General features: G+C 40.6%; 7 protein-coding genes and 2 long non-coding RNA genes across 63 annotated transcripts in view; 5 read left to right on the forward strand and 4 right to left on the reverse strand.

Moving 5' to 3' along the window:
- Positions 1–14,576: 14,576 nt before the first annotated feature.
- LOC111253651 (uncharacterized) lies at positions 14,577–41,289 on the reverse strand. 21 transcript variants are annotated; one of them, XR_015317659.1, is made up of 5 exons: positions 40,463–40,784; positions 40,263–40,307; positions 39,384–39,507; positions 38,775–39,101; positions 35,759–35,932 (listed from the first exon to the last, which is right to left on the reverse strand). It is a non-coding gene; the product is annotated as an uncharacterized LOC111253651 (long non-coding RNA). The 21 variants fall into 21 exon arrangements; XR_015317662.1 differs by having other exon boundaries at positions 38,775–39,115; XR_015317672.1 differs by lacking the exons at positions 35,759–35,932; positions 38,775–39,101; positions 39,384–39,507; positions 40,263–40,307 and adding exons at positions 14,577–17,570; positions 17,794–17,965; positions 21,221–21,328 and having other exon boundaries at positions 40,463–40,787.
- Positions 40,945–54,429, forward strand: LOC111253648 (ATP synthase subunit s, mitochondrial). The gene is made up of 4 exons (XM_022813367.2): positions 40,945–40,968; positions 52,579–52,773; positions 53,593–53,730; positions 53,965–54,429. Exons 2-4 carry the CDS (start codon positions 52,583–52,585, stop codon positions 54,242–54,244), a joined length of 609 nt encoding a protein of 202 aa, XP_022669102.2. The 5' UTR covers positions 40,945–40,968; positions 52,579–52,582; the 3' UTR covers positions 54,245–54,429.
- LOC111253646 (uncharacterized) lies at positions 54,408–71,701 on the reverse strand. Of its 2 annotated transcripts, none has more exons than XM_022813366.2 (10): positions 71,569–71,701; positions 61,280–61,578; positions 59,975–60,255; positions 59,447–59,586; positions 58,665–58,859; positions 56,994–57,143; positions 56,441–56,676; positions 55,692–56,183; positions 55,046–55,414; positions 54,408–54,673 (listed from the first exon to the last, which is right to left on the reverse strand). In XM_022813366.2, the coding sequence occupies exons 2-10, from the start codon at positions 61,507–61,509 to the stop codon at positions 54,538–54,540; spliced, it is 2,229 nt and encodes a 742-aa protein (XP_022669101.1). In that variant the 5' UTR covers positions 61,510–61,578; positions 71,569–71,701; the 3' UTR covers positions 54,408–54,537. The 2 variants fall into 2 exon arrangements, with proteins under 2 accessions (XP_022669101.1, XP_022669099.1); XM_022813364.2 differs by lacking the exon at positions 71,569–71,701 and adding an exon at positions 62,702–63,043.
- On the forward strand, positions 63,163–72,452 carry Dtd (D-aminoacyl-tRNA deacylase). Of its 31 annotated transcripts, none has more exons than XM_086975676.1 (7): positions 63,163–63,415; positions 63,917–64,036; positions 65,286–65,450; positions 65,584–65,717; positions 68,543–71,492; positions 71,576–71,702; positions 72,175–72,452. In XM_086975676.1, the coding sequence occupies exons 2-5, from the start codon at positions 63,943–63,945 to the stop codon at positions 68,609–68,611; spliced, it is 462 nt and encodes a 153-aa protein (XP_086831802.1). In that variant the 5' UTR covers positions 63,163–63,415; positions 63,917–63,942; the 3' UTR covers positions 68,612–71,492; positions 71,576–71,702; positions 72,175–72,452. The 31 variants fall into 31 exon arrangements, with proteins under 31 accessions (XP_086831802.1, XP_022669104.1, XP_086831775.1 ...); XM_022813369.2 differs by having other exon boundaries at positions 63,167–63,415; positions 63,943–64,036; XM_086975649.1 differs by lacking the exon at positions 63,163–63,415 and adding an exon at positions 63,540–63,738 and having other exon boundaries at positions 63,943–64,036; positions 71,576–71,706; positions 72,135–72,452.
- A 4,350-nt stretch (positions 72,453–76,802) lies between these two features.
- Positions 76,803–99,992, forward strand: LOC111254177 (facilitated trehalose transporter Tret1-like). 3 transcript variants are annotated; one of them, XM_086975641.1, is made up of 5 exons: positions 76,803–78,669; positions 79,639–79,952; positions 86,355–86,594; positions 86,760–86,901; positions 98,988–99,992. In XM_086975641.1, the coding sequence occupies exons 1-5, from the start codon at positions 78,632–78,634 to the stop codon at positions 99,142–99,144; spliced, it is 891 nt and encodes a 296-aa protein (XP_086831767.1). In that variant the 5' UTR covers positions 76,803–78,631; the 3' UTR covers positions 99,145–99,992. The 3 variants fall into 3 exon arrangements, with proteins under 3 accessions (XP_086831767.1, XP_086831766.1, XP_022670486.1); XM_086975640.1 differs by lacking the exon at positions 98,988–99,992 and adding an exon at positions 89,714–92,443 and having other exon boundaries at positions 76,813–78,669; positions 86,433–86,594; XM_022814751.2 differs by lacking the exon at positions 98,988–99,992 and adding an exon at positions 89,714–92,443 and having other exon boundaries at positions 76,818–78,669.
- LOC147754165 (uncharacterized) lies at positions 91,671–98,992 on the reverse strand. Its single transcript, XR_015317684.1, has 3 exons — positions 96,815–98,992; positions 93,586–94,746; positions 91,671–93,353 (listed from the first exon to the last, which is right to left on the reverse strand). It is a non-coding gene; the product is annotated as an uncharacterized LOC147754165 (long non-coding RNA).
- Positions 99,993–104,863: 4,871 nt separating the features above from the next.
- Positions 104,864–135,399, forward strand: LOC111253605 (uncharacterized). The gene is made up of 6 exons (XM_022813278.2): positions 104,864–105,167; positions 131,862–132,072; positions 132,282–132,484; positions 132,816–133,151; positions 133,963–134,085; positions 134,445–135,399. The coding sequence occupies exons 2-6, from the start codon at positions 131,862–131,864 to the stop codon at positions 134,652–134,654; spliced, it is 1,083 nt and encodes a 360-aa protein (XP_022669013.1). The 5' UTR covers positions 104,864–105,167; the 3' UTR covers positions 134,655–135,399.
- A 145-nt stretch (positions 135,400–135,544) lies between these two features.
- Gnmt (Glycine N-methyltransferase) lies at positions 135,545–140,845 on the forward strand. Its single transcript, XM_022813279.2, has 6 exons — positions 135,545–137,548; positions 138,573–138,729; positions 138,979–139,163; positions 139,581–139,777; positions 139,983–140,123; positions 140,420–140,845. Exons 1-6 carry the CDS (start codon positions 137,500–137,502, stop codon positions 140,618–140,620), a joined length of 930 nt encoding a protein of 309 aa, XP_022669014.1. The 5' UTR covers positions 135,545–137,499; the 3' UTR covers positions 140,621–140,845.
- Positions 140,846–141,554: 709 nt separating this feature from the next.
- PIG-O (phosphatidylinositol glycan anchor biosynthesis class O) overlaps positions 141,555–144,179 on the reverse strand; it is a 5,394-nt gene continuing 2,769 nt past the window's right edge. For both annotated transcript variants that reach the window (XM_022813273.2, XM_022813274.2), the window contains exon 3: positions 141,555–144,179. This exon is cut by the window's right edge and continues 870 nt beyond it. In XM_022813273.2, the coding sequence (XP_022669008.1) occupies positions 142,942–144,179 (1,238 nt within the window). In that variant the 3' untranslated portion in view covers positions 141,555–142,941.

Below are 144,179 nucleotides of genomic sequence, written 5' to 3' on the forward strand. Positions count from 1 at the left end.
CAGATGTTATCATCAGTGTAGGGAGGCATACGTGTGTGTGCCGCACTCCCAAACTATTATCAGCGACACCCTCTCCCGTAATACATACAAATGCATTTTTAACTACTAGACGCAAACATGTATGTCTATATAATAGACAAGCCTATGAGTAACGTTTGGCTCGGGAGAAACAACGTACTATATAGAAATAATTGACAAGTGTCAGTTGAGAAAATAGCGGGTATGCGGCGAACATAGGATAACCTCTAGACAACGATGTCTCAATGCCAGGATATTGAAAGTTGCAGGAAATGCTAATAATTTAAGTGAGTAAGCTAAGATCTATCTGTAACTAGTGGAAACAGAAGGTTTTAGGATTCTTCTAATGAGGTTCTTAGGATACAAACGTCTTACTGCGGAAAATCGTTTGCGCATGCAATCACGCACACACACGGTGGCAGAGATACACTATTTCCATTATATACTTTTTGCTCAAAGCAGACAGGCGTCCATAATGCATGTTGAGCTTTAGAGCATAATATTCATTTAGGTACGGAGTACTCAGTGACATACATAGGGCGAGTGTCTGCTTCTTGTGTGTGTCAGTGGGTGAACGCCTCTGAACAATAGTGCCGCATCAGTTGAGTATCAACTCGTGTAGACGGCATGCGATATGCTCTAATTCGAACGACTACTTCCGTCAGGGGAAGAGGTAGAGGGGTAAGGACGGCGGGTGAAGAGTGAGGTGCCGCGACGATTCTATTGTCCCGAACACTACTCGACCAAATCGATATCAGCCGAGTCCAGCCTGACAAACCGAACGAACGGACTCACCATTTTCGACACTCTGTATTTGTTGCGGGACATATCCCCCATTTAAATGCGTTTCCCGTTACGCGGTCTCACACAATTGCAGTAGTGCATCTTGTGAGGGGGAGAAAGAGCAGAATCCTATGCTGACGGTTCCCAGATATGTACCGACGTGTATTGTGTACTTTCGAAAATTACGCAAGCATGTGTGTATATATGTATTCAGCGACATGTCGGTAAATGTACTCCTAACTTGTAAAGTTATTTGAGTTCTGGCAAAGCGGCCTGTGGTTTTCAGTCTAAAATGGCTTCGAGGTGTAGAGTTAAATAATAAACGAAGTGTCGGAAATTCGCGCTTTTCATGTGTGTTTTTTCGAAATCCGCTCTGAAGTGCACGTATATGTATGGGTGCGATCGAATCTGGATGATGAAGATGCGTTCGGTAGCCGGGTAAAAATATGTTGGACCTTCTTCTGATGAGCTAGATAAGTTTCCGACGATCCCGCTACCATTATGTAGTCACTATCAGTCAGAGGGGATTGTGGGGGTAACGTGCCATTGAGGTCAATAAAGTTTAAAAGAGAGAATGGGGGTCATGCACCCCAAATGCGGGACGACTTCTACTACATCAGCCGGTCGCGTCTTCGTTTCTAGTTGATTACCGAATGCGAATGTCCCTATAACGTTAACTATTACTCAGCTGTAGATGAATACGTATCGCTAAAGCATAACCTGATAGCTGCCTTTTTTGTACCCCCATCACGACGAGACCGAAGAGTGCTTATGAGACGCAGCTCCTTGCAGTATATTCCGGTCGGAAAAATTGTAGCGGAAGTAACGAGTCGTTCTAGAACTGTCACAGTGGCGAGAAATTGAGCGGTACTGAAGACCATCTGTCCATAAGCTGTTTTCGACGTTCTAGAAATAAGAACCCGATTTCGAATAGAGCACACTGCAGACAGTCGCGTGAATGATGATGGACACTCGATTCTCTTCCGTGAATTTAGCCCAACTATTAACTAACAACTAACAAGCCCCAGGACTTTTTCCAAAGCCAAAAATTAGTCGTCATGGTACTCAGGCATTTTAAAAAATCCTCAGAGCTCATGAACGGAAATTTCGTCGTATCCGGAGGCCAGCCCAGGCTATAGAGCTGTTTCGAGCGGCCTCCTAACAGTACAGACAGCTCATTGGAAATCTATTGGAAACTTGATTAGAGACAGTTGGCTTCTTCCAAAAGTTCGCAGCAGATAGGGTAGGCTAAACAAGCGACGTCGATTTTCTGACCGACCTAATCCCAGTCAGGATCAGGATGCGGCGCATAGAAAATTTAATTAAATTGACTACACCAAGGTATACTAAATTGATATTGTAGTTTGTGTTAAATATATCTTATGCTTAAATATATCTTATGCGTAGATGCCCACATGTATCGTCCATGTTGATGAAGGCGTATCGCCTTTGAGGAGCGTCAACTTTTGAAAAAACAAGAAGAGCTTTAAAAATCATGCTACAAAGTCATTCTTGTATAGCTGAATTTAGGGAAAAGGTTTTATGTTTTTTTAGTTAGAAAACTTTTGACTATGATAGCGACAGCGATCGAACGGAAAAAAAGCTGAGCAAAATTACACGTCGCTATTAGGAAACCAATCCTATCTGTGCACGTAATACTAGCACCTTTTCTAGCATCGACACAACTGTAATCATCATGGTCACTATTAGTGAAGGCAGCAAGCTTATTTATGCCGATCCGTTTGCGTAGCTCAATCTGTCACTCTCTGCCAGCGCTGCTCTAGCGTCTATTTACCTATCCTGCACTCGCTCCTTTAGAGTAGGTTATTGGGTCTAAAAGCAAGCAGGGCTGCAACCGAGGCCCCCTGCTGCACGTTTCTTGCTTTCGGTCAGTGGATCTTCGTTGAAACCTTTCCGTCCATGCAGATGCATTTGTAGTATAAATACATCCAGCCGACGTCGAGCAGCATCGCTTGTTAACACATAGATACAGTTAGCCGCAATCGCAAACCATAGAAATGTAGTGGGCTAACTAAATCAAGGGGTCATTTTGCCCTTGATAATGAGAACCGGAGGCTGCTGTGAGCGATTCGAAAAGCGTCTTGAGCAACTTGTACTCTTCCAGAGGTTCGTATACGCACAACAGGCACAAACCAACAAACACAGTAGCATCATTACATGCAGTTCACAAGAATTAGGCCATATGCACAGCGGCCAAATAGTGTCGTTCGGCCTTTGTTATGCCAGGTCGGCCAAGAAGTCCGCTGCGAGATGAACACCTCAACGCTGTACATACACGCACAGCCACTATCGCGAATTATCATTGTTTTCTAGGTATGTAATTTTAAGTCGGAATCAGCCAAGCAGATTGTTTTTACTTTGTATTTCGATGCAAACTCGAAAGTAATATGAAGGTTGCTTAATTCCATGAATCGCAAAGCAGTTCACTGTTATTAATCCTTCGCATTATTTGAAGTGAAACCCAGCGTTAGCCAAACAGCGGAAAGCGGCCCAGAGCTCCTAGAGAATCCTATACCGTAATATTGCAAGGGCAGCGGGCTGATCAAGTTCCTAAAACCTTTATAGACCTTGCAAGAGCCTATGACATGAGTTTCGCTTAAATAAACATGAAAGCGTGCCTAGGTGTTCGCGTTGTATCAGTTATAATAGAGGATGTGATCATTTCTTTAGCTTTTTGCTGACGTTGATCTGACATTTACAGTGCAATGATAATTGCTATCGATCTGCTATCGTACTAAAATGAAAGTCGCTCTCTTTTTTGAAAAAGGCTTTTTATACCTACAGAAATTTCTATTTTTTTTTTTTTATTACTTGTAGCCGATTTATGCCTCTCGCTAATGTTTGCCTGGCCTCCATCTGTTTGATATTTATGTAGCGATGACGCTGGGCATAGCACATCGCTTACGTAGGACCACGTAAACCGCCCTGATCAGATGACGTCTCGGCTATTTCCTAGAAAAACACACATATAGCAATGCATAGGTGGACGTGGACGTACTCATCGTCTCTGAACGACTGAGCCGCGTGCGTCATTGTTCCACCACTTAACTCAGTCTCTTTGATGTTATTGTCAGATTAAGTTCCGCTCTGTTATTTGCCCTAAAATGGACAGTTGGCTAATGATGATGACTCGGAATCTTAAATGGTTACACATAAGCGCAAGAGGTCGAAATGAACTGCTACGAGCAATGGCTGATTATGAAGTGCATACCTCATTTATTTGTCCCGGAACGATGAAAAATAGATTAACTTGGAACGGGCTTATAAGTCCTGTAATAATCATGAAGACTGTACCTGCGAATGATATTAGCGTACGACTTTGCTCCATGACATTCGTAATACTAAATACAGTAAAACGGACATAATTTCGAAAAAGTGTTAGCGATATAGGTGAAGCCAATATCATTTCGATATGGATATTCGGTATAAAATGGCGTACATGACCCAACAATTAAACAAGATACAGTTTACGGTAAAGATCATTTTATGTCTGTTTATCTCTTTATTATGTTCCCTATTAGAGATTGCGAACGTTCGGAACTTACTTCTGCTGGCTGTAGGGAGGTATCGCAAACCACTATCTACACAACTATTGTTCGATTGATCGTTCGTTTGCTATATGAAGTTTCTCGTTTTTTTTTTACTGCTAACCTGTCAGAGCATCACGATTGGTCAACAACGAAAATTAGTTTCAGTAAGAGTAACGTATGACAATAATACGTCCTGTAAGTGAAAAGGTCATAAGAAGCGCTAATAGGAAAAAAAGGCAAAGAATCCGAAGTGACCTGCGACAGAACGGCCGAGTACTTCATAACGGGGAATCGTAAGACGGACTCAATCATAAGCCACAAGAAAAATTACGAGCATCAGTTAGGTTTTAGTCGAATATGGACACCGAATATGGCTGTAAATACATTGCGAGATAGAATGAAAATAAATACTGGCTATGGTACGCTTTGACTTTGTCGCAAATTTGATAAACTCAGCGATCGTTCTTTGAAAGTGAAGCGTCTGTGATACGGAAATCTATGCATACGTTTATGGATTCATAACATAACGAGGTGAAATAAGCCCTGATTAGAAAATAGCTATTGGCACAACGTTATTATTATGTAGGTTACAAAGCAAACTATCTGTTGCTTCAAGTGATATTCAGCGCAAAACAAATGGGCCTATTTCACGATTCTGACCTAGGATTTGCATATATATCTAAAGTTAGTAGGCAGATACATCTCCACTGGCATAAGCACAACGAGCTGAGCCTGTTGCGTGTATGCTGGTGGGTTTAACGTCATTGTCGTCAGGTCCAGCAGATACGGCACTGTCGAATCGCAGACTCAAGAACGTATGGGCTGTTTAAATAGGGAAATAACTCGGCCTTGTTCATTATCAATGCTTCAGCTCATTTCATCGTTTATTCGTGTTCGAAATAATGTCAGTCAAAGAAATCCTAGGGTATCACTTTCCAAAAGAAGTATACGTGTTTTTTGGACCTCAAACTCCTTTTATTTAAGGAAAATATTTTGCTTAAAGGAATCGACAGCATGAATACATGCGATAGATTATATAGATAGATAGATAGATAGATGTAGATAGATAGATGTAGATAGATAGATGTAGATAGATAGATAGATGTAGATAGATAGATAGATAGATGTAGATAGATAGATAGATGTAGATAGATAGATAGATGTAGATAGATAGATAGATAGATGTAGATAGATAGATAGATGTAGATAGATAGATAGATAGATGTAGATAGATAGATAGATGTAGATAGATAGATAGATAGATGTAGATAGATAGATAGATAGATAGATAGATAGATAGATAGATAGATAGATAGATAGATAGATAGATAGATAGATAGATAGATAGATAGATAGATAGATAGATAGATAGATAGATAGATAGATAGATAGATAGATAGATAGATAGATAGATAGATAGATAGATAGATAGATAGATAGATAGATAGATAGATAGATAGATAGATAGATAGATAGATAGATAGATAGATAGATAGATAGATAGATAGATAGATAGATAGATAGATAGATAGATAGATAGATAGATAGATAGATAGATAGATTAGATAGATAGATAGATAGATAGATAGATAGATAGATAGATAGATAGATAGATAGATAGATAGATAGATAGATAGATAGATAGATAGATAGATAGATAGATAGATAGATAGATAGATAGATAGATAGATAGATAGAGAGAGATATATAGAGAGAGATATAGAGAGAGAGATAGAGATAGAGAGAGATATAGAAATAAAAAAAGAGATAAAAAAAGAGAGAAAAATAGATAGATAGATAGATAGATAGATAGATAGATAGATAGATAGAGAGATAGATAGATAGATAGATAGATAGATAGATAGATAGATAGATAGATAGATAGATAGATAAAAAAAAAAAAAAAGAAGATTAGATAGATAGATAGAGAGATAGATAGATAGATAGATAAAAAAAAAAAAAAAAATAGATAGATAGATAGATAGAGAGATAGATAGATAGATAGATAGATAGATAGATAGATAGATAGATAGATAGATAGATAGATAGATAGATAGATAGATAGATAGATAGATAGATAGATAGATAGATAGATAGATAGATAGATAGATAGATAGATAGATAGATAGATAGATAGATAGATAGATAGATAGATAGATAGATAGATAGATAGATAGATAGATAGATAGATAGATAGATAGATAGATAGATAGATAGATAGATAGATAGATAGATAGATAGATAGATAGATAGATAGATAGATAGATAGATAGATAGATAGATAGATAGATAGATAGATAGATAGATAGATAGATAGATAGATAGATAGATAGATAGATAGATAGATAGATAGATAGATAGATAGATAGATAGATAGATAGATAGATAGATAGATAGATAGATAGATAGATAGATAGATAGATAGATAGATAGATAGATAGATAGATAGATAGATAGATAGATAGATAGATAGATAGATAGATAGATAGATAGATAGATAGATAGATAGATAGATAGATAGATAGATAGATAGATAGATAGATAGATAGATAGATAGATAGATAGATAGATAGATAGATAGATAGATAGATAGATAGATAGATAGATAGATAGATAGATAGATAGATAGATAGATAGATAGATAGATAGATAGATAGATAGATAGATAGATAGATAGATAGATAGATAGATAGATAGATAGATAGATAGATAGATAGATAGATAGATAGATAGATAGATAGATAGATAGATAGATAGATAGATAGATAGATAGATAGATTAGATAGATAGATAGATAGATAGATAGATAGATAGATAGATAGATAGATAGATAGATAGATAGATAGATAGATAGATAGATAGATAGATAGATAGATAGATAGATAGATAGATAGATAGATAGATAGATAGATAGATAGATAGATAGATAGATAGATAGATAGATAGATAGATAGATAGATAGATAGATAGATAGATAGATAGATAGATAGATAGATAGATAGATAGATAGATAGATAGATAGATAGATAGATAGATAGATAGATAGATAGATAGATAGATAGATAGATAGATAGATAGATAGATAGATAGATAGATAGATAGATAGATAGATAGATAGATAGATAGATAGATAGATAGATAGATAGATAGATAGATAGATAGATAGATAGATAGATAGATAGATAGATAGATAGATAGATAGATAGATAGATAGATAGATAGATAGATAGATAGATAGATAGATAGATAGATAGATAGATAGATAGATAGATAGATAGATAGATAGATAGATAGATAGATAGATAGATAGATAGATAGATAGATAGATAGATAGATAGATAGATAGATAGATAGATAGATAGATAGATAGATAGATAGATAGATTAGATAGATAGATAGATAGATAGATAGATAGATAGATAGATAGATAGATAGATAGATAGATAGATAGATAGATAGATAGATAGATAGATAGATAGATAGATAGATAGATAGATAGATAGATAGATAGATAGATAGATAGATAGATAGATAGATAGATAGATAGATAGATAGATAGATAGATAGATAGATAGATAGATAGATAGATAGATAGATAGATAGATAGATAGATAGATAGATAGATAGATAGATAGATAGATAGATAGATAGATAGATAGATAGATAGATAGATAGATAGATAGATAGATAGATAGATAGATAGATAGATAGATAGATAGATAGATAGATAGATAGATAGATAGATAGATAGATAGATAATAGATAGATAGATAGATAGATAGATAGATAGATAGATAGATAGATAGATAGATAGATAGATAGATAGATAGATAGATTAGATAGATAGATAGATAGATAGATAGATAGATATAGATAGATAGATAGATAGATAGATAGATAGATAGATAGATAGATAGATAGATAGATAGATAGATAGATAGATAGATAGATAGATAGATAGATAGATAGATAGATAGATAGATAGATAGATAGATAGATAGATAGATAGATAGATAGATAGATAGATAGATAGATAGATAGATAGATAGATAGATAGATAGATAGATAGATAGATAGATAGATAGATAGATAGATAGATAGATAGATAGATAGATAGATAGATAGATAGATAGATAGATAGATAGATAGATAGATAGATAGATAGATAGATAGATAGATAGATAGATAGATAGATAGATAGATAGATAGATAGATAGATAGATAGATAGATAGATAGATAGATAGATAGATAGATAGATAGATAGATAGATAGATAGATAGATAGATAGATAGATAGATAGATTAGATAGATAGATAGATAGATAGATAGATAGATAGATAGATAGATAGATAGATAGATAGATAGATAGATTAGATAGATAGATAGATAGATAGATAGATAGATAGATAGATAGATAGATAGATAGATAGATAGATAGATAGATAGATAGATAGATAGATAGATAGATAGATAGATAGATAGATAGATAGATAGATAGATAGATAGATAGATAGATAGATAGATAGATAGATAGATAGATAGATAGATAGATAGATAGATAGATAGATAGATAGATAGATAGATAGATAGATAGATAGATAGATAGATAGATAGATAGATAGATAGATAGATAGATAGATAGATAGATAGATAGATAGATAGATAGATAGATAGATAGATAGATAGATAGATAGATAGATAGATAGATAGATAGATAGATAGATAGATAGATAGATAGATAGATAGATAGATAGATAGATAGATAGATAGATAGATAGATAGATAGATAGATAGATAGATAGATAGATAGATATAGATAGATAGATAGATAGATAGATAGATAGATAGATAGATAGATAGATAGATAGATAGATAGATAGATAGATAGATAGATAGATAGATAGATAGATAGATAGATAGATAGATAGATAGATAGATAGATAGATAGATAGATAGATAGATAGATAGATAGATAGATAGATAGATAGATAGATAGATAGATAGATAGATAGATAGATAGATAGATAGATAGATAGATAGATAGATAGATAGATAGATAGATAGATAGATAGATAGATAGATAGATAGATAGATAGATAGATAGATAGATAGATAGATAGATAGATAGATAGATAGATAGATAGATAGATAGATAGATAGATAGATAGATAGATAGATAGATAGATAGATAGATAGATAGATAGATAGATAGATAGATAGATAGATAGATAGATAGATAGATAGATAGATAGATAGATAGATAGATAGATAGATAGATAGATAGATAGATAGATAGATAGATAGATAGATAGATAGATAGATAGATAGATAGATAGATAGATAGATAGATAGATAGATAGATAGATAGATAGATAGATAGATAGATAGATAGATAGATAGATAGATAGATAGATAGATAGATAGATAGATAGATAGATAGATAGATAGATAGATAGATAGATAGATAGATAGATAGATAGATAGATAGATAGATAGATAGATAGATAGATAGATAGATAGATAGATAGATAGATAGATAGATAGATAGATAGATAGATAGATAGATAGATAGATAGATAGATAGATAGATAGATAGATAGATAGATAGATAGATAGATAGATAGATAGATAGATAGATAGATAGATAGATAGATAGATAGATAGATAGATAGATAGATAGATAGATAGATAGATAGATAGATAGATAGATAGATAGATAGATATAGATAGATAGATAGATAGATAGATAGATAGATAGATAGATAGATAGATAGATAGATAGATAGATAGATAGATAGATAGATAGATAGATAGATAGATAGATAGATAGATAGATAGATAGATAGATAGATAGATAGATAGATAGATAGATAGATAGATAGATAGATAGATAGATAGATAGATAGATAGATAGATAGATAGATAGATAGATAGATAGATAGATAGATAGATAGATAGATAGATAGATAGATAGATAGATAGATAGATAGATAGATAGATAGATAGATAGATAGATAGATAGATAGATAGATAGATAGATAGATAGATAGATAGATAGATAAAATAAAAACAAGTGAGCAAATAAACACATTTTTGTTAATGTAATTTCTAGCTGAGGGTTTAAAAATCGTTTTTTTCCTTGATGGGAATGGCTTTTTGTTTTGCATCATTAGTCGATTAGTGGACGATCCATATTTGCTAGAAACGTTTATTGCCGTCTGTTGCGTTTTGTTATTAAGGCTACAGGATAATTTCTCCTCCTGCTGGTAGGACGCCGTCTACGCAGTAGTCGAGGCCGGTCGGCTTAGTCGTAGTGGTGCCTATTCGCTAAGAGGCGGTGCTTTATTGCCTTTCCTTGTTTTTCCTCTTTCTTACGACCAATAACCTTTATAACTGCTCATTAGCCACATCATTGACCATTGCCTGCGTAGCTGCAGCACTGTGAACCCTTCAGTAAAGTCTGCCTAGGTGGACAGACTAATACTTGTCGTCCTACCTTGCGGGCAGGCCGAGCAATCGGGCACAGTACGTAAATACACTTGCTTGATAGACTGACGTTATAAATAGCTGGTGCAGCTTAACACGGAAGTCAACGAATGGTTGAACAATCTAATTACTGCTAAAAATGATCTCTCGTTCGAAATATGGAAGCGTGGCTATGCTTATAAGGCCATGGCGAAGCGTATTCAGATTGTTTCTTGCTATAGTAGCGTTGAAATACATTCCTGGGGCTGCCCCTAGAATGTCGAGCTTGCCTTTTACTAATAGTGCCATGCACAAGTTTACGCTCCTAGATGCCCGCATGTTTTAGGTGCACATATTATACACCACTTCTCAAAACAGGGCGATCCTGTGGAATGAAATTCTACGTACATAAAAGAGACATTTTGTGCGCTGATAGGAACTCAACATTGATGTTGATATTCTCTAGGCATCGTTATATTGATATGCCCGGTTTGAAACGCTCGTTTTTGCCAGGAGCGCGACAATGACGAGTCGCCATATTGTTTTTAGAATCAAGTCGATGGCCATAAAAGCCAACTAAAAATCGAGAATTCCATATATATATATATATATATATCTCAGGAAATAGATCGAAATGGCTGCAATGTTTTTCATCTATGTGTCATCAGGATAGCGTTGCAAGTTCTACGAAAATTTGCAGTACAATCCCATACAAATATCTTTTTACTTTTTTTTGGTCACATGTGTATCTGGTATAGTAAATGCCTGTTACTGATTCTATAGAACTGGCAGCTTCTTTTTCATTTACAAAGGCTTAATTTGTCCTATTAGTCTACAGGTAGTTTTGAACAAATCACCACTTTAGACAATGGATCCTTACGTGGAAGATTGTCGAAAGAGCGTATGAAATTATTTTGTCCTATTCGATTGAAACTATTGTCCCGAATAAGCATGACTCAGCGTCCATTGCTGCTCTAGGCCCTAGCAAGGCTGCACTTGCTATGATATCGATTACATGACGTGTCGCGCTGAAAGAGCAAATACTTTGTTATTACACGCTGTTCAATTAGATTTGTAATAAGCATACGTTTAAGACGAAAACAGGCCAATCGCATCATTTCTACCATGATTCCAGACATTCACCGACGAGCCGATATAGTAAATTTGTACATGATACATTAGTAGCTATAGCAGATAGGGCAGTTTCTAGTAATAGTCCAGTTTACGACATGGCTGGGCAACACGGACAATCAGACAACCTTGAAACAACATCTACACCTGTATCATCTCTAGACATCCATGAAACAAACAGAGACAGACTGCATAACACCTGTACCAAATCTATCGCTTTTCATCATCACTCGCTACTACTGCTGATCGGAACGCTAATGATGATCGCGCTGATTGTGACGCTGACGTCTGTTTCTATGTTTAACGGAACCGAAACAGATCGGTAGCTGCCGTTATCATTAAAGCAGCTAAACAGATGGCCAGATATCTGTTAGCAACTAAGATATAATAACGGCGAATACTACTAATAATAGCGAAATTGTGCTCAGAGGTAGTAGAACGTCGTCTAGCAGGAGGAGGAGGAGGAGGAGGAGGAGGGGGGGGTTCGAATCAGTTAAGTTTTAATTCATTTTTAGGTGTACGTTTATGAATATACACTGCTGAGACATACAGTACACTGGAAAACTCGTACCTAATTTGCATGCAAGGAGCGATTTGCCTGCTGAACCCCAATAGATCGATCAATAGCAACCCCCCTTGAAATCTTTAATTGCCAGATATTATTCGTTGCGGCCAATGCACAAATTCGAGTCTAAAAGTTTCTTTCGGAATATCTATACATCCTGTTAAAGTGATCAGATTCTCTCTCAATAGTTTTCTGTATCGATGCTGTCTATCTAGATATCGATGATGCGTACTTTCTCCAAATAGTCCATGCACGCGCGTTAAAATTGTGCCTATAAGCAGACCTAGCGTGAACTTTGCCGGATCCGCATGAATTATATGACAGCCGATTCTGATCATGAGGAAGCTATCCTTAGGCCAGCTAATACTAACTCAGTAACGTGGACGCTATTGAAGTTACTAGATTAAGTAGAGGATTAACGTCCTTGCTTAGAGACTCGTCCTGAGTTGATTCGAGGACGAATTCACGAATTACTTTTAATATACCTCTCTAGATGTATTGCTGCTTCTATTTAAGTCAGGTCATTGTTGTACCATTTACCGCGTTACGAGGTACACGTGTTCCATAGGAGCGTCACAACCATCAAATCTCATACAGTAAAAAGCAATCCACGTAATATATCAGTTCAGGCACATTAGTAACTAGCCATGTGTGAATAGCCGACATAAAACTTAAGGGTTTTCTTAAATTAAAGAGAATTTTAAATCTGTAAAAAAACGCGGTAAATATGGCTTAGAACGAGGCAGTCGTTTACATATTATATTTGAAATAAATACCAATAATAATGCGAATGATGTTAATATTATAATTATCCAATTAGACATTTTCTAAGTTCCTGTTATCTATTACCATTTAAGTTCTGTCTACATAATACAGATAGCAGTTTATACAAAGGCTACCAATCGCCTGCATTACGGTAGTAGTCTATGGTATATTGTGTACATCGAAGCTCGATTGATCATAATTGTACTTAGAACCGTGACGATATTGAGCGTCAAAAGAGCTGCCCTCGACAATTCTACTTTGTCAATTGGCCGCTGTCGCAGTTGGATCATATTCTGATCCTTAGACTGGGCACGTTACTGTTGCTAATTCTTACAATTGTTACCAAGGCTATGAGAATGCCAACAAGCAGAACTCGCAAGAACACGCAGTTGGTGGGCGGCAAGTTAAACGACTATCACTAAACAGGCTTAATATTGTAGTAGACAGACAACAAAAAATTGGCTAGCTTCTGAATGAACTACATACTCTATGTAGAGCCTGGTACACGACCTGGCCGACCGGTCGTAATTTTCGATTACAAGCCTAACCTTGCGTCACTCTCGGACGACTCATGGCCAGCAGCATTTCCATGTTGCTGGACCACTTAGACAAATCCTCACACAATGTGGGAACTTTGCTATGTTTTCTAAAAATAATGTCAACGCTAACAGTTCTAGTAGATCGCCATGCGTGACAAAGGTCGAGAAGTTGCACGCCCCCCTTTCTAGGGAATCGGGAACACTATATTATTATTATTATTGCCTGTAGACTAGATTGAGTCTAGGCAAAATCTACACTGTCAAGTTCCACGACAATGTATTGCGAGGGATTTGTACAAGTTACTTGTCAGTTACACGTGCCCGTAACGTCTCTTCTATGTGGCGTCGTCTGATAGCCTTTTTTTTTTTTGTTTTAGATGGTTTACACAAGGTATCTCCAGGTGGACTCGCGCACGCGAGACTTGGGTACGTTTGAACGATTCGCGTCACAATATTCGAGGCTTCAAATCGTCGATATTTTAAAAGGCCATGGGTTGAATGAGGTGTCTGGCTGGAACCGGTCTTTAAATTGGCAATTCGTATTGCTTCCGAAAGCGATCTTAGAGACTGCTCTAAAGAGATGTTTGAATTATCCCTACGGCCATGCAGCCCCACCCCGTTCGGTGACTGGAAAAAATGACACTCACACACAACCTCCCCTCCCACGCTGTTACTTCAAAAAAAACCCCTGATATTAACATAGTTTCAGAATCTGGCCGTATACCTTATCATGAAAAACTAACAGTTATAACAAAACGTTCAGGACAACAGAACACTTTTATTTTTTGATCGTCTCTTTATTGCTGAGTGTCTCCGTGACGGTACCTGTAGAACTTTTCTAGGCGTTGGTCCTTGATGATATTTTGTAGTAATTATAGCATCAGGTTTTAATATCATATATTATATATATATATATATATATATATATAATAAACATATCGGTTTTGAATTCTTCATCACGCTAAACATTTAATTAAAAACTAACACCATAAGTTATTCGATTTTTATTTAAAAAATTATGTCAGTTAATTAGTTAGGTAGCTAGTTAAAGACAAGAAATTTTAGTTAAACTTTGCCCAAAACAGATTTTTTGACAGGCCCCTCTTGTATCCATATCAAATAGACATCGGTATTATTGTTGGCCTAAGAAGTTCGAATAGTTTCAGCATTTCAGCTTCCGATCGTTAATCTAATTTCTAACAAAAAAAAAAAATGGTAATTCATAAGCAGTTAATCTACAAATACGCCTTTGTTAACAACTAAATAGGGCAACACAATACGAAACGTACTCGTTCGTAATCAATTGTAGCATTACTACTTCTCTCAAATGACAACAGGCTTGTTGCCATAAACAAGCAAAGAAATAATAAACCCATACGCTGACAGTCCGTTCCAGGCATTTTTCGTCGTGAAGACGAAACTGACGCAACTTCATGGATATGCCATCGGGGTTTTCACCACGACGCATTTCTTATAGTGTCGATATGTGCATCTGTCGTGGCCAGCGTGGCAAGACTTAGAGCGCACGAGTACACGGTGAGGAATAGGCAAAACGCCGTTCATATTGAAGCGTACATTGTTTCCTGGCTAACTCTTCTTTCCGCCAGCGTTCGCGTCTCGAACGTATCGTTCGTACTCGAATAAGCGTCACCCGCAACCGTGGCAATAGCACTACAGCAACTGCTACGTCTAGATCGGACACAACGGCGCTACTCGACTGTTACTTACCTCACTCACTCAGCCTGGCTATCCAGCCCCTTCCTCTCGCGCGCCCACTCATCTCCCTCTGTGCCGTTCGCAACACAGGGCGGCTGCAAACGATTCTCGTTGTTCCTGTTCGTGCACGTACATATTTCATTGTAATTTGTCACTGCCGGAGACCGCAAAACGATGACGACAGAAGTTGAGCCTACGGGCATTATCCGAGGCCCCTAAAAAGAGTTCATTAAAAGGACGAACCTGTTCTGCTACAAGGAAAACAGATTTGCCCCGCCATCGCGCCTTATAGCTGGCAAGCCCGCGTACACATATGGGCACAGGCATCCCTGGCCAGATTTGACCTAATGCAGTCGCCGATTAGAAGCAGAAACGCTCTAGCCTACTAGCGCATCGCCAGTAAGGTGGTAATTGTTGCTCGAAAATCACAGTATGGCGCGGTGAGCTATGGCTGGACGTAGACTTTCTATCGGTGCGTTAGGTCAGTGTGTTTATTACAGTCAACCATCAACAACCGAAAAATGTTGAAATTTTAAATTAATTTTACATTGTCGGACAGGATTAACCGCTGCAAATTCTATTGTTCATTCCGCTAGATGATTTCATGCAGGCGTTAGGTGTATAACTGTTTCATTCATTACGCTATGTTTTGTTCTATTAAACTATACGGTACTACGTGTCCTTGTTGTTGATCCTCAACGGGACATGATACCTATAAACATCTACGCATATTGTTGTGAAACGCAAACAGATTTTTACTGCTAACTGTCCAACGCTCCATTAGCTAGCGAGGCCGCCGGCGCTTACGAACGGTTTTTTCCATTGTGCTAATTGTTTATAAATCCTTACGAGGCCATAGAATCCCTACTTGTTTTTTGCTGTATAAAACATCAATGATTACGGCAATCATCTAACGCACTTCTTAGCGTGATTATGATGTCATTTACAGGTTGAATACTTGGATATCCTAGGCCGACGTAAGGTCCTTGAAGGGAGAAAAAACCGGCCACGTCTCCTAGTAGTTTCGAGCAAACGTCACAGCTTTGTGGAAGAAAGATGCGCAGTTCGACTTCGAAATATCCTGGTCGATATCCGGAACTTGATCGAATATTTCTATCATGTTATCGCGACGCTTTTGTTATTACTGCTCTAATCACTCCCCATTTAATTACGGGCCCAACGAAAATGATACGATCGATAGGAGTTCACAAAGTATCGACTTCACTAGAAATGCTCTCTATTGCAGATAGCTGCTTCAACACTCCTCTGAATAGATACTCGACCGCTGCTTCTGCCTATGCGCTACGGAACCGAGTCAATCCAATCTCAAAATTACCGAACTACGTGTAAGGATGACTAGTATACTATTCTTACTTCATCAGGCCGTTCGGTGTTCAAGCGAGTACCTATCACACCTCAATGCATTCCAATGGTTAAGACAACTGATGTGACCATGACAATGATTAGTGGTATAATTTGAAACCGATATTTATGCGACAAGTGGTATTTCTCTTAGAATCATAAAAAAGACGCGTCTGGAACAAAGTGATTTTCGGCCCCACGTCCTAGACGGCCCAACGTATCGCTATGAGCTTTTTGACAGTACGTTCTGTTACCATGATGTCATTCGGGCTAATGTAAGGGTCTCGTCGCCACCAGAAAGCGGCACATGGCAGTCCTTCACCAATCACTAAGCTGCGGCGTCTTGTTGCTATCCATGAGCTTCTCGACAAATCACCCTGTGCGAATTGCGGCTTCTTATCAACGGAGCCTAGGTAGGTCACTCACTGTTAAAGCAACTGCATCAGCCATGATTCTCTATACGAACGCTTGCCGAGGCCAATCCATATGGCAGCAGTGTACTTTTAGGCGAGGAAGTTTTGAACAGTGGTCAATTTTTGCTATCGGCGTTTTTTCATCATCACATGCAAATTCTATCCGTTTTGATAGAAAACTACCATAGTACTTTTATAAGTTGTTCTGAGTTTGTTTCGCTATTTAGATTTGTCCCCGTGCAGCTGGAACGACGATGAGAACTGAAAAGGTATTCTAAGCATTATTTCATAGCTTTTGCTGAAATCGGTTCTAGAGCGTACTTTATAGAGCGAATTAGAAGCTCTGGAACACGAAGCTGTCTCTCAGGAGAGTCATACTTTAATTTCTAAAGAATAGAAATCTTTAAGCTGGAAGTCTGAGAAAAAAGGTCACAGCGGAAGTCTTACAGGTGTCGGGTCCTAAAGAGACATTGTAGAACCTCACCTATGACGAAGTGCTTGATGTTTCGGATATGCCAAACGGGTCGGAGAGCGTGTCCTACATCGATAATTTAGCGCTAATTACAACATACCGCACTAGAAAAGGGTTAGAAAAAAGGCCTTTGCTGTCACGGTGGACTGGATGACGAACAACTCTTGCTTGCTTCAAGCAGCGTCTGAAAAAGTAGAGGCAATCTAAATGATAGAGACGAAAAAAGCTGCAAGTGTTGCGCTAAAAGTGAAAAGAAATATCATGTAGATCAATAGGTAAAGTATTTAGGGATATGCGTCTGGCAAGGACAGTGCCTGTTCAATACGCTGCAGGGAGAGCACCCTATAGTACATTTGCCCTAGCGGGATTTAGTTCTAGCATGAGGGATCTTTCGAAAGGTCTGAGGCACTTTTTAACATCGGTGATAGAATCTGTGAAGTTACATGCTGCCACGATATAAACGAATATTGCTCTAGATAAACAGGGGAGCGGGAAGACCTTACTTACCTATAACAATTAGTGTAGCCAGAGTACCTGTTTGCAAGATGCTACCTTGAACCTTCTGGCGGAGGGAAACGGAAATGGAACAATATCCGAAGAACAGGATGGACCAATAAACAGCTAGAGCAGCAACGATTTAGAAATAGAAAAGAAATGGACACAATCAAGGATTGCAGATGGACCATGAAGTAGAATGAGATCCTTCATCCCGGACTGCAAGTCAGGTATGACGATAGCAATGGCGACCTCATCTATCACACTATGAAGGTATTGACTGGCCACAGTCAGCATTAGACCTACCTGATAACGAGAGGCCAAGCATAGGATGACAAATGCGTTTTCTGCATGTCAAGTAAAACTAATGGGGTGCACCTCTCTGTATTTAAATGTGAAACCCTCAGACAAGGGCTCAAAGAAGTACAACGAGGTATATTTTGGACCGTGATTAAGCGCGTTGTTGATCATACGCTTCATTTAAGGATCTTGTGCCTGATCCTTATGCGCAAAAAATCAGTTAGAAACAAGGTGAATGAGGCTTGAAGAGGAGCGTTACGAAGCACAAGGTGCAGAGGAAGATCAAGTGAAACAAACGACCTTAATATCGTCCTTCCCTTCGAGGAAGCTGAAATAATGTTTCAGAACGCTTCCAGAGGAAGTAGCAAAGAGGATAGCGGCTTAGTGCGTGTTCTACACCACTAAAGTGCGAATTCATTTGCCTGTGGACAAGTGACTAGGACCCAAATTCGGGCCCCGTCAAGTGGACTATAAGAAGTGTACCGCTTGTGTGTGAATTCATCAGTCCGTATTGCAGATAGCAGAAAAGGTAAAAAAAAAAAGTCGTTTAAATTTGCAGCGTAAATCAGGCTACGGTTAGCGCGATCAGAAACTATGACGTGCTGCAAACTCTACTGAGTGAAAATCAGGCCCAGTAGTTTCTATACGCAGCTACGTTGTACCGAAATGCTTGCGTGCGTTTGTAAAGATTCTAAAGGACAAGGGTGGATCTCAGGTAAATACAGTGAAAATCCCATTACTAGTTGTTCGAGCTCACGAATTCGAACCCATTTACGCCCAGCCTTTGCTCTACCGGATTAGAGCTGCTCGAACTTGTGCAGCACTGCTGAAGGCCACGCTATTCACAAGAAGAAGCATAAGCTTGCAAATGGGTGTCTATGAATCGATCGACTTGCGCGCTCTTCAAGATATTCGTCTGTTGGTCACGTGGTAGGGATTTTTAAGATGAACTAAATTAAATACAAACTTGTATTTAGCTTACGGATATGCCATCTTTTCAGCGATATATTAGCGCAATAAGGAGGGTCAAAGGGTATGATCCTGTTACGATAATCCAAAACTGCGTAAAATGGACGCGATCATACGGTAATTCACTGATCAGTCAGAAGAATCAAGTAAATCTGATTATCACTATGAATTCCTTTACGTCTTAGTTTAGCAACAAATTTGTTATAACCTATACTCTATGTGTCTAGATCGGCACCAGTTTCTATGTTGCTCAACGAAAGAAATCAAGCTTTTTTTTTTTTTTTTCTATAAATTGTTAATGTTTAGCACGTTAGCTTTAACAACCATCCAGTTAGCCTTAAGCACAAGATAACGTTTTTATTTATTTTTTTCTTGCCATCAAAATCGATCTACTAAGATGTTGATGTCTTGCAGATAGACTAACCAAAGCAATTACACATATCGTAAATACCGCTAACTTGCGGGAATTTATAACATGGAGCATTGTTTTATGGCTAGGTAGAAAGAAGGTTAAATTACTACATGAGCTATTCTCCGACATCTTTATTCCAGACCAACAGCTCCTCTTTAGATGAGTATTTTGCGAGAAAAAGAAGTACTTTTGGTCACCCCAGTAGGTGCATGATTTATCTGCCCCTCTTTAAGGTTGAAAGTGAGCCTCAGACCCTGCTTCCAATAGATAACTAGATAGTTCCGTTAACTACGCCAGATGAGTACAGCGGAAACGAGTTTAATGAAATTTAGGATCGAACAGAAATAGAGGACGCCATTGTAGGCAGGTTAAAAATGGACCTGATCGATCAGATCATTTTATCAAGAATTTGAGAATAACGCCGATAGCATTAGTTCCTTCTAATAACGTCCAAAGTAAAAACAGCACCTTGCAACGAATATGGAGTAAAAAAGTGTTCAATGTGACCTATTAAAGTCCTGCTAAAGACCGATATCACAACAGGCGAATAGGACACAAAACGGCAAAGCTTTACTGATTTCTAATGATGACATAGGTAGAAGAAAGTCTGAAGCGGAAACTTCCATGGAGACCAACAGGGAACAAAAACATAAATCCCAACCTATATTATTTGCAAGCGCATTGAACAAATAAAAACAGATGTCTTCGCCAAGGGAGTTGCTGCGATCAGACGGTCTTGTCTAATCCATTCATGATTGCATCCTGTAGTCTTGTCTAATGTAAGTTACTAAGAGGCAAATGCTCAAAACGGAGTTTATAAACATGCACAATCTACGGCTTATTCTTATTTGTAAGCCTTTAGCGAAGAAAACTCAGCGGTAGCATCGCTGCTTGCTGCTTTGTGAAAGTAGGATTCCGTATCTTGATGGATTTTTCACACTCCAAAGAAATACATTGCGGAAAAAACTTACTTTGTTCCAAGGCCAAGAGAGACCCTAAAATAACTCTTGTATTTGACCAGTCGTAGATCTCGAGCAGATGAAACATGACATATTTTCGAAGAGACCGTTGGCCAGGGAACGACCGTCAATTTGATTTACAGAAAACACAACAACACACCGGACTGAAAGACCCGGGAAGAATTCTCTATTCTAGCCAGATCTGACGACATGCGTCGTCATTATTCTTAGCTAATAACGATCTTATAATAGTATTAAACTAAATAAAGTGTACATATTTATAATTACTTTTTTCTTTAGCTACCTTATGTAGAAGCACCATTCCTGAATGGAATTTTCCAATTGAGACTGCAGCCGTCGAGTAAATCGAAACTACTAAACCCAGTTTGGCTGTTCTATGCTCTTCGGTTACCTGAAAGTTCACACGTCAGAGCGTATCATTTCTTTTGGTCAGCCATTACGTTTACTCAACAACGCCGACTTAAAGCGATGCCGTTATCTACAAGTTGAAAGTTTGTTAGGAAAGAAACGAGACCATCGGAAAAGTACATAGATTCTTCACGGATTTCGGTATATCGTTCCGTAGACGCTAAGCTCGGCATCGAAGCTCAAGGAATCTATCTAGGCTTTCATTTGCTAAAAAGGGCACTATTCGTTGAAACAGCAAATGACAAGAGCCTTGAATTGAATTCGTCCTGTTTGCACGCTACGTTTCTATGTCAGCTTCCCATTCTTTGCTCCGTATTTGTCTGTTATGAATTCTGTGTATTTCTAATTCAGTGCTTTGCCGCGCATAGGCTCCACCATGGGCAGGAAACCAGGTTTCCACAACCCTACCGATACGTGTAGGTGCTCCCGACGCGGGAGCAATTGTGGTAGATATCATGTTGCTCAGTGCCCCTTGGTACTATTTTTCGGATATCTGCCAAATATCTCGAACTAAAACTCGTAAAACCGGTACGGCGCAATGTGCTTTAAATTATTATAGATATTAGGATTCTGACTTGCATTTATGAGGTAACTGTCAACAAAGATGAATAAATTAAGCCTGGTTCGACTTAAGCTGCTTCTGTTCGAAACTCCCATGTCGCTTCGCTGTACATTATCGTGGTTTTGCTATTTGGCAGCCTCTGATAAATTTTGCTCTACTTTAGATTTACAAACAAACTTGATTTCGACTCAAAGTCAGACTATTACGCAGTAGATCGAAATGATGATTGTATAATTTCAATCAGTTAAAAACCTCTCGTCAAGGAGATCGCTGCTAATCTAAAGACCGGTCGCTTTATCTATTCACCTTATTAGTGTGTTCGTTCAGTACCGCTACACAGAGAGTCCGGTCATGCCAGCTTCGTGCTGTAAAAAGTTCAACACGAGACGGAATAACTTAACTAATAATTATGTTTATTTTTTGCCTAACTTTCCCCAAAAAATATGGTTAAATTGGTAACGGACGACCAGCCAAGTTCCAATCATGTCGGCTACAAATTGTGGCGCCGAAACCAGACAAATTCGATATCAATACGACGTAGTTGTTGCGGCCGGCTGTAGTTTAATCATTCAAAGTACTTCACAGATGTCATTTTTTGGAATTGACCCTCTTCCTAATGCGCGACTGCACAGCACTCGAGAGTACCACTTTAATACTGAAGAGTGTGTGTATAAATCGACCCTAGAGAAAAACGAAGCTATGCATTTACGGCAATAGGTCGAATTTTTACCCTAATAAAAGTCGTACTTTTACCATATATATATATATATATATATATATATATATATATATATATATATATAAAACGTCATGGTATAAGGAGTAACCAGTGGCACAGCGGTTGTGTACCAGTTGTCCGGACTCGTCTCTAGCTGATCGTAATAACTGCAACGACGGCTGCAACCGTATTTCGAGGCCATCGATTGCGCAGTGGAACTCTCTCCGTACCCTTTTGATTGTTAGTAGTACTACAAATAACGGCCACAACCGCTACAGCAGAAAGCCAGCGGTCAGTCTTTTGCGCGCTGGCTATTTTTCCTCGTCTAGGTAAATAGCATGACTTGACGAAATATATCCTAGAAGGACCATCCATTTTTTGTCGAAGAAGCAACGGTACGAGCTACAGCGGGCCACCGACACTAGTGTTGGGCTGTTTTGCCACCTGTTGCCATAGATGGCGCAACTGGTCTATTAACCAAATCGTCGGAGATTACTAAATTCCTATGAGCCTGTAACACCCCTCTTGACCTTCACGACGAGCGGGAACAAGCTAAAATTTGACTAGTACTTGTTATGCCTTAGACCGATGCGAACAATATGTGCGCGCCAGCAACGCAAATAGTTCTCGCTAAAACGTCTCCGATGCTTGTATCATATGCAATAGATAAGGCTCTGGAAGAAGACGAGCCAGTTTCAACTCATTAGCTGGCCTATGGCAACGCTCGCCTTCGCAGCCAGTCAATAATACAGTCCGAGTAATATATTTGACCGTACTCTTGGCTAGGTTCGCCTACCGCTCGGACGTGTACGAATCCGTTAGTGTGATAAGCTGTGCTTAAAGCACAGCGATTTTTTTTGGCACGCTAAATTAGTCCCATAATTTCAAGGAAAACCGGGCGGAAATTTCCCAGCTAAGAGCTCAGATATATTGGACATTTGAATTTGGTGCATTTACGAGTACTGGCAATTGTGGGACTTTTTGAAATTAACAGATAACGGATCGAACTGAAACTCTGCTTAGGATTTCACGTAACTTACGGTAACAGTATTAGGACACACACAACGCAGACTGGGTCTAGCCTTCAGATCCTTTCTAAATAATTATACGAACACGGATGTGATTACCTCTGAAGTGCTGCAAATAGGCATAATTCAGCAATGTTCTTTCTTCGTAAATTCCAACTCTTTATTAGACTTGTCAATAGCCGTCCGTAAACACCGTTGGCTAGATATTCACAGGAACAAGTTCGAGACGTCGCTGGCTGGATTCCGTTGACGTGCGCCTATGTACATGGCATGAGGAACAGTAAAGCGAGATATCACATGAACTTTATCGATAGTGCGCAGAAGAACATACCTAGGTGCACCAGATAAAATTAATATGCTATCTGCATGACTGTTCGCTTCATGCTCCCGCATTTTGTCATATGCCATCAGACCGGTACTGAGCGTGGTACTGATTTTCAAAGAAGATCGTTTTTGAGGACCAATAAATTCTGTGATTGCTTATTGTAATTATTCTAGGCTCTTTTGGCAAAACTAATACTTGACATGCGGCTAGAAATAGCGATGAGCTGGCTTTCCCGAATCGCTGTTCCTCGTTCGAACATTTCGAATCCCTTTTATAGCGGAGTTCGTGAAAGTTGCCAAGGTTACGCTCTCACAGGGACTATAGGGAGAAAGCCACGTGAGACCCTACCAGAACGATGGATCAAGCTTCGAACCGTCGTTAAAGGGAGGATGACGTATTGGTCGGATTTCTGTTGAAGCAGAATGCCCTAGCTGAGTAAGTGGAAGCGTTGACTCAGTAGGTTAGGTGTAGAATCATAGTCCTGATAACCGAGTGAGCCAGTTCCCTTAAATATTGCTAGATAACAAAATAACTACTATATTAGATTTGCATAAGGTCAAGCTAATCATGAGCCTGCCTTGCAGGCAATAAGCCCATTACGGGGCAATTTATGCTAGGAGCTTTCAATCCACTGTCTAATACATTTGTGCAAAAACAATACATATATATACATACATACAGAATATTTGACATCTTTGACGTCAGTTACGTGCTCTATAACCAGCCTCATCATATTGACTTGTACTAGTCAAAGACGAACTCAGCTAGTTTCCTAATTCTGGATTATGTGTGCAGATATGCCTCATGTATATTTGATCGTCCTCAAATCTGAATTTATGGCTGGTGTTTTCAAAATCATCTTATTTTACTTATATTTTTCAGTGTAATACTTCGCTTCTACGAGTAACGCAAGGCAGACATGATGGAGTATATAGTGTAAGTTTTAAAGCGAGCAAATATGAAAGAAGCTTGTGATAATCATTATTATAATCAAAATCAGTGGAAACAATTTTGGTATTTGTGATTCTACAATAAAGCACCGTATTCTCTACTGGTGGAAGGTGTGGGAGTCCGCTAGCGGTCTGATGAGTTATCCCCTTTGTATAGTAGGTCGGCGCTGCTCGAAGCGACCTCTGCTGACATGTTTGCAACAACCTTTCTAATCGGATAAGCCCCGATCATTCCGCCTAGCTCACTGTTAGAACAGTCTCCTTGGAAGCATTCTGTCGCCACTTGAGCTCAGATAGTTATTAATAGGCCGTTGGTTAAGTTCAATAACTAACGACTACAAACATGGGTATATTTATGGGCCAGTTAAAAGTGTGTCAACAAGACCTTACCTCCAAGAGCACATATTTATTCAATTGTGAATTTTTACCAAAATGTAGTCAGGTTAGTACAGGCTAAGTACTCAGATTAACTGCCATTTCCTTGCATATGCTTAGCCACGCATACACAAATGCAAAATAGACCTACATTTGATTTGGAAGTATCAAGGACTATTATTATTAATATCAGTATTAGTACTGTTATTATAGTTTTAATTAACTGCATCGTGTAACCCAGGGCGTGTTTCAAGTCCATAGCGTGGGTGTGTACTAAAGCGATACAGAGTGAATTGTCTTTATAAACCTCTTCACAGCAGCCCCAATCCTCTGTCTTTTGTGCAAAAAAAAAAAAAAATATATATATATATATATTATTCTACTTTTACTTAGCTGCCAACCCATTCGATCCCAAACTAAATCTCTTTTGGAGCAGTATAATTTAGCACAATTTCAAGGCGCAAATATCGGTAGCATTCAGCCACCAAATGGCAGATGACCAGGTGGAACTTACAAGGACGAGAACGGCACATGCAGCGCTCTATAGTCCGAGCAAGGGCAATTAGATTTTAGTGGTAGCGCAAATTAGTCCAGCGTGACCGGCCTGAAAGAACGTTGTGGACCGATGAGAGATCGGCCACTATAGAAGAGCGCAGATGTTTAGGCCTAACCGCATTGATTATTATCAGTCCTATCCCTGTTGAGAACTCACGGTTCGGGCCCAAATCAGCATGGACCACATTCTACAATTCGAAACAATCTTACGTCCAGTTGATTACATAAGCTTGTTCCCGAATGAATATGCTAACAGCTACTTATAGCTAAAAACGATATCCAAATGATGATCGTGTTGACTGAGTGTGTTTATTATTTTATAATAACAACATCACAACTAACTAATTAATTAGATAACACAAAGATAGGCTAATTTCTCCACTTGTATAAATAAAATCTTCAAATATCTGAAAGTGAAAAAAACGTCCAGCTACTGTCTTCAGATAGGCCCACAATGTACGCCATTATTTAGGCGATAAACGTCGGCGATCCGCGCGAAAATTTCTCCTTTATAATGCTATTTCAGCGTCCAGTTCCGCTAGGCAAAAGCAGGATTTTCAATTATTACTAATGAGACAACAGCCACGCACATCACCATGGTCATCATAATCATAACTGTGACATTGTAAGATGAAGTAAGGTTGACAAACAACATCCTGTCGAACATGTCACAACGGATTAGACCGACGTAAAATAAGTTCTTCCTGCGTATCAAAATCCCGCTGATTTAGCTGCTGCATAGGAGAGAGAGAGAGAGAGAGAGAGAGAGGAATAAACATTCACTGTTTTAAATGCACGTGCATTGCGAAGCTAAAAAATTATCAAAAACCAAATAGAGAACCCATTATATCGCCGGAAACTCTGCGTCGTTTATAGAAGACCGCTTGACAACAATTACGAATAGCTGATAGCCGTTACTGTTAGCTAATAGATAGATAGATAGATCAGTAGTCGCGAATGACATGCTGTCTTTAATACAAAATGTATCATTTAATGAGCATACGTGCTTCTCCTCGCGCATCGACACGTTCACTGTAAGGCTCTTTCAGTTTAAAAAGTTTGAGCCTACTTTTGGCCACGCTGAATTTGCATAGCAAACCAGCCGCGTAGTACCTCCAGTCGTTGCCATCGGCTAGCGACTAGGGTTGTCCATGACCGTACGATTACGACTGGACAGCGGCGGCAACGCCATCTATTTATCAATAGCGACTCAGATTACTATAGCGGCTAACTGTTCGAAGGCCAGTCATAACCGTGGCACCACCCACAGCAGCGCCAACTATTCAAAAAGTGCGCGTGATCGAAGGTTACTTTCTCTCTCGCCGTTCGCGATGGCTCATTGGATACCGACAAACAAAAGAAGTTGGGTTACTTATCGCTAAAGGTCGCCTAAAGGCCTCCAACATTAGTTTTCACTGGCTGTTATTATCGTATTCTTGAGTCACACGCAGCTCACATATATACATTTAGAAATAGTTGATGCTGTTGTTGTACGACGCGTCCTAGGACGTCCTGGTCTGTCGTTATTTCCCACCGTCGACACGCCCGCCCTTTTTTCCTTCGAGTGACGTTTTTTTGTTTCTCCTCAACTCGATCGTGAGAATCAAATATAGAGCATAGAGTTTATTTACTCGATGAGTATTACGAATATTTACATTTAGTGCGACCCTAGAAAGAGGCTCTTGTGCAGGACAAATATATGAGTACCTTTCTACGTCTGTATGTATACGTTTAATAGGAATCTTATCCGGCATTGACGTAGTATGAAAATTTAAAGGATACCGCATACAACGAGCGGTGGGGCGTAACTGTAACATTGTTTTAATTAGCAAATTCAAGAGGGTAGATTGAACAGTACATAAAAATTATGCATACACGTCATTTCGTTTATCTAGTCTTTTTCTTTGTTTAGTCGCACATGTCGCACAAAATATATCAGGACTCAGGTTTCACAAACACCTAGCATCAAGCGGCAATTTTACGTCGCTCCGATCTAGGCGTTATTTATATTCCGTCGACTGTGACTCCAGAAGTTTTATGTATCGAAACTCTCGTTTATGGGAACCCATGTCAATTTTTCGGTTTATTAATCAGGCTGCCTTAATAATTTCCGCTAGTATTGCTAAAAGAATACCAGCTAGCTCTCGAAGAAAACCTGTGGAGTATTTCACGTAGACTTTATCCAAAGACGCCGTTGTCCCACCAGTGACGCCGCTGCTGCTGCCGTGCTGCTACATGTAGGGAGATCATCCATTATTGCTAGTCGTTTCAACATAGCTACGCTTTCATGACGTATCAATATCGTATCAAACAACTGGTGTATATTATATTATATATATATATATATATATATATATATATTACAATTAAAACCATGACTGACATTATTAGTGTTAAGTTTAAAGAAAACCAAATAAATTTCGTGAACGAAACAAGTCCGTAACAAACAACACCAAAGACGTTCGTTTGTCGTAATATCGAAATGTCACACAGAAGTTTACATATATAAATTTCTTAAGTTGTAATATGTCGTTCCTTCGTGACTGTTCTCTTGCGCGACAATTGCATTCGGTGTCGAAGTCTCGTTGAGCTACAGAAGGCATAGATGTTTTTGACCTCGTCGTTAGAACCTCAAGAACTAGTCGGTATCTCGCTGCCATTATTTGATTCGTCAGACAGACAGTGGCTTGTATCATCACCTTCGTCGCGAATCCGCACTAACAAATAATGATTCGTGTCTACCGCATAATCCAAATACAATGGTTCCACATCCAGTTAACCAAAGCCGATCTCAGTAAGCGACTGATCTTTAGAGCCGCCATAAAAGACGCGGCCTTGCATCAAATGTATATGTACAGCTGTGGTTTAGGGTATCTAATCCTGAAACTTTCCTCGAAGATCATCAGTTAACACCATATTAAGTTAATACATTTACGTCACTCGATTTCTAAATAGCGACAATAACGGTATCGTTCATTCACCAGTCGGTAATTGCAGGACAACATTAGCATTCAATATAGAATTTCGAACAATTTTAATTTCTTTAAGTTTCTTACGTTAGCATCTCTTTTCGGTTATCATTTAGTTAATCTTTAGAACACTTTTACTCAGTTTACCTAATCACGCTTTGCTTGATTCCTGGTAAAGGTCCACACCAGGACAAACAAATTCGAATTAACGCTATGTTAATAACGCAGGCCCGCGCACCAGAAGCGATAACGTTACCGAAAATTGTGGCTAGACAGAAAAATCACATAGCGATATACTCGTAGTATTAGCATCCAGAACTAGTATAGCAAAAGCAGTTCTGCTAGAGACCTTTACGAATGTAATACTTCTTCTGTCACACCACGTGGTTACTCCTAGCATCATCACTCGCCGCGTGTTCCATTGCGACTGGTAATGGCGCTTAACAGCTTTGGCACTGTCTTTGTCATAGCCATTGCCGATCTGCTGTCAAGTAGCCAGAGTCGGAAGCCTGGAGTTCATCAGCCCCCAGCTCCGCGGCCGTTGACCCCGGCCCCGCGAACGATTTACCAACGGCGACGTGTGCCGGTACGCGTACGTAAGCGACGTGCTTGCTAAACCTAGGCTCATCCGCATTAAGACCTGATCCTGCGAGCCAGTCGGTCTGCTTGATTGACTCACTCCTGTCCTGCTTTCCGGAGGTAACTCCTAAGCATCCACTAGAAGAGCGTCAACGACCGCCATCGCGGCTGCAATTCTGTCAAACGCAGATTAACAATTATGATTTTGTTGTCTGAGCCAACCATGGCAGTAGCTGCTTTATAGCAATAGCCCGTACTCCATGTTCATCATAGTTTGGTGTCTTCAAGTAGCTAACTCGCTGTGTTCACTTATGACTAGTCAACGGATTCCATAGTGGACCCGTATTTTTTTGAATTTCGTCTGTCCTACCGCTGTCCTACTGACACCGCTGAACAACTGATATAATGAGGTATATTGGTAAGTTCTACAATAGCCTGTTACGAACTCGAGTAACTACTCGACGTCGCAGCTGCAAACATACACGGAACTTGATTAACGTGTGAGGGAGTGAGGGCATTTTTTCGAAGTCGACGAGAAAAACTTACCATTGGACTTGTGACAAGTATAACTGCAATAGCAAATATTCTTACTTTGACGCTAGTTTATTTTGTGCTTAGTAAAATAGATATTGGCATGCGTATAACAGAAATATGCTCCATGTCTGCTTAAGCCATGATCAAACGTATTCCCGTGTGCTATTTAAAACTCGTGGAATAGGTCCTGCGAACTATCGTTGGTGACTTTTCTATGGTTGGTGTTTAGAATCTCCCAAGAAAGAGATGACGTTCCCTTAGCCTGTGATGGGACCGTCCTTCAAAGAACAACGACCACACATACACGGCCAGAAGCAGCACGGGGTCGTTGCCCTCTCTCGTGCTTTCTGTTGCTGCTGCGGGCAAACCTCGCAACAGTGGCATCTTTTCTTTCGGAGCCTCCTTAACAGCCGCTCACAGCTAGAAACGGAAGAGGGAAAAGCTGAAAGAGACAGAAATAAGATGCATGCGAGTCTGACGATGGCCCGCCAGCGACGCACCGTCGGACTTAACGGTATTGGCAGTAACACGAAATAGGAACTGAGAAGAAATGTCGAAGCTGTGATTTAATGAAATCGGACGGTGTCCATTTTTTTCTGCGACATCCCTAACTGACGTGCAGATATATACAAATTTATGCATACAATGGATTATAGTTACGACGCTATCACCAATAAACTTATTAATAATAACCACCAAGAAGTAGCCTGATCAAGTTAGGTGAAATTTATTCGCGTTCGCCAATGAAACTTGGTACGGGCTCGAATCTCAGCATAGGGATTGCTTCGTCTTGTGCTGTGAATCAGCCGTCTACGGGAAGACCGATTTAAGTAGTTGACATGAGGGTCGGAACGGTTAGCTAAATCAGATTGGGTTATAGCGACGGTATCGTCTTTTTCTTTTTATACAGAGTCGTGCCAAGTCATGCCAAGTTCTAACTACAGACTTGTGTGTATTGATTGCATAGCATAAGTAACGTCAATATTTATATCGTTTCGCATATATAACATTAATTTAATCGAATCGGATACGTTGCTAAAAGGTATTTGGAAAGGCCTTTCGCTTTTCTTCTTTCTATTGCACATTTTGCTGACCAGAACGCCAAAGTGGGACTTTAGGCTGAATACAAATTCTGTTGGGCTTTCTTATGAGCTCTAAACAGCAATTCTGACGTTCAATGCGACAATGGCATTGGAGGGCGCTAGCCGTGATTGGCCTGGGGCGACTGCCCCCGTCTCCTACAGCAAACTTTTAATCGACAGGGTTGGATTCTTAAGATGCTACGTGATAAAGGCGACTGCCGTCGTAGTGAGGGGGTCAGTGACCTGTTGTCTGGCGTAGCCGCGCGATTCTGGCAACGACTACGAGGGCCAAAAGCTCTATTGAATCTGCGATGCCTCTATTTGTCGCCTTTGCCGCCTCATGGACAAGGCCCAAGCCAGACAGGACAGGGAAAAAGCAGCAGGAAACGATGATGGCATTTACCTTATGGCTGAATCATCGATAGACAATATACTCCAATCAAGTGGATACAAACAGTCTGTTCACGGTTCCCCGATTTGAAACGCTACGCGTACTCCTAAGTAGAGATCACAGTAATCACCGCTGAAGGAAAAGTGCTGGAGCAACGGCAGGGTCAATCTGAAATCGGTGTTAAATAATATTAGTCTATGACCAATAGTGTGATATAAAGCAAAGTTTCGAGGTCAACGATCCAATCCGGAGATCGTGGAGCGCTCTCGTTTAGTAAGTTCAATCAAGGAAAAAGGCGCGACGGACCATTGAAAAAAGTAACCAAAACTGGCTAACTTCAAACATTCTAAATCAAGTTACGAAAATAAACGAGGAAGTTATTTCAGTTCGGAGCGACATAAATTCACAGTATACAACAGAAATCTAAATGTAACACTGCATATTTTCCTACAGGTCCTAGGACTGTAGACGTTAGGCTACAGCTGGACGACATTTCTGCCGTCTTACTATATAGACAGGCTGGTCCATCAATATCCATTGGGTTCAACTTGATTCATCTTCAACTTAGATTAACCGACGCCCTTCCTAACGAAGATTCTTTTAAGAGAAACTTCCACACCATTCTAATAGTGATAACCACTATTATGGTGTACTGATATTTCAATTCACTAAGCTGGTTACTACTATTTATCGTTCATCTTCGCGTACGACTAGCATGTAACTATGCAACACGGATATTTCGATTGGATTGACAAGGAAAAACTGAATACGATGCACTGGTTAAAACACGACAGACGTGTGCCATTATTTCCATTGCATATTAACATATTGCCTTCTATCTTAGCCGATATCCATTCAATTTGTTTGTGACGGGAAGGTGAGACGGTAATGTACGCGGGAACAAACGTCTAAATAGGCGTGCACACATACAGCCACGCACACCGCTAAGCGGATGATCGTTATTAAGGCGGCAACCAAACGAAGCGTTGTGCTTCGACTGTTTGAAACGAATGTCCATCAGCCCCGCCGTCGCAAGGTGCTCGCCGCCTTCGCTTATGGAAGCCTGTCTGGCCGTTGACGTCTTGTTTCCATCAATAAAGGGAGCAAAAGGAGTCAACGACGAGGCAAGACAGACGACACGACACGGCATCTGTGCGGCCTCGCCTAGGTCGGAGGCGTCCTTTCAGTCAAGAAGGTAACGTCAAGAATTTCATATTTTGGCATTGCTACATTTGATGCTGGAAGAAACATCGATAGAAACAATTTCTATAGTTTCATGTAGTTTTTAATCGTGTGAATCGTGCTTTTCATTGCGTTAGTATCGACTGAGCGCGATACAGGTAACACATGTCATTATCACATGAGACTGGATGGGATCCGATTACTCGACTGATCTCTGCAGCTGGCGGTAGGAGTAAGGAAAAGGGTTCGCGACTATCTCGGTGACTGAAACTACTTTCTTCTGTTGGTCTTAGCATCCTCCGCTTTCGGGACAACATTTGGCGACCCTCTACAGCAGCCACTGTCAACGGAAAGCGTCACCAAACGCCACGTATCGTTTCGAACAAATAGTCGTGAAGACTTCCTGCCGATTGCTATGCAGTATCATATGTACATTCAGCTTCGACCTTCCCCTGGAAGTAGTAGTATCTTCGCTAGATAAACGTGTGCCCGTCCATTGGGTCATTTACTTGGCCAATGTCTGTCTACCGGTGATGCGGCATTCGTTCGTGATTGTTAAGCAGCTATCCCTTGTCATCGTCTGTCTGTGAGCCTTTCGAAATGGTGCAAAATGTTAACATTGCATTGAATTGTCAAGTTGCATGAGAATAATTTCGACAAAAAATAGCTGATGGCATTTGTTTAAGTTTCTGGGACTATTAGTTTTCTACCTACCAGCCAGCAACTATACCATGATGAATAAGTCCTCTCAAGGTCGAAGCTCGCCTCTCTATATACGAATATAGTGAAGTGTATGTTACACAGTATGGCCATAGCTCGAGATCTGACGGTAATTTTTTTTTCTTCTTTTATTATAATAGATTCTTTCGCTGTCATTGTCGTCGCTATTGTCAAAATTTTTCACAATTATAATAATTCAACATTTAGATGTTTTAACTGAAGGAGCTCAAATTCTAGGTTGAAAGGGCAAAGACATAGAATGCGGGCGCCTGCGACTGATACTGGTGCCTCTCGCGATCCTTACACTTACGATTTCGCTTTGTGGCCTGTAATAGCTCGAAGGCAAACTGTTCCCTGCCTCGGTCGAACGCGTCACGGCAGCAGAAGCCGCGACCATGCGCCAGGCAAGGTGCGCTCGTATATTTGGATGCGGTAACTGCGTGTGTGTACTGCTAGCATAAGTTTTAACTCAACGCTATCGAGGAGTAGAGGGAGCAACGGATGGTCACACAGCGGAGAAACCCGACGGCTGAATTGCAGCAGCAGCAGCCCAGGGCTACAACAGATGAGTGGAAGGAGGCCCCAAAGCCCCTTCGTAGAGGCCATTCACCTTTTCACGACCGTCGTCGACTGAGCACGTCGTTCGTTTAAGAGTAATGCTGCCACTGTTAATACTACAGCTGGCGGTGATGCTGGTGGGTATGCCTGAGGGTCGTCACATTGGACGACTACAAGAACAAGCCAGCACAAAATCCAACACAGTACAAAATAACCGAATCATCGCCATATTCCGGCCGCTCGAGCAGCGGCGAGAAATTGTAGCGAGCGGAGCGGGACTATAGCCACCTGTGACTAGAGCAGCCCGGCAAGTAGCTAGCACAGCTCCAACGACGATCGATACTGATAGAACAAAAAAACCTCTACAAACAATTTACATAAACAAAGCATATCGTAATCAATAATTATCAATAATCATATGAACCCCTACCGAGTAAGCTCTTTCAAATGAACGTCAAAACTACCACATATATATATATATACACACACTATATATATATATGAAAAAATCTCTAAAGATATTCTGTCCGTTACTTAGGGTATGTGCTTCAAACCAATTTCGGATTCCTCGCTTCGTGCTATATACTTTTAATAGTATCCTTTTTCAAACATCATCCCAACGTTTTGGCAGGTGACGAACGGAACCTGCCAAAACGTTGGAACCTGTTTGGAAACGTACGAGAGTTCAGCACCGTAAAGATAGACCCTAAAATATGTATGATATGATCGAGAATTTTGAAGGTCACCCCGAATTTAAAGCTTGAGACTAAGAGTACTATATTTATGCAACGAATATTTGTTGTTGTTGTTGTTGTTTTCATACGAAGTAGGCTTTTATTGTTTAGATCCTTTTAAAGCGTTTCCCTAACACCTGCTACTTTCTTTACAATTGGTTTATATTTACTTGTTCTTACATTTGATGCCCTTATACATTGTTAAGATCATTGTTGCCTGATGTTATTCACAAAGTTCTACAGAGCATGACATAACTGATGATATTAAAACAATCAATACAGCCTTTTATAGTTATAGCAATCTGATGAACGAAGTCAGGTACCAAAGACGCTACGGGAGGCATAAAGGTTCAATTTCACTTTCTGCCCGCTACTACTACCATGCGCGCGCGTGGCGATGACGCGCACCAGCGCCACACGACTGGAACGACGCGATAGGCGAAAGCTGTTCGCGCTCAAACTGACTACGGCTGCAGCGCCACCTATCCAACCGTGCAGGTACCGTCACTGTTATTATGCCACCCCATGCCCTCGCTCCGTTAGCACTTCTTCACGACAAAACAACAACAGTAATAGATGATATATACAGCCTGTACGGAGCTGCTTGCTGAACGAGATCAGTCTCGCTAAGGACTACGTAAAGTTAATTCGTGACATTTAGAACACTATGAATCGAAGCAACATATTCAAACAAACCTACTGGTGGAAAGTGGACAATAGGAAAAGAAGCTCTTGAGGTTAGAACTTGTGCTTAGTCATTACACGGTTGCAAGTCGACAAGATGTACGTCCACCCGAGAAGCTGGCACGCGGCTCTTCCATAAAGTGAATATCTTATATGATGTTTCCCCTTACCTCTCTGAAGATTACAATATAATCTTATCCAATTGCATTAGCTTCGCTCGCTGGAAAACCTAGGGTTTACAGACAGGCCTGATTATCTCGTACTTTGGGCAGGTGGAGATTATGCTAGCGGTTTTTTTTGGCTGCAAGAAAAACGCTTGGCTAACATAAGAATTGGACCTGATCAGCCAGTTTGAATACGCTATGATAATAGCTGCCCCTTTCTCCTAAATAATTAAATCAATGCTATATTATCATATTTACTTAAAATATGGCTTAGTTTTAGCACAAATCAGTCCACTATGCAGATCTGTGTGTTGCATGCAGAAGTAAAATTTATTATTACATAACTATCTCGTGACCCAAAGGCGTTGCGATAGAATATTTAACGGATGTATTTGCCGACTCCAGCGCCTCTTATAACTCAGCCTCGATTCTTGATACGGGTGTTGTTGTTGTTGTTGTTGTTGATATCGTTAACATCTGTAACCGGCGGTATGAGGAAATGACTTTAAATTAGAAATAATTAGTTCTCATTGAGAAAAGCACTGTTAGTTCATTCTCGCTTAAAATCGTTGGTAATATATCTGCAAAGCTCCAACTACGTGTCTACAATTTATATTTATTTTAAACATTGCCCGCGTTAATAGTTTTACCCATAATAACTACCCGTTGGGGTAAAGCGCAGAGTAGTCTAAAAATGCAACCCTAGAAGTTTTTTTTATCGGTTGTAAGATAATATTGCGTGAAAACCTGTATTAGGCGCATCACGTTATTACGTGATTCGGCAGTTAAAGCAAACGTGCAGCCATATGATCCGTGACCTATTGGCCATCGTCAGTTCCTTGTTAAGGCCAATAACGAGAGGACTGTAAGATATGCTGTAACAATCAGCCTGCTAAGCTCTATGCATCCCTATGCCGAGGGCCTGTGGCGGACACAGGCGCTACCAGCCAGAGGAACGCTGGTGATGAACGGTCACTGACCTTCTCGGCTGCTGCTACGCTTCTCGTGTGATGAAGGCTTTGTCGGTGCCTGTGTGAAGGATTGAGCTCACTCGACAACGGCTGCCACGAGGCACTATGAGCTATAACCTAACTCGACTGCCATGTTGAATGTCAGGCAATATTGGCTACAACACTTCAACAGCTATAACAGCTCGAATAACAAAAACCAACTAATAGGAAAGAGCTACAATAACAATAACCAAGAGAACGTACAAATGTCTACTTTGATTTGGCATGAGAGACAAGGTAATGCAGCAGAACCCCGTTACGGCTATTGCCAGCTTGCCATAAAGCGACCATACCCAATGCTTGGCAGCCATTAGATGTTGACTTGGTTCTATCTCGATACTCGGTGGGCAGACAGGGAAGCTTAAATACACAATATCAATAAGAGGGCAAAGAACGATACTGAACGCTATGAAACAAAAGCACAGATTACGTTTTAAATAATGCTCAGATTCAAGGACACACCGATAGCTGTTATTGTTGAAAAACCCGGCGTCATAATTCTGCTGCTTACTAGAATATGCTGACCTTAAAACAGAATTAGGCCCAAGGACAGAATAAAGGAGAGAAAGTCGCTAGCGAAAAAAAAACAATATATTCGCTTTCCGCTCCCCCTTCTCCCTATGAAAGCGGGCATCCGTATAAGCGCCTAACAACTTGGTTTTGGTCGATTTACATTGATGTGGTCATCTGCAAAACGCTGCAACAGCTTTGTGGCAATAATCAGGTAGGTCACAAGCTGGCCGCGAAAGTAATATGCAATTACAAATCATTGTCAGGCTCAATAAACGGCGCATATTCAAAGGTGCTTAGAATAATAAGTGCACTACATTTCATAAGTTGAGAATGGGGCAATAGGCAACCTATGCGAGATGGAGATCCTGGCTGGGGTTACAATGGCGACGATGACTAGTGACCTTGAAAGTTCTTTGTCGCAGACGGTGCTATTGGCGCAGTCGTCGTAAAGGTTCGTTGCTTAACTTGGTGTTAAGCGACGACATGGCGCAGCGGAGAGGGCAGTTGTTCGCGCAAGGAAAGGGATGGCGGCAGCTAACAACAATAACAACTACGGCAACAAGGACAGCGACGACAACATCGGGTGGCGGAGGAGGTGGAGGAGAAGGAGGAAACGGACGAGACGGAGAGAAGAAGCAGCAGCGCCAATGGAAAGAGGGTAGATTAATAATAGAAGGAGAGACCACGTGGTTCTTGAAAAATGGTCGTGCCTAACCTGCCATTAGGGTTTCGGCTATGTGCCCGCTGCTAAGCCTCCAGATCTGGCTGCAGATTACAAAAATTTTGTTTACTGATATTGATGTGCATATAGTTAACGAAAACAACAGTGTATCAGCCAGTCAGACGAACGCTGGCAGATCCGCTGTTAACAATTCTAACGACATCACAAGTCTAGCACTCAGTTATGATCTATTTAAAAGTCGTTACATGATGGGTACGCTAGTAGGTTGACGTTCAATGTTGCGCAGTGTAACAGCAATTCAATATGACGCTGGCGAATATTCCTCTAATAAAGAAAATAATTTAGTCGCTGATTCAAAGATACACTTCGCACAATATTTTTTTTTGTATCACTACATCTGTCAACTAATTTTTAACGGTAACCTTCGTATATTGCCAAATAAAGCTTTAAATTAGTTGGATACTTTTGCACTACCAGCGTCCTATTAACCGACGGCCTGCGCCATTACCTATCCGCCTGTTACTTTTATATTTTGATAGAGAAATATGCTGTGCCGTAGATTAAGTCAATAAAATTGCTGAAAACTACCTATGCAGAATGCCAATGAAACGTTAACAAAAATAAGTAAAAAATGTCAACATTTTCTATTAACTGAATGTTCCTAACTTAAACCTAACGAGATTAGAGCTATTTATCTTTTCCAGTCGATATATCTTTACATTTTTCGTTATACTTAGGGTCAGTAGCTATTCAGTTGATCGTGCCTATTCATAAATACGGTTGTACTCGATAAGCAATAAGTTGCAGCAGTGCTTTAGCCCGACTGATTATCCATTAGGGAAATAAATGAAAAAATTCCGTTTTCACCCTATAGGTTTTGAAACTATGAAATGAGTTAATTTGCATTTTTACTACTCGACTCTAGTTATTAAGAAGGCCCTATGTAAACCGGAAGGTTTCGGTTTGTTGACAAAATCTCAAGGTTCACTATGTGCTTCCTCTGGCAGGCTTAGTACTACATACTTTAGTACTATATAGTGCATTATTTGTACTTTATCAAAGGGGTTATCAATCGTACTTTAGTTGTATTTTTATGCTAGACTTTTCGTGATACCTGTGAATTTGGTATTATTCCTGTGTTCGCGTCTCGCGCGAATGCGCCTCTCACTGCTGTTTCCGTTAATGCATGTGGGCCTGTCAACTTGATTGTTTCACATACTCTTTTCAACATATTGACCTTCGTTGTACCTATGGCTTGCTAGGCTCGCACAAAAGAAGACCTGTGGTGTCGTCCACCAACTGCGGTTGCGTCGTTGAGATCTCGTTTCTAGTGACTTGACTTGACTTGACTTGACTTCGTAGTTGGCTAGTAATATTGGCCGTTCTGCTGTCACAATATACTAGACAATTCGGTAAGGTCGTTGGCCGCCTGCTCCCCTGCCTACAATATCAGATCTTTGCTGTTATTAGCTGAGGCTCTGGTCGATTTGTCGTAAGCTGTTCACCTTGCCGACATAAGACCCTATGCCCACCGGCGCCTAGTGCGACCTTGCTCCGGCCTCGTTTTCCTTCTCTTGTTTTTTTTTCATTTTTCGACTCGAAAAGTTCGCCGACGGGACCCACCAGTCCAGTGTGGATGAACATAACCAATATATATATATGTTTGTATGAGTTGTGTATGTAATATCACACGCACAGCCAGACTCAGACGAAAACAACTTACTCGTAGAAAAAGCTGAGATTGTAGATTTCATGATGCTTATACGCCCGATAAATAAAGAAACATATCTGGGCCTGTGATGGTGATTTGACGGTGACTTCTATTGTTGGTCACAACTCAGGCGAAACTGGTGAACCCATCGACAACAGCAGGCAAACGGACAAAACGAAAAAGTATTGCGGTGACAAAAGATTGTGGACGTGTATATATATATATATATATATATATATATCTGGACGCATTTAAAAGTCGCGTGTTCGTTGAGTTCACGGCTCTAGAAAAATTTATGGCTCTTTAGGAGGCGAAACACACAGGGCCCCAGCGTAAGAAGTTCAGGTCCACGGCCAAATAAATAATGACGATGAAAGCACTCAGTTTTTTGTCTCAGTATCATGGTTAAACGTGTGTTACTGTTTCGACAGTTATTTTGCCATAACTTTATGAGTTCATTTTGATAAGTGCATATAAAATTCAATTTGGTGCGTTTTTTGAGCGGCCTAGTTATAGAAGTGGCTTGGTAAGTGTCGTAGAAAATCCAGTTATTAATTTTGAAAACTATCTGTAGCTTTTTCATACGCAAGCAGTATAGCGCGTCCCCCCCGCCCCGCTGACATTCGAGCTTTATATTATATTTAATCAAGCTTTGTATATGTCTAAATATTAACAAATGCATTAAGAATTAAATATGTGTATTGGCGATGCATGACGTTTGTAGCAGGCAAACGATCACGTTACTCAGATAAAGTTTACAGGTTCATAGAATATAACTATAGTGAGACTGTGTCCTGTGGATAAAGACTATGACCGTCTCGGCTAGTCCCTTAATAAGTAAGCATAGACGTATCCAAGCTAAGTTTACAGGTAGTCCATTGTAATAGCTACCTGTTTCTCGCCCAGTTTGCTCAGTCATAGCGGTCGACGGCTCATCTGTAAAATCACAATGCTGCTGTTCGTATGGTCGAGCTCTGGGTGTGATGGCTACTCGTGAATAGAGCCTCCTAATCTTTGTCGAATTCGGCGAGTTATAGGGAATTGTTTTCGACAGGCGCAGCTGCGCCACAACGGCTCACAGCGCCACCTACCTGCTGTTTACTCAACGCGGCGTCAATCGAACGACTACGAATGCTGGATAGGTCACGTCCCTATGATGGCTTGGTAATCTTGTCGACACGCTGTGGTCCAGGTTCGAACCCATAGGGCATAGACAGAGAAGCCTTCGTTCGTGCTGGGAGCCAGCCGTCCGTCTTATGGAATGCTTAACGGCTATATCGGACGAAACATAAAGGTAACATTAAGATCACAGGTAATATGTTTATCACTCGACCAATGCAATTGCTTCGAACTACGCGCATTCTTACATGAGACAGCACGCGACACATAACAAGTGATCTTTCGACCAAACAAGAACACCACGTACATGTAATAGACATACATATCAGTGCATAATACGTCAGCTTATACCGCTGACACAACTCGTCTACTACCATGTGCCTATCAACGGTTGTTCGTCTTTATCATCGAAAAACACCAACTTCTAAACTAAGCTAGAAAAGTATGCAGAGCACTGAATGAGACCTGCTTCGTAAAGGCACGTTTGCCATATCATTTTAAGTTTTAAGTAACAAATGAATACATATAATACAGCTAATTTAGAACACGGTTAGTGAAGTTACCGCATGATATCTGGTCCTTGTTAGCATAAGGGTATTTCTGTAACAGTGAAGTGGAAATGTTCAGAAGCTAGCTACGTATTTTAGTCTATCGTATGAGCAAATCCATTGTTAAGTTAGATTATCGTTTCGTTATTTCTAAATTCAAATATTTCATATACGTGTTCAGTTCGATTGGTAGATAATTTAAGCAAATACCAAGGTCGAATTGTTTAATTTACTTTTATTTTCGACACGACTACGGTGCGTATTGTTCCCGTCATCTGTTAGCACGCCTGATATAGAAAGACGGCAGCTGTACTCAGCTTGGCTGACAGTTTCCCTGATGCTTACATCGCTTGGTGCCGTGTGCTTGGCTAGATGACTCACGGTGACGAAATTCGGCCTCTCGTGGTTTCTTGGCTTCGAGGAAATCCCCAGGCATTCAACATTCTATTGTGCAATAATATATGAGTAAGGGTCTCTAGCTTTGTTATTTTTTTAACGGTTACTACTATCAGACGAAACCTATCTAAACCATGGTCGTATTGCACGATAAGCTCTCGACGTCCGATTACTTAGTCTAAAGAAGCATCGTGTTTATTGAAATGGCAGTTGTCATTCTGCACGATCAACACAGAAGGGCTTTTTGAGGCAGCATCGTCTTGGCATCGCGAGATGTAACTTACATCATCTTCCAGGATTTGTACATACTACCTAGCTTAATTTTGCTGATATTTTTTATATTTGACATATTTGATTTTTTTAAAGTTTCAACTCGAAATCGGCTCGCGTTTGATACGTGCAACTTGGAGACTCGTCGATTTTCATACGTGTGAGTGTCAGTTTCTTACAATAATGGACCCAGGCTTATTCCAGGCTAGGCTGCGAGTTTTCCGTAAACAAACTTGCGTCTATTTGTAAAAAGAAGTGCAAGGCTGCCGATTTGTGTTACAGGCATTGAATGAGCCTGAACAATGATACCGTGAACATTTCAACTGTCTTATTAACAGCGAACTTAAAGTAATGAAACACAGCTCGGGAAGGTGGCTCGGTAGTATATCGCTTTTGGACAACCAGATAATTGACAGCGAGTTCCAGAGAACATATTATAGAAAAATAGGATAGTGTCCTTTGCGATGCTTGCCTTGCGATGAACCTTCCAATAGCCTTTGGAGATATTACGAAAACACTATATAGCTTCCTTGAGTCAGCGATTCCTGATAGCCATCATGAACATCTTCAAAAAAGAACAAAGTAGTTCTCAGAATGGCCAGCTTTAATTAATAGTAGTTAAAACCCTAATAATCAGTGATGCTAATAACAAAACGAAAGGAATAATGACATTGGGTTTTGAAAATAGGACATAGAATTATGAGTAGAACGCTTTGATACTGTGCGGAGTTTGGGTGGCTGTTGCTTGGGCCATCAATCGATTTTAGAAAGTAGTAGCATACACATCATGTGTGTACACAAATTTACTCGTCATAGTGCACACAGTTTACCTATCCGTGGCTACTGTGTACAGGATATACGCATTACGTACAGACACGCGCAATTGTCATCATATTTTTGTTGCTGATTCAGGATCGTTGCTATAAGGTCAGGTTTTTATGGTCATCCAGTAAGGAATTCTCTTGTTAAGCTTATCCACCCCCCGCCAAAAGTGGTCATCTACCTCGCCGTTTTCAAGATATCCCCAGTCCATGAATACATAATCCTAACACACGTTTATGTTTAGGGTGTATGGAGACGTTATGTTCTAAGTTGGATGAGTGGCTGATTGGCTTGGCTAACGAAATGGTCACGTATAGACGGACAAAAAAGTAATGATATTCTCCTTGGCCGATCCTCGGCTTAAAGTGTAAAGCGACAGTTGTTTGTAACAAAGATCTCCATAAAATCGCTTTATATAAATGTTTAAATAGCGAATAACTATAGAGAATAAGCTGCCTCTTCAATGAGGTTCATGCATTGCTGATACGTGTCTACCAGATTGATTTGTCTACGAACTCCGTAAAATTGCAGTACCGCTGTAAGAAGAAAAAAATAAGTATGAAAATAATATTTTCGTTGTTGAATCGTTTGCAGTGGAATGTTACATGTGAAATGCTATATATGTTTAACACTAACCACAATGACCCAGCTGCCCAACGCTACCCTTTGATATTTTCATTTAACTCAGAAGTGCGTTATTTTATTAGCTTCTTGTTACCATGTTTAACAAAGTGCGAAGGCTTTTAAGGGAGGAAGGTATTGACGAACGCGAAGGGGAATCTCAGCACAAGGTTCTCGTTCCGTCTAAACGTCGTTTACTGAGATTTCTAAATAGATGGCTCAATCGTTCAATTGGTAGTAGGCTTGTATTGTCGTTTAGAGAGCCAGATTCAGCTTTACTCCAACATTAACGAGCGCTTCACTGAATAATCTGGTTATGATTAGATTTAGCATTCATTCAAGGGCTACATCTGATATCGGTGTGATCTTATCGCTGCTGTTGTTTGTGATGGGCACTGTAATTCCTAACAACGATATTTCATTTTTGGGTTAAAACATTTTATCTAGTAGAAGGGAAGCGAAGAAAGCCCCACATCGCGTTGTATAAATGAATAAATAACAGTAATACGGCGAAACAAACTGAATATAACCGGACGACAATGGAAGAGTAGCAGCTAGAGCTAGAGTAGGAAGCATAGGACATCGCAGAAGCACTAAATACAATAACACATTTTTTAACACCACCAAGATCAATTATCAAATTAAGTTCACGTTGGAAATGGGAGCATTTAGGGAATTGAACTAATATGTAATAATCACCACACTGATCGTCCGGCTCGGCTGCTCGTGCTGTTAACTCATACTAAAGGTAACAAGAACAAACACTACTATGGTCAAGTCGTATATATTACCTAGCGACTCATGTCCACTTCGCGGCTGACGGTTATTAGCCAAGAACAGACACGTCACAAGCCTTGACATTTGTTCGCTTCTATCGAATGGCAATGTAAATCAAGCAACGGCATAGTGGGTTAAAGATTAAAGTACCATAATGAGGAGTTGGGATGACTGGGCATATTCCTGGATCAATCATAGAGAGAAAAAGGGCGAAACTAACAAATATACGCAATACTATTTTACTAATGGGGGAAGCTTGAACGTCGTTTGTATCTCTGAAAATGATGACTGTCAGCGCAGACGCGCGATGCAAGCAGCTTACTGTTCAACCAACGTTCGCTTCAACCTTGACTAGATATGCTGTTACTTTGTCTATGTATTTTGGGGTTTACATCAGAGGTATCTACTTCCACAGATATACCCTAACTCGTTAACGAATATATAATACAGAATTGCATACAGCACATAGATACTGACATGGATCACTTCTAATGTTTTTTTTTTAGAAAATTTAATAAAAACTCGCAAACAAACTATATCTAAGAAGAGAGATTCTCAACGGGGACAGATTCTTGACGACCTCGTAACATTTTCATGTATTTCTGGCCATAAAAATGGCAAAAACTGAAGATACAACGAAATAAGCAGAATGAATCGAGGTTCTTTTGTGACTTTCTCTAGCGTCAGTTCTTACTGTGCATGCTCCGTTATATCCTCATTGATTATTCTTACTCCACTACAAAACACTAACTTGATTACATATAGTTCAGTGCATAAATGAAGGTGTTTCTTAAAGAAAAAACCGTAATCTGGGTCTGCGGGTTTTTAATTTAATGAATTATACGCTTAACATTGCGGAGTTCATAGCGAAACATAGTAAGTCTAAGAGGTAATTAAAAAAAAATGTAAGTTGTTCTGTGTGCAAATGCAGCGGTCTCGTCTTACATTCGTTGACCATTGTTCCATTATCTACAACTTAACAGATATTGATGTCTGGGTGAGATAAATCTACGCGTGAGTGTTCTATCCTAACTTAAGTGCTTTACGCGTGTCTTCCGATCGAATTATCTGAACTATGGTATCCAAAGTTGCCCCTTGGACGGCGATGAAGGCAGCTCCGCCGCAAACTAATATGAATTCTTTCATTTCATCGTAGTTTAACTTGTGCTAAGGTCGTAAAGGCGATGAGAGCTATTTGAGGAATGGCGAGGATCTGGGTACGCGGGCAGACGCTGATTTCGGACTCCGTTTTAGAAAGAAAGTCAGATTCTTAAGTTGTTGAATATTTGTTGAAGCTAGCGCATAGGGCACAAGTGAGAAATGATTGAGTTACGATGAACGTAAGAAGCGTGCCAAGGACTGTATAAATCTCTAACGAACGCTAAAGTACGGTTCTCTTTTTCTACGAAGTCACTTGGTGGCCTCACGTTATCGCATTGCTGCTTGCAGTGAGATTGCGCGACATCTGCGAATGATGTGTCTTGCGTCACTTGACGAAAGACAAAAATTTCCCGACGAGTCGGTACCGGGATAAAAATCAGAATATACAAACGAGTGAAACGGAGGAGGGCCTGCGAAGATGCTAACGTCAATAATCAGAGAACAGCACAACGCCTGCGAAGTACGCACATATACCGATAAGATAGGACAGATAGCAGATCTGCAAAGTTTCGAACTGGAGTGTCTCTGGTGGCACAGCCAGCAAGAAATGAGTCGCGCGATACTTACTACGCATATCTGGATCGTCTATAAACTGCGTGAATGTACCCGTCCGTGTGAATGTACATGTTTAGCGGAAATCATATTTGAACTGCTGCTGAACACACAGTCTGGGAGTGAATGTTGGCCTAGTAGAGGGGATCATGCAAATTGATGTACAGGGTTACAGCCCCAGAGACTCACTATACCGCTTAAACAAAAAAGCTCACACGATTAGGCAGATGATAACAAATGTATCGAATGTTCCGTTTGGGATCGCGTTAATATTGCGTCAGACATAATCATCACCTCGTTCAACAATCATGCCTATGCATGCTTACCCGTCACAGCTGTAAAGTCTGCTTTTCATTCATTAGGGATCGTCATTACTTACGAAATCAAAAAGCGTTTCCTCTGAAAAGAAACAACGTACCTAAATGCACGCATTTTCGTTTACCTATTGCTTTAACGATAGCAATCGACAACAGGATTGCAGAGGATTATATTAAAATGGAGTAATTAAAACAAAGGTGAAAAAGATACAAGAGGACATGAAATAAAAATGGCGAATAGACCTACTCGAGTAAAGAAGGGCATGTTTTTATTCAAAATTGAAGCTGTTAAGAGGCACTTGTATTATATCTGTATGTGGTACGGTCTTACTTTAGCTATAGATTTGAACGAATAATGAACAACAATGTTTGATGATAGGAGGATTTTTGCAGAGATAATATAGGAGCGACGCCTGCGAGCGGCTTAATCAGAAGCCAAAATCAAAAATAGTATGTTATATTACTTAATCGGTTAAAATCAAATTTTACCTTGTATTGATTAAGCAGTTAACGAATGATGTGTGTGTATCTCTTCAAACATATCTAGAAATGGCTCCACATACTAACGACGTATATAGCACGACGTAGGCATAGGTATTTAGTCTGCAACGGAGCATACAGAGCGTTGTGAGACTAACCAAAGCTATATTATGCTGAAATGCCCCGGCTTAACAACCACTTTCTACTGCCACTTTTATGAGGCTCACCAATGAATTATATAGGGATGAATGTTTGATTGAAGGTACGTTTGGATTCTGGAAAGAGGCCACAATGAACATATAACGTTATAATAGTATTTCTAATACAATATGTTTGCATTGTTACTGCGTCGACTTTTTACTTAATTTTTGCAAAAAAAGAACCATATAATTTATTTATCTTGTATTACTTCGTATAGTATAATATTTTAATTATGTGCTCGGCTTTTTGTTCTGCTTTATCGACTGCTTTAAGTGAATGCGAAGAAGAAGCATTCGAAGGTGGCAACTAATGACAAGCCCATTAAAGTGCAATGAAAAAACGTTAAAAAAAAAACTCCTGCAATGAAGCATTTGTAAAGACGTTGTTATGCAACGCTTGTATATGTAAAATTAGAATAATTTGTTATGTTTAGTGCACACCGAGGCCAGCATCGTCTGCCGCCGTGTTTGCAGGTACAAAGGGGAAGCAGTTTAGGCGAAATCGGCTGTGGTTGTTTTGCAAAGAGAGACCTCAACTTTTAATGCCTCAGTTTTCGACTCAATGGCAGACAACAGAACTGGCGCGCAACAGACATAGAACGGCTAGCAATTCTGGCAACTTTCTTCTCCTATGGGAGGACAATAGAAGACCCTTCCAGATGATGATTGCTCTCTTTGTTACGTCTGAGGGAGTAACTGGCGAGTCTCAGTATTAACATTATGGATGGAATCAGCTGCTGCGAAAGTTACCTATCATTAGACGGCTACAACAGTAATTACAACGAGGGCGGCGCCTGATTTTGATTCGTATAGACAATTATTTAATTTTTATTTCATAAATAGGCGAAGCATACTCAGTATTACGCTTAAAAATCATTCATCTCACGTATTATCGATGGAAAAAATAACGAAAGCTTATCCATTTATTTATACTAGCATGTAAGCTCACTAAGACTTAGAGCTTCCAAAAGTTTTTACGATCGCTTGTCTATTAGTCGTCAGCAATCGTTTTGTCTAGACAGCGTTGCAGCTGCCATTGAGCTTGTTTATTGTAAGACCTAATGAGTCATCTTACGGACAACTCAGCCAAGTAGTTGTCAGATCCACAGAAGCGCGTTTTACGTGGGTGACACGCCGCTAGATCTCAGCTTGTCCACAACTATAATGATCTACCATCATAGATATATATCTATATAAAAGTGTTGGAGTGAGTCAGGTAACGGCGAAAGGAGAAACGCATGCGCGCGTAATAGCATCTAATTATCTTATCTCTAAACATTTACAATTTTTACACCTGTGGCCGTCCCTAAAAATGTTAAATTAAACTGTCAAAACAGCTACTGCCGCATTGACGGCTTAATTTAATCCTTCTGTTATCAAAGCTAAAGTTCTATAATAGTCGGATTATTGTCTGATGTATCATTACTTAGTGTTTGGTCTGAGGTCGTCTACTTCCAGAACCCTAAAGGGTAAGGAAAAGCTTTTTGACTTTATGCCGCCTCCGTCGAGAGGTGCTACACCTAACTATCCTAGTAACTAAAAGGCTAAAATTTCATTAGTAGACGTGCTATTATATTCCCAAAGAATACTATATACATCACACAGTGGAAGTCCGTTGTGGCAAGCTATGCTAGTCAACTGGAGAAAAATAATCAAACCGGCTCCTTTGCAGTATTATATCGTTTGTAACAAACTATATTCTGCACTTTCATTTTAATCGTGAAATTGTAATGACGTCAAACTACGCCGTTTGGGTGGAGCCTCTTGAACCCAATTCTAAAGTAGCTGTGGATAATCATTAAAATGTTTGGATGTGTATAACAGGATTTGACAGCCGAGTATGTATTTGTCGCTGAGTGTTTATAGAGAATGAAGGGGAAGTCTCTTTTTGCGTAGAAACGATAACATCTGCGCAGGTGCTATAGGGAGGTGGAAAGGAGGAAGAGGGCAATGTAATCTAAGGTTAGACACCAAACTGCAAATAAGTTTACTACCTGGAGAGCAAGGTTATACAGAACTGGTTAAGCCACCCAAGACGTATTTATGAAAACACATAGAATCGTATTGTAACCACGTTAATAGATTCTTTCTGCTATATTCCGTACCAAGCTGCTTTTGGAACGCCGTAATAGCTTATTTACGACCATAAATTAGCAAGTAACTTAGTTTTGGCGTTTAAAGCTTCTCAGATTCAACGTAATTTACAATCGTAATGAAGAGGATTAAAAAATCTATTCAATTTACCCCTCCTTACCTAAAATTACACCGCAATTATTGCCCATTAATTGTTCCCCATACGAAGCAGCTACGAATCGAAAAACGCAATTATTTTCAAATTTAAAAATATAAACAAAGAAGAAGACCACCGAAATGAATGCTATAATCAACTTAAAAGATAAGTATTTCCTCATCACAAGCACAATATGCGCGGGCCTTTTTGGAAAATGCCGAATATTGTTTATTGCGTAGAGCTCCCTTGATAGATGTATACAAGCAAGCCTTCAATCATTCAAGACATTCATTTATGGTGAGTCTAACTATAAAGGCACTCACCTCACATTTGTAATTTTTAAAACCCATACGCACATCTATTTAAGAAAAAGGGAGAGAAAAATACAGTTCGATGAGTAAGCAGTACACAAACATAACTTTTTGTCTAAAAATGAACAGGTTGTTTGAATTTTCAGGCATTGCATGATCGGTTGTGGCCAAAGAGAGCAAAGCTTTTGCTACACACAAGTGAAATTTCATAACAATCTAACGCAGTTTGGAGCTTTCGAGTACAACTGAATAAGTTTATGAATTAAGCGTTTTGCAATTTCCTCGCAAATTGAGTAACCAGCGTAGACTACGTTTTGCGTACAAAATTAAATCAATCGCACCAAGACCTTGTGTATATTTCAGAATGCCTATGGAAGCCAGACACCAAATAAAGCTCAACTAAAAAAATGGTTCAAGCGTTCTAATGTCCAGGACAGAAGTCCATGGAGGAGAGTCCTCATTCTGAAAGGTTTTGACAGCAATGTCGAACGAGAACGTCGAACAAGCATCAAAACCGGCTTCACTTATGTCAGTCCATTTTAACTGACCTTTTAGGTATTAGAAGATTTACGACAACGTTTGTACCGAAATAACAGTTTATGCCATTCGGCTTTACGGTAACCAAACGCTGCAAACAAATGTTATGAAGACTGCGAATCTGTTTGGTGTAAGAGACCAGACCCATGATACAACAAGTTCTGGGTCTTCCATCATCACAATGCACCGATCCACACTTTACTACCCGTACAGCGGTTTCTGAAAAGTAACTCGATGTGTGTGTGTAATCCCAGCACGCGTATTCGGACCTTACGATTTGAGATTTTTTCTATTCCTAAAATTTAAGACAAGTTTAAAAAGGAAACATGTTGATAGAAGCAACGTAAGGAAATTGCCTTAGCTAAGGGCTGACATAACGACTGAATTTGGAAGCAGTCTGAATTGGCTGAAAAAATATGGCATATTTTAAACTGTATGGTATTTTGGCCCCTAAATCGTATTATTACTGACCTATTTAACATATTACGAAATGAATAAAGAAAAGTCGATATGTGATATGATATAGATGTTTCTATTTACAAAATTGAAGGATTTGATTGGAGGATTGAAGGAGTTGCAATTTCGATCCTTTCAAATTACATTATTTACATCGATCATCATAGTTGTTCTATAAAAGCCTTCCAAGAGCTGCGATCTCCTAGAAGAGATGCCCAAGCTCGTAGAAATGTAGTGGTAACTGCTACTTTAGTTACGCTCGCGAAACCTGCGACGCTAACGCTCTGAGCCGTAAGCACGGCGCTCAGAAGTTAATTAAAATATCAATCTGTTCTAGTTCAACCTACGGCGAAATGAATGGAATCCCAGTGAGTGCGGTTACTACTATACCTAATGTCACTACGAATCCCTTAATACTGACAACTTACTTGTAATTACCAGTTGTGATCTACTTTCGATACGAATTTGTATTTCTGAGAATTTTAAGCACGAGACGGACTACCGCAAAGGCCCAGTCCACACAAATACATTTGATCATTTCTTGCGCAAGGTGAAGACCAAATAAATAATCACCTGTGCGTCGGAGTACACAGAGTATTTCTAATAAAGTGAACACATAGATACCTACATTAACTTGTTAGAAAGTTGCTACCGTTTTCCACTTTTTTTTTTTTTTGTTAAAAAATATATTTTCTGCTAACATCTGCGCTTTAAACCGCCGGAGCCCTCTCTCTTACTTTCTTGTTTCTTTGTCGTCCTTGAACGAACGGACAAACGCTAGCCCGCGCCGATGAGCCTTGTGGAGTGCTAACGCCGAAAAATACCGACCATCGACAATCTGTGTCAAGAAAATGTAATTGGGGTGAAAAAAAATCGTACATTACAAGATTAGATGTATATATAGTCAAAGTAAGCAGAGTTGAGTGTTCGACCGGGTTCCGTGTTGTTACTGCAGCTGCTGCACCTGCCGTTGTTATTGTCGACGAGGCGGCTTGTTATGGCGTTCGAATGGATGGTTGGTGCCTTACTTAAAATCAGTTTAGTTAGCGGCTGATCTCTTCGAACGCCGCAAAAATTAGCGTGTTGGCTGACGTTGTGCTATGGCCACTCCACGAAAATGAATCTGTTCGCATAAGCACGGCCGTTAAGCGCATTAATAAGTGCACATTATATTCGTTTGGTCAATCTGCAATATCTCAAACGTTTCAGAAGAAGTCGGCCACTCACTGCTGGCATTTGGGAATTATGGATCAAACAGGCCATTGCGTCGAAATTGACCTTGACGTTAGCTCACGTGGGTATAAATAAGCATATATTCAAACGCTGTTGAGACAAATTCGTTGACAATGCTATAAGGTAGATTGATGATATAGTGGTTACATTAGTGCACGACCGACTTACTGTACAATTCAGGTCGTCATTAGGGGACTCGAGGTAGTGCGGCTGATCTAGAGAGGATTAATAGCTAAGTATATTATTACATTAATAATATAAGGATATTATGACACTTTAATAATTTACCTCAACCTGTGCACTGAAGTACCGCACATCATTGACGGAATAAGCTATAAATAGAAAGTGTTTCACCGTTTAGAAGCTTACACATAATAACCATCAACTATATTACCGTGTAAAAATCGTTAAACATAGCTATTCCTACGCATACCAACGTTAACAACAAGCGTTTTTTTATCACTCTGCCAGGAGCTGTTAGTGCTTGCTACGGCAAAGATAACCCTGAAGGTCAAACCTCAAAGGTAATCTTTCCAGGTGGCAAACAGAAGATGTTTGACGTCATTTGTGATTTGCAGTAGTGGCCAAAAATGGCCACGACTAACGGAAGACGTCTGTATGAAATTTCATATAGAGGACCGAAGTTTAATTTTTTAAGTTTAAAAAGAGCTTTTTGGGCCAGCGGGCACATGTCGTTAAAACTCTTACTGGGGTAAAAAACTTAAATTGCCAATTATGGGCCGATCCGATAAATATACCACTTCAACGACAACAAACTATATATATATATATATATATATACATATATCTTATACTTTGTTTGCTTGTGTTTATAGTACATTCATCTCTTAGCTCAGCCCTTGTGTAGTCGGTAGTTCCATTTAAATCGATATGGGAAGTCAAATACTAATAAATAAACATGTTTTTTAGATGTTTTTATTCGTTCTCTTTATTTACACTGCAAGAAAATAAAGCTGCATTAGCAGCTTAACCGGATAAACGAAAAATTAATTTATTAGTTCTTCTAGTTGAGTATTGGATGCGAACTTTAGATTGGGTTTACGTCGCTAAAATTAACTATTAATTCAAACAATGAAATATTTTATATTGGGCGCCACTATCGAATACTTAATATTTGGAAGGAAAAATCCATTCATTGCAAAATGGCGATTTCCAGGTTAATGCAAAGAGCAGGCCGTTTTTTGAATAATCTGTCACCCTTGAGCCAAAAACCAAAGAATAACTTAATCGGAAAGCCAGCAGAGAACGCGCGATACTTGTGGAGTTTCTTAAACCGTATTTTTAACAAAGTCGACGAGAATCGAATCAAAGAGTGCGGACCAGACCGAGCCGCATCGGAGTGGCTAATCAGGTATTGTATCAATTTAGCTGCTCAGTAACAGTTTAATCATATACCAAGCTTTATTTGTGGGTATAGTTACGCTACTCAGACTAATCAAACGTATACGGATACATGGTGCATATTATCCTGAAAAAAAAAATTAGTTTCGTAAAAACGAGCTGTAGTGATTCAGGAGGTCGTTATTATATGCAGAATTTGCTGGCTCAATGTATACAAAGAAGGTACTAATGACAAGAATTAGGAAATGATCTTCGGTAATGAGTTCGGTTTAGATGATGAATCACTTTTGGGATATTAGGAATAAATTAACCACCATCAAAATAATAACCTCGATTTTTTGTGCTTCAATGAGGTTCTCTAAGAAAAGTAGCTGCTGTAACTATTGAGCAGAGTGATTGGTACTTTCTTACTTTAACAATTGCTCATGCGTCATCGGAAATCAATGTTTGAGCCATCCGCTTGTTGCTGGAACATGATTGAAAAATGTGTTTTCTTCAAAGGTTGTTCAAAGTTCTGTAAATGTTTATCTCGGCCTGCTACGTCATCACGCGTGATTATTGAAGGCAATTTAATTAATTACTCTGATTGCTTAAGTTCTTGACTCATTCTAACCTTTTTCTCAATTAGCTATTGTAATGATCGGACGGAAGATTAGATAGTGTCACATATGCGCATGTAGGTTTTTAAGAATAAAAATTAACGCATTTTCTCGATTGTTCCTTGTTCATATATGAATTTCAAACCTGCGTAAATAAATGAACATCTGAAATAGGTCGATCAAGTAAAACTCGCAAAAACAACGCCCTCCTAATAGGCTTTTTACCTTAGATGTGGGGCTTCCGTTCGGTGGAAAGGATACGACAAATTTCACAATGATTATAACACACTTCCGTCAGGACAAACCGTTATTGAGGCCATTGACGCAACTGACTCGTGTATTATGAGCCTCGGATTTCCCTATCTCAGGTGAGAGCCTCTAGATACTATGAAGGTTCTGCTGTACAAAAAAATGTAAATGAAATCAGCGAGATTCGTTTTGTTTAAATGAAATCTTGTCAGTGAAAATTGAGTAATTTACCCTTTAGTGTATTCGAAGTTTTTTCACCATTTTTTTTTTTTAATTTAGCCACCATTTTGAATTTAGCAGGTGCAAGTGTCGCATACTGATTACTTATAATGAAGAGCATAATTGTTTTACAGGGGACTGAAAAGTCTGCAGGAGATTAATTTGAGCAAATGCTACTACTTGGAAGATAATTGCCTTCATCTCTTAGGGCTATACCAAGGAGATCAAATTCGTCGTCTGAGACTCGTGTCTTGTGGTAACGTTTCCGATGCAGGGATCGCTAACCTGACAGCTATGAAAGCTTTAGAAGAATTATTCATGTTTGATCTTCCCGCAGTGAAAAATCGCGAGGCATGTATTAAGCTGCTGCATGAAGCGCTGCCGAAGTGCAAGATTGAATTTCCTGAAGTCTAAGATCCATCGAAGGAATGTAGCGATAACGACAAAGGGTCAAAATAATTTGGTTAATATAAGGAAAACGTAGCCATTCTTTGTGGCTATTGTAATTACATTACAGCTATTTTTATCTGCCAATGCCTAGTCATATAAAATAAGACAATCTACAATAAAGAGGTGATTTTTGATAATAACTATACAAACGTTATTCAATTTATTTTTACGTACTTAGTTACTTCGTCTGTTAATTGATAATGAGATATTTTGCTCGTTTTCCGTAAGTCTGTGACCTACCACCCCCATTTAACTAGTTATCTATAGGAGGCTCTGCGGTCATCCCGCCTTCTGGGTGAACGATCCCGTTCCCATACTTTTCCGAAATTCCTTTCCCGTGATCGGTCTCGCCGTGAATCCCGATAGCGGTTATCGATTCGACGTTCATTACTCCTATAGATGAAATATACAGACAAAATAATTAGTTGTGATAGTAGCTACGTCATAGAGCCTGCTGTATAAGGAAGCGGGAGCTATGCTCGTATATCACTATTGCCTCTGTTGTCACCAGGTCGGCTGCGTTCTTCACGGATCTGTTCATAATGTCCTTGATAACACCAACAAATTAACTGTTTGGCTGCTCGTGTCGCTAGGTGTCCTACGTCACAATTATCTAATAAGGTTGAAACTACATTAAAACATGTGTTTTCATGCATTATTTTACAGTAGTCCTTTCTCCTTTTAGATATAAAATCATAGTAGTAAATATAACCGCAAGTACGCGACAATTATTAGTGTACTGATGTTAATTCTGAGCAAACATGCCTTTCTCTGCTCCACCGCGACGAGGATGACCCGGTGCCGATTTCTCTGTGGTGATATCCACCTCCGTTACCTCGCCGCCTTTCCCTTGCCGGTGACCCTCGTAATCGTTCCCTACTACGAGATCGTTTCTGCCTACTTCTGCTTCGTGATCTTCGTTGTCGTGTTCGGCTACCCGACCGCGATAGGCGCCTTCGTACTCGGTCTCGGCTGCGACTTCTTTGCTCTCTGCCTCCATTATCCCTATTGTTATGACCGTGAGCAAAGCCACCCCACTCCCGTTCACCCCTGTCGCGACTCAGACTCCTGCGTCTGGGCGAAAAGCCTTCGTCAGATCCGTCTGACCCAAAGCGTCGCTCTGTCCGGCCATATCTATGCCATGCGCATAGATGTTACATAGATTAGGTTACATATTTGTTGCTAAAAGGCGCATCCGATACAATTCAATGAATCATGAAATCCGTAGCTTCAACTTAATTGAATGCACTGAAAACCTATTTTTTCTCTAATATAAAGCTGTTTGAACTACCCTTTACTTGGTTTTAATGTCCTCACTACTGGCTTTCGAATCGACGGGCTAAAATTATTCTGTAGAATTTAAACTTTCCTCTTTGGCAGGCTAGGAAAAGCACTGTCATATAATACTTACTTGGCAACATGCTCTTTAAGTTGTTCTTGTCGCTGCATCCATTCTTCTCTTGCCTTTTCCTCCTTTTCCATTCTGGCAAGTTGATCCGTTTGGTGTGTTTTTTTCAGCATTGCCTGCATTTTCCTACGTAACCTTTCTTGAGGGGTCAGCTTTCCTGGTGGTTTAACACCAGCAATCACACCGGATCCGACGTATTTCTTTTCGCCCTCTTCTTTATCTTTGCGTTCATCACGACTTATGGAGTCGGACCCGCCTGGTAAAGCATCTGGCATGGCTTGCCCTAGTATCTGCCCCTGGACTGCTACAGGCATATGCTGCATCAGCTGTGTGTCCACAGTCATGTCCTGATTTTTGTTATCTGATGTCTGCGAGTTCCCTTCGTCGGGTGAACTATCTTCTTCAGCTGACCCATCTGACTTCAGGTCGTGCCGGTAGTATGACTTGCGCGGAGGTGTTGGAAGTTTCACCGGTGGTTTAGGAGATGCGGAGCGGCTATCAGAAAAACATTTAGGTCGTCAAATAGAAATATCAGATCAAACCATTTAGCAATGTAATCTATCTGTATTAATATATAAATACATGTAAATGCGAAGAAGTGCCAATTATTTCAGTATTAGTCTCCGAATTGCCGAAGAACTAAACAGCGGTGAGCAGGTCAGCTAAACGAAAGACAAAAATTCCTGATGTGACTACGACCAGAAAATGAATGACTAGTGTAAGCAAAGAAAGTGGAAGCCATCATTATTTACCGACGGCTCCTTGATCTGCTTCGTGATCGTCTTCGACTACTGCTACTGCTGGAAGTTGATGACGAGCGACCACGCCCCTGTTGTTGATGGTTATGATAATCATGATGATGGTGTTGTTGTTGTTGTTGCGATCCATTCTTGCGAGCTCTTCGACGTCTTCGCTCCCTCGATGACACGGAATCGTCGCTTGATGATGAAGAGCTTCTCGACCTCCGTATCGACAGTCGTTGCCCGCCCTACAAAAAGGGACAGTGCAATATAAAATGTGTCATTTTTCAAAATACATATCGTGCCTTTAGCATACTGCCTCTCCACGACAAGGCGCCACGAATCACTTAAATATACCACAAATATATGATAAAATAAAAGCATGCTTCTGTCCCACAGCTACGATGTGTCGTTGCTCTAAAATGCTATTTCTGTGCGCAGTGCACAACAGAAATTTGTTCTCTGGCCCCTTTCACGGAACACCTTTAGTCTTTATTGATTGTAGGCGGCCTACACGGTTTACCAAGCACAAATTTCTACAAATGACCCAAGCAAAAGGTATTACCTGATAATTTCGAGCAGTTAGACTTGAGATGGTCTGTCGCTTGCCGGACGTAATTGTTCGGTTACGACGGCAGGAAGGTGATGCGGATCTGGAACGCCGCGCAACAGCCTCGTCGCCCGATTCCCCGCCGAACGAGGTGATGAAACAGACCTGTACGAGTGGACGAACGTCCCAACGATGCAACAACAGAATTTTGGCGTCAAGTTACGCCGCAACATGCACGCATACGCAAATACCCGAGAAAATCGATCCACCAAAGCAAATACATATATACAAATTGATTTGTATACATCCGAAAGTTCATACACAAAAGCACGCGTCCACAAACACGAGATAGCGAAAGAAACAAAGACAAGAAAAAAACAGTGATTTCAGTTAAGGTCAACTAATTAGTGTACGCCTCACTATGGTCACTATTAGCAATTATTTAATAGTCATTGTATGATGCTAAATCGTATCTACCGACTTTAAATTCGGTGACTAAGCTGTTAAAATGGTTAAATTGATAGTAAGTTCGAGTAATGGCACTGTGGGCCATCTCATTTTGAGGACTGAGATACAATAAAAATGTAAACGCTAATACTTCATCTCTTTTTAACTGAAGAGGCGAATAAAACGTTATTTTTTTCACTAACGGAAAGCCATTTCTCTGCCCCTGCTCTTTTCGTTTTCCTCCGTCCTGAGTTTCGTCGCACAAACATGCTTTAGTGCCTACCAAAAAACAATGTCACTAAATAGCAGGTGTTAATTGAATTTTTCCTTCCGTAGTCCTTATAAAAATTCTAATTTTTATAATTTTTGATTCGAAAATAATAATTATTTTCTCTTTCTATACCTTTACAAGTACTCTATTTCTTGAAAATAGTACTTCACCATATTATCGACACAAAAAATCTATAAGGACTATGATATAAAAGCGTTTAGTTTGATGTTTGTTGAAATACACGTCGGATATAGCTGGTTGAACTCGAATAGAGCCCGGCATCCAGCTATATTGTCTATAGTATTTTTTCAATGAACACATCGCTTTTCTTATTGGTGTCGTCATACTCCCTGTAAACATTATCAATCTGAGAATTAGGTAGTCTAGTCATCTAGAGTATAGACGCAACATGCAGAGCAATTAACCGCAATCCGCAACATAGAGTAAGACCCACCGGATTCACAAGTGCGAGTGGCTGAAAATATAAGAATGGCTCCCATCTTCGTGTCACTAAACAACAATAAAGCTCATGGCGCTATTCCGAATCGACTTTACTCTTGTAAAGGCACTACCCATGTGGCAGAGCCTATATAAGAATGAGGTCAATAGATTAACACGTCCATACAATGCTTTAGGTCCATTTCGTGACACTTGCTCTTTATATTGGACCTGTGTCCAATTTTTTTCCATAGAATCTCTCAATGTTGGGTAAGGTAGCCAATTGATGATCTAGATCTGTGACAATCGATAAGTTTGTATCATTGCATGGGATCGAATATTTTCATGTCACCACAGAGATGTAAATAGGGGAAGTCTTGCCCTCGTCATGATGCTCCAGCACTATCAAAGGCTTCCGCCGATGAGGATAAAACGCATTATAATTACAGATCAACACGATGATTATTACGAACGGCCTTTTTGCCCATCTGGCCAAATGTAATGCTAATGGAAACGTGCCAAACACCTACCTTGCCCCGTCCGTCGGGTGAAGGTGACCTGGAACTGGACTTTTCCGAGCGGAGCAGATCACTAGCTCTCGACGCTAGCTCCTGCTGGGGTTCAGCAGCCGCATAAGCCGGCAACGAGGTAAAGGAATGCCCCAACAGACCCATGGTCTGTCCCGCATCGCCAGTCCGCAGGGTGTTCAGGTCTCGGGCGCGGGCCTGCAACAACATAATGGACCCACAACATAACAAAATAACAATTCTCGGCACACACATGAAAACTCTTTTTTTTTAGATAGTGTTGGCAATGCCTCTTGCAACATATCAGTGTTATGTATTGGAGACTTATGTTCAGTCTTTTTTTGAGGTGAGAGCACCGCTTCCATATACACAGACTCAAAATGTACTTTGCTAGCCACGTCTAGATAAGCTCTTGGGAGAAACGAGCTGGTTTTGTTCTTGCTGCTATTACTACACTCTGCAACGCCCAAATACTGTGGGAGCAATGGAGCTGAGCAGACAAGCTAGGGGGGCTTCGCTTATTTTTCTAGTGGCGACGACTTGCCACGAACTAACGAACAGCACCCCATTATTGTGACCCATTACTATTGTGGCGTATAACTTTACCACCACCTTCTCTGGACAGCTGTTTTCATTAACGTCCGTCAGCTATTTCAGCATCAGCTGCTGATGACACAGATGGGCCAGTTGAGACCCTGATGCTCGCCATGTGCCGCTGAATGTCGGCACCTGGCAGCTACGACATTCCTTGAGCACACCTCTTGTTGCCAATTTTTCGTCCCCACCTGCTCTCGTGCCCTGCGCCTATCTCTTCGGTTCCTGCGTCCAGCAGCTCGTTCCTCTTCAACCGCTTTTGCTTCTCGAAGCGCTTCGAGTTCGGCCTTGTCACGAACCAGCTGGTCGATAAATTCTGTTCCTGTCATTCCTGCGGAGGATTTGAGGTCATTTTACCAGAGAATACAATCAGGTTAGTTAATACAATTGATCATTTGACCGATCGAGCTTCGGTTAAGCACCTACTCTAATATTTTCTGGGATTGCCGCCAACTATGTCTTTATATCGAGATACGCTACTTATTGCCGTGTAGCGTAGATGGGCGATCAGCTTAGCTTGTTATAGACTAATTAACATATTCTAGTCAGCTGCAATCTTCTACCTCCGTAGAAAGAAGGGGAGGTAGCAGTAGAGTTAAATACAGGTTATGAGCTGTATAACTATAAAGTGAGCAATTTTCTCTCTAATGTTTAGAAGAATGTTTGTTATATGAGCTATCCAGTAATGCCCTTTCTGTGAAGACTATGACAAGACCCACCATAGGTGGTAGAAAGAAGGTTCATCTCCCGAGCTTGCTCCGACGGGATATGATCGACATCGAACACGATATCCAGATCGAACTCCTCCTCCGAGTCGACCTGCCCCTCCCCATCGGCCTCTTCTAGGCTTTCTTTTTCATCGGTCAACAATACCCCTCTAAATCCCCCTTGATCTGTGGAACCTTCACCATCATAGTTATAACCGATGGCAGCCTTTTTCTCAGCTAGCTTTTTCTTTTCAGCCTCCTGTTCAGCTTTTTTTATAGATGAACCCCCGAATCTGCAAGAACGACACAGCAGAATGCAAAAGCACATGCATAGAAATAATTAACTATGGAGCAACGGGTAGATTGCCTTACAACCAAGCTACGTCCATGAAGACTGTCCAACTACCTAACTTTAAATTCTTTTTTTTTGTCTCTTCCAGAGTTGCCTGAAACAAGGAACAAGTTACAAGACGCCACAGAGGGATAAATAAGAATGCAGAACTATGGACAAAGCACCAAACAACGTTAGAGAAAAAAAAACCAGAAAAATGCTTCTGCGTTTTTCACTGACTAACAGCTTATTTGGGTTACTCGCGCGAGTTACATCGGAAAAAATCCTCTCCATGTAAGTATACAGGATATACTCCCTTTTGCCAAAACACTCGAAATTTGATTCTCTGTATAAGACGGCAACTGGCCGTTAACTGTTAAGGCCTAATATCGTTTTACAAGGTGGCATTTTAAGAGACACTTAAAACAATAACTTTTCTGTCCCCATATCTTTAACAGTATTTCCTTTGATATCTCCAATTAAGCTAAGCACACGGATCTACCGAGCACCGATAATTAGTTAATAGTGTCGCATACATGCAGATCTATTTATACTTCTATTTCCAATCAGTGAGCCTGCGTATGTATGTAAATATTAAGAAGCTAACTATGAGTGTTCAACGTGCTGAAAACACCGTTGGATGTTCTTTTAAAATATTAATATTTGAAATCATTGTACTGGAAAGTGGCGAATTTTCTGTAGACGACAAAGAGCTTCACAGAGTTGAATGTAATGTCCTAATGATGCACACTCTGCACATAGCTCTGTTTAAGCCGTTTCCACATATCGAATAGATTCTCACAGGGTCCACACACAATCCGTCTCTGTGAATCCGTTTTCGTCGCGGCGGGAAAGTATCGCGGCCGTCAGTCAGAAGGGAGTACCAACATCAACAGCTGTGGCTGGTGGTATTGTAGTATAGAGCGCGGGTATTATGGGGCCAAAGGGGCCGCGAGGTCGTTCTACCTTCGCCATCGAGATCGTACCTTTCTTCGAGGTAAATCTGATGCAGAAACTTATGCTCTTTCACTTGGGCAAAGTCATTCTGCACAAGGATGCGATAACGTTCGTAGTTGATTTGCGACTCTTCGGCGGTCGGCGTTGTCGTGTTACCGTCCGTTTTCGTCTCCTTGATCTGTTCTGGAATAACATCAAGATGGGCGCGAACGTCGAAACGGTCGATGATTGTGTCCGCTTGATTCTGCCATTGAACCATCGTTGATGGCGCCTCCGCTTGAGCGGCGAGCGATGGATCAAGATGGATTTTCAGGGAGCGCCCATGAACCTAAAAATGATTCAACGTAAACATAAATGAACAAAAACATAACTATTAATCAGGTAGTGACAAAGGGTCCACAGTTTCAGTACCTTATGAACCTATCGAAAAAAAAGCTTCAGTATGTTAAGCTGTCAATGCACAAGATTATGTTCTGTTCATTTGCATATAATGCATTTGTACATAAAATATTAGAAAACTGTGCTTCATGAAATCTTTCACCCCTTTTCGCTACTCAGTTCACTTCAAACCTGAGCACATTTATTCTTAAAAAAAAAAAAAGTATATCTTACGGTACCCAGTACTTTTCAAAACCGCAGAGAACTCAGCTCGTATCAAGAAATTACGTATTTAGATTTATGGTTACGGTGTTCCCTTCTATTTAAAGTCGCCAAAGGGTACACATACGTTTCATACAGTTTTAGCGCTTCTGTCCAAGGATAAGTCTACTAGTTTTGAATAAGACGCACTATTGCATTTAGAACAATAAGCTGGAAATGGCTATTACAACCGCTAAACGACCTTTTAGATTTTGCTGACAGAAACGTAGTGAGTAAAGGCTCACACGTGCATGTACACAGAAGCATGAGATGCGAGTAGTAATTTAAGAAAAAAAAGGCGATAGATAAACGGTAGTTATATCTTAAGATAAAGAAGTTAGGTTAATATACATTCTTATTCAGCGTGTCTGTGTTAATTAAATTTCTGTAGCTATTCAAAATGTCGTCTGTTTCAGCGCTTTGTCAGGCAAATGTAATCGTATATCGGTTGAATGGTTTTTAGCGTATATTGCTGGTGTAGAAGTAAACAAAATAGAATATGTTCGCGATTCGCAGTTTTCTTTACGTTTTTCGAAAGACGACACCGTGACCACGCCGTATGCGTGCATATGTACCTCAAAAACTAACGTAGTTAAAAAAAAAGAACACTAATAACTGTAAATATGAAAACTGTTTCCTATCAAGAATGTTCGACTTCAGACGCTCAGTTGACTTCATTTATTTCCAGTATGTTTGGCCAATAAGATAGGTGCAAATATATGGTACGTTTCCTCAAAAAAATGTCACATGCTTGACGTCGGACCGCATCCATTTGCGCGAATAAGCATTAGAAGTATTAACATCACTCCTACCTGCATAAACTGAGCGGGATCCGTCTTAATTCGGTCGTAATATTCTCTGCGACGTTCAGCCCTCTTCTTATAATCTACCATCATCCCTCTCAATCGGCGTTCTTGTTTTCGGGCCTCAGTCCACACTCGGCAACCGCCGGAGCCACTCATTGTCTTGAGCTGTGAATTTCACAACTAAACGAGTTGGCCACGCATTTTACCAGGCGTAGATTTTACACAGCATGCCAATTAACTAGATCCGTTTCTTTGATCTTGTCTAATCGTCTAAACTGCCTGTAGTATACATTCACAGTCAATACTTCGTTTAGAGGCTTCACTGCACATCACCGTCAGCAGGAATTTGCCACAACAAGTCAATGTTTTGATGTTGAATTCAAAACACGGTCAGATACAGCGAGAGCAAGATTCATCGGTTTGCCGTCTGCTAGCTTATTTGTTTATAAAATTTGAAAAAAAAACGTGTTATTCACCTAAACAAGGATTTACCGATATGAATTGCCCATATAGATCTGATAGCTAAGACAACCTAAGTGAAATAAGCATCATGTTCAAATTTACAACGGGAAGCCGGATTCGAGAAATCGTCAGTGCACCTTAACATAAACGCAACACTCCATGTGCGTGTTTCTTGGCTTTCAACTAGGAGCTGTTTGTTAAAATTTGAAGGCCCGAACGCCTTCGCGCCGATTGAATCGTACGATAAATTTCGCGAAGGTTCGTTCTTTTTTAGTTTTGTATAGTGGTTTTACACTTTTAGATATCGTAAAGTTACTCTTCATACCTCCTACTGCGTGTTATTCGATAGAATTAGGCTTATTCCTAACAATTATTTTTCAATAGTCATTGGTTTATCATAACTGAAGGTTATTAATCAACCTAGCAGCTATCAGTAATAAATAAACTATGTTATTGTTATGACAACGGTAGTATTGAGAAACTCGGGGATAATTGGAAATTAAATGGAGTTCTGTCTACAGTAGTCAAAATTGCATGTACTAAGTAAAATGGCGAGAGCATACAACTATAAAAAAAAGAAAGTGAGTTAATATATTTAGGTGAATGCATTTCATTTCTGTAACTAATTAGTTAATAAATACCAACATTTTTCCTCTAAAACTAGGAAATTTTATCATTATGGTATTCGCTAGAGTTTAATGCATTGAAACGAGCACCGGAAATTAATTTTCAAGGTTTTAAACCAATAACACTCAACAGAACATTTGTTTCTATCTCTCATTAAGATGAAGGCGATTATTCAACGTGTGCGAAGGGCAAAAGTAACTGTGAATGACGAAATCGTCTCCTCTGTAGGGAGAGGCCTCTGTGTTCTTTTAGGTAAGGTGTGTTCCACTCAGTTTTTGCCTAGATTTTTTACGTAGTCGTTGTTCGATTTATATTCTTACATTATCTTTTACCATTACTAACAAACAATGTAGTCGTTAGTATATATAACGCATCACTGAACGGTAATAGGTTCTCGGAGGTTTCCGATCGATTCAGATTGAGCAGGCATATTCTGCAAATGCAAAAGAGGAGGAAATCTACGCTGACGACAACCCATTTCGGTACATTGGAAGCTGACCAGAGGAAAGGCTTTGCACTATTGCCAATGAACTCGGAACGTTTTCGAGACTAAGCAAGTATCCACACGAGTAACGCAACTTCTCTCTTCTCTATTTTGTTTTAGATTTTGCAAATAGAATCACCTACTTCGAAGTAATGTTTGTTTCGTGTTAAAAAAATACCTAAATGTCATGTAAGTTTTTAGGTTCTTCGAGTTCCTGGATTTAAATTGAACGATTACTATCAATAAATACTCTTCGTTTAAATGTAGAATGCAGTGACGTATCCTTCTGTAATTACCGCTCGTTTCCTTCGAGCTGCATGCACGTCAACAAACTATCTTTTAGAAGGAAGATGCTGCAAAATAGATCGTAATAATAATATGAGTACTAATAATAAGACCAATAGTGTTAAAACAGCTCCAAAAAGTTTTCTTCCTTGTCTAACTCATTTTTACGACACTATAATAAGTTGTAACTTATGCCCTAGTATGTGGGTGGTTACTGATATATATGGGCATTTAGGTAGTTAAAACGTGCTAATAAAAGACAATGGGTTGATTTTTTATCTTCTACTTACCTGCGTAGATACGGAAAAAAATAGGCCCAGGGCAACGTCGCTTAGCATGTTAACCTCTTGGCAAGTTATTATTTTTTACTACAAAATCTTCTTCTAAAAGGTAATATTTGTACATGCACTATGGTTAATCGAATATCAATATTTTAATAGTTGATAATAATAATACCAGAACGCTCTTGTTTGTTAACATTTATTATTTTAAAATGCTTATATTCAATTTCAGGTATTTATAATTGGAGCTGTTTTTTGACAAGAAGCAGGGCCCTATTAGCACTGACCATCTTTTCAATGGAAGTATTTTTTTAGTGGAAGTATTTACGGATAAATAGACGGTAACCTGTTACGTATTCTTCATATTAAAGTGTGCGTGTATGGACAATTTGTGTGTCTTTATTAAAACGTAATACTATTTGTTCTCTTGTTTATTCTTACTGCTGCACAGGTATTCATCGGGATGACACATCTTCAGATTTGGAATACGTAGTTAGAAAGATTCTCAGCATACGTTTATTCGATGCAGACGGTCAAAAATGGCGAAAAAGTGTCCAAGATGAAAATCTTGAGATTCTCTGTGTTAGCCAATTTACCTTACATTCGACATTGAAAGGTAAGAAAGGTGTATCTAGATACATCCTTATATACGTTACATTCTATCTAGGTTCTTAGTCACAATGCTGTAGGCTATTCAAGCGCATGATTTATCTATTTATGTAACTGCTTCCTTATTCTGTTATACTTAGGCAATAAACCTAATTTTCATCTAAGTATGGGCGCCGACGAAGCTAAAGAAATGTACAACGAATTTTTACGAGCCATGAAAAAAGGCTACTGCGAGGACCGAATAAAGGACGGCCGTTTTGGAGAATATATGCAGGTATTGACACCATGATGCCTTCTAAACATAACCTACTTGATACAAAATAAAAGAAAGTGTGCGAGTGTGTATATTCGTTTGTTTCAACATATTTATTTGTTCTTTAATCGCCAGCCTCCAGTGGTTCTTAATTATTTATTATTTCAAACTTGGTGGAAGCGGTGGAATTCAAGGAGATATCGATGACCTAATCGGCCGGCCTATGGAGAGCCTGCTGCAGGCTGAAAATGCCGGACCCTTGATTTTCGATAGGGGCGGACCTGCAACCGACGAAGGTGGCGCAGCCATGGACCGACAGTGTCCACAAGAACAGGCGGTGCAATGGGTGAAGCCGTATCTACATAGTCCCGCTTTAACATGGTATAACGTCAAGGCCATAACGGGAACCAACAACTGAAGCGTTTTCAAAGAGAAATTGCACAACGGCTTCGTCTAGGAAAAATGGGCCTGCCGGAAGGATTTTTCAAGTGGATGAGGGCGGGAGAAGAGATGTTTGAGACGTTAATTTAGTAGGTTCTTATGGGCAAGCTGGAATGCGACTATTCGGTCTTCATGTCTAATATTAAAAAGATAGCGAGGTCGGACTTTTTACTTCATAATGGCAGCTAATATGACCCCGTATGACGATTTGGTCTAAACAGCCCGGCGTTATATATCAGAGAGCTGTGACGAAGGGCGGCCAATATTCAGAGGGTTGCGTTTGCTTAGCCTGGTCTAATACATCGTCGTACCGACGCGGTTTGTTAGTGGCTGCTTCCAAGTTGACTGCTTATGTGCAAGTCCGATACATTAGGGCCGCCGTTTCTTCAGTTAAATTGATGTCGAATCGAAAGGTGTGGGACTAGTGTAGATTGCCATCGGCCTAAAAATGAGTGTCGTCTTGGCCAAGTTTCTGAAACGCACCGACATATGATTCTTCGACCGGACTGCCAAACGGGCTGTCAGATTTGTCGATGCTCAACAGCAAGCGCTAGCTTCCGTTGGGGAAGCTCAAGATCGTGAGAGATCAGATCGAGGAAGTTGGCCCACAATATAATCTTCAGGCTGTTTATAAGAAACAATTTTATTTTTGCTAAAAATAAGGCATATGCTGTGTCACAATGTGTGCCGATTCGTTTTTACTTCTTTTTGATCATGGATATTTCCAGAATGGATCGTCGCCACTCTTGGGTGGCTGCGTATAGCATGATGACTACTGACCTAAAAGTGGCCTATGAAGTCTTAGTCACCAACCCCGAAAGATGGCCATAATTTAGTAAAAGAATGTACTAAATTAGGCCGAGCTCAAAAGTGTATACCGCTTACCTGGTTAGAAGTTTCCAATATGAACCCCGTACATCATATAGGGTTTCATATTGTAGTTATATTCTATCTAAGCACAGACTAACGTAAGTAGCGCCAATTGATACAGTAAGGCGGAAAGGTGGAACACCCGATAGCCTATGCGAATAGGCGTCTTTTGGTCCAACGGGCAAAGTAGCATTCGTTGGCGCCGGAGTCTTTAGCTGTTGTCTGAGGGATAAAGAAATTCCATAAATAGCAGCACGGACGGCGGCTCGTCGTGGTTACTTACAGCTTCATGCAAAAGTATTTGCAAAGTAAGAGCGAGCTCTGTCCCAAAGAGGCACGGTAAATTCTTGAATTGTGTGTCAATGTGCAGCTCTGAGATGAAGGGTAAATCGTAACGCGGACATGCTGTCGCGGCGACAATTCAGAACAGAACGATAAGTGATAGCGCTGGCCTCGGATCGCTTGCAGCATGTCAACTGACAAGCCCGCCCTTAGCATCCATGATGAGCTGGGTTACCTTGCTGTCGAAGATCTGGCCGATTTCTGCTACATGTAGACCTATTTTTTAGTCACGAAGTATGGACCTTTGCACCCGTTTCATTCACCTTTTTCCGGAAAGGGACAGCTCAAGCCGCAGTAAAAGCCTTTTTCACCTTTTAGGAGCAATACGGAAAGACCATGGATGCGGTATCACGGGCCAGCTATTTTCGAGACCTGTGTGTGTGTGGCGGTATTTGACATGTTCTAGCATCTGTTGTGTAAGGATAGCCGTAACTCGTCTGCAAGCGAAAGTCCGTTTGATTGTGGAGCAGACGATCCGCACGGTCCGGAAGTACCTTCTTACCCCATGATTTTCTCGGCGGTCGCCTTCACAGTGAATACTAGAGTTAACAAGGCCCTAGGTGTAACGCCACGCGACTTGTTGTAGGGATTTAAGGCCATACCGCCAGGAAAGTCGCCAAAGTTGTGGGCAGATCAAGAGGCTAGTGGTGCAATATCTAGGCTGCGGACAGAAGCCTATGCCAGGTTTCACCAGCGGGAAGCGGGTTTTCGAACTTACAGCCCTTCTCGGGCTTTCCTGGTCAGTGGCTTCACACGTTACGAAAGCTACTGGCCAGAATGGAATATCGATAAGCCATACGTGTCCCGTACGAATAATGATTCGCGCGAGATACTTATGGCTTACGCGGGCCGTGACAGTGGTGTGTCATTGACAACCTAACGGTATATCTTGAATTAAGCTATCCCGACCGGTAGCGTGAACGAATAAAGCGGACATACAAATTATACACGTCGGTTTTATTAATTGCAAATAATGAGTATAATTCCAGCTCCGGCCGACTCTGAGTATATAATGCTTTCACGTTGGCTAATCGATCCCCAGATTCCAGCAGACAAGCCTTGACACTGTTGGTATATATATATATATATAGCAGCCATATGCCAAAATCTGATTTCAACCAAATCAAGTGAATCAAATATAAACATATATAGTGCAATGTGCTTAATACTAAACATCGTTTTCCCCATTTCAGGTTCATATTGAGAATGATGGACCGGTCACCATTGTGCTGAATTCAAGAGACGACAGTACTAACGAATGAACTGTAGTAAAATGTACCTCTATTTGAAAATTTTTAGTAAGACGTGGATGATTTATGACTATACATACGTACTGTAAGAATGTTTTGTCTAAAACAGGAAAGATAGAAGATAGTGAATAAAAATACAGAAAAATATAATAAAACATTGTGTTCGTTAGTAAAGCTTTTAGAAAGGTCGCTGTCGTCAAGCTTCAATTATGATCTGTACATTTGCAATGCGATCATAGACGAATATACTTATCCCTGTTAACAATAACGAAAACATGTCTTTTGTACAAAAAAGAACGCGCACCTTATGAATTGCAATTTAAGTGCAACTTCTATAACAATATTGCTACAAGCCATAATTCTACTAACTTACCGAAATGGTATTAACAAAGTACTGTAGTGGAATACTATCTGTAGAACATTCAATCAACTATGGTATATACTAAAGTCGACAAGCTTGTGTTTGATCGATTGATTTAATGTAAATAGTGCTTTCTTCTCAGCGAATGATAATTATTTTCATCAAATGTGATAATCAAATAATTACTATATATTATATTATTGTACATAGTGTCAAACAAACAAATCGAATATTTCTAGTTCAGTACACCGATACACTCGCAATTGTAAACATTTCAAATAAACAAAACAAATAAACAGCGAAGCAATTTTATTAAGCAAATTAATCGCATCTAAAGATATTTATATGCACAAATATCAACATAACCAAAAGAAGTTGCAAATGGCGATAGACTACCTTATATGAGAAAAAAATTATTTGACTGTTTATAAAATACATTATAGGTGAAATACCACAAACACAGCTCCATCTGATTACTAATATGCCTAAACAATTTGATTTTGATCTATGAGAAAAACGAGTGATGTAGATTCTCGCGTTACAACCAGAGTTTTATTGGGGAAGTCTCAGATCAGAAGTGTGCATGTGGCGACAAATTAACACGGTAAATTCGAAAAGAAGAAAAAAAAAACAGCAATTATTTTGACACGGAGTTCTACGTTATTAAGTATACACACAGGCACAGTGAAGCTCAAAAGCGCCTCACTGGTGATTGTGTTTTGCACGGAACTGACGCAAAATGCATGTGGACTTAGGGTGAGGATTTTATAATCTGTGTGTCAGATGCGGAATGATTTTAGGATGTAAGGCAGTAGAATCGAAATAATGTGAAAATGATTCGAGTCATCGATTGGCAAATGAAATGTTACATTAAGGCACTCCTTCTGTTCTTAAGAAAGAATTATTGATTATATCAGTGTGCTGATTTTAGCCTTCCAGTTAACAGTTGTTTTCTAATATCCATATATAGTTGGATACACAATACCTGTTTCAAATAGCGTCAATGCCATTTGATAGAAATGTTACTTGCATGATAAAGAGAAATTTACACAAAACGTTACGGCTCATTTCTTACATATTGAAGCCAAGAAACTTGGCACACAAACGCGCTACTGAGTCGTTTGGTCTTTCTCAACCGTATTCTTCGCTCAGGTTTTTCTCTTCGTTAATTTTGTATAATGCTTAAAGTAATAAAAGGTTTGTCGGACGGCCAATGCGCGTTCGATTAAGGCTAACCTGTTTAAGTTGCGGTCAAATTCATATTGAATTCGATTCTTCGACATCTTCATTGGGTACCTACGATCCGACACAGATGCCTTGCATTTGACTTCTACACACATACACAACCGGCTTACATAAGTACATACACACACATGCGCTCACTCACTTGCCTACTCTAACATACCATTAACAAATCAACCCTTCGCATCAACAGGTATTCTCCTACCGAAAACATTCGGACAATTGAATAAACTGTCTTGACTGGCCAGATTAAGCTCTTGACTCCGAGTCGCCCTTTGATTGTAATCGGAGTAACCTAGATCTCTTAAGTATCGTAGTTTTGTCTGATCTTTCAAGACTATTTACGCTCACTCAAGAGTGTCAACGGGAAGCCACGTATATTGATGTTCTTTTTGCACGCCGGAAGTACGTCAAACAACGTTCATGGACGATACACCCTGCTTACAGTCTTTGTGCGAAGTCATCCGTCTATGTCTGTTAGTTCAAACATATTTCAGGGACAGCTTTGCACTAATACTGAATAGCCAAATATTTTTGTACATTGAAAACATGCACTAAACGGGCTAACATCACCGGGATGGTTATATGTTGTCTCAGAGAACGTTGTATAATACTGGACAAGATCAGCGCTACGATTAGATACTATACTTTCGTCTTACCATGTCTATGTGAGACTTAATTAGATCTCAAGACCACACGAGCTTAACAGGGCGCTTCCTGTATACATTGATATTATAAAAAAAACGGTAGCCGTTGATGGACGCCAATCTATTTTTTTAACAGAACTTAAATACCATTAGAGGAATGTTTTATGGCTCGCGTATAGTTATGAGGAGTCTCAGTATCGCTGTTTAGCAAATTGATTCAAGGACCCCCTACCTTGGTAGAGGATTCAAAAAAGCATCTGGAGGAATCGAGCAGAAAAGAAAACATCACTATAGTGTTATTCTCTTAAAGGTAGTCAATGTCAGTTGACATTGCCGAAAACAGGATGGTAACGTAATGGTCGCAGATTGTGGACAAGTGCTCTCCAATTTTGTATTTTGGCGCGTTAAGAGAGAGGGTAGTTGTTTTTAGAAGTACATTTAAACAATTGCTATTTTTGCTTATGTAATAAACAATGTGTGGCTATTACGTGATATTAGCGTAGCTTTTTTATATCACCCGAGTTGCACAGCCAACAGCTGTGTAAAACTCGCAATGTAACTGTGCAAACTATCTTTAACTTGTTTAGGTGAGGAATTACTCAAGGAGCAACAGTCTTTTGGCGCTTGTAGTGAGTAAGAATATGTAAGTTCCTATTTATTTTGTTTTAAGATAGTAAGTCTCCATGATAGACTAGTGGGTGACGTATTTGCCGACTAACCTTTCAGGGACACGTTGTGGTGTGAGTTCCTAGGCATTCCAGGCATGGACAGACTTCGTTGCGTGATGGGAGCCAACCAAGCGTCTGGGAGAATGTCTAATGGCAATACTGGACGTAAGAGTCGAAACGTAAGGGTTAGTAAGTATAGGTTTCACTGGTCCTTCCCTATTTAATTGGATATTTATACTGTTCCTATTGGTTCGCTATTCTTTTTGTGTTTTTCTTTATTTAATTTTTTTGTTAGCTTCAGAAATTTTCCATCGATATTTACAAAATGCATTTTTTCCAAGATAGGGTTGATTAGAAAATCTGACTACTCTTCAACTATTAAACAGGACTAATTTAGCAGGCAGTAGATTTTCCGCCAAATCGCCATTTATAATGGCCTCCCGTTATTTCAATTAATTTAGTACATTCTAAATAGATCTAGATTTGTTTATTCAGTCAGGCCTGTTTCATTAACTGACTTGTACCCTGTCAAGGCTAATGCCACTCTTACAAAATATGGTCTACAAAAAGGGCCGAAAGGTATTCTCTTCATGTGTATCCCTCTAACAAATTCTCAGTTCTTCCGTATTTGTGTTCTTTGATGCTGAATGATGACAGGGAAGAGTGCAACTAAGCTTAAAGAACTGGAAAATATAAGCTTACATGTTAAGCTTTAAACACTGAACTGACAACGCGTACTACTATACATGTTATTATGGCTTACGATGTCTACACTGCGATTGCTACGCATGTAAATAGGTACTCTGTATGCATATTCGACAAAACAAAAGCAATAGTTGAGTATTAACTTTGTTAACCACTGTTTCGGAAAGCCATTATTGCGCCATCATTGTAGAATAAGATAGAATAATAATAAAAACATCCTTATAAAATAATCGGTGTCCGCATATATACTTAACTTATAAATAGCTATTTCTTTACTGATTTGCGTGCTGTTTCTCGTAGCCTACACTTCTTTCTGTACCCTCCCTCTCCATGGCAGCTGTAAACGATACTCAGTAAATGAGATAAAAGTGCGTCTTTGCTTTGTTCCGTGTCTAGCCCACAATGGCGGTTGTCGAAGTTTTACCTTTTTCGATGAATTGACTCTATTTAGAAACACTTTTATCAAATTAGGATTTGTTTAAACTGCATCCAGCACAATACACGAAAGGAAAAGTATTGTTGCGGTAGAGAAAAATAGAGAGAAGGAACGAAACGGGCTTATATCATGTACGTATGTTCAACGGGGTGCGGGAGAGGGGGCGCTAGTTATGGTTGGCAGGTTACTAGCGACGACACCGTCATGATCATCGCCACCGACGCTTCAGCGTGACGTGATCGTTGTAGAGATTTGACAGTAGCAAATATATGTCCCGTTTAGACGGTCACCGCACCGGCTTGTAGCGGACGCTTAGTGATTATCATCACCACCTAACAACTGTTCTATTTATAGGGAGGAAGCAACAGAAGCAGCAGTAACAACGGCTATAATAGCCGACTACTCGCGTCCATTGTCTGTTAATAGAGGGCTGATAATAACGTATTGTATTGTGGGTGTGTGACGACGAGCATTCCATTGAAGTGACGGATCTAAACAGGCCAAACTCGAAGATCGTATTAGAAAGTATACCATAGAAAGTAAACATTGGCATCAACATTTCCGCAGATAAAAGCACAACACGTGGGAACCTTTCTCAAATATCTTTTAGGTAATCAAATTGGACAAGCCTTGTGCATCATTTGTGAGCAATTGATTTTTTCAAACTAAAATTATGAAAAAGGCACTGCTATTTTCAGGATTTGCGGAGCAAAAAGACAGACTTTTCGAATAATTTTGTTACTTTCAGGCGTCCTAATTTTGCCCTTTGGTGAAATGTCTTTCCTCAACCTTTCACGGCGCGCACTTTGAGCTTGTATGACGAGTTGCATATAATGATAATTATCATAACAATAAATGCTACGAGGAGCTTCTCAAGCATGCCAATAGAAGTTATCAGCGATAAAATCCGAAAAAGCATTTATTTGGGTACCAACAAGATAATGCTATACGAGACCTTTTTAATTGCACGAAAATTCATATCCTTTCTAGTTACGATAGCATAAAAGAGATGGCCAGAAAAAAGGTGATATTACTTATTTTGCGTTGCTCCTATAGTTTCACCTGGTTTCTGAGTCATTAGCGATCCTTTGATATTTCTAGATCGACAGGGACTAAAACTAATTCTCTTAACGTTAAACAAACATTAAGTAGGTAGACTTAAGCTAAAATGCACCTGTTTATCAGAATCAACTTGAAGTGCTTCAGCTGTGACTTCTAGAATTGTTGGTCACGATGTTCTGCAGTACAGGCTCATTTCCACTTGTAGATCGTTGTACTCCTCGAGCTGGCTTTCCTAGTCGCTCTTCGTCTTCGCCTCCACGAATCGGAACGAAGTGCTTTTCATAGTAAGAGAAATAAAGGCTCCATTAGTTTACATGATACTATAAAAGGACAATGACAACAACCGTATAACTAATACCTCCGACACCAACAGCGATAGTACAGCGATAGCATACAGCAAGGTAGATAGATAATTAGATAGTTGGAAATGCGCGATTCCCAAATTTCATTGGTCAGTGTCGATTGCTTCGTGACACTCAATAACACGAGCTCATTCGAAGGTTTCTAGTATGAACCGGCCCTATATGTGAGCATTTGAAGGAAAGCGCCGTAGTCAATATAACTATACACATACACTTCGAAAGACATTAACGAGCTGCAGAAGTTATGAAGTGGATCCGGCTGTCTTCCGAAGACGCAGTGAAACAAACTCCGCATACCAAGCGCGAGCGAGATGCTGGTGACGATGAGATCCTCTTCCCGCTTGTATTAGAAACGCACCTATGGCGCTACTATAACTAGGTACGGCTACCTAAGCTCGAATGCATCAAAAGGCATTTATGAACTAGTATCTAACGAGTTCTCTTGCCGTTGACTAAAATGTACGTTAAACTCAAACGCTGTAGAAAATTTTTATTTAGATGCGTATGAAAAAGCTGACTGCAGTTACTATACAAAATCATGCAAAGAACCCAATCGGGCAAATTGGTAAAGAAAAACTCTTTTCCTCGAACGTACTTGTAGAAAAACTTTTATTAACTTTCTGTTAAATATGCCAAATTTCAGTACGGCCGTCACTGTTATTATGAGTGGCATATGGCCTAAAATTTCATATGGAGTGTCGATTGAACATTCGACGCTTCGTCTGCTGAACGAGTTAAATGACAAATATGGAATTAGTTGTTAGTAGCGGCTAGGATGAATGTGCCCATGCCGTCCCTTCAAAGAAATAACACTGCTCCTTATTAAATCATAATGTTAATAGTCAGATTAGAATCCTTTCATATTAAGGAAACCCTTAACTAGTACTGATACAGTCAATACAAATAAGATTCTTTTTAGTTGTGTGGGATATATATGCGTATATAGAGGCTGCTATCTCATAATACTTTACTTCAACACTTCAGTGGATATTTACAAGGTACGCCTATGTATTGTTACTGTTTTGGCAGCGGCTCGGTCGCCTAATGCGCACCTCTACCTCAACGATTACTTTCCTCTATGGCCCTTCAAACACTGAAATCTAAGTATTGTTAGTTTTTTTTTTCAAAGGTGACGTAATGGCGACGTCGCTCCGGCTGTTCTGGTCAAGTAAGCCAAAACGCAAATTCTAGAAAGACCCGGAAAGCTGACTATGGCCTCCATAGTGTATAGGGATCCTTCTGTCTGTGATTCTGTGGTGACAAATAGCAAAATGGATATAACACTGTTCAACAAAGACCTTGCAGCTGGTCGTCAGGTGATCAGTTGCTTGGTATCGAAGAGAATATGAAGTTCCTGTTTATGAAATTTTTGCGGCTGTTAGTATTATCGGAACGAATATACGCACTCACGACAATTTGACTTTTACCTCGTGCAGGAAATTTTCGAAAGGACAGCGAATAAATGTGAAAATCTTGATGAGAAACCAATGCGAGACTTTCGTTTGGGACTAGCTTATGCTTATCGTTTGGGAGAGTTATGCTGATCTCAGAGCATCAAGCAGAGGACCAAATCAGCTCACCCAGTGAAGCTCACGACCGGAACCCTAGTGGGATGCTGTAACGGTTTTAGTTAACTTGTTACACTCAATGATAGTTGTTAGGTTAAGGTGAAGCTTTCGCTTACTATTATCTGATCTAAACATAATCAACTGCATCATTCAGGATATTTATAGACTATTGAAAGTATCGCCTGCATATGCATCGACGCAGGAAGGTCAAGTATTTTAAATCCGCAGATTACCCATCAATAAAAAAACAGTATTATCTTTACCTGTCTTGGCCAATTCAACTTTTGAGCTTTCGTTAATTTTTTTTTTTTTCATTTTCTGAAGTCTAGATATACTCACATTGTTCGTAATTTAGGCAAGGGCTGTTCTACGACAGCAACGTTTGTGCATTTTGCCCGGTTTAGATAGCTCAACGCACCCGCCAGGGTGATAAAATACACAGTCGAGAGGTGCTGAAGCAACTTGTTGCCTAATAACTAACCCATAAATATACAATAAAGATCATCTATGTATTTTGAGATAAGTTTATGGCTTTGATGCTTCCGTAAAATCATATACATATTGTCTAACAGTCTAGGTTGACCCAACCGCTGTACGCCTAACCCGTGCCGCATAATTGTATACCTTAATACAAGCGGAGTTGATGACCTTGTGACTCTAGCCGGTATTAAGCAGGCCACATATGTGCCACTTCTTTCACACGTCAATCATTTTCGATGGCAATTGGTCATTACTGTGGAGAGGATGACACTGTCCATCAAAGCTGATAGCCTAGACATATATATCTTCTGGTCAAGTGTTTTTCAGCGTTTAGCGGACGTGACTATAGGAAACTACCGACGTCATCTTTGTGATCATTGATATAGAATTGTTATGATTATTACACATTAGCTTATCTGTATGTTTTTCCAGAAAAAAAAAATGATTTATTCACTGAAACCTACGCGGCATCCGTTTTTTGAGCAGACAAAGACGGGCTTTGAGAGCGAAAAAAAGCAGCTGGGTTAAACATCGATGGCCCCCAGTGCACGTGACAAAGCAATCTCAGCTTGTCGGCCCCTTGTCGGCTGAGTTGTTATGCTGGGAACTTCCTCACGTCCCGTGATGGTTACGTCGACGTAGACGTAACAGTGCAGAGCTTTGTACCTTGCACGTTCATTCACTTAACACTAACAGCTAGTAGAATACACACGAAAAGACGACAGCACATGAGCAGGTGGAATCTATGGTGACGAATGAATACCGTAAGGAAGCCCATAAATACGAGCACTGTTTTAAAGATGAAGTTCTCGTTGAAACGAGGAAACCGCTCATATACGAGATAGATAACCGAAGTAAAAACGCTAGCCAAACAAGACCCTTAGACGATTACTGTGTTTTGCTGCATTATCCACGTCTGGTATCTGTGTTATTATTATTACTAGATGAACATGCATTTAAGAAGATTAAATGCAACGGCGATGGAGAGAAGATCGCGTAGCGGGCGGAGCAGCTTATTTCAGTGGTGGTCAATTCCTCGCCGGTATGCTTCGCTATTGAGGTAATTCGTGATGTCTTGTCCGCGTGCCACTCACAGCACTGCTGCAAAATGTATGACAAATGCGGCTTTATACTCACAAGGAAATCGATCATAACAGAAGTGCTATTACGGAGGCTTCTCGTCATCAGAGTGAAAAGCTTTTCATCTTTGCGCTACGAGCTGAGAGTACAAAGAAAACGTTTGCTCATTGTTTGGCGTTCAAGAAATCGATTTGAAGCGTATCGGTTGATGTTAGTGCTGAAATATGAGTTGCACAATTGCTCTAGAGGAGGATATTGCGTCTCCACACACACGCACTTGAAAAGACCATCGGCACACTGCACTACGCCATCACGCGCGTTGTCCTTCTCTGCTACGCCTGAAATTTTCCTCGTGGAATCCTTGTAAAAATCCTCCATTAATTCTTTAATACACTTTACTTCGCATTTCCAGTAAAGGTGATATCTATTTTCTAACAGTGTTATGGATCATACATAGGAGTCATTAGCTATATTCGTTATCAAGGATCTGACAACAACCTCTATAAAAACTAGTGATGAATGCTACACCCCCCCCCCCGCCCAGGTTGACACGTAAGAATCGAAACGTCCTTAGCTTTTGACACGATGGCCTTACCGTCACGAAAAAGCACGACTGTGGCCAATTATAGTTGCTGTAATTGGTTCAGCGGTACTCATCGCCTGACGGGATGCGCAGGTGACAGTTCTCCGCTTCCATCCGGTAGCAATCCTTCATCGCCCCTACCAGTTTCTTACCGGCCCGTTTCCCCCTTTAATGAGCCATAGAGGCTAGCCAGAACCAGATGCCAGATGATGGTACTATTTGGCGCCCACAAGTCTCTCTACACTGGTCACTCGTAGCGCTATGCTTTCATCTGCGACAACGGCAACCGCAACAGCGCCAGCAGTAGTGCTAATGAGTAATAGTACCGGTAGTAGTACTTCATATTCCTCCTTTCCGCCTGCCGGAGTCAGCAGAGCTGGGCGTCATCTACAAAGAGCGCGCGCATCGAGAAGGTCTCACTAGCAGATGTTCTTGTTGCGACACTCACTCCGCGCAGAGCCTACCGGCGTGCTGAACTCCGGCGTCTGTGCTCAACGTACCGCAGTCGTTCTAAGCGCCTCTTTGAGACCAGCGAGTTTCGGGTTTTTCATATACATACAGCGGATATAAACAATATAACCAAGCTCGTTAACGGTGTCGCTCACGTTCATGTATGTGCTCTGTCAGAAAAAATCCAATGCTCTTCGCAAGTATTTAATGAGTGCATGAAGACGAACATTAGGCAGTGTGTTCGTACATGATTTGTGTGACAATCCTGATATTTTCTGATCTGACCTCTTGTATCAGCTGTACGGTCGGCAATTCGTGAAGAAAAGAAGCGAAGCCTGAAGGCACGCTCTTCTACGACACGCATTTCTACGCTGGCGCAAAAGGCACAATGACAGCCGGAGACAACAGTAATGCGCTGCTTGGCAGGTGGGTTGTTCGATCTAAATTTTCAAAAAATCCCCAGTAGTAACGTCGTTGATTACTTACGAATCCAAGAGCTGAGGCGTGCAGTTAGTTTTAAAGTAACAACGATACTGGCGCATTCCCTCGAACGTAAAGCAGCGATTCTGGTCCACTCTTCATATACGCACGCTCACATATAGATGCTGTTTACCGATTTGAGATCTGGTTAGTGGAGCTGGTTAATGACGGTAGCAGAAAAACATTGAGGGGACAAATGGGAGCGCATCGCTTCCAAGAATCGTAATGGAAAATTTTAACTTCAGTCGAAATTCAAGAGGATGTGGTCTTTTTGTCATATTGAAGTTTTACTAATTGCGCTTTGATTCATACGCAAGATGGCTTACTTTCCCTTGACATTTCATAGACAAAAAGCAGAGATTCTGCAGACAAGATTCTATATTGTCTACTGACCGTTTATTGTTTGTAGAAAAGGCAGTATCGTTCGTTTAAGTTCGTGGACAATATTAATTAAGGAGATTACTAACTTAACTCGGCTTGGACACGTGCAAGTTAGTTAAAACTTTAAGACAGTATATACTAATTATAAATTAATTGTGTAAAGAGATGCAAAGGATTACCGGCAACGTGGCTATTTCAAAATCACGCTCGTCCTTGAAGTCAGCACAACAATGATCGTTGATTGTCTTTGCCAGCCATTTAAAATGCCTATCTGTTGTTCGTTATATTCTTAATACAGAAACACTGTTACATCATCGCAATTGCCGCGATCACATGTGCACATAAACGCCATACCGGGACCATGCTATCTTAGCGCCAAATTAATGAATACACTTCCCGCCTTTCGTTTTGAATAACCTGTATTTTTTTGGGATGCAATGTACGTAAGGTTACAGAAATTCAAGCTAAAATGGAAGTAGATATATCTAACAATAGGTGTCTACCTTTTTGTATTGACAACCGTTGTTCGCGTAGCTACTACACAATGAACGCACAAATGTCGAAAGTGTCGATTGAAGATGACGAAGACTGCCTGCGCAGTCCCGCCTTCGAAGATGAGGGATCCTGTACACAGCTTCGATTGATGTATCCGGCCGCGGGAGCAGTCTTCATGGCTGCCCTAGCTATCGGCGCAGCAATCGGGTATCCCGCAATGGCCATCAGCTCGATAATCGCCGACGCGGCTTTTGGTTCTGCAGTTGGCGCTGCAATGGAAAAAGACTCCACAAACATTGCTTGGTTCAACAGCATTGTGGCACTCGCCGCCTTATTGGGCGCCTTCATTGCAGGTGCGTGATTTACAGACCTCTTATTCCAATCAAGTCAATACGATTCATCAGTGAGAAATCATCTCTTTCCGTTAGAAACGCTACATTGTTACTTTACACGTAACGATTTCTTCATGATTTTTATCAAAAGCCCCACACAAGCCTTAACTGCGAGGTGTACGCTTCTTCACGTCTCCACCATACGAAGGTCGAGATCGTTCCTAAGAACTTTAATGCAAATTGACAGTAATACCTTGTTCCGATTGAGTTATTAAGCGTGTACCAGTTGATGACAGCTACGTTTTTCAGTAATAGCGTAGCTGCCAGATAGCAATAGAAAATCATACTTCAGTGGCGTCTGATGCAGGGTCTCTTAGCCATATGCGATCTAAAGCCGCCTGAAAAGGCCCGCTGAATATCAATGATCAGTTTGTTTTGTCATCCTCAGTAGGTAACTAAATTGTAGCAAGCTCCATGAATCGTTTGTTCACTGCACCACGACGCACTATTCGTTGCATTGAGTTAATGACAAATAACTATTTCGGTGTTTAGCACAAGCATCTGGCAAACTGTTTTTGGTCGCATTTATCAAATGACAAAAGTGTATCTTTATTGATTTACGACAAGTTTATAATCTACGAAGTATTACCTAAAGCGCGTGGTCGTACGCGGATCGTCCGCTGAGCTATAAGTAAAAAAAGCTAAACATAATCGGAAGTGTTTTTGGAGCGTCTCGTGCGGCCACCATTCAGGCGAGTATCAATTAACTAAAACTCCTAATGGCTAGCCAATTCTATGAATGTACTAGGCTAAGCGTCACGACGCTGGTGCACTACCTGAGAAGTTCGGCGCACTCCTTATAATGCGACGGCGGTTACGAGTATTGCTAAAAGCGGCAGCAACAAACGTTGCCACAATTAGACCACCATCATTATGGAAGATTTTGTCCGGCCGTCCTACAAGCACCAGCGGCCGCAAAGAGCACGTTCAGATAGCAGACGGATAATATGGAGCTGGACAAGCAAACGAAACACAAACAGAGCAATCTTTCATATGGCAAATAGTGCGAGCAGAGGAGCTTGCGAACAGCCGGCAAGACGACTGTCTCTAACGATAACAACGACAACAACAGCGACATTAGCTACGGTGACGCCGAGCTTGCTGATGCTGGTGATGATAGTTAAACATTTATTGCTACCGACGTCTCTGTCGACTTTAGCGCTAATGGAATGATTCCACTAGTCCCCTTTTTCAGCCTCGTAACAGCTAGTCTTACTGCTGCTGCTACTGCTGCTGCTACCGGCGATGATAATGATGATAGAGTCATGATACGGCTCAACATGGCGCCAATATCATCATCATCGTGATCATCATCATCATCACCATCATCATCGCGATCGTCGTGATCATCATCATCATCATCACAATCACCATCAGCAGCAGCAACAACAACAACAACAACAACATCATCACTGCGATGATGGCCATCGTCGGCGTTGTCATAGGGATATCCTCAATTCGATATCTGCGTATCTCTTTTTTTCTCGATGTATATGCGGCTGGCCGCCGTTCTCGTGATCCCCTGCTTCATATCTGCGATCCTCCCTTCGTTCATATCTTTCTTTCCTCGTTTCATCATCACCCATACCTGGTTAGGATGATGATCTTTACATGAATGATGTTGTTTGATGACAGTACTGATTATTTGAATTATTTCTAGTTTGTTCGCGCAGCAGTGACGAAGTTCGACTGCTGTGGACTGGTAGCCGGTTGGTAGGGGAACCCATCATGAGCTAAAACTGAAAATACGTATATTGCAACTACACACTTTGTGCGTCCGACCACGCGAGATCCTGCGCTGAATCATTCTCGTAGGCCGGACGTTACATACCGCTGCGGTTGCCCGCCTAAGCGGTACGTGTACGGCGCAACCCGCTTATTGACGCTCCATCCAGGCTCGAATTTGGGCACCAGTTTCCGGGACGTATTGGATTTCTGGCCTGGAAGGAGTGAAGTGGCGGGAAGAAGCGCCCCGTTTTCGTTGGCCAAAGCAATTTTTTTTATCGACTTAATGATGGCGCGACATTTTCGTAATATAAAAAGAAACGGAGAGTAATAGAAGAAAAGCTCACCAGGGATGATCACACGCGCGTGATTTTCAAGCCGTGCAAGCCAACGGGCAGCTGATAACTGAAATCTGCCCACTCATAAGGCAATGGCAAATGCGTAGACTGGATAAAATCTAAATAAACAAATATTGTCACCGGGCAGTGAATGAAGCACCGGATGAATATGAGATCACAAAAATACTAAATGAGATCTTCGAAAGGCCTGCACCAAGGCCAGCGGGTCCCCACCGGCCAAACGCGGCTGTGGGCAGCCAGTTTACTAGAAGTCTAACGGTAGTACAAAGAGAATTAATCTTGCTCCGCAAAATCTACACAAGGACGAGTGGTTAACAGCGGAGACATCAGATTATGGACAAAGAAGCACTGGTCCGAACCCGCAATCAGGTGGTAGAACTCAAGGTCTTTTACCAAATACTCCATGTGCTGACAAAGCTGCTAAATGGAAAGAGTTAGTAGTAGAAAAGGATAGCTTAAAGCCAGCCTACAAAATCGTTACAAACAAACAAAGGGAATAAGCCACCCGTCTACCGGTCAGATTGAAAGTGTGGTCGATCATCTCTTTGCAAGACAGTTTCCTAAACGGACGGGTCATGTAGATATGGATTGGTGAGCAGTGCACCCTTAAGATCAGTGCAGAGCTAATCGGAGCAGTAAGGCAACGACTGGCGACAGATAAGGTACCGCGATAAAGACCCTGTTGAGGCAACGGGTCTTTTGGTCAAGGATGGCCGGACTTATTCCAAATACCGGCAAATAAACTCCTTAGAAAAAGGCGATCCCCTAGGATGCAAAAAGAAACGAAACCGGTGTTAATCCTCAAACCGAAAGACAAAACATCGATGCACTGACATATTTGCTTGCTGAATATGATGGTGAAGGTAGTAAACAGGATAATCATTGCCAGGTTAGAGAAAGAACAGGGCCTTATGAAATTCTTAGAACGAGTTTCGCAGAGGCAGATCTACCCTTGACCAATCCAAAGGATACTTACTCAGTACGGAAAAGGACCTGAACAGGAGAAACTCCGTGTAATTGTATCTTTTATTACAAAAATGCCTTTGGCTGCTAGTCATGGTATCATTATAAAGGAACCTTTAACTTATCCTATTTAGATGGCAAAGAGTTGGACGTGGGCCACGAACGAGGGCAGATCTCAGTAGGAGTCCCCGAAGGATTAGTCCCCGGTCCAACGTTGTAGAATTTAGCGCACAATGACGTACCGGCAATACCTGGTTTACCAGACGGTGTCTAATATGTAGTTTACGCGGACGACCTGGGTTGCCGATCACGACGGGGACTAAATCGAGGCTGGAGGACAAGAGGGATGTCGCCTTTGGACGTGACTAGTACCTGGCTGGAGGAGTATCACTTCAGGATGGTGGCGGAAAAAGTGAGGCCGTCTTCTGGACGGTCAGGGAAAAGGGCACGGATTGGACTACAGGACGCGGGGTCCCGGTCTCATACCTAACAGAGACAAGTGGTTTAACAGATTATTCGGCAAGTTATTATATGGAATTACCTAGGTGTTTACTGGCCATAGCAACATCACACGTTTATGGTGAAAGTCGGCAAAATCCAGATTACCACCTGCGTCATAAGCGGTTTGTGTCTGCTGGATAATTCAGAGCAAATGATCTTTGAATATGGAGTTCTTTAAGACATAAGGCGCGAAATAGAGTGCTGTCACATATAGACAATTAAAGAAATTAATAGCGGCATGATCACGTCACAGAACTCACGGGCCGCTGCGTTTAGCTTTAGAGGTATAACGAGAGAGAACGAAGAACCAGAAAATATTTGAAGAAGATTCGACAATGAACTGTGTCAGAGTAAGAGCAACTGATCATAACCCCTCCACTTGAAAAAAAGATATCAATTGCTTTTCGTTGGCTGTCGCAAGGTTGAAGCGACCTGGCCCATTCTGAGGTACAGCACCCTGTTTATTGTTCGCAATACAGAATTGGCATCGTCTGGCGTCGAAATTTGTATATGTGTGCAATTAACCTGATAGTGATTTGGTTTGTGGCATTGGTAGCACACATTTCGGTACGACAACTCGCGGACATATGTTGGACAAGCGTAGCCTATCTGATAATCGACCGCACTTGGTGTCGGTCCCAGGGGGTATAACGCCGGCTGCCTGAATTAAGGCATTACATTAAGCAGGGTTAATCGGAACAACGATATTCGTTAACGGAACCGATATAGCTATCCTCCTTATACTGCACACAAGGACTTGATAGTAGTAAACGAAATCTAGCTTGTCCCAGAGGGCTCGCTTAACATTATGAATGTTTCGAACATCTGCACTTTAGTCTTCATCAGCTCGAAACCCTTCCGCTAAGCCGACTTTATCTAAGGAAATACGCTCGTTCAATGTCTAATTTAAAAATTTCCTGATTGGCTTGCCATTTAGGAGGAAGACCGCTGCCAAAAAAACAAAGTCTAGGTCTATCATAAGCCGCAAATAGTCCAGAAGGCGGGTGGATTAGGTCGTCCATATTCTCTTAAATTCCATCGCTGCCACCAAATTTTCAACAGTGGCAAATTTTTTGTCAGCTAGACACTGGCGATTAAATGGCCAGCTGGAGAGGATTATATTTACTGGAGAGGAAATACATTTATTATAACTATAATATGTATTTTGTTTAGCTTCCTTGTTCAATACTCTTGTTATCGTTAACATGGTGATTTTAATATTGGCGATCATATCCTTGAGATGGCAACAACCTTTTACTATTGAAGAAGTTCTTCGAAAGAACAAACATTTCTCAATCATTTACAGGCGATTTCGATTAAGCTGACCGGTTCATTGTTACTAATATGAACACCAAACAGGGTCTGCCTTGCGATCGTTATCTTTTTGTAATTGCCCTAGATGTATTATATATACCTCCAGTAGCCCTTCACGCTTAACTAGTCGTGATGTTTTACACTATTAGTTACATAACATAATTCCTTTTACACTCTTATATATAAATACACATGGTACATTGAGAGTACAGATGGAAACCACTTTTTCAAGACGACATCTTCACTGCGCGAAGAAAAAATAAGAAAAGAAAGTGCCTTCCATCGTTTCTAAAATGAATGACCAGAGTCAGTACTTCTTAAGCTGAGACGTCGACACTCCGAAAGCGGACAGTAACAGTACGTAAGATAGTTTTATTTGCAGCATGGCACAGTTGACCCATTGTGTGCCAGGAACAATTTTAGCCAAGATCAGCTTATGCAACCCCATGTATTGGACATTTCCAGCAGACAATGTTAAAGCAACCATACCATTAATTATACTAATTCAATAAATTTCCAATTAGATTTAAATATGCTATGTTTTGTGTATACATTGCTACGAATACCATTTGAACTAAGGTAAACACTATGATTAACGAATTTATCTGTACTTTGGTTGTACAGATACTTGTACTTAAACAGAAAATTCTATAAGTAGACAATATAGCCGAAAGTGCTAATTTTCAATGAAACTGGTGTTTTTTTTTTATACGCTATTGGCGCTCGTCGGCGCATTGTTTGTGTCTGTTCACTGGTCTTGGTACGTCTGTTGGTTTAGCTGACCGTGCTAGGGTCTTTCATACTTCTTCTTAGATGAGAGGCCGTTTGCGCAAGCTTTGTGTGGCCAGAACAGAGTGGCACTGGCCGGTCACGGCAGACGGTACGGGAAGACGATCTTGAATTGGCAAACAACCGTTGTTTGCCAGATCTCAATGAGCGGAAAAGTACAGGAACCTGATTTTACCTCTCAGGCCAAGGTAGCGTTGGAAATTGAAAGCAAAGACATCTCGTAAGAACGCATCAATTCATTAGCATCACAAACGACCCGGTTTGCTACAACATACGCACTTCACATTTTTATAGCATTGCAATGCTATGACGTACGAGCTATAAGATGAATGTTTACTTGATAAAACTCTGTTAATAAATTGATTGCAAACATGTCCGTAAATTATTGACTGGAAAACTTACGGAGAACCAAGCTGAAAACCAAGAAAGTCAGCGAAAACGGCCAGCTTTAGTCGACCGTGGTTTTAATAGGGTCGCAATGTTTCAATCTCAGGACGAAGAGTCGACAGACACTGCGTATTAATACCCAGCTACGTACACGCACCAACAAATTCAACTATTTAGCATGCATTAGACTCGTGTCTTGCCTATTTACGCCAGCCTGGGCGTCATTCAGTGTAGACGTACTAAATTTAGACTTCTGTTTAACGTATTTAGGTGGTATTCAAATCTAAGATACCGGACGTTAGATATTGTTACTGCATAATTTTAGGACCTTTGGCGAACTCGACGGGTCGAAAGCCTACGATCATTATTGCTTGCGTCCCTTTTACCATCGGTTGGATATTAGTTGCTGTAGCAGAAGACCTTTCGGTGTTATTCGGAGGACGTATTCTTACTGGAATATCAACTGGAATGATTTGTGTCGCTGGACCTATCTACATCGTGGAAGTGTCTTCTCACTCAGCTCGGGGCCTTCTTGGAGGTCTCTTCGGAGGAATCATGTCAACTGGTAAGTACTACATTGCAATGGTATTCACATCGGTGTAGAACATTACAATACATAGGAAGGGAAAAGCGACGTGTTTCAATTTCTCAGAAAGTACAAGTAAGGTAAACAGAATTCCGCGCTTCATTTAAATTGCACTCTTCTAGACTAGAGTTTCGTATTTTGCAGGTATCCTGCTCTGTGGAATTTTCGGAGGCCTAGTTCTAGAGTGGCGTGGCTTGGCGTTTCTAAATGCAACTCTTCCGGCTCTGACAACCATTGCCTTTCTCTTCCTACCAGAGTCACCTAAACTGCTGGTCTCGAAAGGAAGGTGAGCATCCATTATTATGTTGTTTTTAAAAAGCTATAAGTTTCAGTGGTGGCTAAGACCCCAACGAAGCTAGTATCGCAAATCAGTTCCATGTTCGTGTTTGAGTTCAGAGATCCGCGCAAAAAATGTTTACGGAAATCTTCCTCACAGAAAGGAAGAGCCATCTCAAAGAGAAATTTGTGTATAAAAAAAGATACAAATTTTTTTTTTTGCACGTTTTTGAAGCGAGGGTAAGGAATAACCCACTAAACGTGCGAGCGCGAGTAATAAAAAGGGTGTAGACGTCTTCGAGGAAGACGACGGGCGTTATCTGAAACATTTGGGTATTAAAAGCTTGATGAAGAAGGTAGGAATGGGCCACTAAAGTCGGAGGAACACTTTTAGTGAAGGATCCTCAGGTGTCAGGGGTTGAAAGCTGTGAAGCACTCTTGGCCTAATTTTGGTTGAGAGAAATTTGCAGTTTATGATAGATTGAGAGATCAGTCAGAGTATGGAATGGATTTTGGCCGTATGCTCTGATAAAATATAGAACTAAAAGCTAAGCATGTTTACAAAAATGTTTACTTCATTAATCACTTATGATGTTGCTACAGTGTATACGCATCAGGGTCGGGTCTGTTTTTCTTTGGTAGATCAACAGCTGGTTATCCGGGCGCATGTAAAACAAAAGAATAATAAAAAAAGAAAAAGCTTTTAGTAATTGCTGCATCCACATAATATAATAGTTTTACAAGAAAGGTACGGACTTTTTGTACGGTACGGTACGCTTATGAGCGGTCAGACTAAAAGGCTCAAGGAGGCCTAGCGATAAGGTTATAATATATGATAATAAGCGCGTGGACGATGTCTAGGCACCTATATTGAAAGACAACTTTTTTGCTCTAGAGAGCCAAACTCGATCAAACTCCACCGAAAAGTCAACAGTACGGGTAGAGAAGCTCACGCGATGTTTCAGCGTTTTGTTTAACGTGTCGTCAACAACCGTGCAGGCATCTCCAATTGGAGATTACCTAAGAGAAAAGAGACTCGATCTAGGTTGCTGATTGGCACTTCAGCAGATTTTTGTTACTGGATCGTAAACGGCTGAGAGAAATCGACATTTACTGGCGTAATCCACTATCGAAGTGCTCGCAACGAACCCACCTGTCTCTCATGTAATGTATTTCGAATCAAGGAACTCTATACGTTGGCGCCTTGCTTAGAAGTCACTTGACTGTGGCTATGCACGACTCACGGCCAAGGGTTCAGATAACAGACCCGAAGCAAACAGCTTTGGCAAGTTTACTAAGCACAAACAAATTTTGAAAGCGTTTATGTGCATTTTTTCTCATTCCAAATCGACCTGACGTCAATGAGTACAAGCTTACCCTTTAAAATACGTGTTTAAAATACGCAACCGGTGGGGTCAAATCTCATCGTAATAGCCTACGTTCGACGATATATACGGACATGCTTACCAGGCCTAGGTGAGTGCCCTCCTGCCCGCCGTAATCTGCCAAGACAGGATGTGCCTTCTTTATTGGCTCTTATTTTCTGCGAAGATGCTGTAAACAGATTTATCGGACTGAATGAAGAAAAAAGCATTGATACGAAGGAAAGTGCTCTCTAGTTCGAAGCGGAACAACATTTTTACGGATGGCTACAACAGTCTAGATTTTCTCTGTGCCCTATGGGATCAGACTGCTCATTTTCAGCAGACGTATGCTTTCAGAAACATTATACCATTGCGTGAGCTGAGCAAACAAGCGAGATGAGGACTACAATAGCCGTCGACATCACGGTCGGTAGGGTGATAGCAGCGTTTCTGCAGCCCAAGCTTAACAAGTGACAGGTTTAGGTCAGATAAGGCCTGAGTACATTAAAGATGTGACAGTGCTAGTCCCATACAGGACTACCATTTACAACGCTTGTCTTCGTAACGGAAGGACACCGAACGACTGGTAGGAGGCACTTCGTCCCGTTACCCGGAGAAGACAAAGGCAATCACGAAGAACAAACTTGTGCAGGGCAATTGCTAACAACAAGGTAACTTCAGCTTTATTTCTCACGTGTTTCTGGAAAGCTTCCTCGAAAAAAATGGAAAAATCAATACTAAATGCGTACTAGATTCTGCTTGCCAAGGTAAATCCGTTATAAACTATGAGGCACCAAATAGTTCATCTACGCTGTATGGATCGGTTCCAAAACGGCATTCTACAAATTTCATCAAAGGTCACTGAGACAAGAACGTCCTGCAGATTCATTGCTCAAAAGAGTACTACGCCTACATAAATTTCGTCGTAACCATTACGTGCATTTGCTAGCGGACACGCCGGTATTCATAAAGGATCTTTAATGGCAGTTGAGCGTAAGGGAAACGGTTACAGTTTTTGTCATTGGCGCCATAGTGGACGAAACATTGAATAAACTGCACAAAAAAAACTCGACATGTTGAAATGATTATGTTGTTTGTATACATATATATATATAAATATATGTTTGTATACATATATATATAAAGTTGAAAATATATAACTTGTTAATGAATCATATATAGTAGTTGCAAGATTCTGGGCAGATAACTAACTGGCTTTCTATATGATTGGAAAAAATGTGAACCTATGTATAACTGCATTTATATAATTATGTTTATTAGTATGAATAGAGTTGAAGCTTTTTTTTGATAACTAATTGTGTTTTTTTTTTTCGTTAAAAATAATAGCAGACTTTGCTCCCACGAATTAAGCAATGCTATCGGCCATCGGCAACATACATTTTAATGGTGGCTTTTTTTGCAGGATATATAATATGATTATCATTTGTAATTTTTCAGATTTGATGAAGCGGTTCAGGCTATGAAAAGACTGCATGGTAATCGTATCGATGCCCGACTTGAGGTCTTCGTCATGAAAGATCAATGTGAACATCATGAGGAATTTTCAATGCGGGATATCTTTTCGAAAGCGACGCTGAAAGCTGCTGGAATCGCAATTTCTCTAATGTTGTTCCAGGGATTTTCTGGCATAAACGCTGTCATCATGTACGCCGTTCCCATTTTCCGCACGGCCGCACCATCAGTAAACCCGATTTACTGCACGATCATGCTGCAGGCCTTACAGGCCTTATTTAATGCCATTGCTTCACCCATCACAAACCGCTTTGGTCGGAAAGTTCCAAGCGTCATTTCGACGTTGGGCGTATGCGTCTCGCTCAGCGGGTTCGCCTTTTACCAGCATTCGAACACGGACAGTCATGTCTGGGTACCAGTGCTTTGTTGCATGACTGCTGTCATTTCATTCGCAATTGGGTTGGGCCCCTTGCCGTGGCTCATCGTGGCCGAAATTTCACCCACAAGAACCGCGGGCCTGATTTCAGCTTTAGCCACATCAACAGCTTGGGCATCCTTCTTCATCCTTATTCGAACCTTTGATAGTCTTGTGACTGCGCTGAGTTCGCCTGTGGTTTTTTGGATATACTCGGGCTGGTGTTTTGTCGGCGTTCTATTCAGTATTTTCCTTCTGCCCGAAACGGCCAACAAATCCCACTACGAAATCCAAATGATGCTAGAGGGGCGAACTTTTCCCAAGGAACTTGAGAATGAAGGAGCCCGTGACAGCCCTAAAGTTCTCGTACACAATGAACAGGATAGCTGTTAAGCAGGCCAACTCCTGAGATCCTTAACCAGGTGTTTTCCCTTTAAAACTGGCTGTAAACACTAAATACTATCAACATTAGATCTGTTATTTTGGATGTATATCTCATAGATAGATACATTTGCTGTTCTAAAGCAGCCTGGGAGAATTAACGTTCAAACCCAATGAAAATACATAGAGAAAATATTCGCAGAGGCAAAAATTTTTACCCGAGTATCTTCTCATAATACTTGCTATATGTCATTATCTCATTAATGGATAATTAATATGTCGACAATAGACAATGAAACACCTCCACTTCCTCAGTAAACGCGTACCTTTAGTAAGTTCTTTCTTCGAGAAATTCGTTTGAAACTACTTGTACGCCAAATACCTGCAATATTCATCTGACAGAGTGTTTCAGTGTGTTGACTGTCTCAGAAGTCGTACATTTTTACAATGCATACATCATTCGCGAATGAAGAACATCAGGATGAAGTCGAACAGATGTTGACGTAAAGCTCGGCTAGATCTGACTCATAGAATAGCATTATTTATCAATCAGTTTAGCATTAATTTTCAAATGTTAAATCCAGCAAACAGACGTACTACGCTGCTAAAATGTTTTTTTTTTTTTCTAGTGGCTTTTATCGGTTTTCAGTAACGCTATCATAGAAAATCGTTTGGCTAGGAGAAGTTCCCATTTGAGTGGATATTGCTCCAGTCTGTAAATAGTTGCATACTCATGACCTCTAGCACGATCTGAAGTTGTACCAAAAACCTTCATAGAAAAAAGTGGTCTCGAGCGGCACTTTTAAACGTAATCGAGTCCCTGATTTATGGCTTACCTCAGGATTCATACAGAAAAAAAGCCGCAGAGATACAGGTCGAAATTGAACAAGCGACATCCAAAGGGGCATATCAGGCTTTTCGTCTGAAAGTTTTTCCGTATTACTTCTTTAAACAGTCGTAATTCCATATTTGTATTGATCATATAATCGATAAACTATACAAGTGTTGCTTCTATACGCTATATTTTAATAATCTACTATTGTGAAACAGTGACCAAAGTGGTTTAATGCCTCTCGTTGACCTCTTGTTTCATTAGATAAGTAAGGTGCTTCTTATCTAATTATGGATATAATAAGGTTGGGTTTTAAAAAAAAAAAAAAACATTCATTCCGTTCGTTGAAAATGCAAAGTAATATTTTTTTACTGTTCAAGTGTTGACCCTAATTTAGAGTATTTGCCTTGTGCAATCATAATTTGAATGTGTGAGCCGAAAAAATAAGTTCCATAGTCCTGATTTTATCGTTTATAACAAGTAGTTGGCCGCATTATCTAGTAAGTGCCTAATAAAATGGCTGTGACAATTTGTAGTACGTGAATCAGATACGTTGCAATGATTTTTACAGTTTTCAGCGTGCCGATTTCCTGTATAGTTACGCATGCTTCATTTCCCAAGCTTAAAAGCTAAATCTGTACGCTTCTATTAGACAATGTTGATTGAATTTATAATCGTACCCGAAGACATCCGCTCTTTTAATACAAACAAACGATTTTCTTCTTGAAGAAAAATTCTTTTAGAGAGTATCTACTATTTGCAGAAAATAAAAATTTCGTTGTATTATCGGCTCAGTTATTTAAAATGGTTCGACTGTAGCCGTCTAGGAGGCTGCGTATCAGATTCATGTTGATGTTTCATTATTTTTTTACATGATTTTTTCGCGTCGCTGATGAGAGACGACTGAAGTGAGAGTTTTCTAGATGACTATTTTTTATCCGTAGTGGTACCTAAAGCCTTTACTTCGTCGTATATATATGTACATAAATTTTAGTTAAACACCACGAAAAAGTGCAAAAAACGTTGTATATAAATGAATATACATATAAAATAAAACGCTACGAATCAGTGCTAAGAAAATCGACAATACCAGGCGTCTTCCATTCCTAAGCTTCTGTGGCTTCATGACTTGAAAACTAACCATGCATCATAGAGTTTCAGTACTCAGACGCCTTAGATACATTACCTTTATTTCTTCACTTCTCACCTCCATCTTTTCTTTTTACCTGTAGAATAGACCCTGCTCCCTTGAAACAGCAAATGGAACTACCGTCAAGTGCTGTTAGAGCGTAATCGAGTAGCGCTCATACCGAATCAATCCTTATCTTGAACCTGCTTTCCGATAATAAAAACGACCACTGAGTTAATACCAGAACATTGAATTTTCTTTACCGCCCTTTTCGTTGCCGCAGCGTTATCTGGTTATCAACTCTATGACGATAATACATTCCCGCTTTGCTTGTTATTAGCATTTTGGCAATAATTTCATTTTATTTGAACAAGCATGTTATAAACACTCTATGGCAACGTTCTGTGTGAGCGAAAAAAAAAACACATTATAGCCAAAATTCATAGCGTTTAGCCGGTCAGGAGGCGTATACATATATATATATATATATATATATATATCTATGTATAGAGCACACAAAGTATACTTCCCATACACAATGTTTTCTAATCGTGCAGTATCACAAATACAACAGATCCTTATGATGTTACTGAGCAGACGACAGCATTTATTTGACTTAATAACGTTGATCAGTCAACGGAACTGTTTATTTGTCTTTTATTTTTGTCGCTCTTTCAGTTACTGAGGTATGACCGCAAGCCGTATCGAATATTATATAGCCAGGTTGACAAGCAGGAACTGCGTGCCCTTCGGGTACTATAGAGAATCACTCGGTCAACACTAGACGCCGATGTCCTTAAGGGTTTTGGTCGTAATCGTTCTGATAAATTTCTACAGGAGAACGGTTTGCGTGATATCATCCATTTTGCTGAAATAGGAATCATCATTGCATCATTTATTGCAAAATGTGTAAAGAGTATGCTCGTATCGTCCAGAAGTTTACGCGAAGCATCAGGCCTCCACTGCAGTGAAACGCCAGTCGTAACCGAGAGAAAATCACTTAGATGTACAACAAACTTTTATCTTAGTTAACTTGATGTCTAGAAACCTGACCAGTTCCGGAAACCCTTGTCTAATTGTGTAAGTGAAAATAAGCAAACCTCTACACGTCGAGTGGAGCAGTCCCGAAGCTGCCAGCTGAGTTATTTCCAAACATGGCGCATTGTAGCACGCTCTTTGCACATCTTCGACACAAAGGTGTTCCTAATGCCAGCTCGAAACCCGTTCCTTGCAAACGATGAACCCTAATGTAACAGAAGTGCACAATCGCAAAACTTTCGTTTCAACCATTGTATAATGTTTGCTATAATCTACTCTTATATTGCATCAATACGCTTTCTTAACAATAGCCGAGGGTGAGCTCCCTGGCGGAGAGCTTTCGCATTATGTCGAATCACAATGACATCAACCACCTGTACAAGTTCTTCTTGACCAAGACCCTCGGCCAATTTGTCAGCAGATTTTCTATGTAAATAGAAACAATGATCTGTTCTACTTTAAAGAAGCTTTCGATTTTACCTTTCGCGCACGAACAGTGACCTTTACCGCCGAACGGGAACGGCTAAGAGTTACGTTACTTAAAGGGTTACATTACACGTGGTATCGCCAATAAAAATGGTGTTTCATTTCATACGACCTACGTGAAACGGGATACATTGACTCAAGCGACGCAAAAATGCCCTGGCATCCAAAATGGCACGGTCTTTACGAAACCCTTTTTCGATGTAAGGCATATATAGCTCATGCGTCGATAACCTGACCGCTAATATCGCTGACCGCCTCATTTAGCTTTGTTAGAAAACTTATCAAATGAAGAAGGCTACAAATACTTGTTTTCCTAGAAAACTAGAAATGAAACTATCTTGTCGCTATGATGTTGCATTGCTTCGAGTATACGTACACGTTTATTTTTTCGAAGTAAAAAAATAAAAAATCCAAATGTCTGACATCATCCTACTTGACGAAAAAAAAAAAGGCGATGTGACAACATCGTCTTGAATGTTCAACGTAAGAACAAAATAGAAATATCTTGTATACAAATAAGTGTGATCAAGCATTCTAATCAGCCTAAATGCCTTCGACATGTTTCCCCTGATCGAAACCAAGAAAGCCTACGTGTTTTTGTTAATCGGAGCCTGATATAACTAAAGTTACCTTAACTTCGCGAGGTAGTTGAAAGCGCTTCGAAGTTTTTCAGTTTATTGAATGACACCTTTTGCTGTTTGATGAGGTGCGTATACCTCAGGAGCACATAAACACAGCTAAAAAAAAAACAATTCGCCATCGTATCAACATCACGAAGAGAGAAAGTAACTTAAACAACGACAGCCAGTTATCGCCTTCTATCTAGCTGTAGAGTGGCTATGTGTAGACGTTTCACCTATCACTAAATCATTTTTAAAACGACCGCGCGATAGCGAAAAGTTAGCCAAGTCATTTAATGGAGAAAGTTTAGAGCGTTTGAATTGAAGCAGTAATTTACTAGATATTAGCTTACATCAATGTATTTAGTCTTGCCTCGTATCATATACTCGTGAAATAAAGTTGATACGGATTTATTAGAGCCATTCAATTAAGTTACCATTTAATCAGCTAGTTACTGTGATCGCCCCAAAAACGTTTTGACTTCACTAGAACTCTGAGCATAATCCGTCAAAGACTTTTTTCAGTTCCGGATCCAAATTGCGTCAAACTTTCCGACTGATTTTTTTCACGGATAATGCTAAATGTAAGAGACTAATGGGACATGGCTAGGAGCACAACCGGAATAAAAGACCAATGAAAAAATCATTTTGATTTTACGTGGTCACTTTAGCTATGCAGCATAAACTAAGCATCTAAGATCCTTCCTTGTCAAGCGAAATGTGACATGGGTGTCTTGTGAAAAGAATACATCTTCTCATGCTCAGTGGTCAACTTCCTATTTCTATTTAGCAGAGAAAATTCATCATGACCGGTGAGGAGCTCTGGTAGAGCAAAAGCACAGTATGTGGATGGTGCAAACGTTTCAACAACGGAGATTCGAGTGTTGAAGGCCAGCGAGTGGATAAACAAGTGTCAGAACCCGAAAGATAAGAAGACATTGCCGCAGTCGAGAAGGCCTTCCGCAAAAGCGAAGCTTGGAATCCAAGCGCTTTGTCGGCCAAAACCGGCATTCCGCATATGATGTATTGCAGAATTATAAGCCAATACTGAAAATGCGGGAGCTAAATTAAAAAATAGCCCCCCTGAAAATGAATTAGTCTGTTGCAAGCGCGTGCGTACTTTGCACCCGCCTAGAACGAACGATTCCGATGGACGAGGCATACATTAATCTCTACCGCAAGCCGGAGAGAGAATGACGTTGCCCTGGGGAAGAATCGAGTTCAATGGCAGTGTCGAGTAGACTCGGACGTAAGATTATGGTAGACTTGCAGTGGATGCCAGTGTATCGACTACTATGAAATACACGCCAAAAGTAACACAATAAATTCAGCCCTCTATCTCGAGTTCCTCAAAAGACTAATGTACAATTGGCAATCGAAAGCACACAATCACCGTACTTCAATATCACTTGCCGGATTAAGTACAGGAATACCCAATAGTGACTTTAACTCGCCGACCTTTCCGATCTGGGTCCGTGTGATCACGGAGCTTTTTATGCCCTAAAAAGGGCAGCTGGTGGGCAAGCGATTATACTTGTCGATTATCGATTTACTTTGAGAGGCCGTAGATAGGGAAATAGCATATGAGAATGTGAGTAGTAGTTATGTGGCTATCTAAAACCCGCCAGAGCGCATGGAAAAATATAGGAGGGTACCTTTATCACATATCAATTACCATTCTAGCCCAGCTAGGTCGAATTTTTCGATGTTAATTTACCTGATGTAGCTCCTTGTCGTGCAAAAGATCCGACAACTGCATAAGCATATAATTCATTTAAGGCTAATCATGAAAAACCTCTATAGACAAATGCATATTAGTAGAAGCAGCCCGTCAAATCTGTTCGTACCAGTCAATAGTGTTCTTTCATCACGCTTAACAGGGATTTCGAAAGCGTCACTAGCAAGTACCTGGCTTCCAGACGAAGCCCCCATATACTGCAAAATATATTCTGTTACAAGCATTAATAACCATTTGTGTTTTTTAGAATGTAATTTGTCGTCATTGGACCCTCTAAAATCTTATGTGGGCAAGCTTACAAAAGTAGTACCTACTAAAAGAGAGCAGCGGCTTACATGCGAAAGGAAAAGCAACCGGTATAATGAAAATGTACATTCAAGATAGTTTCGTAAAATTGAGAAGGTTTGTTAATTTTTTCGACCTTCGATTTGAAGACAAACGCATTACCTTGCTGAAGCAGGGATCCTAGGTTAGATCTGTTCCTGGTTGCATCATCCTGTTTTCGCGTCCTCAAACTATGATCACTACTTAACATTGGTTGTTTATTTGATCCTTTACGAATCGATTCCAGCAAAACTATGAACGTGCCCGAAAACTTTGTGTAGATGTTGCTGATTTTACCCGCTAGCCAGCACACACACTGACCCACTCACGGTTGTACCTCATATCGCTCGAGATAACACTCGAATACAATGCAGAACGAAATCTTTACACTCGATGCCGTTATGGTACGCCCGTATTTGTCGATTTAGCTTATCAGAACTCTCGTAAGCGCTCAAACAAATATGAAACCCATTTGTAAAATAAATAAACTACCTCCCTTAAAAAAATGTGTAGAGTATCTTCAACTTACCAAACGGTTACAGATCTTTTAGGTTCGTGGCACAATACTTGAAGGCCAAGCCAAGCTTTAACTTTGAGCCCTTCTAAAGTTTGGTTCTTGTGCCGTACCTTTTCGTATCCTATTGTATGGTAGTCCTTTACCCATTACAGCCCGTCGGCGTTGCATTATACGCGTACATATTCTTCGCTGACCGCTTCAAGCCATACAATCAATATGCATCATAATCAATACATCCTCTTTCATACTGCAAAAAAAAAAAAAAACTAAAAAAATGCTTAATTTTTGTGCTTTCCTTACGCATATTCTATGGTTGTGCGCGTTTGGCGAAACAACATTTGTTTATACTAAACCACTCGTTCCCTTTGCTATGGGTCATTTTGAGCTTTTTAACCTAACGTCTTCTCGCATGGTGTACATACAATGATTTGATCATCGCATCGACGGTTGTTTCGTTCCGCAAGTAGAAATTGTACGGACGCGAAACCTACTTACTGGCACACAGTTGTCGGTGGCTGCCAACGTGGCCGTCATACATCGACGACACAGCTTCTTTAATGGTGGTCTGATAGCAAATAATCAACGGAAAACCGACCGCAAGTGCTAAAACGCCCCATAGCGCCCTTTGACGTGGAAAGGCTAGTGAAAAAGGCCTGTTGCCCTTATTGGAAATTTTCATTGTTGATAAGCTCTAATTTTCTATTTCGACAATGGCCGTGATTACTTTGATTTTACTACAGAACTATTAAGACTATGCTGGTTCTGAAGTATGGCTGCAGAAGTTCATCAAGTAGAATGAACTGACAGCTCAGTCTGTGCTAGATATGAAAATGCTTTACCACTTATTTATAATAGAGGTCTCTTGCCTTCCACGACAACGACAGAACTCCAAAAGCTGAGGAGGAGATGTTACCCTTGCTGAAGGTATCCGACAATCCGCGATTCGGTAGACTAAACTGAAAAAAGTTGTGGTAGTGCTAGTGACTCAATAGCTAAGGTGCTCATACATCAGTTCTGGTAGGAAGCACGGCACCGTACCTAGAATTGTTAGCGCCGATCTACGATCTCGAACTGATTTTTACTTGTTCCATCGACAATGATGATACCCTGTATTCGTAATTCGCAGCTTCACGCTTGTGCTGGCTGGCTGGCTTCGACGACCATTTTGTAGAACAGATTGTTCAATTCTTCGGGTACAGACACAAATTGAAGGCTCGATGAAGTCGAAAGGTTTGTATTGACCTAATTGCGTTGAAGAAATTGACGAAGCACCATTTGAGAGCAGGGCGCAGTCCGACGTTACTTCCATCAAATCCGTTACGGATTTGCTCTATTTCTATAGGTTCATCCCTAACGTAACCGCTTTCGTTAGAGGCGTCTTAAGACAGTATTTAACACTATAGTATTGGATCCGTTCACAGGATCGGTAACTGTATGCATCATCTATATATACTGCCATTTTTTTTATTTATCCATCTTATATAATAACTTCGATTTGTGCCGCTGACTTATGGATCAACAGTATATGGATGGATCGTAGCCAGTATCAATGTGTATTAAATTTCTGAGCGAATTGTGTTGGACATATATAGACATATATCTATACACGAAATCGCAAGGCTAAAGAGGGAACCGAGAAACCAATGGGAGCGAAGAGAAGTTCACCGCATAAACAAACATGAAAATATCTATGTTCTGGTCCATACATTTTATGAAGAGTTTTCTTGTTGAAACGAGGTAATACGTATCGTGCTTTAAAAATTACTTTTTGTTTTGCAGGCAAAATCAGAACATTTCGAGAACGCGTCTTCCAATCTTGTCGGCTATGAAGAACGCAGAAGCCCAGCAATACCATAAATACTTGCAGCAACATGTCGTTCCCTATCTCCAGCAGCGAGGGGTAAAGCTTGTTATCATATTGATGAAGGTGTTGTAGATCAGATAATTCCTACCAACATCTATTGACGGGGACGGCGGATAATGAGAGAAACTCGTGCCGACCGATGCAGTCGCCACGTTAGTCTCGTGGTGTTTTTAGATGTAACTTATATGTTAGAAGTCCACAAGTAATAGTTACTTGATTTTCTCGTCTGGCTGTTGTATTTATTCGTTTATTATTATTATTATTATTGCCACTGTTACTATTGATTGTTCTTGCGCTGCTAACTGTAACCGTCGGCATCGGGAGCCTTAAGGTTTCTTCTATACAGATATGCGATGGTTCCCTTTTAGCAGGCGCCGTTGAAGCGCATTGTTCTAGTGGACTTCGTTGGTGGCAGAGTTAAATTTTTTCCATCCATTTTTTCTGCTCGCATTATCAGGCCCTCGTGCGGATAAAGTATGTGATCCGTCGGGCGATCCGATATGAGTTACTACTGGAAGTGGAAAATGGCCACTGACGCTCCGTGTCGCTATCTCCAATTATTGTTGTTGCTGGACGATTAACGGGGCAGTATTTCGATAGCGTTGTGAGACTTTTCTGAACGTTTGCAGTGCTCAATTAGACAACTGATTGAAGATCGTTGTGAAAACTACTGATTATTATTATTATCGAGTGTTCTTTTTTTTATTATTGCGTCCCACGATTGTCTATCAAACTACTAGGATAATTGCCGACAGAGTGCGTGTGTTAGTTATGTGGGTCGAAACGATTGATTTATCATGAATTTTAGTAGAGGCTGTTCTAAATAATTATTTCTTGCAGCAGCTGTTCATACGAACTCAGTGTGACCAAATGGTTGTATTACAAATTATTACTTCATAATAATAAAAATACTATTGCAATATTCGCCTTTTTCCTTCAGTCGTGTCCTACGCTCGTATCTAAACGTCAAACCCTCAGATCGCATTCGACCTTAGATAACCCTTCGTTGTTTCCCAATCGCCCTTGTTCGAGCATTACTATATTTTTTCATTACCCTCACCGTTCTAATTTGTCCCGCCTCCAAGTCTCCTCTGAACACTTACCTCTAACGCACAATTCACTTCCGGATATAAAATTAGCTTTAATAATGTGCCTACCTCCAGGCTCGAGACTTGACTATCTCTTTATTCCTAGCCTATTCTATCCAAGTTACTCAAAGCATGGCGACCTTGTTTTATCGCATTAACAATGGCGACGACGGGTTCGTGTCTGCAGGTTTTTCTGTTTGCTGAACGAACTTGACCGCTTCATTTTGAGAATTAACATTTTGAGAATTTATTATGGCCGAATTACGTCAGTTGCGGCTGCAAGCAACGGTCGTGTAACCCGTTACGCATTTCTTCTCATTACCCGAATACTCTCTGCCGCTAGCATCGCCCAGAACTGATATCAGTTTAGTACAAATTTTATACCGTACTTTTAGACGTTTATGTCGATGCTAACTGCTGAAAAAGGTTTGAATTTTTCTCAGTAAACAGAGGCTACGTAGTGCAGCGTCGTAGTGGCCTACTGCAATGGCGTAGCGCTGCTTTGGCCTTCTTTGCCAATTAATACTGTCCAGCTTTACTGCTTACTAAGTGTATGATGCAACATATCAGTGTCGCGTAAGAAAATCGTTCCTCGTTACTTAAACGTTACCATCACGTAGAAACGGCCTAAACGCCCTTGAGGACTCCTATATTTGTTCAGTATGTCATATTCTTAGAATACACACGTACGGTGCACTACGTCGAGAGGTCATCTTATTGGACGTTTAACATGCGATAGCAGCTTGTTATCATTTCAAGCCCAATTTGGATTTGTCTGCTGCTATTCGATGTTCTCGTCGCTCCTTCGTGGTTTTTTTATGTCCGATCATGGGGGTTGTTTATCAAGAGCCAAGACGAAGTCACACAAATAAACATTGATATGTATAGAGAGCTTCAGAGCAAGCCGGCTTGAAGAAAGTTCTCATCGACTTCTTAATCTGATAACCAGTCCGGTCGCCACCGGCACAACCAAACGACCGCGAAATACACCACCAGCAGAATCAGAATGTCAACGTATGCTTCAGCCTCATCGAGGCCACTATCGGAAGTATCGCTTATACAGCCGAGCATAGTGCAAAAACCATAAAGTGCCTTCTTCATTACGTTCACTTCGCTACAACGCTAGTTTGATTCTTACAATATACACCTATCAATAAACGACTTGTATTCCGTATATATCTATGTATGTGTATAACGCTACAATGCATCGTAGATAGATAGTTAATCGTGTTAGAAGCGGTGTCGCAGATGTACGTTCACCTGCTTTGACGCTGTCTTCAGCTGCTGTTACTGATTTAGTTGTTATTGTTGTTGACTGACGATCGACAACTGTTGCAACTGCCCCTTCTTATCGAAGAAGACGGGGGCAAAATAAAAGTAGAAGGCGGAATTCAGAAACGGGTTGAACTCTGTCGCCGTCGCCGTCGCCGTCGTTGTTCACAGCTTAATATTGCTTACCGTTGTAGAGCATCGCAGCGTTGTCCAGAAAAAGGACTATCGATGAACGTGTTCATTTACATTCACCTATACTTCGCCATTTTGCTTCCTTCCCATCCGAATACGCCGGTCGACGCTGAACTGATGATACTGGACGCTGCTGCTACTGCTGCTGTTGTGCGTACGCAGTGAGACCTGTCGGGCCGAATACGCAACGTTCAAGTTTCAGTCTATGCTTTGCCATGGGCGCCTGTTTGCCCGCCGATTGAGGACGATGGAACGTTGTTCGATAGAGCCAAAATCGAAGTTCGGCGAAGTCTAGTCGCCTTGCCTCTCTCTGTCCGGTTTCTGGCTCTCGCCTTCAGGCGTCGACGACGTTGTCAGAGTCATCTGAGCGGGATCGTGTCCACCCTACAAGAGTCTGTCTACCTTTCTCAGTCCCGGCTTTTACTTGCATTGCTCACTTGTTACTCGTATCGGCAGTAGTACTGCTTGTTCTAGTACTATCGGTGTTCGTCGCTGTCGTTGTCATCGGCGTGCTGGCAACTGCACTACCATCGCATTTAGCTATTCTTTCGCCGCGGCCCCTTTTGCTGTATTCCTGAAGGGGCCGACCGGCCATTCCTACCCGCGTGCATCTTCTGTCTATCTGCGTGTATGGGTTTCTGTTTGTGTCAGTGTGTGTTCGTATGTATGTGTAAGCTTGTGAGTGTGTTTCTGTCTGTGCGTCCCTGTCAAACGATATTGAAGTGAACCACGAAACTGGTTTCGGAGGGAGCAACGAGGAGAGGCTCTAAAGACAACAACAACAACAACAACAACGATAACCCCGGCAATGGTGGCGTGGTTGGTGAAGCCTTGTCTTTTTCTTGTCTTTTTCAGTGTCTCGGTCTTCAGACGGGTGGAGGATGAGGCTCTCCGGTTCTCTGGCTGTCCGCTCTCGCTCACGGTGAAGTCGTCTGGACGCTGCCCTGGCCGATAGACATTTGACTTCGATGAGAGACGCTTTGAACGAAGCGAATGGATAGACCGATGGCGTCGTCGTATCGTGGCACCATCCCGGGCGGCTTTTGGCTGCTTGGGGCGAACGGACGAAGCAGGCGCTCCTCACGACAGGTCTATGGTCTCCACGCTCGTAAAGGGTGCGGCGAAACAGCTTGTCGTATACGAATCACTGTATCACTTGTATCGTATCACTCGCCATTAGCATCGTGAATCGCACAAATCGTCGCTTTCCAGCGCGTTTGCCCAACAGACCAAGCAACTGTTGCTACGGCTGTTCGGAATGGGAACAGACAGTTCATATACGTGGTTTCAAAACAGGCTGGCCTAAGCCATTGCAATAATAGCTAATGTTCGAGTTAGCCCGTGCCATTGCGAACATTAGATTCTATATGTTATTTATTTCGTCATACAAGTATGGTAGCATCTTCTACGTATAAAAAAAAACAAGATAGAGCGTTGGAAAGAAGGCGTATCATACACCTCCGTGATAAAAACCTTGCACCTGTTTGCGTTATCAGTATGCATCGTAAGACGCCTCGGTGTTGGATTCGAATTGGATGAAAGCCTAATTGTCTGGGTGGGGTAAACCTTTTTCGGTTAACTCCGATGCATGTTCGATAGAGCTCCTCTAACCTTGTAAGGGTATCAGGTTAAATGCTTCCTTAGCCTGCTGTAAGACAAAACACAGACAAATTAACAACAAACGTTTTGAAATGCCATACTTGCTTAGAACAGAAGAAAAGCTGGCTTGTACAATTTGATACTCTGACCGTCCTTGAGGCTTACATAAGCGACTTATTTTACTAATATTTACTCGTAGTATGCACTTCTACTCGAACTATCGAGCTTCAAAAATAGCATTTCAACGCTAGGGTCTTGAATTCAAGCCTTACCTAACACCTAATGCTTTTTGAGGGTGTTTCTGATGATTTCTCAGTGAACTGGCGTTCAGTAGCGTGGAAATCGTCACCCAACATCTCTGCAATTCTAATTTTGAAAGCTTAGCATAAGAATGCTTGGGCAAAGAAGTTTTATAACACGGGTAAGAAAAAGCTCTACGAACGTTCTTAAATTTAACAATAGGCATACCTGAGTGTAGTCCCGATCAGCGTACGTAGCGTGCATAGAAGAAGCCAAAGATGAAATTGTTTTTAAGGTGTTTCTTGCATAGTTAGCGGAGTTGTGATTTTAGTCAGCGGTGCTCATCTATTTCAGGCGGCGTCCGACTGTTACAGCTAACTAGACCGATTATAAAAATCACTTTTATGACGGAACATCAGGAATTTCAAGACAGGCATCGTGATGGTGAGGTTAGAACGCTACGAGACACATCCACACGCTCGTGTGGCAGAAGCAGCGATCTAATGCCTTTGACTCCTGCATGAACCTTTCAGAGAAGTCTGCTGAGGTTGAATGAGGCAGAGAAATCTCTTGGGAGGAGATCGCTCACGATTGGCACCCTATTCTAATCAGGCCCGGCTCCTCCGATATTGTTCTCTCAACTCGTGACTGGTGATCTCGTGAAGGTGGATATAATGTACCAAGCTTCGTTTTTAAGGCGATGGCTGAGAAGAGACTGCTCGGATAGTTTGCAACAGAAAACTGGCAGTGTAAAGCAATGTACGTCGTCAGCCGCTAAACGAACAGAATCTTTATTTGTGGTTAGGAAAAGTACGTTGATAATATCGTTGCCCGCCGGTTTCTCTAGATCAGGGGAACAAAAGACGTTTGATTTACTCATTAAATCCACTAGCCACATTGGTCACTGACATCTACAGTTATCGACTGAAATCATAGAAGCCCGACAAGAGCTAGAAAAAAAAAAGTTCGTGTGGCGTTCTGTGTAGCTAAATATAAATTCAAGCATGTGCTCTTAGTGGAACAATGTTCAGAGGTGAAAAATAGTCGAAGTGGTGCAGACGGCTCATTTAATCGCCATCCAGTACATCCACTTTTCCCTCGTAAGGCAAATTGCCCGTGTTAAGTTCATGCCGTCCCCTTTATTCTCTGTAAATTCAAATTGCATCGTTTGCTCCACTACCTTTAAAGCGCCGAACTTCGTGTCGCATACCTCAGCGGGGAAGGTGCTGCAGCAGGCCGATGAGGTGGCCAGCCAACTAGCACCAAAGCTAGCCGAAGACCACATACAGAAGAAGCAGCAGCGGCGACGGCGGCGGTAAATAGTTGAGAGAGGGTAAGAGGCAAGGGTCGAGTCGGGACGGTCTTCGAAGTGGCGCCAGCGAAGTCGTTCCGAAAGCGGATAGCCGGGCGTCACAATCCGCAGGACCTGTCGGTCGTTGGACGCAACTTGTGTTCACGCTTCACCATTCGCTATTCGGTCGTCGGTGGGGCGCCAGAAAACTTCGTGCCGGCGTTCGGCGCTATCCATGGTGCGACCTCGACCTTCGTGTGCGCGTCGTCTTACAGTTTACCTTCAACATCTCACTCAGGATAGTTCCTGAAGAACTGTCGGAGTATAAAAGGCGAAATAGGCATCGTTCTCAAAGAAGTCCTCAACGTCTCAAACTCAGCGTTCTCCATCTCGTCGACAAAAGTGCGAAACAGGTGATGAAGCTCATAAAACTACTAATTACTCTACTAAAAGTTCTTGCATAATGCGACCGATTTTTTTTGCTAATACTTTTAACATCGTTTGTGCCTTGACACTTATCTAAATGTGATCACTCAATGTAAGCTTGCTTGCATATCTTATAAATGCTGTTCAATTCTAATTATCTCATACCAAGCTTCGAAGAAGTTAAATTTTCAATATTAGAATCCAATGCATAGATACCAATTTTGCTTTGACTTACCAAAGCAATCCATGGTTAAGTTAGTGATTAGACATAAGATTAGTGCAATGGGCTTTCTTTGTGAGTCGTCTTGGGCTGGTGTAAGCTTGGTGCTGCCGCCATCGATTCCGTCGTTTTAGACGCTCTTCGGCGCGCCGTCAGCTCGCCGGTCTTACGCCATATTCAAGTTGCCAACAGGCCTTTCAAGGTCTGCGTGTTACCGCCCAAACAGCGCTGACTTGCATTGAATGTGGGCAACTTAACGCCTTGTGGGTCAAGACGACTTTGTCTAAATCACTTGGTAACTAGACAGTGCCGTACTGCGTATGCCCATTTTCGCCACGCCGTCGAATTATCACAACTTATTCCTTTAACAGACGCACTGCCCTAGTTGGTATATGATATTTCACACTGCATTGAGCTCCTCATTATAGCAGAAGCAAGCTGGTCCGGAGACGCTTTGTTTCCTGTTCTCTTGCGTTAATTTCCATGGATTTCCATGAAGTCCCTGCAAGCGAGCGGCCTCTTCTTGTTCGTGGTAGAGCTGCTGTCACCGCGTGTTAGCGATAAGGAAAGTCTAAAACGGCGGTGCTGATTCTGTGGCGGCAGCAGCAGCAGCAGCTGCCTCTAAAGGAATGCGTCTCAGCGGCGATGTCAGTGAGGCGTCATGATGATTTTGCGTCGTCCAGCGTCCGTTTAGGAATCACACCGAAGTGACCTGCCTTTACGTGCGGACAAACAAGAAAAACTGGTTCCTACAAACCGATGCCGATAATTTTAGTCGAGGCTACAGTTCTGCCAGAATTTTTTTTATCGTCCTAGAAGAACGTCAAAACTTCTATACATGAGGCGCATGGTCTTCGCTGGGCGTTTCGCTCCGCAGGAAAACTTAGCCGAGCAGGCAAAAGGAAAGGGCGAAATAAGAGCGCGAACAAAATACTATAGAAACAAAATTTGAAAGAGAAACGCTAAACATTTTGGGGCGTTTTAGGGATTCGTCTTTCTCTGTGCCATCTTTCATATTTTATGAATGCTTATGGCTGCCGCTACCGCCGCCGCTAAACGAGCCAGGCTCAGGGAGTCGTTGGCTCAGGAACGGTCTGTCGGACCTCGTAGTGGTGAGGCTATTTTTATTTAAGGTTCACGCCTCCCCCAGCGTTATCGTCGTGGCCAAGCTAACCTCTGGCCTGATTTGAGGACCTCCGATCCGAGCATTGATAATGTCTATTTCACCGCGTTCGCTAATAACCCGTCCTTGTGTTCGCCTTAGTGTGGGGCGGGGCGGGGCGGGGCGGGGGGGGGGGGGGTGCAGGCCAAGACAATCCCTGCGGTGCTGTCTGAGGCCCAGCGAACTCAATTGCTTCTTCTTCAGTGATGATGGCGACGCTGGTGGCGGCAGGTGCCGCAGCAGGGGTTGAAACGGCCGAATGGCTAATCTTGGGAGGTGCCTCGAACGTCTTCGTTTTTTACTTTCATACCATGAATATATATCGAGGCTGCCGCTATCGCTCCCGTCCAGATAGTGTCCTTCGGGGCACGTCGTTGAAAAACCGCTACGCAATCCTTGTTGTTGTTATCACAATCATTATCATCCCTCGGCCAGGAGTTGTGCATCTCGCCTTAGCCTTTTTTCTCTCGTCTATCCAAGGCTCCGCTTGGCCTCATTCTCAGTTGGACAAGCTAGATACACCGAAGCACTTGCCGTCATGTGGTAGTTAGTGCTCCGGTTCATGAGATAGATGCTACAAAGTGAGTAAAATTGCGAGCTGCTGCTTCGCCTTCACACGTCTACTTGACTCCTCAAGTCCTTGAATGAAGCCACTCACTCGTTGAGACTCACTGGCTTACTGCTATAGACAGCTAGATAGTTAGCTGTGGCACAGAAGCGGTTATCCGGTGCCTCTAGGGGCCTCTCGAAAGACAGACATACAGAGGGATCATGCACAGTTTCTTTGTACGGTCGGCTTTTTGCGTGGAACAAGTCCATATTGCCAACGATGGAAGTGATGGCAACACGACGCCAACGGCGACAGCAACAACGATAACAACAACGCCAAGTTTGTAGGTTAAAGCGCGCGCAACGTTTCTAGATCACAATTGACGCCGACGATGGCTGACGGGCGGAGTGGAGTGTGGCCACGTTTACGTTTTCTAGGAATCTTTTGGCCTCGTCGTCGCAGAATAGGATGCGCTATGTGCCGAGTTGGCACCTTTGTTGCGTAGCCCGACCTACGTCGATCGCATCGCCTAGCCTATCATAGTTTAGGTTTCGCGCGTCCAGTCAGGGATCGTCGCTGCTTTCCATGGCCAGCATCACTCAGAGTTTTCATATTCGCGCTGGGGCAGCGTAGGGCAGTACTCCCGACTATTTTTACTTGGCAGCGCATGTCGTCTTGGGAAACTGCTGCAGCATCGCGTAAATCCTACAGTTTACTGTTAAATACACAGAAAATACGGGAAAATTGTCAGAAGATTAGGAGGTACGCTCTTTTTCTGCCAAAACTTTCCAGCGGATGCCCGACAGAACAGGTGAAGCGAGTTGACTTCGCAGCTTCTTGAGTAACGTTTGAAAGAAAGTGAGAAATAGACGCGGACCAAGAGTTATCGTTTATATGTCACATAAGTCTTTCTCGGCAAGAACTGCTTATTTTTTTGTTTTAGTTACCCTTCTGTTAATGTTACTCAAAACACCGTTCTAGGTCGTTACGCGCTATACGTACTACGCTTGCGATTAAATCACGGCGCTCAAAGGCTATTATTTAAAATATGCTTTTCTCGAAAAGAGCTCGAACCTCCTCCTCTATGCATACCATTGTATATAGGCATATTTCGAGGAGTGTGATTCAGAGAACTGCCATTTCTCTCTTACGTGTTTGCCCCCTTCTGCATCCCGTCCCATCTACACGCCGTCCTTCCTATACAAAGGCTGTATGGTCTTACTGTGATGCGTTCGCTCTCGAAACGGCTACCCAGCGTCTTCAAAGGTCGCCTTGATCTCCTCTGTATCTTGATGAGTAAGATTAACCCGCGCAAGCATTGAGGTTACAGTTCACCTGAACACTTCGGCGCTTCTTCGGCGTTTCGGCACTTCAGTACGACGCTTTCTATTCTCTTACACTTCGAAAGTTGAAAACCCGACGAAACAGTTCGGCTACCACAGCGGCAATTCGGTCGCTGTTGCTACTTTTTCATGTTCCTTCTTTCTGGTATACTGCTTGTGATAATGGTGGCGACTGTGTCCGTGTACATATATATATAGCTGGTTGCCTGTCTGCCTGTCTATCTAACCATCGCTGATGCATTTTCTTGGCATCCGCCGTCCTGATGGCGGGTTACCGGCCGAAGTCGGCGGCCGGCGCGGCCGCAGCAGCGGCAACCCGACGGCCTTCGGCTTCTCCGAAGCGCCGCGGGATCTCTTCTCCGTCGGTCGTCTACTTCAGTCGTCGGTCTGTCCGTTCATTCACTCGTTCGTTCGTTCGTCGGCCTGTCCCCCCGCTGATCGTTGCTCAGCCCTCACACGGTGTCTGTTTGATTGTGTGAATATATGTGTGCGCATAGGGCGGTTGTGTGCATTTCTGCTCGTTGGCTTCGTCGGTTAAACTTGTCGCCATCATCATCCGCAACAGCAGCCGCATCTCGACGGTGCTGCCGCCCCTGTTGCTTCGTTGCTATCACTGCTGCTGCTGCTGCTGCTGTCGCTGTCGACTTCGCTCTGCGGTGTGCGTCTCGTTTCACCCCGGCGTCAGCTCTTCAAATCTCGGCATGTCTTCGGCAACATCGTCAACGAACGAACGAACGATGGCTGTTCGCGCGGTGACTTGTGCGACGAGCACGACATCGACTGCAACGGCCTCGCCACTCTATCGCTTCGTGGGCTGCCGTCGTACGTAGTACGCTGTACTGCCACTACGATTAGTTAGTGTTGTTCGGTAGCTGGTGTTGCCTGCCTTCTGTTCCTGTTGTTGTATGTCGATTTATCCACTGATCCGTCCCCAGTTTATCTGGCAGCTACTCCTCTTGTATAGGTTCGTTCGGCGACACGTAGTGCATTAATGTCGTGTTACTACAATACGCCCCGCTCCTAGTATATTTGTTGCTAACAATGCCCCCCTAGATGTTCAGTGACGCGCATGACGACACGTTTTACCCTGTTTGTCCCGTAGCGGAGGCCTCGACTCTAGCAATGAAACTTGTTCAACATTTACGCTGTGTATCCATTCAATAGTAGATGTTTGTTTGCGTTGTTAGCCAGAATTGAAATCTAATAGCAGCGCAACAATATTGTTTGTTGGGGGCGACGACAAACGCGGATGATGGCCGCCGGACGTCGGCCACTCTCCAGTAGTCCCTCTGTCATCCGCCGCTCATGTTCGTTGTCCCGTATTGAATTGCACGTTTCATACAGCAGCAGCAGCAGTAGCAGTAGTAACAGTCAGTTGCTGAGCCGAGTGCATGCACGTGTGACTTTTATGGCTGGTTGGGGACGAAGGATAGACTGACACGTCGGGGGATGATCTCTGTCGTGGATATAATCGGACGCCTCTGATGATCGTATTTCGATCGCTAATGACGTTGCGACTGAACGTTTTAAATCATGCGACAACAATTCAGCCAAATCCGCTCCACGGACCAGTTTATCCGGATTGTCCACGCATCAGGTGGCAACACCTGTACAAGCAAGGACGCTCTTCAGACTACTTGGCGATTACAGAATTACTGCTAATGCTGCGACTCGTCGAGATGACGTTTGCAGTGACCGAATACGCGGTTTATGCTAGGTATTAGTCGACTATGGCTTGAAAGCAAACAAAAGACGCTCCACTGTGAACAAGAATGAATCATATTCGGCTAGTACAAACTGTGTACGTATAGAATAAGGAAAGATTATTGACGTGTGTGCGCGAGGACAAGATTAACAAGAGGAAAAACAATGTCTGACTTGTTCGTTTTGCTACTTAGAGACTATTCTTCTTATTCTACCTTGGTCCATATTGATTGAAATTATACAATGTGTTCTTTTGACTTGGAATGTTTATAAATCTATTTCTTATGTTACTTGTCTCTGCTTTTCTCTCTTTCTTCTACTTTCTCTGATTTTGATCTAATTTCTATCCTTTAGAAGCGCTAATTGTTTGTTCCTGTTTCTCTTAATGCTTACGACTATATCCGCATGGCCGCACGTTTCTGCTAGCAGCTTCTACTAACTGCAAAATTATTGCATGAAAATCGACATGCGTCAGTAATCGATCACCGAGTTAGTTGATTCAGAATAGAAAACTAACAGAACAACAAGAACGTTTGAAGAGTTGTTGACCGCTGGAATACAGAGACGTCGCTATGACGATACCTCAATGAACGTGCCGCTCGTCAACGACGAAGAGATCCAGTTAGCGTTGCTTCTTTTCTTTGGTTATCTAGCTGTATGAGTGATGAGTTCGCCCAAAGTGTCATAAAGCTAGGTTACCAAAGTTAAAAACAATTCGCATTCTCGTCGACTGCGCCATACCGTAACAGAATTATTTCGAATTTTACGAAATATTGCCTTTAACTGATGTCGGCCAATGCTAATCAAACTGAGAGCGTCCCTCAGCCTTATGAAATGCTTGTGACAAAATAGCAAGTAAGTATCAGTTACCGTTCCTTTCTATTTTCGCAAAATTCAATTCGACTATTAGATGTCAGGTAGCGGTAGCAGCACATGGATAGGGTCGATATTTTTCTCAAAGAGGTAAACAACGCATATCGCGGTTAACACTGCCATCGCTATTCTGCGAATGTAATAGAAATATGATGAGTCCGCAGACGAAATTCTAAGCTATGCCTGCTTGGTGTCACCTTTAAGGTGCCTCTAACGGCCACATAACCTAGATGTCTAGGTAAGCACAGAAGCTCAGCGAAGGAACATATTCTGCTGTTACGTCTATAGACGGACGACTAGAACGGAAGAATAACTATCTCATGGCGTTCTGCTAACGAAGCGCTGATCGTACGCTGTACCTTTCTAGCTTCAATTTGAAATAGCCAATGAGGAACAAACCATACCCGTTCACTTCATACGATGAGCGACAAAGTCGATTCGTCTAAGAAGGGTACGGATCTCGTGACAGTGCGTGCTAGATCTTCGTGATGGAACCTTGCAGTTAGCTGTTCCAATGGTTTAATTACGTCTGTAACCACATAGGGGAAGTGATGCTACGTATAAATGCCGGTGCTTCACGTTAGTGAATTACCTCTGTTGTCTCAGCGTCTATTCTAGCCTTAAATATGAGCTTAAGCTATTGATCGAACAAAACACTCGATGATCAGAAATACAGCTATCCGGATCTAAATATGGCTTTTAGGGCAACATAAAATAATTGTCGCTAAAACATTATCATTCATCGTAAGTGTACGAGGTGTGAACATCCATTGCATTTAACCTTGCATCAGTCCTCACAGAATCGAACGCAATCTGAGCTACGAAGAGATTTTTGTGTATATTAAAAAAGCTAACAGCCGAAATTATCAAATCAAAAACGTTCCTTATCGAATTGTTCTATTTAGCTGTTATTTCTATAGAGATTGAAAGAGAGCAGAATTAGTCTACCGTATTGAGCACGCCGGTGCCAAGTGGAAGCCTGACCGTTAAACCTCAATCAATAGGCACCCTAAGCTTGGTTGACTTAACGAAATAATATGATCACCTTCATGACCGTATCCAATGGGAGTCGGAGGTTTAGGACGCGAACTTGCGTGAACATTTTCACAACAATTGACAACTGATTTCTTTAATGCTGCTAACCATATGGACTGACAAGTAAATGTGTATTAAAAAATCCCATGATATCATCTGTGGGCTGACTAACATGATTAGCGACCGAAGGGCAAAAGAATGTAACAAGTTCAAGATAGATCCGGTTCTTAAATAGCTGAAGATTTGTCACTTGTTTGACTGCCATTTGTAGGTTTATATTTTCCAGCGAAAGATCTGATAGACTTGCACAGGCAGCATGGTTACTCAAGAGGAATTGCCAAGAATTTGCTAGTTAAGCGTATGGAAGCATCTTAGAATATGTAGTTAGCTTAAAAATTGCTAAAGTTGAACAATCTTGATTTAATTGTATATTTAAATATATATATTTAGTATATACGCTGATTCATTGCTCTACCTATCTATATTAGTCAATAGAAGTACTCAGCAAAGTCTCGTGAGGGCCCTTACATTGATTCAACACAGAATGAAAATTAGATAACCTGCCATGGAAAAAAAATCACGACAAGTATAGAGCATAAGAAACGTGCTTATTGCGATCTATATTCCATAGACTCCAAACTGGACAGAATGTGCTTCCAGTTAAGGGTTTGACGCCCCCTAATAGCAATTTACCATCTGTGCGTCATTGGAGTCATATATAAGTCTACTATAAAAGCTCTCAAACCAAACTTCTTAAGGAATTGTTACTATTATCGTTAACAGTATTGCACGCAAGCACACACATACATATTGCCCCAGTGCATATTTACAGTTGAATTTTGTAGATTCATACACAGTACAGGAGAAACAGATCAGTACGGCGTTTGTACGGTAGTTTCAAATATGTAGTATAGATTTACGATTTTATCACCCGCCTGTATCCATACGCTAAACGTCATCGGTAGTTTAGGATACTGGGATTTGCCTTTTTGCACAGCTTTTTTCTTCGGCAAAGTTTTTCAATAAGCCGAAAAAACAATGACTAATCCATCATCGGACGCCAGCTACTCTGTCTTTGAACGTTGATTTAGCTGTTTCGATTTAAGTGCGTTCTGAATACCGAAAGACGAATAGTTCTTGGCTTAAGAAGTCTTGTCCCCCTCTTCTAGAGCTGAAAGATACGTGTAGACTGTGTATGTGGGCTGTGTACAGGGAAGAGATTGTGTTTGCTACGAAAAGCTGTGGGTATAACAAAATTCGACCCATAAAATACCTTTGCCTCCTTTGTTATTAGTAGTTGTCGGTCGGCTATCAAACAAAGCGTCGCTATTTCGTACGCTTTGTGGCGGCTGGCTACTGGTGACTAACTGCTGCTTTTGCAGAATTCTCTGGACTGTTGCCATCGTCATTGCGAAGGGCACTAAAAGGATGACACGCTGAATGCGTAGTCGCTTGCCAGAAATTACGATTTCCTGTATATTTGCGTCGCTCAGATTCAAATTCAAAGCCATAAAGATTGATTAAACTACAATGGAAGTCTATACTCATCGCTTTTTAGCCATCGTTTCCTTATGATGTCATCCTGTGTTTTATCGAATAGCATCATATTAATGGTGATGGCAAACCCATTCAAGAGATGTCCTTATTGTGATTCTACTATTAGGGTCCTAAAATTAACACTCAGAGCGCTCTCATTATTGGTAATATTCGGTACTACTGGCAACAGGGATCTACAATGCTCTATAGCTAGTTCTGCCCGTAGGTGAAAGCGAATCCACATATTTATCTTAATTTTTTTAGCTACCATCGAAAAAAAAATTACTCTTTTTAGTCGAATAATGTGCCGCGCGGGCTAGAGCAGATAACTGAACGAGTTCGTTTAGCTTCTTCTTGATCAGACAAACTTACCTTCTCTTCGAAGCAAATCTTGGAACTCGTTCAATATTGGTGCCAAGCTTCAAGGTATCGCTAGAACTATTGATGTCCATATCTACAAAAGCACACCTGAAGTGACGCCCATCAAATGGATAGGCAGTCAACAGAAGATCAACGTCGATGTACGTACGCATCGACCGTTTTGTGTAATTCAGCTAACTTGGTCCATCTTTTTCGCGGAACAGTTTACGCGCGGAGAATGGAAATTTGTATATTGTTGTAAATACTTGTGTGTATCACAGAAAGAGGCATATTTAGAAGTACAACGCTTCGAGAATATCAATTTTCTATAGAGCATAAAGATCGTGTTTTTTACGGGATGTAGGTGCGCGCCTTCTCCACAGAGTCGGCATCATGTTCTGATGTTGAAAATGAAGTGAATACATGTAAAAAGAAAATAATTAACAAGTAAAATCGAATACAATAAGACCTAATTTGCACAATTTCTGAGAAAGATTTCAACCGTTGGAATCGTAATAACAAGCTTTTTAAATAATAGCAAATGCTTATTTTCCAAAATTGCCAACGGTGGTTTACCTATGTGACGCGCATAACGTATTTCCTAATCATAATGGCATCTGTCAGCTTTCAAATTACCTTTCTTTCTGTCTTTGTCTCGCAGTTGCGCCGTGTGAAATTATTACACGTTAAGGAAATAGCTGGCATAGATGCTGGCCACCGATGGTGGCCTCAGGACAACATGGAGCTACAAAAGGCCGATCCGCAATATGTCTATCTTACTCTCCTTATGTAATAGACGCTAAAAGTAAAGTGTAACGTCTCGAAACGTTCGATTTCTTCCTTACGATCCATACCAAATTGTATGGAGTAAGGTATAATTTTTTCAGGACAATTTTAGTACGGTTAGCGTTTCTAGGCTAAGTGTGAAGATGGGACGCTTGCGACCATTGATTATCGCAACTACCGTTTCTATATACGCTGTTTAATGGGATTGCGCGCAATTTTTGAAAACAAATCATCATTCATCTCAATGTCTACAAGATAAACTTGATATTTTTTTACACTCTCCAGATTCTCTTTAATATACACTGAAACCCTTTTTCTGTAATGAGCGCCAGGTAGGGAGTATGAACCCAACAGCCCCATCAGTAATGGCAGCGCACTGCTATATCGTGATGCGGCAGTTTTTGACACTGATTTAGCAAAGCAAGCAAAGTTGATTGATCGCGGGGTTCATAGACCTCAGCCTCTCGTTGGATCGCTTTACATTCAAATACTTCTGACGTCTCGAATGCCGTATTACAGGCGGCCACCATAGTTATTCAGCAATGATTTTCACTTACTTCAGAGAAATTTCACTCATTTGATGGAAGCATAGTATGCTCTTCTACGGGCTGGTCCAGATAAGATAATTTCGATGCTAAAAATTCAGGCCATTTGGAAAAACATTTTTCTTTTAGTCTAAATCAACTTTATCTGCAGCATAACATTTAATATAACGCGATTTAATTGTCGTAATAACACTGCATATAATAATTGTTCTAGTTGTTGGTTTTCCTATTGAAAGTCAGTAAACAGCAACTGGCATAGATGTAGACATCGAAACGTAAACAACCGTTTGTGACTAGTGTGGTCATTCACAAAATTACAATATATTAGGAAATCCCCGCTTTACTTGAAAGCAATAAAAACTAAAAAGATCCTTTATTTATTTTATTTTGAGATGAGCACGTTATTAAACGACGGCCCTGTCATGACCTACGGCCTGTTTGTGTATCGCCTATGTCTCCATTACAATTCCAATTTGCGGCTCCTACAGTCGAAATTATAATGGACAGCAAAAAAAAAAAAGTAGACTTAGCATAATACCGAAAACTATTGAATAGTCAGAAGTCGATAAGATCATTCCAATTTTCACTAAAGATCAAAATGGTCCATAAATAAAAGAGACTAGCACGTTTAATACACGATCTTTCCTACTACAAGCTGCTAGTTAGCCTAAAAACATGGTTATGTCAAGGGACGTATTCCGTATAGGTTTAGGGTTGATCCAGATACCCACGGTTGACTCTTTTCAAGACGAAAAATGTTTAAAATCAGTTTATAGGTTCAGCTTGGCTAAAGCTTCGAGAACCTTGCGGGAGCCTACGCATTCTAAAGCCTTGAATCTCATTTCGGCCAATGACGCGGTGTAGCTTGGTCAGCAAAAACTGCGATGATACTAGCGACCAACAATAGGAAATAGGGCCTGCCCGGATAGACGTCTTATAAGCAGCCAGCAAAACACCACAGATCTAAATGCGTTACAGCATTTGAGTATGGTGACCACGCTTTGTTTATCATCGTTGATACGTTTCAAATGCATTCACCAGCTGAGCTTTTAAATATCCGAAGGATTTCAAAGGATAAACCCGTTCTCGGCAAAGGCATCGCAAAAAGTTTTGCATGATCCAGTTGGAGTGGAAAAAAAAACGTGAACTTCTTTTCCATTTGCTTTACGTACACCCAACAATCTATCTAACATTAGCGCCGGCTTTCATGTTTATGGTGCGGTGAACGCCTGCAATATAGACCCGTATACATAAATATTAGTCAAAATAGGATAGACCGCCAATGCCGCTAGTGGCATAAGTGCTCGCAACCGGCATGCCACCTTGGGCTGCGGGTTAAGCTGTTGTGACTATGTCGAGGTTAGCTCAGTGTTATCACTCCGCTAATAATCAGCAATGCTTTGTTCAGAGTAGGCTGTGCTGACGCTGGTACTTCGTGTACAGCCCCGTAAAGCGAACGATAAAAACACAGCAAGCGGGCTCAGGTATTCGCACTAACCCGGCAAAAACACATAGACTCACACACACACAGACACACACAAACACAAACAGTCCGACTTTGATCTATCGTTCACCCTTATACATCGATAACCGTTGGACCTGCACTATGCATTTTTATTACACACTACTATGAAAATATTTTTACAGTGATATATAACGGGTAATATATATACGATGATTTTGTTTTCGCCGGCCGAGCGCGTTCTCGATCGAGCGCAACAAGTGCCTAGGTAAATCGATGCCCGCGGCCATCTTCTTCGATTTCTTTTCGGCTTTAGTGGACCAGACCGTGGGAGGGATAACGGGAGAAAAATGGTTAATTCGTCTTGGTGCCTCGTACATTGTCGTCGATTCTATGGGCCAGGAAGCGTCTGCCTGCTCTACGCTACGGTAGCGTGGCTTTTCTTTTGCATGCTCCGTTCTGTAGTTGTTTTGACTTCGCGTGTGCGACGCGGTACAAACGCTAGCAGCGGTCGCAGCATGAGCCACGGGCGGCAAAGCGTCTGCAGGCGACGGCGGCATCGACAGCGCCACGTCGTTGCCTCGGCAGCATCGAAGCAAAGAGCGAAATCCTGAATCTCGATAATTTCTGCTTCATTAAATCCAACGATGTCGGTTCGTGCTATCTCTGCCCCCTCCCCTCCGTCTCATTCTTTCCGCGCTTTTTCTCCTGTTGGGCCGCTCTACGGGAGCGCCATCAGGCATCGCTCGGAGCCTCTCCTTGTCCGATTCAGTCGTCTTCGATCCTGAGACCAGACACAGTGAAGGCTGAAGGTAGACTGTTTCTTCTACCGTCGATTCTGCCTTTCTGTTACTTATTTTTCGGCTCTCTCTGTCATGTTGCCAATGTCTTACGCTGTCTAAAGGGACTAGTGAAGATTAAGCGATGTCCTGTCCATTGGCGCAGCGGCACCGGAGACGCCGAAGACCAAAAAAGAAGAAACAGCCCGGAGAAAGCGGGGGGCCGCGGCCGATAACGAGGCGGGCGCCATCTGAGCTTGCCGACCACTGCAGAAACCCCGATACCACAGCGCGTTTACTTTGGGTTCAGATCTTCGCTTCAGTTCTTCGTTCTTCTGCTGCTGAAGAATTCTTCAGCTCTTCACCACGACGGTGAAAAACACTCTCGCTCGCTACCGCTTACTTTTGCTTCAATCCTCCACTGTTTTCGTGCGCGCAGCGAAGTATGAGAAGAAACGCTGGATACTCGGGACAACACGAGGCAGTACACAAGACACAAGAAATGGATGACCTGCCTTGCCCGTCTCGTGTGCAACGGCCGAGCATGATTACTTCGTACTTCGGACCGAAAAGTCTCAGATCGAACTTCGCTCAGTCAGTGAAACAAGGACAGGGGCAAGAGAGTTTCCACCTATGGCTTTTAATTTCGTTTTTCTTTAACTAAGGATATAATCTAAGGCGGTCAGTAAAGATACGTCATGGGTGCACAGAGGTATCTTGATGGCGAGAGACCAGACAGTGAAGCACACAGCGAAGGTGAGGCCAAACGAGCTAGGTAGAAAAAACGAAAAATATACACGGGCGAGCGATAGTTTCAGCAGGCACGACTGGTCGAAATTACCAGCGTTTAGGGGAAGCGCGCGTTCGATCGGTAGGGATACGACGATGGTGGAGGGGAGGTTGGGTACTAAAGATTGTTATACACGTCTAGGTAAGTACACAAGCAGTGTTACATCTGTGCACGGACTTGGTACATGATCGTAAATGGCTTCTGCTTTTATGGAGTATACGGGAAGAGGTACCTAGTTTAATGGAGGTGCTTTTAAATAAACCTGCTATTAATTTTGCAGTTAGACACGACATCTGCTAAACGAAACCTGACACTAAATAAAAACAATTTAGTAACTTGGTTTGTGTTTCGATAAATGTTAATTGTTTGACAATATGCTATGAGTGACAATTTTCAAATTGTGTAGAACGAAAATCTGCATCGATCACTCAGCAGAGTAATTACCAAGAGAAGAATTACATCCTTTGACCACTATTGAAATCGGGTTGAGTTCGGTTTAGAGAAGATGCATAAAACAGGTTCGCCGTATCTGCTCAAACTATTTCCTACAAATGCTAGGTTACAAATACATTGGTGTTGGAAACCAGTATCCGACGAACGCATAACAGTTGTCTTATCTTTTTTCTAGTTGAATTTTTCTTTAGTGTGGTTGAAAAATGCCCGATCAAGTATCATTAATCACGCGAGATTGCATATATAATTAAACCCATGCTTAGCGACCCAATCAATGGAAGCGAGTTGTACTGCGCTCTACCCGGATGATTTTGATCACTTCACAGTTTCAACGTGACACGCATAGATATTTCCTGTCCAATCTCACTATTAAAATGGCGACTGCTACATGGGTCGAAGCGTCACATGAATGACGTTCGTCAAAAGGGACCCTGTTTAACACGGAAGACAGGAATCAAACGTTTCGCCTAATTCAGATTCAACGAAAAAGAGATCAATTTACCTTCTCATCAGTTACCCGGAGCTATCGGAACCAAAACGAAGCTTAAAAGCAATCCACCATAAATCAGCAAGGCAAAGCTCACAGCGCGTTTTCCCTGTTCTAAATAACTGTTGCCTATATTAAGCGTAGTACGGTGGATAGCGGCATATGAACTCGCTACCCTGTTCCGATCGCTGCGAAATCAGCATAGGAAAACAGATACGGCTGCCACGACGTGAACACAATCGTGTCGTCGTTGTATTGGTGCAGTGATGACGTGTCCGTCTGCTCAAGTTGGGGGTAAGGAGTCTCGTCCGGGTTCTAAACCTATGCCCCATTTCGTGCTGGAAGCCAGCTGTCTGAAACGCTGCTTAATGGCACTATCGAACATAGATCTCGAAGCACAACCACATGGGAATAATTTAGATCTCTTTGATCAGGCAGAGAGTACGTTAAACAATACCACGCGGATCAAGCTATCAGAGTGCAGACAGTGGTACGTTAGTTAACATTTGAATTATGATAATAAAAACGCTTCAACAAAGCTAGGCAATAGCGACGAACCTCTATTCCATGATGGCTTGGTCAGTAGCGTATTTGCCTGCGTAATGATACGTTGTAGTCTGGGTTCGAGTTCGGACGGAGGCACTTTTAGCCAGCCGTTTTACGGAACGCCTAATAATAGCCAGACCAAGCATAAAATTCGAAATATAGAAACAACAATAATGTTGAGCATGCAAACGAAATGTACCAACAACAACAACATCCGCTATTGTCAGGAAGCTCTACCGAGCAATTGTGGTTATCATTAAATAGTAAGCATAATGCGTTTTTTTGAAAATCGCAATGGCTAATAAGAGCTTTTAGATGCTGAATTTTCTTCTAATCATTTATATCTGGTCCGGTAAGTGAAAACGGTGTTTTCAAAGAAACGACTCTGTTGAGCTGACTGGAGTGTATGGTAGGTACCTTAGTACTATGTTGTTTTATGGCCTTCTATTACAAAGTTCATTTTGCCCCCTCGATTGAAACTAGCTGCAAAGTTCGACTATAATATTTCTAAAAGTGGAAGTGTGAATGAAATACAATAGGCTTCACGTTGTACTTCGATCGGATCTAGTCAATGCTGAGAAAATTTCGCTCCGTTTTTTTTGGCCTTTTATTGTTGGCTGGCCAAAGGTTGGCTTTGCCTTTATTTCGCTGCATGACTATATGTCTGTCTTTATGGAGATACTCTATCGTTTTCTGCCTGACTCTTGTTGTTGATGCTGACATTGCTGTTCAAGCCGCCTATTTCTCACTTCTCACACGAGGGTTTCATTCTGCGGCAGCAGTCTTTTTTTTACCCATCTTCCCTCCCTTCTCCCCCTCCCCGAAGCCGTCTCAAGATCGTTTGTTGATGGTGGGTAATCTGTCCCGTGGACGAACCTCACGCACCTGCCTCACGGCACGCCATTCGACTGCGCTACGACCGCTTAAGCCAGTGCTGCAGCAGTCGCCCGGTTAATTTTCTGGGAAAGCGATCTGTTCCCAGTAGTAAATCCTCCAGCATCGACTAATTTAAACACGGGCCACAGTGCGCTTGATATCAACGACGAGAAACTACTGCAATTATAGGCGTAGGTTAGTAATATCATCAGCACCCACCATTCGAGAACCCCTGTCAACAGCCATAGCCACCTGAAAAGTCAATGCGCAGATCATTAATAACCTGATTCACAGATTACCTACTACATTTTCATGTTGTGCTTGCACTAGGGGGTTCACCTATGCATTTGTTTTGGCTTATATTCAAGCAGCTCAATTTGCTGGACTATGAGCGGCCTAGCTTGAAAAGTTTTGTTAGCTACTCGTGGATTTCCAAAAAATGGTCTAAATTGCAAAAACTAACAAATAAAAAACGAGCCCTTATCATTTTTACTTGCAAAGCTTAAATATATGCAAATGTCCTAATCAAGTAGATGCTAGCAAACTGTCATGAGTCCTGCTACAACCAAAGCCGGAATTAAGATACCTAACCGAAGGTAAACGCTCCGCACAAACTTAGCTGTTCTAAATACTCAGCTATCATATCCCTAATTCAATCAATTGCGAAAATAGTGATAGGAATCCGGCTCTTACGTATTATAAAGGAATCTATTAGTCACTTGTTTCCCTTCCAAATTACGGCCGCATGTTGAACTAACTGGTTGAAATGACAGATAATGATAATCAATATGTTCATTTTGGACAAACGCTGCCTTTACTGGACATTTCCAGTGAGCGAGCCGTTTAGTTACAACTACGATGTACTAAAACAGTAGCCGCACTTTAATTTTACCACGCAATGAAAACTAGTTCTCAGAGCTGCGAAATTGATTTCATTGCAATGTCTATAGCTGTTCAATGGCTGTTGCAGTTTCCAGAAAACGGTGGATGTCAATTTGCAACCTGTTACTGATGTGAGCTTTGTGGCCGGCCAGATCTCTATGTTCTAATCGAGCAGCGCGATGGCCAACCGTAACATATAGCTGTGATACGATTTATTCGGTTCTTTTAAGCGTATTCCTGTCCTGCTTCTTGTTTTAGCTGAGACCGATGGAGGGGAAACAACAGCCAAGTCGAATTTTAGGGTGAACGAACCGTAAGTTAGATCTGTGCCTCGGTGTCAAAACGCTGTTTTGTTATCTAGCTATGTGACATCATTCAACATGTTGTCACACTCGCCATCAATCTGACACGAGTGAAGGCGTGCTTGTCCCGTGACACATCTGGGTGTTGCTTAAGTAATATCGATGAAAAGGATAGATTGAAAAGAAGAAGAAAGCAGGCCTTCTTACAGAACCGATAGATAAAAGGTCTCTACAACAAACTCATTCCAATTCGAGATTCACTCCTCGTGCGATGGCGGTCAAGAAGACCACAGGGACTACAGTATGTTGACCCCCAATACACGATGCCAATTCCGAATCATTGATGACTATCCTCATAAATTTGCTCGACTTCGGAGCACATTGTATGCAGCGAGTGAAGAGCCATAACAAGCGTTTCTTGCAGATCGTCAATCGAGACAAAAAAAAATATAGGCTTCTCAAGAATACATACAGTATACTTCATTATAAACTACAGATAGAACTTTTTATTTCCTTATTAAAACGTATGCCGATAAGAGAGACCGGTGTAGGGCCTTCTACGGCTAAGCCTTTGACTGCCTAAAGCGGGCATGCTGCTTCTAACCCCGCCAATGACGTGTACCACGCAACAAATGTAATTTGATAGAGAAATGACAAAGAGGGATATTGATGAAGCCTCCTGGCAAAACTAATCACCTCATTATGAAACTTATTTCTGAACGCTAAGTTACCTGAGCCACACTGTTATCGAAATGATAACAGTGTGGACTTGACTATTCGCAAGATTAGCACGGAGCAAACAAAGTTTCGGGGTCGATTTTTTCTATTAAACTTCTATCATTTTCTATACGGCAGTTTTGTTTCAGTGGCTTGAGATCCATCTTCATGATGTGGCTATATTTCGTGCTTAATGAACAGAAAGAAACATGCGTCTTTGTTTGTAAGTTTGTTACCTGAATCCGTAATACCATGAGCCTTTGTGACCAGCAGTCCGATCAAACGGAGAGTTAGTCTACATACACGGGACACGGCAGACGAAAGTCGAAATCTTAACACTTTAGGCCTGTATGTAAGATATTGCCCGCGAAAGCGCGATTCATGCACGGCATCCATCTGCATGAAGGCTCGTTGAGTACTTGGTAAAAGCTGATTTCTTAGTTTCCTTCAGTTTTGAACTACTAATATGCAATACCGTGCGAATGGTATAAACAATTGAAAATATTGTACTAAGTTTTGCTGATCAAGGTGATTGCGTTTTCGATGATACTCCTCTACAGGCAGGCAGACGCGCAGACACGTTAAGTAACTGTGACAGCGAGCAAAAATACGACGAGTCTTTCAAGATAATTTTTAATCAATATTTACACAAGGAAGACAAAAGTGCAACGAGGAAACAGCCGCGTTCTTGGCCCTTCATTTTTTTTAGCATAGCAGGACATGCATTGCACCTGATCGGCTACCGTGGTGAGGTGATCGATGTGTGTTGACCTACGCCGACCGTAGACTGCTTTTCTGCTGATATATGCGTCCATGAGTCGATGCCGCAATGTCGCATTCAACGACGATCGTTTGGCGGGATGCCATGAAAAACAGCACAAGACAATAAGGTTACATTAGTGACGCAAAAGATCTGTTTCATATCAGAACCAAATGCCTCTATCTACGTCCTCGCACTATAACCAGACTGTCGATTTTTCGGTACCTGCTGCTACTCCTGATCATACAGTCTGCTCTCGTATTGCACTTATTGACATACTTAATCAGTACTTCACCACTAAGACATAGGTACTCGCTTTGTCTCTGAAACGATCGACATATGCTGTTGAATTGAGATTGTGTCCGTGGTAGTACGTGTTATCTTAAATTAAGTAAATGGTAGAACACAGGACATGCCATTCAGCAGATTTTGCCATTTTTTTTGCATTAATATTAGCTTTATTTTGCTACTCGGTCTTGTGCTTGTCACGGACCCAGATTGAAATAAGACGTCTGTAAACGACTCTTTAACTAAAGCTAGATGTTTGTGTTTGCTGATAGATCACCACTCACCAAATATTGATTGAAGCCAAGCAAAAAAAACAGCTATCGGAACCAACTTCTGCTATTGACGTAGTAGAGTAAAACCAGCAACTGCTTGCGTAAGTAATTAACCAATAGCTGACAAAAGGATCTATTGTCGTTATTTCGTTCTATCAAAAGACATTTAGCTACAAAGGGACATGTGTACCCATCACTCATGTTTGAAATCCTATGCTAAAATAAGTATCCAATTCTACGTGAAAATTATAAGTTGCTCCATTATAAAAATAAATATTCGGCTTTCGGTTTCTTTATTATTTACATGCTTTTTTTTACATGTTTATATCGCTCTCTTCAAACGGCACTTCGATGTGGTATTGGTACTAGATATAACACTCGAACGAACGGGGCGGTTGTTCAGCATTTTGTGCATCGGAAAACCCCTAAAGAATCAGACACTTCTATGCAGATCGCACTTCGTACCCAACATTGTGCAAAGCTACAAGCTAGCGCCTGATTGGTAGAAATTGCGTAGCACAGAAACAGAATAAAAATGGGTAACTATTTAGAGTTCTAAGAGAATAGTTCTTAATATATATAATGCTTTTGTACTACTCGAACCTGTTTTCTCTACGAACTGGTTAGTGTGCGTTGAATCAACTACTAATTGGAACAGAATCTCCAAGCCGTCGTCACCATTACTTCGTTGATCTGTACACGCAGCCCTATTTCGATGGCTTTTACATTACGTTTTGACCTCAATGAATGGCTGTGTAACATCGTTTGCTTTAGCACAGCAGAGTCGGCCGGCTCCAACACGCGGAATCTTCTGAGAGATACGTTAGCGTTTAAATGTGTATCTTACCACCCCAGGTCACCAGTCGAGAATCAGCTGTCGCTGAGCGAATTGCCACAATGTATTCCCGGTCGAGCAGTGTTAGATGCCATCGTGCACACCTTACAAGAATAACTGTGGAATGGAGCAATTTTTTTTCTAAGGAACATATGTTTACTGCTATCTAAACATCAGGCTAGATCCTAAAGGGGAATCTCCTTCCTACCAAAACGGGTGGCAAGAGCCCGCGAGGGGCTTATGATTCTGGACGGTGCATCACAGCAAGAGAGTCTACGCGCGGAAAGTTTCAATTCGTACGAGCAGTGGATACTCAATTATTGAGAGTCCCCAAAATTTGGCAAGCTTTTCGTTGATTTGACAATACAATTTGCTATTGACGTGTTTTCAATAACTGAGCTGTATTCTTCTTCGTATAACTTATTTTCGGCCAATCCTTCGAAGACAGCTTTTGGTAATACCTGTTAGTTGAGAGAAGAGACCAACTGGGAGTAGAAATTGCTGTCACTCGCTACTCATTCCGCGGGGCGATCGGGGGATTAAAACGTGCCTACGTCCCCCAAATTTAAAGCTAGAGCACATTCCTACGTCCTTCGAGTTCACAGGCACACATGTCGCGTCACTCTTGCACCATCGCGAGAGCATCATTAAAATAGGACAGGATGGCCCATGGATAGCGTACTTCACAAAGCATTGCCTTACGGCATACGGGAATATAATGGTTATTATATGGTTCTGTATGATATATATTGCAGCCGTTTCTAACATCAATATATCAATTAGGCTCATTTGGTTCGTAGGAGCATTTGTGTTGACTAAAAAGTCTACTAAATAATGGAACGTTTCAGATGTGTGCCTATGAACAGTACACTTGCGCACAAATACTTTACGTGCCGCCGATCTCCAGTGAAAAGGGGATATTTATAAACATGTTCGAAAAGCATTGAGAAGCTGCGAATGGAATTAAAAATCAAAACATTAAACACCGCATGCGTCGCTTAAATACGCTACGCATATTTGTATTATTGCGGGACACAGGACGTCTTAGCTATATTCGACTAAGGCAAAGCTAGCCATTGCAAAATGACTTGCACGGCTTACTCTTAATTTAATAACGACAACGATAACTTGACGCTCGGACCGAACATCCGATAAAACCAAAGCGGTTTCTCTTTATCGTAGAGAGCTTAAAAGGAAGGCTTCGCATGAATACGTGTACAAGGCTAGACTGTGACCTGGACTGCACACCTACCTGTCTGAAACTGGCCCCTTACTTCTGGATGGCTGAGCGACATTAACAGACGACTCCTGTAGAGTAACAGGCTATACATAGGGACTGTGTGGCTCATTGAGACGAACGACCTTTTTAATGCCGGTATCATCACGATACGTCAACCCCCAAGCGATTGTTCAAATAGACGATACAAACCCGATAATCACTATAATAATAATACATATTGTTCTATTCATTTTTATGATTAATCTATTTTAATGTCCCATTGATTGGGTGATAAACAACTTTAAGAAAGCAAAATCTAGCTAACTATTGATGGCGTACAATTTTATGGTGAAAGCCCTTGGAAACTGCCAATTTATCTCATGCGGAATTCTTAAGTTATATTTTTGTTAATATAGAAATTTCGCAAAAGTGCAGAATTTTTGGATATTTTTTTTTTTTCTATCTTCCAATCTGCAGCTGCGCGATTAGATGACAAATTGAAGATGCCTTCCTGCTTAACAGTTGCAAGGTCTAAATTTTCTCATCCATGCTACTGTTGCAGATATTTGTATATCAGTAAAATATAGATATTCGTGCTTACAACTACGTTAAGATAGCTGGATGGATAACTGAGAAACCCGATGTCGTCGAAGTCGACCCAATTCGCTGTTGTGCCACCCAAACAGACGCCCAGTGGCAGGTGAAACTGCTACACAAGCAGCCATCATCTAACAACTTTTTCCTCTTTGTTATCCTTGAAGACAATCGTGGGCAAAGTTAACGTCTAGCTGCCTGCCGCATCACCGACGTGACACAACGAGGGCAACCAATTAGGTACCCTGCGTTATGACATGCACTTTGCGGATGGGTTCTCTCTTTGCGGATGGAATTGTTGAAACGTTTGCCCATAGAACGGATCTCGCTATAGACTTGAACAGAAATAAGGTCATAATTATTTCATTAAAAGCTCCGCCTAATAAGTAGTATACTGCATAATTCATGATTAATAGAATAGGAAATCTCATAGAATATGATGAGCCTTACTACGTATACATTCGTTATAAATGTTTGTCGGAAGTAGCCGCTCGTTGGAGGTTATCAACAGAAGCCGTAAGATTGTTGCTAAAAGGTACCTTTCTTTCGCAGCTACTGTTACTAATAAAACTTTTTATCTATTTTTTGGAATAAAATTATTTATTTTTATGTTAAGATATATGTGTAAATAGATTCCTGGGTTAAAACTCCGAAATAGGAGACTGACGGTCGATTCGTTGACTATTGACCTTACAATTCAGCTAATTAGAAAGGCAAACCTTCGTATAGTTCTGTTACCGTTTTGTTGTTGCTGGACTAGTATCGTTTATGTTGATCGTAAGAACTCCCAATTCATGCAGATCTCATTTCAGTTCAATAATGAAAGGTCTCAATAAATAAGTTTGACTCCTTAGCTCGCATTAAGTTAATTGATATAATAACGAAAGACAACATAAAAAAGGACACAGACTCTCTGCTACCGTCACATGCTCTACTTAAATTTAACTCCGTCATGGCGCATGCTGGCTGGCTCAAGCCGCAATCGTTATGTTAACAGCCAATCTCTGGCTGATTACGTCTACAACAATGGCCAATCGTACAAGTCCGGTGAGTCTCAAAAAACACATCGTACCGGTAATCACAAATCTGGGTTTATATGACTGTTATCTCAAACCCTGATGTACTTCGCATAAATAAAAGGTTATCCTCATAGCTCTTAAATACAATGCTTTTCAAATAAAATCATATGTTATGGCAGGGAACGTGTATTCCCTAATGCTATAAATAGTCAAACACACAGTTAAATTTCTGTTTTGATGAGCAACTCGATTTTCCTCCATTTGTTTACCCTGCGTTGTCAACGCGCATCAAACCCGGGCCAAAAGTCGGCTGGGTCAAAAGGAAATCTTGCCAAAGCAATCAACATGTCTGAAGGTTGGTTATTTAAATTTAAATAGATGGAATAGAAGGCGCGCTAAAAGTAACCACGAAAACAATATATTATCGTAACTGATAATACATGGTTTTCGTGGCTGATAATAGATAAAAAAAATAACGAGTTGAGTCCGAAGCGGGCCAAAAGTTACTGAAGAAAATATTGCAACCATTGCTCACTTACCATTTCCTGCGCTTAGAATGAAGTTGTCAAACTGCCAACGTAGGAGAGACTCCCCTTATATATAGTTCTTTTGTGTATTAATAGAAACGAGTTACAATAAAACAACAGTGCTGAGCCAATTGTGGATATCGCTGTTAGAAGCAGTAACCTGAAAGTTCCGAGTAGGAAACATCGCAGATTGTTCTAGCATTGCAGCGGAGAGTACAGTCCCCATTTTTATCTTTATTTTACTGTATTGCATTGAAGCTAGAGGACACGTGGCTCATTTATTGAAGCCTACCAACATCAGATAAGAGGAAAATATATAATAGATCGAGCGCAGCTGTCTTGGATTTCATTGCCTTTCTTTGGCCAGCTTGTAGGACCGGGCCTTTCTCTAGAGCAAAATTAAAAACGAATGTTTTTCCACGAAAAACTATCACAGCGAAATGAAATTTTTGAGGATCTTCTTCTAATATAACGTAGTACCGCTTCTTTTAATGATTAGCGTCTTTTTTTTATTCGATCACACGTGTTGTATAATATCGTTGAAATGGATCGTTCATTTTACTGGAAAATATACAGAAATAGAGCCCTGTGCATTATCATTGGCGCTAACCGACCAACTTCGCAACGGAAAAATGATTGATTGTAGAAATTTTTTTACCATTTTCGCGCTCGTTTCGCTTTCGTTCGCACTCACAGCAACACCATCTATGAAAATTCTCTAAATCGAAGAAAGTCTGCTGTTATCGGCCACGCGCAACGTGACACCAGACTGCGCCAGGGGCGGCGATCGTCCATGCGGACAGTAACAGACAAGGGGCGGCCGGTTTCAATGATTTTGTCCTAGAGGTCGCTGATTCTTGACGTTCTTTGACGGCATTGTCCTCTCACTTGTTTGGAAACAGGACACCAGCGCGACCAAGGATCGGTCGATGACCGCCATTGCGGCCAACCTGTGGAAGCTTTCCTGCAGACCCGGCCCCTTGTGTAGGCCACCAAAAATGTGGAGGCATCAATCTACCGCTGTCTCTAATGCTATCACTGTTTTCTACCTTATATATACATAGTTACGAGGTGAATATGCTTTATGATAAGATTTATCTTTGTCCGCTATTAATGCATGTGGCAAATGCTTGTTTTTCCAAAGTAGTGGAAGGCGCTTATCCAGTACGAGGTTACCACAAGGTCAAGGACGCACATTGATCTATTGCCCATAAGAACACTCTTGAACAGTGTGGTTTAGATCATATACTAACAACGTTTGATCCGCTCACTAAGCAACTTGAAAACTATTAAATGCAACATGTGTTCTTCGACTTATTTTGTAAGGGCCAACACCTGTGAGCTCCAATACCCTGCCAACGGTCCATTGTGCATGATTTTATGGGAACCAATTTAAACGGAGTCGGTTAAAAATGAAAACCAATAATGGTAACCGTTACGCAACCATTATCGCTAGATTCACAGCTGAACATATTTTTTGCATTCGACGTGAACATTCGTCAAGCTTTCGGTGCTTGGCTATGACAAAATACATATAAAGCAATCATACTTCTTGCGGAAGTTCTCTGTCATTTGGATGTTTGAATCAAAATGCTCTTAGAATACTTTAACTTTTGATTGACAGTTGAATTGTACAAAGGTGTAGAATACCATATCGTCCAATATAAGGAGCTCAATTTTTCCAAACAGTTTTTCGGAGAAGAAGCCATATCAGCCATTTGAATAGGTAATAAAAGTCTCAAAACTAGATAGTTTACCTGTTAAAAAAACGTACGTTAATTTCCTGTGGTCAACGGCCAAAAAACAAGGGTACCCCAGAACGCAGCATATCTTCGTAACTCGTTCTGCTTCTCTGCCCTGGCTGTATAACGATAAGATTGGCTGACAAGCAGCTCCGTTGACGTAAAATTGACCTACTAAAATTCACTAATGACTGTGCGTAGTCGCATTTACTAAAATATTTAATAAATATACGTATAATTAGTAGTGTAGTGTTCGACGAGGTGGCTTATACGGGTAAACTTTTACCTGATCAATATCATTGGTTGCTAGCTCATGCGCCGGCTTTAGATTGCGCCGACTCGTTGTTTTGCCTCCGGTTCCAAATAATACGTTACTTTTCCTAACTGTATACATTTTCTTGAAAAAAAAAATAGCAGAACTAGAAAGGAGAAGATGCACATATTTAGCTTTGCAATACTAAATAGTCAGGCAAATATTCCGATCTTATTTAAACAGTTTGATCAAGGTATTAATTCACCAAAATGATAAACGAAGCGAAATTTAGAAAACAGACTCAATAATAATAATAATGTAAAAAAATAAAGTAACCATGTTGCTTTGACATCGCCTGCCACAATAAGAATAATTTAGTACATTAATTTGATTATCCGGAAGTGTACATTTCACTCATTGATATTTTTTATTTTATGTAGCTTCAACTGGAGAAGTGGTTGCAACGATAGAATTCGAATAAGGCGTAATGATAATTCATTAATGTGTTATGTTGGCTTGTGTCCTAAAGAAGGCATGCTTTGAATTCAATTACTTCTCTAGTGATAATTCTAATGCAAACAATCTCGATAAGCGTAATACGTCGATGACGTACAATTGATACTAGGCAAAACGTAAGTCAGTGCGTGTTCGCATGGCTCGAAGTGAGTATGACAACATTGTTGCCCCCCGTTCACATTTAAAGCAGCTTATTAATCGTAATGCAATACGCATACGTACTCTCTGGATCATCAAGCTTCAACTATCATGTTTGTAAAACTATAGCCATCGGCTACAACTCGAACGCTTCCTTCGGCAAAAACCAACGCAACATGTGTGGGAAGGCAGCCAGAGAGTCAAAGATCAGCGTCATCATCAAACCAAAACAAAGCCCACATGAGAAAGTTGTCTTCGAACCGAAACGTTCGTGTCTTTTATCTGCCAGACGGTGTCGCAGGATCTTCAATCGGTTTGCGACGCTAATGTTAAGTGAAGGTGCCGGATTGTTTTTGCAGCCAGTTACCCTTCGGCTATTTATCTAACACCGAGGTAAAATATAACATCCTTAGGTTCGACATAATTTATTCATATCTACTCGACTGAAATATAGAATGTCGCTCTTATATACACATATAGTGTATTAGAGTTTAAATAATATGCTTTAATGAAATTTTCCAGCAGTGAAAATGAAAATGAGAACGTTACTTCTAAAGGCTAGATACTCGCCTCAAAATAACATTTATTAATTTTTTGCTTCATTTTTGTTCTGGCACCGATTGCAAGTTCCTAATTTTTGTCCGCCATAACAGTATGCTTAACTGTATTCCATACTGGAACATCTCAAAATTGACATCACGCTTTACGTTTAGACGATCTGCCAGCTATAAGCCCATGCGTCGTTTAAAGCCAGCTGCTAAAAAACAACTTCATAATATCTCAAAATAAAGGTTTATCGTAGATTTAACGATACAGATTTTAGAGCCATAATATTAAACAAGTTTTTAGGTATGAAGGTGCAAGCATTTCCGGTGTACCAATATCCACATATCAACGTGGGAAGAAATACGATGTTCAATACTTAGAATGAACTGAAACCATTGTATTCAGCTACTGAGTAAAAGGGTTGTTATATAACATTTTGTTCTAGAACGTCTTAAATTGATTAGCCATATCTTGAAAACCAATCTATTTCTTCATAGTACATCCATATCGACGCAAGAACCTATTCTATAATAGGTGGTGATATAACCTTTATTTGTTTTACAGATGGTGGTATTTAGCTGTGATGCCTGTGGCGATTCCCTTCGTAAGAAGGACGTGCAAAAACATTATCAGTTCAATTGCAGACGTTGCGAGAGTCTAACTTGTGTCGATTGCAAGAAACAATTTTGGGGAGATGACTACGTTGCTCACACGCAGTGTATTACCGATGAAGATTTCAAATATGGAAAAGTCAACCAGCATAAGGACGATAAAGGTATAGCGGCAATTTCACTTTGGTTCAGCGGAAATCATTATGCATACGACAAAAAAATTGTTTGTGCTACTGTAGATATTCTTTAGGTAAACGAGAATCGTATCGGAAAATGTTTTTGCCGACGGATAGTAGCCGCGGGCAAAAATGACTACTTGTTATATATGAACTGATCCCAAACCTAAAAGCATTATCGTGTAATCCTTTCACAGGTCAAATCAAGCAGAATCAATGGCGATCGAACATAGATGCTCTTTTATCTGATCGATCGACAGACAAGCGGTGGACGCCGATTCTGTTAGAAATGCAAAAATATGAAAATGTACCGCGCAAAAAGAAACCTTTTATGAACTGGTGCAAGTGTACCATGAAACGATTTCCGTTAAAAGTTGTTGAGCATGTCTTCGATAAGTTGGTATGTGTATATTAATGTAGAAGTTTCTAGCTTTTTAATCAAATAGTTGAAAACTTTTTTATGTAATGGATGCTATTCCACGTAATTATGTGGAGTAGTGTCCATTACAACTGCTCTCGCGTCGGGACACATTGAAAAACCATTTGTATAACTGTAACGGTCAATATACATAGGAGTTCTATGAACCTTGGCTTGTCACTGTTTTTGTATTGAAATATACAATATATTTAGCTTAACCAATCGATTTCGTATTTCGTTCAGGCATCTTTGGCCTCCCGACATAGCTCTTTTTAAAAATTAATATCAACGCATGATTTGTCTTCATTTGAAGCTTGAAATAAATGCAGCGATGCAGCAGGCTCAGCAAGGGACAGGTTCAACACGCAACAAAACAGAAGAAGTGCAGATCAGAAACAGCAACCCAGCTCGACTCACTGAGGAAGATATCGACGAGATGGAGGTAGACACCAATGAATCGAAGAAAGGAAGTAAAAGAGATAAAAAGAAAAGCAAGCAGCTCAACGGCAATACTGAAAATAACAATAACGCCAATATCAACAATAGTCATAACAAAAAGGAACGGAAGCAAGTTGAGTGTAGCGAACACGAAGACGAAATGGATTGTGACAGTAGGATGGAGCATGAACCACAGAAGAAAAACAGCAAGGTAGGCCATAAGAAATACTGTGTATGTGCTTCTTTAGTATATCTACTCTTATATACGCTTGGAACAATCTTGCTCGTTAGTTGATCTTGCTCAAGCTTTGAACTGATATGAAATCTATGTATAGCGATGTTATTCCACAAACAGAACAAGTTTGCTTAATAACAATCCCGACAAATTGTTAGAAAAATAATAACGTGTGATTTAAAAAAGAAAAAATGTTCGTAATAGAGTAAATATGCTAAATGCTAAGTCATATACATTAGTGTTCCTTAAACTGTCGAAAATTAAGTGGTATGTTAAGACTAAGTAGTCTTATGTCAACGGAATTATAAAAGTTAGTAACTGTAGTAATTTTATAAGCGAATAAATATATATTATTTCTTATATACAAACTTATATTTAAAAAATCGTTGGAAGTTTGTCTTAACTTGCTCTTTGTTAAATCCCATAATTTCTAGATTTTTATGCAAAAACTTATAATAAGGTTATTTTCTTATATGTGAAGCTATGCGTACATTTATATAAGCTCCTAATGCAAAAAGATTTTGTACAAAATGTATATGCAAGTTGTTTCTTAGGTGCGCTATGAGACTATAGTTATAAATCTGCTAACTTATGGAGTAACATCTGAGTAGAATTTTAACCGATGTATTCAAGTAGTGGCACTAATTTTTGAAAAATTAACTTTTTATATTCACACAAAATATTCAGTATTATCTCCCTAACATTAGGTAAAATTAAGCTCACGCCAACTTAAAGACTCCTCTAAGTTAAGATGAACTTTATTTATTTTCATATTTACTTATTACAGTGTCAACAGCCGGAGGATGATGATTCTGAGCCAAAGATAGTGAAGTTTAAACTAAAGAAGTGCATAGTTTATATCCTTCTCGCTAAACAAGAACCCGTCAAGATGACTCGGATTCTCAGGAAGGTGAGACGCTGGCAGTCAGACTATGAGACCGACAAGATATACAAGCCGTGGTATATGAAGCATAATGAGAATAGGTAGCATGAATCCTCGACAACGACTGGCATTATGCAAGGGATTTTTTAAAATTTCTTTCGCTATTTTTTTTCTTTAATGCAGTTCTTTTTTCTTGTACTCTTTGTTTTTAACGCTCAATATATCGATAAATTGTTATTGCCTGGCAATAGTTCCGACAATACCGAAGGAACAAGAAATTAATAGGTGGTAAAACTTAAAGCTATTGGATATCATTGGGATCATCAATGTTCATGGTCTACATAAGTGTCATCATTGACTTTACAACCTGCCCTTTTATTTAACAGGTTTTAAACGAATACGACCAATTCCTGGAAGAAAGAAAAGCGTCTGGGAGCAAGGGAAGAACTTGGTCACAACACGAAATCTCCATAAAGGTCAAAAAGATCGTAACAACCAGTAAATTATTTAAGGAAACGAATGGAGCTATCCAGTTATCCCCTATCGGTAAAGCAAAATATGCCAGTCAAGACAGTGCTGCAGTGGGATCCGATTAGGTATGTGTGAATGATTAGGATTAACGAATTAATTAAAAAATATGAAAAGCTACATATAATGTTCGAAACTCTTCACAACGTGCAAGTGAGAAGTATTTCAAACACATAAATAGATGCTAGTATTAGTGTAAGTTTATAATTACTCCTTGCGGTCTCATATTTTGCATGCGAAACTTTGACGGCAACACAACATTAAAGTGTTATGCACCTTTTTAAGCATACGCTTGTGTCTCCAAATTAGAACAGAAGCTTCATCACTTCTTTCTTGATAGAGTAATTCATTTAAAAATTCTGGGTATTTCTCTTTTGGGTATCGAATGGGGAAACTCTGTTGTGGCCGTTGGCAAAGTTTTTAATACATCAGAACATACAGCACATGCAGAAGATAGTGTCCATTGGTCGAACGAAAGAAGATTAGATAGCATACATAGGTATGTTGTTTAAGGTATTATTATTTGTGCGCATGAGAACAATTTTTATGCAATAAAATAATTCATGATAATGTGGTACTATAAGTAATTTATGAGTAACAGCGACATGGGGTTAAATGCGTAAAGAAAACGAAAAGTCTGCATAATATTATAATAAAAAATGTTGTTGTTAATATTTACATATAAAAATACTCTTTTCTTTCTTCGATTGTGTGCGTTACAGTTCACTATACAAATGGCAGTGGCGCGTCCGAACGGTGTACCTTTGACCTAATAGCAAGCTAAATAAAAAAAAAGGCGAAGGTTTATCATTATAGTCTATATTTTGATAAAGTGACACTTTAACTAAAAGTATCATATACTGCAGCTTATTCGGGTATTCAATAATAATTCACTACAAATGTGGAAAACTTTCTAGACATATAGCAATCTCCACTTGCTTTTTAAAAAGCACTGAACGGCTAGCAGCAGTTCTTTTATTTCAACAGTTTTTTTCCGCGAGCTTCAAGTGTACGGTATCCTAGTTGAATTCGTGAATTTAGAGATCCTCATGTGGAAATTTATGCGATTCGAGTTCTTTTTTGATGAGCAACAAGGTAGCATCGCTCTCGAGGACAGTACAATTATGAAATATAACAGAGCGGACGTTGTTGCTTCGAGATCCAAAATTAACTGCGTGGCTCGAAGTTACGTCTATTCGTACCGAATTCCAGTTATTACGCTAATTGTTAAAAGTGTCAAAGATCACACTCGTATCTGATTCTAGACTTAAAGTGTAATCTCCTCTTGAGTGTTACTGTAAATGTTAACAGTTTTAGGTGCCGTTTTCCACACATAGAATACGGTTAGCGTTTATGCGTCTCAGTGACCACCCAAGAAATGCTTATTTCATGATATCGTGTAGGGCACTAGGTTTATTTTATCAATGCATTTTATTAAACACAGTTATTGTGTAGCATATATGGTAGATTAACACCATTTGCCACAACTGAACAGCATGTACGGTCTCAATGCAAGTTCAAAATATAACTTAGCACAAGCTCAAAAGTGTGTATAGGTTTGTTAGATAATTCGGACCTTTTGGGAGGTCAATAGTTGTGTGTTCGATTTTGGCCGCTAGCAGATTCGTTTACAGAAGTTAAATAGCAACCTCCAAACCTTGCTACTACGACGCTTTGTGGCCTGGACTTTGACTAACCAATTAATGAAAATGATTTCACCTGTAGAAACAATACGCGTAGGTAAAAAGTACATAAAGTTCAGTTAAAATCTTGCGAGCTTAGCATACTCAGATAATTCTATCTATTTCTGGGAAATATAAAAGCAGTCTATATTGAATGCAGTGGCCCTGTCAGCTTGATCTTCATTTTACTGCTGTTGCAATGGATAGCAGACTAACTTCTCAGTTCTACGGTGAACTAGTACTAACTTCGGTAAACTTATCTAAATATGGTTTGTGATAGTGACGTTATGCGAAGCAGCTCATTTTCCCCCCACGTGTCTCACTCTCCCCCGCTCGAAAAGTCACTTTTTTGTGGTTAAGGGCAAGTGTAGCTAAAATCCTTATTGCATTTGGAATAGGATAATCGCGACCATCGATGAACTAACTTTAGATTTCTAATAGGCTCTGATCCACCATATTTCACATCAAATTAAGTCAGTCTGTTTTATTTTTACACTAGTATATGTGATTAATTAAGTGCCGTATAAAAAAAAAGATGTTCTTTCTACTTCTTTATAGACATTATTTAAAGAGATAGCATACCGGAGCGGCGACTGGCGACCTAAACAATTAAATAGCATCGTCCTTGTTATATTTCTAGCGATTTAATGGATTGTATATTACAGCAAGGGTCTAAAGTGTCTATCCCACCGTGAAACATTGAACCTCGTTATAAATTTATCGACGATTCTAGAGTAGGAACGCCCTCTAGTCATCGTCGGTAAAGCATGACGGAGAGCAACCATTCAAGGGTACAGCTAACGACTCAAGATAATCCTCTTCACGGTGATTACAAGTCGACATAAATGCTGTTAGAACTAGACGAGACAATACTACAATTGATAAACTACGCGCTACTGATCATCTTAATGAGATATATGTAAATACAGTGCGACAGAGTTGAGAAGTAGCAGTGATAAAATTCGGTGGGATATCTCTCAACAATAGCAGTGGCGCTGTAATCTGTTGACGACACGAACAGGATTCGATTGACAGTGGGGGCGAGGGAAAATGCTGTAAGCTTTCGATATTTTTAAGCATGAATACTGTGTCGTAGAACGACAAAAACAACAGTTGTCTAGCGCTTGCCATTACCCACAGGTGATAAAGTAGTGAGTCAGTACGTCAACAGCTTTAACAGTAAGTTTCACAGAACTGTGAGTCGTACCAAGAACACCAACTAGAAGGAACTATGGCTGATGGGGTGTATCACACAAGATCACGCGGAGTTGGAGTTGAGGGTAAGATTTGAGATCATATGCACTCGAGAATCATTTCCGATGTCTGCAACCCACCCAGGTGTCTGACTACGAGATATGTGCTGCTGTAAAAAGCACGATTTATTAAAGGCCTGAGGCTATTACATATTACAATGCAGAGTAATATTTTTTTCGTTCTCTGATTGCTACAGTACAGCAGTCTAGGGCTATCGTTGGTAATAACTTGAAGTTTCAAGTTTTACATACGATACCGCCATTAAGTGTTGCTTTAGACGGCTGGCCTGCAACACGAATATGTCTGCGCCCGGCTTCGAATCTAGGCCACTTCATATGTTCTACACCCAAAGGGTTTAAAGGAAGACACAGTATTATTGACGCGGAGACAGCGTTTATTGAGCAGATTGAATAAAATCAACCGTTCAACAGTTGCATTAGGTGTATGCTTCCGAGTAGATTCTCATAACATCAATGTTTCATTTTTGTCTGACTATAGCGACATCTATCGCGCTTCTTTGGGCTACCTCCAATGTTTTTTTTACATTCATTTATTCAAATATTCGCAATTTTTAATAAATGCTTTAATGTTATGTCCAGCTCTCCATCATAATTTCCAACTCTGAGCACAAATAGGATTACCGTTTTGGGAGTTAAGCTAGCTTTCGTTTTCGTTCGGTCTGACTAATTTAGCAAACAAAATTAACTTTGAATGAATGAATCTTAATGCCTGTAATGTCACAGGGTAGCTATGTGATTTCGATAAGGAAATAGGACTTACAACATTGTAGAAACGAATAGCAGACAATTCAACGCAGTAAGTGCTAACATAGTCACTTCGTAGCCATAGTAGTGGTGTTAATAGTGATGAAAAAGAGGTATACGGAACGCAAACGCAACGACTGAGATATCAGCGTTCAGAGAAACGAAGAATCATTTGAAGGCCTGGCATTAGCAGTAAGACGAAATTGATAAAAATACGCATTCTCCTATTAGCAGTAGAGTCCAGTGTCGTGGACGTGGTTATTTATGAATTTCACAATTAATCCAGGTATCCCTGATCAGTATGCTGATGGAAAGGCAGCTAAGCTGTGGGAGGTTTACATCGGAGAGAAAAACGACAGAACAAAACACTACAAAGAGTTTCTTACGGGAAAATTGAGAGAGCTTGGCATTCATCATGTTCTTGATGTCGCTTGCGGTACAGGGTTAGTAGTTTGTAACTCCACTAGTAACATATAACGAAGTGTTCTCCGTGTGAGTAGTACTTTTGGAAATAAAAAAAAATCTGATTAATAATATCTCCATCTAAACTATAAAATCATTTCGAACCACTGTGGCACGTATTTTATTAACCAAGGTAGTAAACAACCCTCTTATGACCTGTATCAAACTATTGTAGACCTATTTTTAACAGCGTTTTTCTGTGATGTATGCACATGTACGCCGTACTTCAGGATTGATTCCATAATGCTACTTGAAGAAGGCTTCCGTGTGACCTCAACTGATGCTTCCGATCGTATGCTTAAATACGCTTTGAAGACACGCTGGAATAGACGGAAGGAGCCCGCCTTCGATGATTGGGTTATTGAAGAAGGAAACTGGCTTACTCTACCCGACGACATTGTCAAACCGCCTGGCGGTACGTGAGTCCTCAATGTTCCACAATTTCTAGTCAATTCTATCATTACTTTTACCGTTAGCATGCTATTCAACCCTCGGATGCCAAAAGTTTTACTTGCAAACGATATAACAGATAGCCTTTCCAAATGGTCTGAATTTTCGGTCTCAGAAGACCGTTTAGATACTGTTGATCAATATGTTTATTTGACACTCTGCGTCTATACTTAATTTGTGGACACAAGTAACGGGAGTATTGGACCAAAAAGATTTCAACCCATATAAAAACTTAGGCTTGTTGACATAAAATAAACAAAAACAGATATTCCAGTAAAGAAGTTCATATTTTTTTATGAAGTTTCCTTCAGTTGCGTAAAATTATATTTTTATATTGAAAATACTTTTATTTCTAGCATTACGTTACGTTATGATTTTACAGGTTTTGATGCTGTTGTGTGTTTGGGTAACTCATTTTCGCACCTGCCTGATATCCACAAAGATGGACAGACACACGTGCGGGCCATTCGCAACTTTTGGGAAATGATCAAGCCTGGAGGCTACCTAATTATTGATCATAGGAATTATGATTACATCCTTGACAAGGGCAAAACGCCACCCAACTCCATATATTACAATGTATGTAGTGAAAAAACTATTCAACAATTTCGCACAAATGGAGCTTACTTTGTCTATTGGTCTCAATAAAATTGCTATGCATTCATCTGTGATGGGCATGCTAACAGTGAGATTCGAATGACTTTAATGTTACTTAAGGATGAAATTCCTATTTAAATTCTTTACTATGCTCAATATTTCTGCTTATAGAATCGTTTCCTTACAGTCTAAGCATATCAAATCGATCGAAACGGGGGTTCTCCTTCTAAACAACAAGCCGCACCAAGTTTGCCTCGATTACCACATGGACGTCAGCGGCCTTACCGGAAAGTTTGATAAGCAGACAGATTCGGAATTTACCAAGAAGGTGAGTAACTGACTAATAAGTTTTTGGCTCTCCACAAATCTAATCGTATGATGAAATGCAAGAGGGATCAGAGTATTCGGTTGTCTATTCATTCTAACCTATTCAAGCGGAGGTAGATTAGATTTACAGTAGTGAAGAAGTGTACAGTTGGCATTATCCTGTCGAAGACGAGAAGTAGGAAGTTACAAGCACACGCAGTGCAAAATATGGTTGAAGTACCCTAGTACGAAAGGCTGGTTGAAAGTTCAGGTAATTATATCGCCCTTATAATTACACAAAGTTCTTTTTCTCTATAGGGTCGTTATGATGGCGAACTAAGTTCGTATTTTCGATTGTCGTACTTCCCACATCGTCTCAAGGACTTCCATTCGATGCTCACGGAGGTATTCGGTAAACAAGTCCGCCATGAAACGTACGGAGACTTCCAGCCGCTCCACGCTATCCAGGACCCTGCCTTCTATATCCACATCATACAAAAACAAGGCGAATCAAACTAAACACCTTCAGTGTGAATATGGCTTTAGGCACGTTTCGTTAAATTTAGTAGGACATGGGTGATGTGCTGATTCGGAAAAATTACAGAAGATTTGTTTAATCAACATTAGCTGTACAAGAATGTTTGTAAGGACAAAGACTTTCCATTTCCGCTTACGTTTGAATACTCCGACATACTAGCGTTTAAGCAGACCGCATATGCTTAATAAATGAACTCCAAATGTTAAGTATGTGTGTTTCGGTACTTTCAGCAGGAGTCAACGTTTTATAATAACCGGTGTAATCTTAGAAAATACTCGAGGTACAACAATAGTACATAGATCGTATGTAAATTCTCATCGTTCATGATTTGTTAGAGCATATAGACACCATGTTTAATATATCTGCTGTTGAAAGAGGTTCTAAATTTTCAGTGCTGTTGGTGTCCAAGCTAGCACTGGATATTTTGAAATCTCATTATCATGTCTAAGCAGGTTATATAAACTCTTCTGCCAAACATTTTGTACCTTTGTACTATGAGTACAAAGCTAAAAAAAAAAGTGTTGCTTCTGTTCTGAGCCATAGCTCTGTATCGCATATTGGGATCATTAAAATGGATAATCTTTTTCAATCTGTAACTTGGATACTGGAGCAATTGCAGTACATTTAAAATCGTAGGGTTAAAGCAAAATACATCTGGAGATTACTTTTTATTTGCAATTCATTAAGCGAACGCAATATGTATACTTTTGAGGTTTCAGATACTTCAAGAGGCGAATATAACACTTTTAATACGCGTGTTCTTATAACACTTTCTTTTTATTTTTTTTACAAATTCTTGCGATTGCGTTATGTTATAAGTGTATAAAGCTAACTTGCGTTTTCATGTAGTTGTGGCATACACATATATCATTGATATATCGACAACGGGACCGTAGCAAATAAAAACAACGTGAATATAATAAGTTTCACTTTCCATTTGTATTACAAAATACCATCATTGACTACATGTATTCAGCTATCACCTCTAGGGAGTATATTGAAGGTCTTACTAAAAGCTGAAAACCTACGCAGAAAGTTCTTGACCTTTAATATGTGGCCGCATATGTAAATGTCATTTAGATCACTTCACAGTTTCTCGTTATTGCATCAGCGCCAACGAAATTCGAACTGGTTAATTAAATAATTGTAAAATAATGGTAATGGTAGTAATAAGTGATTGCGCATCTTTAATATGATTTTACTAGCGTAAACCGCCAAAAAATTACAGCATGGTTCTCCGCCAATATTATAAAATAGTATTCTAATTGCAGAAGTTGAAAAGCTGTCTCTTGGCTCATTGCTTAAGTAAAAATATCTTTGTTTTGGTAAAGTAAAACAAAAGCATTCATTCAGTAATTCATTTGGCATTACAGAGTTTACAGTTCTATTCTTACACTTTAAATTGCATGCGTTCGATATTATTTACGTGACGTCGACGTCACGAACGTCCCCAATAAGGCTCTCTACCTTGAACTACAGTTTATTTATTAAACATGAGTAATATTACATGTCCGTGTGCTACCAGCATTTGGCTTGAAGTGACCTTCGGATATCAATGAAACTTCAAAGTATGCATCGATATGCTATACCGATATTTTGTTGTGGTACACACATTAGAAACGATTTAGTAACAGTTAACAGATATGCTCACAGTAGCGCCCCTTTATAATATAATCGTGAGCAAAAGCTTAGGTAGGTTTTTGCACTACAGGCACCTATTTGTCCTTCAACGAAGTATAATATACCCAAATCCTAGGTAAGCAAAAACCTTTTCATCAATGGCAAAGAGCACTAGTGTCTAGAAAGCATTTGCTGCCATTTAAACTTTCCTGTCACGCTAGAGTTGACAGTCAACTCAAAGCATGCTTTTTGTGCAACGGACACTACATACATTTATATTCGATAATACAATGATAGCATTCCATTGTATATACGCTAAGTATCTGATATTAATCTAGATTTTGCCCACAACTAAGCGAACGGTGGTAGTACCCTGCGCTTAAATACGATTATCAACTAATCCTACTATATTTCATATACACCGTTTTTAAAAGCAGCAAATGAAATAGTGAAATAAAATGCTTGCGAAGTGTTTCTAGAAATAGTTCGAACCTTCAAAGGATCAAGGACAGTCTGGTAGAAACAAGTACTCGCTGACCGGCGGCAGGTGCAGATTTCGAACATATTCTTTTGTTCATTGATACCTGAAAAAGCTTTCCAACTCGTTGTTTGCGATTGTACTTGGTTAACATTATTTAAAGACAAGTGGCAAAGCAGCATTTGAAGTTCCACGTCGCACTAACTATTTTGCCTTAGGCTTTTTCCTATTGAATCCCGACGTCGTAGTCGAATCTGACCGCGTAAAATGTTGTGGGATTCCACCGTTCATAAGCACTCCCAGATGATGTCGGAGTGACCAACAAGCTGAATTTTGGCATATGATTCTACCTAACGTTACACCTAAAAGAAGGACGAAGCATTCCACAATAGCAAATAGAAGTCTCATAGCAAACACAGCCCACAGCATCAAATGCTGCCGCAGAATGAAGCAGCTGAAGCACTGTGACGTCATTCGAAGGAGAAGAATTGCTACAAAAGAGCTTTTAGGGAGGCCCCGTCTCAACACTGATGGTAAAAGAAAGGCAATCAGAATGTGGCCGCTAAATGTGTTCAGGATAACGCGAATACCTGGCAACACGAGACTATTTCCTGTTGTACCAATAAAACCCGCCCTCCATTGAATCTGTTGGAATGTGTGTTGATGCCCCGTTGCAAAGAAAACATTCGACATCAGCGCTACGGCTAAAGCGCCCTCTAACTCCTCGGGAACTGCCCTATAAATATGCATAAGCAAAAGGCAGGCTGTAGCAACTGTTAATGAAGGTACTCGAGATGGACTCGTGTAGACGCTTAACATTAACGTTAACCCAACGGCATGCAACAATACGTAATTCAGACGCAGCGTTACCCGATCCATCGCATACTTTCGGTGTAATACGAGTGCTAGTTGAAGGCCTAAAAGACACAAGAAACTTGCGTTTGGCAGGTGTTCTTTATAATTGCCAAAAGCTTTCAATTTCGCTTGATCCTGTATATGCAAGAACCAATAGGCAAGCAAACAGCAGGCACCAACATTTAGTAGTACAGTTATCGTCTGAGCTCCGATAGAGTTTGCATAGCTTCCGGGATCTTTAAAACCAGTTTTTATGCACCAGATAGCTACTCCAACCAGAGCAACGACGCAAACCACTGCGATTATTACACCGAGCGGATCCATGATGTGCTCATCAAGTCTAGCATCCGGCTGACATCCCTGCTCATAACGGCATATCCAGCCGTACGGTGTAAAGATTCGTATGGCTGCCATAAGTGCGATTATGACCAGTAAGTTACACCAGTTGTGACGACTTGCGACCATCGCAAGGGCAGCTAAACCCTGGAGGAAGTATAAGCTCGCTTGGTCTTCGTTAATAATAAAGCTATTTGAGAAATAGCCCAGACACGATACCCCAGTTGTTAGGATAACCACCCAATTGTACA

This window comes from Varroa destructor, unplaced genomic scaffold, assembly GCF_002443255.2.
Source record: "Varroa destructor unplaced genomic scaffold, Vdes_3.0 BEIS01000007.1, whole genome shotgun sequence".
NCBI classification, from domain to species: Eukaryota; Metazoa; Arthropoda; class Arachnida; order Mesostigmata; family Varroidae; genus Varroa; species Varroa destructor.

Bases quoted from the DNA above. Each gene is read 5' to 3' on its own strand.
- LOC111253648 (XM_022813367.2), top strand. From the start codon at position 52,583: ATGCAAAGAGCAGGCCGTTTTTTGAATAATCTGTCACCCTTGAGCCAA. The intron at 52,774-53,592 runs GTATTGTATCAA...TTTTTACCTTAG, and splicing joins GCATCGGAGTGGCTAATCAG to ATGTGGGGCTTCCGTTCGGT. The intron at 53,731-53,964 runs GTGAGAGCCTCT...ATTGTTTTACAG, and splicing joins CTCGGATTTCCCTATCTCAG to GGGACTGAAAAGTCTGCAGG.
- LOC111253646 (XM_022813364.2), bottom strand. From the start codon at position 62,851: ATGAGTGGCTCCGGCGGTTGCCGAGTGTGGACTGAGGCCCGAAAACAA. The intron at 61,579-62,701 runs GTAGGAGTGATG...AATCATTTTTAG, and splicing joins ATCCCGCTCAGTTTATGCAG to GTTCATGGGCGCTCCCTGAA. The intron at 56,677-56,993 runs GTAATACCTTTT...CCCTTTTTGTAG, and splicing joins TAACTGCTCGAAATTATCAG to GGCGGGCAACGACTGTCGAT.
- Dtd (XM_086975649.1), top strand. From the start codon at position 63,706: ATGGCGAGAGCATACAACTATAAAAAAAAGAAA. The intron at 64,037-65,285 runs GTAAGGTGTGTT...ACTGCTGCACAG, and splicing joins AGGCCTCTGTGTTCTTTTAG to GTATTCATCGGGATGACACA. The intron at 65,718-68,542 runs GTATTGACACCA...TCCCCATTTCAG, and splicing joins GTTTTGGAGAATATATGCAG to GTTCATATTGAGAATGATGG.
- LOC111254177 (XM_022814751.2), top strand. From the start codon at position 78,632: ATGACAGCCGGAGACAACAGTAATGCGCTGCTTGGCAG. The intron at 79,953-86,354 runs GTGCGTGATTTA...GCATAATTTTAG, and splicing joins ATTGGGCGCCTTCATTGCAG to GACCTTTGGCGAACTCGACG. The intron at 86,902-89,713 runs GTGAGCATCCAT...GTAATTTTTCAG, and splicing joins CTGCTGGTCTCGAAAGGAAG to ATTTGATGAAGCGGTTCAGG.
- LOC111253605 (XM_022813278.2), top strand. From the start codon at position 131,862: ATGGTGGTATTTAGCTGTGATGCCTGTGGCGATTCCCTTCGTAAGAAG. The intron at 132,073-132,281 runs GTATAGCGGCAA...ATCCTTTCACAG, and splicing joins CCAGCATAAGGACGATAAAG to GTCAAATCAAGCAGAATCAA. The intron at 132,485-132,815 runs GTATGTGTATAT...CTTCATTTGAAG, and splicing joins AGCATGTCTTCGATAAGTTG to CTTGAAATAAATGCAGCGAT.
- Gnmt (XM_022813279.2), top strand. From the start codon at position 137,500: ATGGCTGATGGGGTGTATCACACAAGATCACGCGGAGTTGGAGTTGAG. The intron at 139,164-139,580 runs GTACGTGAGTCC...ATGATTTTACAG, and splicing joins CATTGTCAAACCGCCTGGCG to GTTTTGATGCTGTTGTGTGT. The intron at 139,778-139,982 runs GTATGTAGTGAA...GTTTCCTTACAG, and splicing joins CCAACTCCATATATTACAAT to TCTAAGCATATCAAATCGAT.